Consider the following 144,179-nt stretch of genomic DNA (forward strand, 5'->3'; position numbering starts at 1 on the left):
TATTGATGATCTATCCTGAGAAAATACTCTGAAGACTCCTTTAAGGGCTCATGCACACAAACGTATTTTTCTTCCTTTTCCGTTCCGTTTTTTTACAGGTCCGTATGCGGAACCATTCGCTTCAATGGGTCCACAAAAAAATGGAGATGACTCCGTGTGCATTTAGTTACCGCATGTCCGTCCTGCAAAAGAATAGAACATGTCCTATTCTTGTCTGTATCATTTTTTTTCCTATCGCCCATGACGGCACCACCAGAGAGGAGGATCCGCCCCCCGAGACAGGAAACCTGCAGAATAAAAAGGGCGGACACTCTCCTCCCCTTCAGTGTGGTTTCCTGTCTCCGGTGGGAAGCCTGCAGCATGGATGCTTCGGATCCCTCTCCCTGGTAGCGCTCCGCTACTGACCTGCGGTCCCTGTGAGTTTGGCGGCATCGACATACGCGGGGGGTCCGTTCAGAGGCACAGCTGAGCTCTGGAGGGAGTATTCAGTGTGCTGGAGCTGGAAGTGGAGGTGCCGTGAAAACTGACGCCGGCTGCCTGGGGGAGGAAGAGGAGGGGCTTCGGCAGTGAGTGCCGGATAGCGCTCCTGCCGTCATGTGACCGGCGCAGGTGTCGGCGGTGACGTCATCAGTATGCGCCCTATGAGAGGAGCGCGATTTTCCAGTTGCCGGCGTCCATTTGCGCCTTGGCTGAGCCTGCATCATGGAGGAGGACAAGCCATCTGAGGAGCTTGCTGTCCCTCCTGTTTCGGTACCTCTGAAGGGGTGAGTGGGGTCTCTTATGACCTAGATTCCTTTTTTACTAATTGGCGTTACTGTTTATTTACAGGTTAAGCCTAAAAAAGTGGTGACCAAAAAGAAAAATAGAGAATGTGCTCTGTGCAAAGTGGGGTTGCCCTCAGAGTGGGATAAAAAGTTATGCCAGACCTGTATAGACAGAACAGTTGCGGAAGAATCCCCTTCCTTTTATAAGTGTCTGCAGGCGTTAGTTCGGTCGGAGGTTAACTCCTCTTTAACTGCTAAGAAGGATCAGAGGCCGGTTCGTAAAGAGACCCGGCGTAATCCCAGTGTTTCAGAAGGAGAGGAAGATTTGCCTTCTTCAGTGATTGAATTTTCGGACGTCTCAGGGCAGTCCTCTCCTGATGAGGAAGAAGGTCAAGGGCGGAGACCATGTTTTCCTGTGGAAGATACGGAAAAGCTGTTAAAAGCGGTTCGTTCTACGATGGGCATAGAAGAGTCCCGGGAGCCCCGTTCCTTTCAGGACATTATGTTTGAGGGGTTAGAAGCCAGACAACATGGTACTTTTCCGGTACACAAAAATGTAGCTGCATTGATTAGAGGCGAGTGGAAGAAACCAAATAAAAGGGTGTTTATCTCCAAGAACCTCAAACGCAAATACCCCTTTAAAGAAGAGGACTCTGCCTCCTGGGATAGGGCTCCCCGCATCGACGTAGCCATCTCCAAGGTCTCTAGGAAAGACGGCCTTGCCTTTTGAGGATATGGGTATATTAAAAGACCCTCTAGATAAAAAAGCAGACGCCTTTCTTAAGGGTGCTTGGGAGGCATCTACCTCATCCTTTAGGCCCAGTATAGCCTCCACCTGTACGGCCCGTTCTTTAATTGTTTGGCTATCCGAATTAGAAGCTCAGCTTAAAAACAGAAGTCCCCGTGAGGAGATACTGGCCTCCCTCCCTACTATTAAAAAAGCAGCTGATTTTTTAGCGGACGCATCTGCTGACTCAGTCAGACTGGCCGCTAAGTCAGCAGCCTTATCCAACTCTGCTCGGAGAGCTCTGTGGATAAAGAATTGGAGTGGCGATACGGCCTCCAAGACTAAGCTTTGCGGAGTTCCATGTGAGGGGGAGTACCTCTTTGGTCCTAGTCTGGACGACCTCCTGGATAAGGCGGCTGATAGGAAGAGAAAGTTTCCCGGTTTTCAGAGCTCCTTCCCCAGTAAAAACAGGTTTAGCCGCTCCTTTCGTCCCTTTAAAAGTAACCAGGAACAGGATAGAAGACCTAGGGAAGACCGGTTTAGGGGTCAGAGAAAGAGCAGAAACTTTTTCTTTAACCAGTCCTCAGACAAAAAGAAGCCTGACCAGCAATGACGCCAGCATTCCGGTAGGGGGCAGACTGAAGGCTTTCACTTTGGAGTGGAGGAGAATTTCCTCGAGCCCTTGGGTACTCGATACCATTTCCAGAGGCCTAAATCTAGAATTCCTTCAGTCTCCTCCTGCCAGATTTCTACCCACCGTAGTTCCGGGTTCCGTGCAGGGCAGATCCATCATGGAAGAAGAGGTGGTGAAACTAGTAGGAAAGTCCGTTTTAATCCCGGTGTTAGAAGAGGGAAAGGATTCTATTCCCCGCTTTTTCTGGTCAAGAAACCAGACGGTTCCTGGAGAACCATCATAAATCTAAAGAAACTAAATCTCTTTCTTCAGCCGAAGAAATTCAGGATGGAGACGATAAAATCCGCAATCAATCTCTTATACCCTCAGTGCTTTATGGCGGTTCTCGACCTAAAGGACGCATATTACCACGTTCCCATTGCTGTAGAACATCAGAAGTTCCTAAGGGTAGCAGTGGTTTTGGATGGTCATCTGCAACATTTTCAGTACCAGGCGCTCCCCTTCGGGCTTTCCATGGCTCCAAGAGTCTTCACAAAGTTGGTAGCAGAGATGGCGGCCCACATAAGGGAAAGAGACATCCTTTTCATACCTTACTTAGACGACTTTTTAATCGTAGCTCAGTCAGAAGAGGCTTGCAATCTTGCTGTTCTAGAGGTCCGTTCCATCCTAGGCAAACTGGGTTGGATGATAAACGAGGAGAAGTCAAGATCCCATCCGCTAAAGAAGCAGGTGTTCCTGGGCCTAATTTTGGACTCCTCTCTCCAGAAATGCTTTTTACCTGTGGAAAAGATACAGACAGTTCAGAGCAAGGTTGCGAGTCTAACCCACAGACCAGTGACTTCCATAAGGAAAGCCATGTCAGTCCTGGGCTCCCTCACGTCCTGTATCCCTGCAGTGAGGTGGGCACAGCTTCATTCCAGGACCTTACAGTGGGAGATTCTGGCCAGTTGGGGGAAGAGCAGATCACTGGATGCCAGTCTAGAAGTCTCCTCCCAGACTATCCAGGAACTAGTCTGGTGGCTAGTAAAAAGAAATCTAACACAGGGGTCCCCCTGGAAGATCGAGAATCTGGTTTGTCTAACTACGGACGCAAGCCCTTGGGGGTGGGGGGCTCACATTCAAGGTTCTTCCTATCAGGGCCGTTGGAATTCCCTTCAGAAGATGCAATCCTCAAATCTAAAGGAGCTGATGGCAGTGGGCTTAGCTATGAAGAGTTCACTTCCAGAAATAAAAGGAAGGAATTTAAGAGTTCTTTCAGACAACAGGACAGTAGTGTCCTATTTAAACAGGCAGGGAGGAACAAGATGCAAAACCCTCATGAAAGAAGCCTTCTCTATTCTGGAGTTAGCAGAGAGAACATGTCCCTCGATCTCAGCCGTTCACATAAAGGGTGTGGAGAACAAACAAGCCGATTTCCTGAGCCGTCATACCCTGTCTCAGGGGGAGTGGTCTTTGGACCCGGTAGTCTTCCAGAAGATTGTAGATCTTTGGGGCCTTCCGGAAATCGACTTGTTTGCTACCCATTCAAACAAAAAAGTTCCCAAGTTCTTTTCTCTAGACCTGTCGGTGTCCCCTTGTGGGATGGATGCTCTGTCCCAGGAGTGGAAGTTTCATCTAGCTTACGCCTTCCCCCCCTTTCCCCTCATTCCCCGGGTTCTGAGCAAGATTCGGGAAGAAAGGGCCAGGGTTATCCTGATAGCCCCCTTTTGGCCCAGGAGAGCCTGGTTCACGGGACTCAGAACCATGTCAGTGTCCGATCCTTGGGTTTTCCCTTCGGTCAAGGGGCTTCTAAGCTCCAGCTGTGGAGAACCTACACTTAACGGCCTGGAATTTGAGAGGTGGTTGCTGAACAAGGAAGGGTTTTCTGACACCCTAGTCTCTACTCTGTTAAAGAGTAAAAGAGGTCACGGTTGGAATTTATAGCAGGATTTGGCATAAATTTCTTGACTTCGCTCAGATCCAGTCAGGGAACCTCCCGGCGGTAGCCCCTTTACATACTATCCTGGAGTTTCTCCAGAAGGGTTAGAACTGGGTCTAGCAGTCAGCACTCTAAGAGTTCAGGTCTCAGCCCTTTCTGCCTTGTTCAATCTAAACTTAGCAGGGAATCCGTGGGTTTCCAGATTTTTTAGGGCTGTGGATAGAACCTCCCTTGTGTCAGTTCCTAAGCCTCCTCCGTGGAGTTTAGAGGTAGTGCTGAAAGCCTTATCAGTACCCCCCTTTGAGCCTATTGAGTCCTCTATCAAGCATCTGACCTTAAAATTAGCCTTGTTAATAGCCTTAACTTCCGCCCGCAGGATTAGTGAAATTCAAGCCATCTCCATAAATCCTCCGTATACTTTGATACTAGATGACAAAGTTATCATTCGCCCTGACCCGGCTTTCCTCCCGAAAGTCGTCTCTAAATTTCACCGTTCTCAGGAGATTGTTCTTCCTACCCTTTTTCAGAATCCTTCTACTAAGGAGGAAGAGTCTCTCCATTGTCTTGATGTCAGAAGGGCTCTCTTAGCATATCTATCGGCCACATCTACCTGGCGGAAGTCTTCTTCACTGTTTCTGCAATATCAGGGAGTGAATAAGGGTTCGGCTGCCTCTAAAAATTCCATCGCCCGATGGATTGTTGCTGCTATTTCCTTATCCTATCTATCCTCTGGTCTGTCCCCTCCTGTTGGGTTAAGGGCTCACTCAACCAGAGCAGTGGCGGCTTCTTGGGCAGAGAGGTCTGCGGTTCCAAATGAGAGAATTTGCAAGGCTGCCACTTGGTCTTCACCCTCTACCTTCTTTAAGCACTATAGGTTGGACTTGAACCTTTCGGGGGATGCTTCCTTTGGTGAAGGGGTCCTTCTTTCTACATCCCACCCTTAAGAGCTCCTCTAGTAAGTCTCTGGTGGTGCTGTCATGGGCGATAGGAAAAAATGGTATTACTTACCGGTAATTTTATTTTACGGAGCCCATGACAGCACCACGGCTTTCCCTCCCTATGTGTCCTTTTTTTTTTTGCACTGGTGATATAAAAAAAAAAAAAAAAAAGTGATATGTGTCACTCACTGAAGGGGAGGAGAGTGTCCGCCCTTTTTATTCTGCAGGTTTCCTGTCTCGGGGGGCGGATCCTCCTCTCTGGTGGTGCTGTCATGGGCTCCGTAAAATAAAATTACCGGTAAGTAATACCATTTTTCACGGCCATTAGGTATATAAGTAACGCTTCTGATGCTAAATAGAATTCACTGACTTGTTAGGAAACGTTAAAACTAAACCAAAAGGTTTATAATTAATAAAAGAGAAAAACAAGGGGGTAGGGGATAGAGCCCCTAAAGGCAGTATGCAGAGAAGCTGGAACAGAGCCCCTAAAGGCAGTATGCAGAGAAGCTGGAACAGAGCCCCTAAAGGCAGTATGCGGGACACCTGGAACAGAGCCCCTAAAGACAGTATGCAGGGAAGCTGGAACAGAGCCCCTAAAGGCAGTATGCGGGGAAGCTGGAACAGAGCCCCTAAAGGCAGTATGCGGGGAAGCTGGAACAGAGCCCCTAAAGGCAGTATGCGGGGAAGCTGGAACAGAGCCCCTAAAGGCAGTATGCGGGGAAGCTGGAACAGAGCCCCTAAAGGCAGTATGCGGGGAAGCTGGAACAGAGCCCCTAAAGGCAGTATGCGGGGAAGCTGGAACAGAGCCCCTAAAGGCAGTATGCCGGGAAGCTGGAACAGAGCCCCTAAAGGCAGTATGCGGGGAAGCTGGAACAGAGCCCCTAAAGGCAGTATGCGGGGAAGCTGAAACAGAGCCCCTAAAGGCAGTATGCGGGGAAGCTGGGTTGCCAGATTGTATACTTCTGCCCACTGTATTCATATAAAACCCAGGTAGTTGCACAGCCCAGTAGCCCTGTCTAAACAGTGCAGGTATGCTTACAATAAAACACATTCATACTAATAGCAGCCGTACTAGTGCCGGAGATGCTACCACATACCACCAATGTGGCGGCTGCTATTAGGCTTCTTGTATCCTTACCTTAGTACTGGCTCTTAATGCTCCTGGGGACAGGAGGATCCATCTTGTGTCACAAGACTCTGAATAGTAGCTAGATTAGCAGCCAGCACTAGGTGCGCAGGCAGCATAGTGAATACTGCGCACCACAGCAGGCTGGGGTCTGGTGTTCTATAGGGGCTCTGATTGTATAATATAGCGACAGTTCCCTGGTGATTAAGTCTCGACTATCAGTGTGGTCCCCTCTTTGCATGCTGGGAGTTGTAGTTCTGCAACAGCTGGAGAGCCGCAGTTTGCCTATCACTGCCCTAGCCTAATCATCCAGTTCTGAATTGTTTGTTGGAGAGGGGCTGTTACCTGAGCCTTCACAAAGTTTATCTGTGGCTGTCTTGCACATAAACTAAAGGCTGTATTAGACCTGCAGACAACTAGATAAACTTGCTGCCGGTTGTACTGGGGGGGGCATGATATATGGATGGATGGCTGCCAAGAAGTGTGTGTCCTCAGGAGGGCCTGTGCCAGTCCTACCATGTCATGTAATAACTAATATAAATGTGTGTATATCGGCTCCTATAGATCAGACACTGCCTAGAATTCAGAGTGAAAACAAGAGGAGCTGTGCATTTCCATGAAGCCTGGGTGACCTTGTGACTGCACGATTCAGATGCTACACGTCGTGTTAGGAGTGTTATAAAATCCTATTCACAGTGTTATTTGCACCTGGCTTTAAGGCCTTATGCACACAAACATATATTGTTTCCGTGTCCGTTCCGATTTTTTTTTTTTTTTTTTTTTTTTTTTTTTGCGGATAGGATGCGGACCCATTCATTTCAATGTGTCCACAAAAAATGGGGGCAGCACACCATGTCCATTCCGTAACCCCACAAAAAGATAGAACATGTCCTATTCATGTCCGTTTTGCAGACAAGGATAGGTATTGTTAGGTTTGCGGACCGTGGTGTGAATGTAGGCGTCTGTCAGCAGATTTGTACCTATGACTCCGGCTGACCTGTTGCATGTGCGCTTGGCAGCTGAAGGCATCTGTGTTGGTCCCATGTTCTTATGTGCCCGCATTGCTGAGAAACATGATGTTTTACTTCAGTATATGCAAATGAGCCTGTAGGAGCAATGGGGGCGTTGCCGTTACTCCTAGAGGCTCTGCCGTCTCTGCACCTGCTAAGCCCTCTGCACTTTGAATGACATGACCAGGCATTGAAAACATCATCATGCCTGGTCCTGTCAATCAAAGTGCAGAGGGCACAGCAATTGCAGAGAAAGTGGAGCTTCTAGGTGTAACGGCAACGCCCCCGTTGCTCCTAGAGGCTCATTTGCATCTATTAAAACATCATTTTTCTCAGCAGTGCAGATGCCCCTTAATGGGATATGTCACCGTCTGGTAGCAGGCATAGGTAAAAAGGACACTCTTCTGGTCTCCATCGGGTAAATGGAGCCGTGTGGATCCAAGCATAAAGCCAAAAAAAAAATCCACATTGTGTGCATGAGAATTTCAAATTCTTATAGAATACAATGTACATGACCTACAGTGCGGATTTTCTGCACGCAAATCCACGCGGATAAGGCTCCTTTCACACTAGCGTTCGCTGGTCCGCTCGTGAGTTCCGTTTGAAGGAGCTCACGAGCGGACCCGAACGCAGCCGTCCAGCCCTGATGCAGTCTGAATGGAGCGGATCCGCTCAGACTGCATCAGTCTGGCGGCGTTCAGCCTCCGCTCCGCTCGCCTCCGCACGGACAGGCGGACAGCTGAACGCTGCTTGCAGCGTTCGGGTGTCCGCCTGGCCGTGCGGAGGCGTGCGGATCCGTCCAGACTTACAATGTAAGTCAATGGGGACGGATCCGTTTGAAGATGCCACAATGTGGCTCAATCTTCAAGCGGATCCGTCCCCCATTGACTTTACATTGAAAGTCTGAACGGATCCGCGCAGGCTACTTTCGCACTTGCGCACTTGCGAATTTTTTTAAAGTTATTAATGCAGACGGATCCGTACTGAACGGAGCCTCCGTCTGCATTAATATGAGCGGATCCGTTCAGAACGGATCCGCCCGAACGCTAGTGTGAAAGTAGCCTAATCCGCACGCAATCCTGATTGTGTGCATTTACCCTAAAACCGCATCTAATCCGCAATTAGAAATCGCGGATTTTGGTGCGGATATGCTGCAGAGACGCACATAAGATTTCACACAGGCTCGTGAGCGGTCCGTGGTAACCCGGCCTGGCATCCTGCTGAGAACTACAGTAATACACTCGTATGAGCTATACAAGTGTATTACTGTAGTACAGCGGCGGCATGAAGCGCCGCTGGCAACCAATGACGTCGTGCGCTCCTGCTCTCAGCAGGAATCCAGGCCGGGTTACCACGGAACGCTCGCGGCCGTGTGCATTCGGCCTAAGGGAGACATCACGTGCTGCAGATTTTGTAGCAGAAAGTTCTGCGACTGAAAATCGTCTCCATTCATCTGAATGGGGTTTTGGCAGCGAGCGCATGGATTTCTACCAGCACCATTCAAAGGAATGAACTGACTTTTCAGTTGCAAAAATTTCTGCCACAAAATGTACTGGGTGCGTGCCCTGTGATGCTCTTAGGCTACATGCACACGAACGTTATTTGTTTCCATGTCCGTTCTGTTTTTTTTGCGGAAAGGGTGCGGACCCATTCATTTCAATGGGTCCGCTAAAAATGCGGACAGCACACCGTCTGCTGTCCGCATCAGTATGTCCGTTCCGTTGCTCCGCCAAAAAATTGTGCATTTTTTTTCTAGTTTGCAGACAAGGATAGGCATTATTATAATAGATCCGCAAAAAAAACGGACGTCAATTTGCGGACCGCAAAACACATACGGTCGGGTGCATGTAGCCTTAGGGGACGGCTGTACATAGCGGGATTGCAGCTGAAAATCCTCACCCGCAGGTCAAGTTATGTGCAGATAACGTTGCGGAACATTTCTGCTGCGCGTGGATGAGATTTTTAAAATCTCATCCATTTTTGCCGCTAGTGTGAACACTGTGGATATTCCCCACGCAATTCCGTTGTGGAAAATCCGCAGCATTTACACGTGGCTTACGAGTGTTCTCTACACGTGTGTAAGGTTCAACCAATGTCGCTCATACATTTCTTTTTATTCACTTTTTTTTTTCTCATGACGGGGCATGCTCCATTGAATCCGCCTGACTGCCTTTTTAGCCCATAGAAAACAATGGGTTGTCTTTAAAAATTAATTTGCGCAGTTCTCGTGAATGTTTGTTTGTTCTATTGTCGGTATTTCTACAACATTGCAAAAAACATCAAACAAAAGAAATGGAACAAATATGGGTGAAAAACAGACAACTCGGAACAAATTGTAAAAAAATAAATAATTTCGCATCTGTATTGGATCCATAATTTCATAGCAAGTGTGAATGAGCCCTATCGCCTCCGCCACCTCCTGAGGCGAATGCATATTCCTGTGGCAGTAGATGGTGGTATAGTTACACCGTTTCCCGTCCTACTAGCTTGCGGTCTGTAATTTGAGGCGGGTGGTGTTTGTCCTATAGAACAGAATGTGCAGAAAGCAGCGTGTACTCGTGTGACCTGATGGGAGGAGGGGGGGGGGCTAAACCAGCTCTGTGTGTGTAATCCAGCAGGAGAGGAAGGGTTAATAATGACAAGTGGATTATCTGGTGACCATATGGGTGGTGCTTCAAGGGTTAATAGGACAATGCCCCAGGGAGTGTGTGTACGTGTTGTGTGTAGATAACAGCAGCCGCCAATCAGAGGAGGCCTTCTGGAGGCCGGAGTCCTCCCTGGATCCTATTGGCAGAGTCAGAAGATTTTTCATGAGGGCTAGGCGCTACTTTCGAGAAAAACACAAGCAGAAGACTGTATCAGCAGAGATGGGAGGCAGACGAGGACAGCAGCACACTGACACCAGGTAAGCCTGCATCGTCCCCCGTCGCTATAGCTGCAACATTGTCAGATTGTACCGAAAAGACGTGAAGGTTTTCCCATGTGGCCATTTACAGGTAGCCCCCATCTGTATCTCTTTTGCCACTCCATGGGAATACCTCTTTATTTGGGTATAGTCACACATGGCGGGGCTGCTGCAAATTTTTAACCACTCACAAGGATGAGGTGGCGGAATAAACAGCGTGGAGGGCATGCGTGCGTACTGCCGCTCCACTGAACCCTAGGACTCAAGCACTATACTCGTCTTCCCTTTTGGTTGTCCCATGATGTTGGCTGGACCATCGGGGCACATGCGTGACCACTCCGTGGACTCCGCTACCTCATTCCTGTGAACAGTGGGGGAACCCCACCGATCAGATGCTTGTTCTCCATCCGAACTTGTTAGGATAGGACAACCCCTTTACAATAGAATTTCACAGACTTCTCTGTAACGGTAGGACCCCCAACGACAGCGCTGCCATGACGGGTGGGGGCTGCAAAAACCGGCATCTCCGTAGTGATACCAGGGTGTACTTTTTCAACACATATTTCACAGGTGACTGCAGGTATTCCGCCCCCCACTAAGGCTACATGCACACGAACGTATTTTGTTTCTGTATCCGTTCAAAAAAAATTTGCGGATAGGACCCGTGTGCGGTCAGCATCCATATGTCCGTTCCGTGGCCCTGCAAAAAAGATAGAACATGTCCTATTCTTGTCCGTTTTGCGGACAAGGATAGGCGTTGTTACAATGGAGCCACAAAAAAACGGATGCCATACGGACGGACAAGAATAGGACACGTTCTCTCTTTTTTGCGGGGCTACGGAACGGACACGGTGTGCTGTCCGCATTTTTTGCTGACCCATTGAAATAAATGGGTCCTCATCCAATCCGCAAAAAAAAAAAAAAAAAAGGAACGGACACGGAAACAAAATACATTTGTGTGAATGTAGCCTTATGTGGGGGCAGCTAATACTTCTGTATAGTCTAAGAAACCTCAAACAGCACCTCGTATCTCAGCTTCCTGGACCAAAGGGGGGGGTTATTGAGGTTAACTGCAGAGTTAATGGGGTCATCCAACACTTGGCCGCTTTCTTCCAAAAACAGCACCACACCTGTCTGTGGGTTGTGTCTGGTATTGCAGGTCAGCGCCTTTGGGGCTGAGCTGCTGTACCACTTACAACCTGTGGACAGGTGTGGCGCTATTGCTTCAAGAAAATCTGGCATGTTTTTCTAATCCTGGATGATCCCTTTAAGGCCTCATGCACACGACCGTATGTTTGTTCTGCCTCCAATCCACATTTTTTTGCAGACCGATTCATTTCAATGGGGCCGCTAAAGATGCAAACCGCACACCGCTTGCTGTCCGCATCCGCATGTCCGTCCCGCGGCCTCGCAATAAAGATAAAGTGTTATTTACAGTAGTGATAAAACCCTAAGGAATGTGGACTGTACAAACATCATCGTCATATCCTGCATAACCCTATGTATCCCAAGACTAATTATTTCTATATTATGGGAGGATCCCTGCAATTAGATGGTTGCTTTCTATCTAAAACAGCGCCGCCCCTGTCCACAGGTTGTGTGCGGTATGGCAGCTAATCTCCACGTCTCAGCTGTAATACCAGACAAAACCCGTCAGCAGAGGTGGCGCTGTTTTCAGAAGAAAGCAGTCCTGTCCAGCTCGGATATGTGCCATCAGTTTGATACTTACGTGCCATGTTTTGACTGTAAATTTAGGCTAGGACCATTGATGCCCCCCATGCCATGTGGCTACGTGAAGGAAAACTGGCTGTGGGAAGCAAATGAGCGGTGTCCGTCGGTGGAGCTGTGCCATGGTCGGCAAGAGGTTTATTTCCACACAGATCCTGTCCTGGAGAGCTGCGGTACGGCTGGAGTGCGGGGGGATACAGGTGAGGGAAGCCTCTCAAATATTGTCCTTTACCACAGGTACCAACCTTTATTATTTGGTCCATGATGTACGAATATTGGGGCAAGACCCTGGAGCAGGCATCCTCAAACTGCGGCCCTCCAGCTGTTGGAAAACTACAACTCCCACAATGCCCTGCTGTAGGCTGATACCTGTAGGCTGTTCAGGCATGCTGGGAGTTGTAGTTTCGCAACAGCTGGAGAGCCGCAGTTGGAGGATGCCTGCCCTGGAGGATTTCAGCCAACACCCTCAAGATTCTTTTTATTTTTGCTAGGAGCAGGAGTTGTGACCTTTTCAGCCATCGCCTGTGGGACTCAAGATGTCCGGTCCTCTGTAGATGGAGGCAGAACTGATAAAAACTGCTTCCAAAAAATGAAAATAAACTAAAGTGGAGGAAACATACAATATCATAAAGAGCTCGAGATACCCTGCATAGACATAAAGGGATTGTCTCATTTCAGACAATGGGGACATATCGCTAGGATATCCCCTCATTGTCTTATAGGTGTGCGTCCCACCCCTGGGACCCGCACAGACATTGGGAACGGAGCCCTGCAAAGTGGTGGCTGGAGGACTCCGGTTCGGCCACCACCAAGCACTCTCCTCGTAGAAGTGAATGGGAGCGCATCGGGCATGGCCGGCCACCGCTGCCATTCACTTCTCTGGGCTCGAAAGAAGTAGTCGAGCCAGCGCTCGACTATTTTCGGCGGCCCCATAGAAAGTGAATGGAGGGCGGCTGCACATGCGCAGTGCACCCTCCACCACTTTCTGAGCTACGTTCTCGATATATCGATATGCCCCCATTGTCTGTAATGAGACAACCCCTTTAAGTGATACTTCTGTCTGCTAGCAGCCACCACTGGAGGGACCTCGCTGCATACTGCATTATTATTGTGTTCAATGTATAACAGTCTGCATTCAGCTCCTGAGCTCCATCTAGTGGTGACCGAATGCAGGCAGAATGTTAGCATCTAACCCTATGCCCAAAAAAAGCTCCCAAAAGAGAAAAAATAAACTAAAATGGACCCTCTTCTAGGAGGAAACATACAATGTCATAGATGGGGAGCTCCAGATCCCCTGCATATATACACTTAAGTGATACTTCTGTCAGCAGCCACCACTAGAGGGAGCTCACTGCATTATTATTGTGTTCAATGTATAACAGTCTGCATTCAGCTCCTGAGCTCCATCTAGTGGTGACTAAGGCTACTTTCACACTAGCGTCACGGACCTCCGGCAGACTGTTCTGTCGGGTGAACAGCCTGTCGGATCTGTCCTGCCGCTAGTGAACGCGTGCCCCCGGACTGCCGCTGACTATAATGGGGGCGGAGTTCCCGGAGAGGTACGGCGAGAGGCTGCCGGAATAAAACTACGAGATGAAATTTATTCCTAGCGGCAGGATGGATCCGTCAGGCTGTACACCCGACGGAACAGTCTGCCTGAGGTCCGTGCCGCTGGTGTGAAAGTAGCCTAACTGCAGGCAGAATAAATCTATGCCAAAAAAGGTTTCAAAGGAGAAAAAATTAACTAAAATAGACATATACCATTGTAAGATATGGTCATATAAAATGTCTGGGTTATAATTGAATGTATCAGATTTGTAGAATCATTTGTTATAGCAGTAAAAAGGTTTCTTATTAATATTCTTGGGGTCAATTGTTCTGATGTCTGGAGAAGTGTAACTTAAGTTTCTAAGACGCCCTGAGGGCAGAAGGACTCTCCCATTCAAATACGAATACGAGATTGTGTGATGTTGACACTTTTGCGTTAATAAGTAGGGATGAGCGAATCGACTTCGGGTGGAACATCCGAAGTCGATTCGCATAAAACTTTGTTTCAATACAGTATTAGAATGTATTGGCTCAGATGAGCCGAAGTTAATACTCGCGAGACTTTGCATAATAACTTCAGAAGTTGATTTATACTGTAAAAAACAATTTCCTGATCTTGGGTTCGGTCCCAGGTACCTTGGAGCGTTCAGAGCACAAAGGCTCCTTCTTCAGGCGGCGAGATTACAGAGGAACAACACTTATAGGATGGGGGGATGCATAATTAAGATAAGGCTGAGTGGACATGGTCAGCGGAGACGATGTAGATTAGGGATTGGGAGTCGAAATGAAGGAGGTGTGAATTTTGTCTAAATAGTGGGTCATAAAACCAGGGGTGAGATTCAGTCCATCGCTTAAAGGGGTTGTCTCATGACAGACAATGGGGGCATATCGCTAGGATATGCCCCTATTGTCTTAAAGGTGCAGGTCCCACCTTACCTATATCAAGAACAGAGCCCCGAAAGTAGTGGAGGGCGCACTGCTCATGCGCAACCGCCCTCCATTCACTTTTTATGGGGCCGGCGAAAATAGCCGAGTGCTGGCTCGGGTCCAGAGAAGTGAATGAGAGCGGCGGCCGGTCATGCGCGGTGCGCTCCTATTCACGTCTATGGGAAGCCGGCTTGGTGGTGGCCAGACCGGAGTCCTCCGTTCTTGATATAGATGCGCGTCCCAGCGGTGTGACCCGCACCTATCAGACAATGAGGGCACATCCTAGCGATATGCCCCCATTGTCTGAGATGAGACAACCCCTTTAATGACTGGAATGTAGTCATCATTTAAAATTCCCAGGTTTTTCTCTCTATCATTTTTAAAATTCCCTTTTTAGAATTAAAACCTTTAAGGCCTCATTCACACGGACGATACGGATTGGCTCCGGATGCGTTCAGTGAAACTCGCACCATTTTGCAAGAAAGTTTTGTCTGCGATTGCGTTGCGGGTGCAATGCGTTTTGATGCGTTTTTTTTGACGAGCATGAAAAAAAACTGAAGCAACAGTTTGCAAACAGCATCTCCTAGCAACCATCAGTGAAAAACGCATTACATCCGGACGCAATGCGTTTTTCACTGAAGCCCCATTCACTTCCATGGGGCCAGGGCTGTGTGATAAACGCAGAATATAGAACATGGCTGCGATTCTCACGCAACGCAGAAGTGATGTGTGAAAAAAAAAAACAACTCATGTACACAGACCTATTGAAATGAATGGGTCAGGACTCTGTGCGGGTGCATGATTTATACATTCACTTGATTATTAACCAATTAACACCCAGTCATAACATCTCCTTCCCGTGTCTAATATTTTTTATCTTTGTGACCTTTGATTATTTTATATATTTGATACGGCTTTCTTCTTCCAGGTTTCCTACAAGGAGAACATTACTGGGAGATCGAATTCCTGGAACCCCCCTCTGGACTATCAGTTATGGTTGGTGTTGGCACCAGCAGAGCCCCACTGTGTGCCGGAAATTTCCAGTATGTCAACTTACTGGGTAAGTTGGGGTCCATGCACTGGACGGTCTGACCTAAATTTAGGGTGACTACCAATGCTTTTTGCGACTCTTTCCAGGCCTGGATGCAGAGAGCTGGGGTCTGTCCTATAAAGGCAAAATCTGGCATGGAGGCAGCAGCCAGCAATACGCGGAGCCATTCTACGAGGAGGGGACGCTGATCGGCGTGCATCTCAACATGGAGGAGGGGACGCTGACGTTTTACAAAGACAGGCAGAGCTTGGGACTTGCCTTCACAGGACTGCACAAGGTATTGTCAGAGGCGATCGGGTTCATGAAGTGACCTCCGGGTTTTGCGAGGGTGGCTACGTCTTTAACAACCCTGTTATAACAGACCATGCCCCTTTAAGTGAAGCGTAATCCCAGCGTCACACAGGGCTGGGAGCTCCTGCGGCACTCGGGAGATTTAATAACTTGTCCGGAGGTTTCACCTTTTTTTTTCCGGGAGGCTCCAGCTCGGCCATATTCAAGGCAATAGGGTTGATGCCGAGCAAGACGTTGCTTATGTATACAACAGAGAGGCTGTTGTGCCAACATCCTGCTCAGCATCAGCTCTATTACCCTGAATATGGCCAAGCTGCAATACCAGACACATCCTATACACAACAGTGGCGCTGTTTCTGGGAAACAGTCCCCTATTTGCAACTTCAGATAGCACCTTTATGGCCGCCATGTAGATGTTGTGGACGCATTTTAATTACTTGCATCAGTTATCTACTAAATAGATGTAGACAGCAGTAGGTTGGTTTACACATTGGATTCTTAATGGGGACCTCTCGCCTCTCCTGATATGTCCTTGTAATAACAATTCTGGAGCATCTATTCTTATGACTCTATGATGTGCCATTTCTCGATTATTATTATTATTATTATTATTATTAATATTAATAATATTATTGTTAGAAGTTATGAATGAATTTCCAGCAATTTGCAATGAAGGTCCAGATGGGTGATACCAGTTGTGGGTGTGTCCCTGCACAGTCTGACAGTATCCAATTAGTGCTGCCAGTGTCACACTGTGCAGGGACACTCCCCCAATTGGTAACAACCAGAAGCAATTCAGTCATAAGCTTCTAGCAGGAATAATAGAGGAATTGCACAACACAGAGACACAAGAATAGATGCTACAGAATTGTTATTAAATGCAAGTAGTCATTAAAACCAACACGTCAGCGGGTCCTTTTTAGAAACCGCAAAAAACTTGATCCTTAAAGGGGCTATCTGACCCCTATAATGCCCCCCAAAATGCCTGGGCGATGCTAGGAAGGCTCGTTCCCGTCGCGGCCTGCTATTGGCTGCCCCCTCCCGTCGCCAGGGGGAGATGCCATGCAGGCATCAGAAGCGAAGCAGGTGCCAGGGAGCAGGGTAAGTATAACCTGTGTGAGGGGCCTGGGCATTTTGGGGGGCATTAAAGGGGTTGGATAATCCCTTTAAAAAGAACGGTGAATGATAGAGTCAAATGATGAAACTCTGCCTGCTGCCACTAGGTGGCGTTGACTGCATACTACTTTATTACTGAGTTCAATGTATGAACTGTAGTAAGCTCCTGAGCTCCCTCTAGTGGGGACTGCAAACAGCCAGAATTTTATCATCTAACCATACACCAGAAACCTTTATTTATCTTTCTGCTTGACACGGATTACCTTTTCTGACCATTCTCCTTTCCACTCAGGTTCACCTGCCACTGTTTCCCATGGTTTCTTCCACCAGCCCTGGCACAGAGTTAGCCCTGGGATTACGCTGTGGCACTTTACCAACTCTAGAGGAGCGATGCCTCAGTACGCTGGCTCGTAATCTGACACAAAGGGACTCTGCTGATCTGCTCCCTCTACCACCAGTTGTCAGATGGAAGCTGAAAAACTGGAAGAAATGAGATGTTCTGGGACACGAACTGCAACGTAAGGAGCTGATGGTAGAGAATTTATGCCAATAGCACCGAATGCCCACAGGGCACTGGTGAGAATATCCTTGGTTGACTCGTTCTGGAATTTTCGGTTCCCACTGGATACCAGGGCAAAGCCTAGGATCACAACGACAGAGCCAAGAAGACTCAGAACATTCAAAGCGGGGTTCAAGGGAAATGCTGCCCATGGATTGTCTTCTCCTACAACATGGCAGTGAAGGACACAACGGTCAGTATCAGTCACCAGGGGAGTACAGCCCATAGAGGTGACCCCAGAGCTGCCCTTTTCTTCTGCTAGGCATGGGAAAGAGGGTGTCTTGAGATGGTGGGGAATGATAAAAAGAAATAACTGGTAACGACCTTCAGGGTTTGGTGGCCCCTTCATCTTGGTGTATGCCACTGGTTGGCTTCATGAGATGATTGAACACCAGGACATTCCAAGAGATTTACCTGGAGATTTTGGTGTGGTCATCAGATACGAATGACCCATCCTGGGGATAGGCTATCAATATTGAAATGAACTTACTTTTGATGGAGGGGCACATTACCAGACCCTTCCATCAGTTGAATGAGGAGAGTTATTCAGTGAAGACCCTTGATGGACAAGTCTGGTCACACGACCCCCTCATCTGCAGCCATGATGGGACCAAAGTGCAGTAAATACAAAGGAGCGGACTGTAAACAATGGGGTGCCACTGCTCGGTGGGGGACATTGGGGTTGAAGCTGTATATCCTTTTTACAGCACATTTGCAAAGGTTGTGCACCAAATTGGTTTCAGCTTTAATTGAAGAACCAACCTCTGCAGATCCTGGTGGGTCCTTCTATTAACGACTACTTTCCACCTTGGTAATTGGTCCCAGGGATTAGGAGACTGGAGATTATTAATAATGTGACATTTATATCGCTGTACATTTCTGCACTTGTATATTAAATGTGATTTTTAATATGTTGCTGTTCTACACGTTGGTCTCACTGATTCCAATACAAGTAGCTTGGTGGCGGTTTATAGAAGTTCAGATAGTCGGGTATTCTCTTTCACACAAGCGATAAGGAATGAGTCAGGCCTCGTCCACACCATGGGTCAGTAAAAAAAATCACGGAGACTACTTTGGTCCATGATGCAGACCAAGCACGCCTATTGAAGTCTCTGGGTCAGTGAAAATCACGGACACAACACAGATAGCAACCGTGGTGCGTCTGTTTTTCACGGAAGACAGATAGGAGATGCTCTTGATATTAATTTTCAGCTGAGCAACGTCCGTGGATTACGGATGACACTCGGAGGATAAAAACGGATGCACAGATCCTTCTCGGACATCTTCACGGATGATACATGTACGCTTTTTGTTCCACTGGCGGGACACTGACACGGAAATGTGGATGAGGACTCGGGGTTAGTTCAGTGAAAAACTGATGGTTTCTCCTTCAAGTTCAATCCGTTTTGTCTGCAATTGCATTCAGCGTTTCAGTTTTTTCCATCCACATTGCATCTGTTTTTCAAGCACGTGAAGAATAAAAAGCAGCATCTCCTAGCAATCTTCCGTGAAAAACGCATCCAGATGCCCTCCGTTTTTTTTTCTCCTTCGTCCTATGACAGCACCAGGAGAGAGGGTCGGCCTCCCAGGACAGGAAACCCGCAGGTATGAAAAATAAAAATAAACATTTTGGAGCCTCTCCATCCTTCAGTGGTTTCCTGTCCGAGGAAGAGGATAACCTGCAGGAGGTTTCCTGTCCGAGGAAGAGGATAACCTGCAGGAGGTTTCCTGTCCGAGGAAGAGGATAACCTGCAGGAGGTTTCCTGTCCGAGGAAGAGGATAACCTGCAGGAGGTTTCCTGTCCGAGGAAGAGGATAACCTGCAGGAGGTTTCCTGTCCGAGGAAGAGGATAACCTGCAGGAGGTTTCCTGTCCGAGGAAGAGGATAACCTGCAGGAGGTTTCCTGTCCGAGGAAGAGGATAACCTGCAGGAGGTTTCCTGTCCGAGGAAGAGGATAACCTGCAGGAGGTTTCCTGTCCGAGGAAGAGGATAACCTGCAGGAGGTTTCCTGTCCGAGGAAGAGGATAACCTGCAGGAGGTTTCCTGTCCGAGGAAGAGGATAACCTGCAGGAGGTTTCCTGTCCGAGGAAGAGGATAACCTGCAGGAGGTTTCCTGTCCGAGGAAGAGGATAACCTGCAGGAGGTTTCCTGTCCGAGGAAGAGGATAACCTGCAGGAGGTTTCCTGTCCGAGGAAGAGGATAACCTGCAGGAGGTTTCCTGTCCGAGGAAGAGGATAACCTGCAGGAGGTTTCCTGTCCGAGGAAGAGGATAACCTGCAGGAGGTTTCCTGTCCGAGGAAGAGGATAACCTGCAGGAGGTTTCCTGTCCGAGGAAGAGGATAACCTGCAGGAGGTTTCCTGTCCGAGGAAGAGGATAACCTGCAGGAGGTTTCCTGTCCGAGGAAGAGGATAACCTGCAGGAGGTTTCCTGTCCGAGGAAGAGGATAACCTGCAGGAGGTTTCCTGTCCGAGGAAGAGGATAACCTGCAGGAGGTTTCCTGTCCGAGGAAGAGGATAACCTGCAGGAGGTTTCCTGCCCGAGGAAGAGGATAACCTGCAGGAGGTTTCCTGCCCGAGGAAGAGGATAACCTGCAGGAGGTTTCCTGTCCCAGGAAGAGGATAACCTGCAGGAGGTTTCCTGTCCGTTGCTACGGAACGGAGCAACTGATGCAGACAGCACACGGAGTGCTGTCCACATCTTTTGCGGCCCCATTGAAGTTAATGGGTCCGCATCCGAGCCGTCAAAACGGCGGCTCTGATGTAGACCAAAACAACGGTCGTGTGCATGAGGCCTTAGGCTTATTTCGCATGAGCGATACGGAATGAGTCAGGCTCTGTTCAGAGAAAAACAGATGGTTTCAGTTTTGTCCCGCGCGCATGCAATCCGTTTTTGATGCGTGAAGAAAAACTGAAGGAGAACTCAACATCTCCTGGCAACCAGCAGTGAAAAACACATTGCATCCGGATGTCTTCAGTTTTTCACGCAAGCCACATTAATTTCTATAGGTCTAGAGCTACGTGAAAAAAAAACGTACAATATAGAACATGCTACGAATTTATTTATTTTTCCCTGAATGCAGAGAAGATCAGTAATAAACGACGCTCATGTGCACAGACCTATTGAAATGAATGGGTCAGGATTCAGTCCGGATGCTGTGCATTCACGGAAAACTCGCTCGTGTGAAAGAGGCCTTAATGTCCTCCAACCAGCGGCTCTCATTGAAATGAATGGTTCCACGTACGGTCCACAAAAAAAAAACAACGAACGGACACTGAAAAAAAATACACCAGTTCTGCGGTTTCTCAGTCTCTGCTCTCATGCACGCGACCGTCGTTTCTGTCTGAATCAGATCGGATGCGGACCCATTCATTTCAATGGTTGTAAAAAAGTGTGCTGTTCTTCATACCGCTAAAAAACTTTTTTTTTTTGTCAGAAGTTAAAAAATAAATAGTGGCATGCATTTGGCTGGGATCTGCAGTCCAAAAAAAAACATGGTTGTGTGCGTGAGCCGTCAATGCCGTCGAACGTCCTGACGTGAATTTAAAAAGGCAGCAAAAAGACGCCACATGAACATACCATCAGCGTGAGTTCACGTGGTTTAAATTCAGGGTGGAATTTGGTGCATATTCCCAACCAAAATCTGTGCAGAAACTGCAAGTCCATGTCCTTTTTAAAGGGGTTGTCCGGGCTGTTACCATTAATGACCTATCCTCGGGAAGGTGCCTTCTCCATTCTCTCTTCCTCTCCGCACTGAGCGCGCCTTCTCCTCATACAGCTGATCGGCAGGGGTTCCGGAGGTCGGACCCCTGCTGATCGGATATTGATGACCTATCCGGAGGATAGGTCATCAATAGTAAAAGCCCGGACAACCCCTTTAAGAGTTGGCATGTCACGATGCAGTTTACACTAAGGCTTTGTTCACAGTTGGATTGGTAATCCGGGAGCCTGATCCGATAGAACAGGGATGCTCGACCTGTGGCCCTCCAGCTGTTTTAAAACTACAACTCCCACCATGCCCTGATGTAGGCTGATAGCGACAGGCTGTCCGGGCATGCTGGGAGTTGTAGTTTTGCAACAGCTGGAGGGCCGCAGGTTGGGCATCCCTGCGATAGAAGATCTGGCAACCGAAGCTCATCGTATTCCAGCATAAATGTTGGGTTTCGGCACTTAGGCCTCATGCACACGACCGTTGTGTGCATCCGCGGCCGTTGTTCCGTTTTCTGTTTTTTTTCCCGCGGACCCATTGACTTTCAATTGGTCCGTGGAAAAATCGTAAAATGCACCGTTTGGCATGCGTGTCCGTGATCCGTGTTTCCAGTCCGTGAAAAAAATATGACCTGTCCTATTTTTTTCACGGACCCATTCAAGTCATGGGGTCCGTGAAAAATCACGGATGCACACAAGATTGTCATCCGCGTCCGTGATCCGTTTTTTCCTACCATTTCAAAGGCATAGATTTTTTTTGTTCATTTTTCATGTCCGTGGATCCTCCAAAAATCAAGGAAGACCCACGGAAGAAAAAACGGACACGGATCACGGAACAACGGAAACCGTTTTTGCGGACCGCAAAAAAAAAACTCCGTGTGCATGAGGCCTTATGCCGCAACTGGCTAGCGGAATACCCTGCCAAAAGGGCAATACATCTGTGAACGGGCCCAATACAGTTGGATTGTCAGTGGCAGAAATCTCTGGGGCAGCCTTGGATTTTTGTTGTGGATTCCATGACAAATCCGTCAGATTTACATACCACTGGATCAGGGATCAGCAACCTCCGGCACTCCAGGTGTTCTGAAACTACAACTCCTAGAATCCTCCTAGTAATACGAACAGCCAAGAAAGTGTGCATGCTGGGAGTTGTAGTTTCACAGCAGCTGGAGTGCCCTAGATGCCATGTATAGCCACACAGCGCGGTATACTTTTATTTTATTTTTTTGGGATGCCTGTACATTCAGTAGGGGGGGAAAAAAAAAGGTATACTGACCTTTTGCGGACCTTCTTTTGTGGTCCGTCCTGGAAATTGGGGCTTACGGCTATGTGTCACATATGCAACAGGAGGATTCCTGGCACATGTAGCAAAAGTGACACTGCAAAACACATTGTGGATGTAGCCTTACGGAAGATCGAGCTTTGTTGTGTGCAGCAACCAATCAGGGCTCAGCTTACATTTTAAAATGATCTGGAAAAAGAATGAAGGCTGCGCTGTGATTGTTCGCTATGGGCACAACTTCAGGAAATTTGGTGTGAAAACGTATGTGATAATCTAGCCCCAGGGATCAGCAACATCAGCTGTTCTGAAACTACAACTCCCAGAATCCGCCTTTCACTTCTATGGGCGTTAGGGCTCATGCACATGACCGTGCCGTTTTTTGCGGTCCGGATGCCACCCCTGTGCCTTCTGCAATTTGTGGAACGGAACAGGAAATGTCTATTCTTGTCCGCAAAACGGACAAGAATAGGACATGCCTCATAATTTTGCGGACCCATTGAAATGGATGGTTCTGTATACGGACCGCAAAAAACGTTAGTGAGAACGAGCCCTTACAAGAACAGCCAAGTACGTGTGCATGCTGGGAGTTGTAGTTTCACAGCAGCTGGAGGTTGCTAATCCCTGATCTAGCCTATCACCTCATGCACACGGCTGTACGTTGGGCCAGGATCCTTTTGGGGGAGGTTAGGAAAGACTTTCCGAAAGCCTGATCCAATCCTCCGGCAGTGCAGGGGGAAACAAAGACTGTAAATCACCCCCAGGAAGTGGCGTCTAGTGTTGAGCGAACTTGAGTTTTAAGTTTGGCGTCTAAAGTTCGGGTTATCAAAAGAATCGCGTTATAGATTCTAAATTCCGTTATGGTCCGTGGTAGCGGAATACGTAACGCGATTCTTCGATAACCCGAACTTTAGACGCCGAACTTAAAACACAAGTTCGCTCAACACTAGTGGCGACTGTTGCTGTGCGGTCATGTGATCACATGTGGACGGACGGACGTGTCACCAGACTGAGAAGGTGGGGATTGTACCTGGTGTGAACTCGCCATCCATGTCCTCTGGAGGGACTGGGACAAACACTGCGCAGAACGACCTGTTTTGTGACTTGTGAACTTTGCACGTGGATCCCTGCTGAACCAGTCGCATGTGACAACACCCCGGGCGCGGCAGATACTTAGTCCTGAAGAAGTTTGTCTGGATGTAAACAAACTTTCACACTTCTGTGTAAATGAGCGGGGCCTGAGTGACAAGCGACGTGCCCACCTTTTGGATTTTTTTTTTTATTGCATTGGTTTTATTATAGGATGAAAAACATATTTGAGAATGTTGCTGGGATTGTCTTCTGTAGCCTGCATGTGTTCCCATACATTGCAGGCTGCTTGGTTGCATTCAGTGTGAAATGCGTCAGGCTGGTCAGTCCTCTCCTCGCGGTTTATACATCCCTTTTTGATGAAAGTTGATCTTAATTGGAAGTACATAAATATCTGCTTAGATTTGCATTCAGGAGAGTAACGAGAGGGGCTACATGAGCTGCCCGAAAGCACGTCCGATTTCACACTGGATGGGACTAAGCCGCCTGCAACGTATGATAAAAAATGCAAGTTGCAGAAGACAAAAAGATTTAATCCCAATTTTTTTTTTCTAATAATGCTGTCACTGCAATAAAATAAAAAAATGATAAAAAATAAAATGTCCATAGCCTTTAAAGCAGGGGTGCACAACCTGCGGCCCGGGGGCCACATGCGGCCCTTGATACCATTCTGTGCAGCCCCCAATCATCTGGTAACAGACATGTATGCCTATGTCTTGTGGCTGCTCACATGTATTTCTGCCATTAGATGGGAGTCCTGGAAGTGTAACTAGACATTAATGGTATATAATGTGTGTTCAATATGCCATAAGTACAATATTTCAGTTGTTAATACACCTTTAAATTTTAATTTCGGCCCTCGCCATTGGTTCATTCTGGCAATGTGGCCCCCAACCAGGAAACGTTGTGCACCCCTGCTTTAAAGGCTGTTGTCCTCAGTGTCTGTGGAGGAACCTGGCAGCACTACCACAGGGGAAAGCGTTGCACAGTATCCATGAGCTATCTGTGTAATGCAGGGGTCAGCAACCTCTGGCACTCTAGCTGTTGTGAAACTACAACTCCTAGCATGCACACTTTACCTCAGCTGTTCTCAAAACTTGCACAGAAGTGAACACGAAGCATGTTGGGAGTGTTAGTTTTGCAACTGCTAGACTGCCAGAGGTTGCACACTCCAGGTGTAATCTACAGACGTCCGCTCTCCACCTGGCAAAGGGGTGTCACGTATGCAATCGTATCCAGAGCGACAACTTGCCGTTCACATGTAATGGCGGACAGTCGATCCTTTGTTCCCGCTGGAGATAAGCCCCTGGGAGAGATGTCTGGCAACAGCTTATCTTGAGCCGTTACAAAGGAAATGTTGAAATCCATGCCCACGTATCTACCATTATGGAGAGAGTCCGTAGACCCCCGTACACATGAGACTGTCAGCTTTTGGTGGTTTCAGCCAATTTCTATCTTATGTGTACGGCCTTTCGTACATCACTTTTACAATAAACTTCCCTACACTGTAAGGCTACATGCACACGACCGTATGTGTTTTGCGGTCCGCAAAAAAACGGATGACGTTCCGTATGGCATCCGTTTTTTTTGCGGATCCATTGTAATAATGCCTATCCTTGTCCGCAAACTAGAAAAAAATACGACATGCACTATTTTTTTGGGCGGAGCAACGGAACGGATATACTGATGCGGACAGCACACGGTGTGCTGTCCTGCTTTTTTTGCGGACCCAGTGAAATAATGGGTCTGCATCCTATCCGCAAAAAAAATAACGGATCGGACACGGAAACAAAATACGGTCGTGTGCATGAGGCCTAATACTGCTTTCTCCTCAGCTCGCTGCCGCCCTCTGCTGAGTAAGGCTACTTTCACACTGGCGTTTTGGCTTTCCGTTTGCGGCTCTCACAAGCGGTCCAGAACAGATCCGTTTTGCCCTAATGCATTCTGAATGGAAAAGGATCCGCTCAGAATGCATCAGTTCCGTTCCGCTCTGGAGGCGGACACCAAAATGCTGCCTGCAGTCTTTGCTTCCGCATCCCTGGGATGCGGAAAGCAAAACAGATCCGTCCTGACACACAATGTAAGTCAATGGGGACGGATCCGTTTTCACTGACAATAGAAAACGGATCCGTTCCCCCATTGACTTTCAATAGTCTTCAAGACGGATCTGTCATGGCTATAGAAGACATAATAAAAACAGATCCGTTCATACCGGATGCATGCGGTTGTATTATTGTAACGTAAGCGTTTTTGCAGATCCATGACGGATCCGCAAAAAAACACTAGTGTGAAAATAGCCTAAGTGTGGGTATGCAGTCAGACACAAGGTCTTATTAGCCTGGATGTGCAGACGAAACACCAGTCATCTGTGCCAATGGCTGCATGAGTTATTATATTCAAAATCATGTGACCGCTGGCCGCCGCAACACGTAAACCTGGCCTTACAGATCCATACTGTGCCACCCATGAGCTGCTATATTATGGAGGTATTCTCCACTAGAAGCTTTGCTTTAAGGGGGGGCATACTCTGCATGATGGAGATAAGCGGCGTACTGTGTGCTGTCAATGCCATACAAGTACATGACCCCAAACACTGGCAAAACCAATACAGGTGAAACTCGAAAAATTCGAATATCGTGCAAAATTTCAATTATTTCAGTAATGCAACTTAAAAGGAATTGCATTAATGCAGCTTAAAATTAGAATTTTGTGAAAAGGTTCAATATTCTAGGCTCAAAGTGTTGCACTCTAGTCAGCTGATTAATCCATACCCCCTGAGCAAAGGGGACCTGAGATTGTGACTTTGGGGTTTTATAAGCGGTAAGCCAAAATCATCCAAAATATAACTAATAACGGCTTGAAATATCTCGCTTTGCAGGTAACGAGTCTCATATGTTAGTTTCACCTTTTAAGTTGCATTACTGAAATAAATGAACTTTACACGATATTCAAAATTTTCGAGTTTCACTTGTATTTATAGGGGTTTTCCAGACTCCTCAGGATAGGTCATCAATTACCAATTGGTGAGGGGCCGACACCAATCATCTGTTCCCTGCAGCCTCCAGCACCAACTAGTTCTTGAAAGGAAGCAGACAGCGCTGTTTAAAGTGTAGTGGCCATCTTGTGTTACTGAAGCTTATTTCCCATTGAAGTGAATGGCAGCTGCGCTGCAGTAACCCAACATGGCCACTACACTTTGAACGGCGCTGTACTTTCTCAGTGTTAGCTCCAGGGACAGAGGGAACAGCTGATCGGTGGGGTTGGAGGAGACCCCACTGATTGGATAATGATGACCTATCCTGAGGATATTTTATCAATATCAGGAGATCCCCATTAATCCACCAGTTATAACGACGCTAATACTGCCCGCATATGGGCAAGAACATGGAGAATTTTCCCATGCTGTACATAAATAACACATGGACTCAGGGTAACATTTCATCAACTGATTTATTTTTTTCCTCCTTGTATTTGAAATACAAAACGTGAAATCACAAGCAGAATAAAAATGTGGGAGGCGAGGCAGGAACCATATTTATACCGGATCGGAACCGCAACAGATAGGAACTAACTATAAAGCAGAAAGAGAGGCAGATCCTCAGGTGCGCCCGCACCGCACGCGGCCTCAAACACATTTACACGTCACAATACGCCGAGATCCGCTCATGTGGTCGATCCTACTGGCAGCTCACGTCCTGAAGAAGGGGTGAGGGGGACATAAGTCATGTATGATAGGGTAGGCCTCGTCCATTCATCCACACAAAGCCTGCGCTGATGGAAAGCTATGGTTCCCTTTTGATTATGAGAGGTAGACTTAAAGGAATTGTGATATGCCTAGTGCAAGGACTGAGGGGGCGGACATGCCTGGTATTGGTCAGAGTGCTTTTAAAGGGGTTGTCGCCTTTGGACACTTATGGCATAGTGATAGGAGCAGGCCCCACACCTATCTCAAGAAGGGGGCCCTGAATGCAGAGCACGGCGTCTACTGCTAGGGGACTTCTGAAAATAGCCGAGCCACCACTTGCATCAACAGCTTACCCGACAGGGGCGGACTGGGCACAGACCCTACAGGGAAGTTTCCCGGTGGGCCGATGCCCAGGGGGGCTGCCTGAGTCCTCCTCACGGCCGGCCAGTGGCAGTTGTTGGGCATGTATTTTGTGCTGCTGGTGCGGTATTTTGTGCTGCACTGTGCTATTTAGTTCTGCTGGGGCAGTATTTTGTTCTGCACTACGATATTGCTGGCTCTGCCTACTTGTGTTCGCCCTGACTTCCGTTAGTTTGGACCCGACTACAAAATGGGGTCACTTAATTTATTTATTTTTTTGTCCAGGGCCATTTTAACTTCCCAGTTTGCCCCTCACACCCAAGTCCCGTTATTGAGGAATGTGTGGGTGCCTGAGGTGGGACCTGCACCTATCGGACATTTATGGGAAGCAATGTTAGGCTTATTGCACACGAACGTGTGTGCGCTCCGTGGCTATATCCGGAGATGCGGAATGGTACGGAACGAAGCACTACGGAGTGCTTCCTTGGGGTTTCGTCCCGTACTTCCATTCCGCAAAAAGATAGAACATGTTTGGGTCCACGATCCGCTGCGGCTGCCCCACGGTGGGTGTTCATGCAGCACGGCCACAGGGCGCACACGTTACGGAAACAGCGGAGCATACAGCCATTGCATTCACCATACACAGGTCTTCCAAAACAGGTCAGGATTTAATATCCTCCATCATCGAGGCTGTCAAATTCCGTGGGACTGAACAGTAACGAGCACACACATACATGACTGTGGGTTCAGTGAATAAAAAATGGTGCAACTTGGAATATATATTAAAACTCTTGTACCGTTTTGTGTAACTCCTATCCCGACGTATCTGTCTCCTTGGTAACAGACTACAAACAACTCTTGTGTAGTCTGATTCTGGAGTCATGATCCCCTGCCGAATGAAAGTCAACAAAGTATAAGGGGCAGGTGGAAGGGAATAACCCAAGACTGTAAGATCAGACTACACACATGGTTTGTTTGTAGTCTGTAACCATAGAGACACATAGGCCTGCATTGATCAAGTTGGGGCTAGGCGCTCACGGACACAACCACATTTCGGATCTGGTAACTCATTTTAATTGTTGCATGCATACTGGATGTAGTGGCATATATCAGGGCATGTTCCCCTCTCCAAGAACGTCTTGTAGGCTGGAACACAGTGCAATATGGCACCCAGCATGGAACGGTACTGACCGCACTACAGGGTGTATATAGTTCCCACATAAGTTTAGATCAGGCACGCTCAACCTGCGGCCCTCCAGCTGTTGTAAAACTACAACTCCCACAATGCCCTTCTGTAGGCTGTTCGGGAATGCTGGGAGTTGTAGTTTTGCAACAGCTGGAGGGCCGCAGGTTGAGCATCCCTGGTTTAGATAATATGTATGTAAAGGGAGGAATCTACAATTTAAGGCGCCCGTTGGTTTAAACCTCCCAATAAAGGAACTCACTCACTCAGAGGCAAAGCCTTAAACATACATTAAGCACTTAAAAACAATACATCCAAGGCAAACATTTGGCAATAAAACATCATGAAAAATTACAAAACCGTATTCATAAATGCACTTCTCAAAAGGACTACAACTGGATCGCAGACCATATAACACCGAGCCGCACTGAGGATTTCCAGCAGATATGAGCATTACTGTGACCACATGAACGCCGATGATTCTGGTTGCATTAGTAGACTCTTAGGTCCTCACTACCAAACGGCTGAGAAAAGACAACAACACGTATGGCACACATACAGAAATACACAAAGCCGAAACAGACAGAGGTGGCAGTGCCCAGCGCATGTTGTAGCTGCTGTGCCTCAGAGAGCTGTTTTTGTAATGTAAATTGGCCGGAGTGATTTTAGGATCTACCTATATAGTGTATAGATAAACAAATCTAGCTTCCTGCAGCCACCACTAGGGGGAGCTCTCTACATACTGTTTATACAGTTATCTCAGTATTCTCTCTAGCTCCGTACAGTAGTAGTTCAAGACGGGCAGAATTTTTTGAATTTTATTATGTCTATACAGGTGGTTATAAAAAAACAAAACATAATAAATGAGTGCTATAGGCTTAAAGGGGTGTCCAGGCTCATATAATGGGTGGGGGCATTCCTGGCATCTCCGCCGATCAGCTGTTTAAAGAAGCCGCGATGCTCTGGTGAGTGCTGCGACCTCTTCCTAGGGCAGTGACGTCACGTTCATCGGTCACATGGCCTAGGTGCAGCTCAGTCATGGGATGGGTTATGGCTCAAGCATGGCCACGTGCTGGGCTTGGTAAGCTGTGAGGAGGCCACATTGCTTATCGGAAAGCTGTGGCCTCTTTAAACAGCTGATCTGCAGGGGTGTGGCGTGTCAGACCCCACCCCCGCTGATCCACTATGGCAGGGCTGGCCAACCTGAGGCTCTCCAGCTGTTGTAAAACTACAACTCCCACCATGCTTTGCTGTAGGCTGATAGCTGTAGGTAGTCTGGGCATGCTGGGAGTTGTAGTTTTGCAAAAGCTGGAGAGCCTCAGGTTGGCCATCCCTGCACTATGGATAGCCTATCCCGAGGACAGGCCATCAATAGTAAAATTCTGGAAAAATGTGGCTTTCAAGAAGAGTTTATATTGCATACTACCTGTAAACTGGAAAGGCTTTGCATTCCCTGTATACTCTGTTGCAGTATGGTTTCTACATTGCATTTTTAGACTCCACCCCTATATGCCACGTGCCTTAGTTGTCACATGACTGCCAAGTTCCACCCACAGTAAAATAATAATATATATTAAAGGGGTTGTACACCATTAGAAAACATGGCTGCCTTCTTGCAAAAAATAGCACTGCATGTGTCCACTGGTTGTACCGACTTGAATAGAGCTCAGATGCAATACCAGACACAACCTGTGGACAGGGGGGCGCTTCTTTTTTTATATTTTTTTAAAGCAGCCGTGTTTTTCTAATCCAGGGCAAATGTGAGCAATGCATCATGGGAATGCACTCCATTTAATGAAAGGTATTTCTACTCTACAGTTCCTATTTTTGAGCCTTACCTGCCTGTATTCCTATAGGACAATCATCAGTGTAAATATATATGAACGCAGCAGGTTTTATTTGTTTTCTACCAACTTTCTTGTCGCCTGGAGCCTGCTACAACTATAAAATATTGTTAAAAGAATTGAAAAAACAAAAACACCAAAATAGATAAAAGTAAGCAGGTGAAATGGAGATCCCGAAATGTAGAACCCCCCCCCATGTGCTGGTAGATAGTGGTACAAAATGTCAACCAGATTTAAAAGACCAGATAAGGCCATAAGCTGTCAGTCATCCTAAAAAAAAAATCAAAAAGTTTGGAGACTTGTTTGCACCATATGAACAGTGCGGATTTGTACTCGGGGGTACCTCTCTGGGCAGCATACAAAGTATAGCCTAGATGTGTGGGACGTAAAACAGAGGTGGGAGTGCGAAGGAATGTCAGAGAGAAGAAATTAATGGAGTTAAGTCATACGGGAAGATTCCCTCAATCATTTATAATAGGACTATATGCCACAACATGCCACCTCACGCCCAACATTACCACAACTGTCACAAAGGAAAAGTGCTGCCTACCAGGGGCATCAGCGGTGGCCAAGATTCGGGTAGACACATGGATGGCTTTGTGTTTCCTTTTGCTGCAAGCTGCATTGGAGATGCCAGCTCCAACGTGTCACACAGAGGTCTGCGCACACACACACACATACAGACAACAGGACGGTACAGTGATGCGGTGGAGATGGTCGTGCAGCATAAGGATGGCAGTGGTGCAGTGCGAAAATTCCCATTTACAAATTCACGTCCTCAAACAGCTCCTTCTGGTTGTCAAGCAGGAACATGGTGAAGGTGTTGATGGGATTTATGGCTTTGAGGGTCATGGCCACATCGTTTGCCCAAAGGAGGTTTGGGCCAAACACCACAGCCAGGTTGGCGTTTGTCATCTTATTCTCTCTGCTCCGAGAGGACACCTTGAGGAGAGTCAAAGAAGAATCATGAGTTGGAGGGTGGAACGCTCACATCCCTGCTCGCCGCGGCCGAACCCTTTTCTTACCTCAACAAGAAAACCAGTGAGGAACCGGAGAACTTCATAATTCTCTTCAGGCAAAGTCTTAAGAGTCTCTCTAGCAGATTCCACCTTCTTCTCTGGCTCTAGATCTGCAAGAGATTTATAGGGGAAGAATATGCTATGTTACAGACTGGTATATGGGTGCAAGTCAGATTGGATTAGATCTCAGGGAAAATCAAAGGGGCAGTCCCACGACAAACAATTACCCCCTATAAGTATCTTATGGACAGGGAAACTCATTGCTGGGGCAACCGCCAATCATGGAGGCCCAGTGTTGCCCCTTTTGAATGGAGTGGTGCTCATGCTTACACACCGTGCTCCATTCAACTCTATAAGACAGCCAAGTACAGTGCTAGGATACATTCAGGGCTAATGCACATAAACGTGTGCACCCCGTGCCCGTATTGCGGACCACAAACAGCCACTTAAATGGGTCTGCAATCTTCAGGATACAGTGCAGTGTGGGGGCAAAGGAAGAACGGATCAGAAGGGCTTCCGTGGGATTTCTGTCCGTGCCTCCGCACCGCCAAAAAATAGGACTCAAATGAATGGTTCTGCATCCACACATGGTGTGCACACGGACGGTGCCCAAGCAATGCAGACCGCAATTTGCTGTCAACAGCAGAGGCACGCGGCACACACGTTCCTGTGCATGAGCCATTAAAAGAAAGAAAGTAAGCCGTCCGTGCTGCGGACTGCAATTTGCAATGCATGGCCACCGGCTGTGTGAATTCCATGTTGCAGCGCGGACCCATTCACTTGAATGCATCCGCAATCCGCAATATACGCAAAAGATAGGACATGTCCTATCTTTTGCAGTGTGGCAGCACGGACCAAAAAGCTCACAGAAGCCACCAATCACAGATAAGTGCGGGACCCTCATCTCCAGAATGTGCCCCCAAAAGAGAAAGAGCAAATGAGAGCTATGGGAGTTCTGAAAAAAGCCGAGTGAACGTCCTCGGCTATTTTGGAAGTCCCATAGACATGAATGGATAGTGCACCGTTCCATTCACTTCTATGGGACTGCTGGAGATAGTCGAGTGAGTGCGGCTGCTCTGCACTCACTCCTGGGGTCCCGTCCTGGAGATATGTGCAGATCTCAGAGGTGGGACCCATACCTAGCTGACATTGCTGGCATATCCCTAGCCATATGCCACCAATGTCTCACATGAGATAACCCCTTTAAAGAGAGGTTCATGTGTTCCAGATGACTCCATTCACACGTAACTGAAAGACGTCATGGAACGATGAATACGCATGTATATTAACTGTGCAAATCCTGCGCAGAAAAGCTTCAGATTAGTCCCACTGATTTACAATGTGGATAACCCATGTGTGGAGGCCTAGCCTACCCTGCAAAACCTTGCTGTTAGAAAGAAAATTCCACTTACTGAAAAATTCCACAACGTAATTGTAAAGGTTGAATGTCAGCAGCGGCTCGGGGAGCTCCCGGAGGAAGGTCTTGAGGATGACTGCAGTCAAGTGGACATCGTCATACTGCTTGAAGTCAACAAGTGCTCCTGGACACAGATACATAGAAAAGGTACAGCATCATTAGGACTTACCATTTCCGGAGTGGGGTAGGCTTCACGGTTCGCCTAGAAGCCCTTATAAGCAATCCGTGTGGACCTTCTGCTTTTGGTTGGAGGCTGCTAGGTGGGTTACCACCCCCGGTATCCCCATGTATTAACCAGAACAGAAAGCAGCTGGACACACCTTTACCCAATACATTCACGTGTTACACTAGTACTGCGATGGCTAACCTCCTCCAGCGGTGATAAAAAAAAAACGACTCCCGAGATGTCCGCTTGCTTGGCGGCTCTCAGAACGCCATAGAAATGAATAGAGCATGCTGGGAGTCGTAGTTTCCCCACAGCTGGCGTGTCGGAGGTTAGCCATCACTGCACTAGTCTCTCATTGTTTTGTTTGGGTGCTGCGTAATGCTTCATTTCACCTGTGGTGGCGCTGCAGGGAAACTGAACACTTGCGACCAGGTTCCACAGCCGATTGCTGGTATTTCAGCAGTGGGACTGTCTGTCGTCAGCTTATTATTCTAACGTCGACAGTGAACAACCTCTTTGGTGTAACTTTCAAATACTTACCGATATTATATTTCTGCTGAACTTCTCGTACCACTTGAGTGCTGGCCGACCGCCGGAAAATCCCCTCCGTGCTTAGAGCTGCAAGATGAAAGAGACGAAAGGTCAGGATCTGTACACAAGTCCGTTCCTCTTTCCTGTTATTACCCAAAGGACTTGTCACAGTCAGCGCAATGTAACACAGAATGTGATTTACAGTCACCGGATTCCTGTGCATAGGTCGCGCTCCAGGAGCATCACAAAGAACGGCGCTACTCGTGCAGAAGATGACAGCAGGACTATCCGGATGAAAGCGAATACATCTTCCAAAATGGCTTCGACTATGCGACACTGACTCTGCCAACAAACAATATGGACAGCCTAACTTGAACTCATCTTATGTCCCAATGACCAAACAAGTGACGTCATCAGAACGAATCAGGGAAAGGGGTTTTCGTTTTTGAATATATTAGGAGCCTTCCCATTCAGATTCATTGACACATATGGGCATGCGGAAATACTACGGTTGCCTTCCCTGCTTCATCAACTGATCCGACTCTTTCGTATCTGGCTCCATGCTGTCCATCTTCCTATTCTCGCTTTAAATGCTTTTATCTACCATTAGCTCTCTGGCTGTTGTGAAAGTAAGGCCCCTTTCACACGAGCGAGTTTTCCGGCGCGGGTGCAATGCGTGATGTGAACGCATAGCACCCGCACTGAATCCTGACCCATTCACTTCAATGGATCTGCGTACATGAGCGTTGCTTTTCACGCATCAGTTATGCGTTGTGTGAAAATCGCAGCCTGTTCTATATTCTGGGTTTTTCCATAGAAGTGAATGGGGCTGCGTGAAAAACGCATTGCATCTGGAAACAAGTGCGGGTGCGATGCGTTTTTTACTGATGGTTGCTAAGAGATGTTGTTTGTAAACCTTAAGTTTTTTATCACGCGCGTGAAAAACGTGTCAAAACGCATTGCACCCGCACGGAAAAAAACGGAACAACTTAATGCAATCTCAGAAAAAACTGACTGAACTTGCTTGAAAAATGGCGTGAGTTTCACTGAACGCACGCTGGACGCGTCCAGACCTAATCCGTCACGCTCGTGTGAAAGAGGCCTAAAACTCCCAGCATCCCCTAACAGCCCGCACCTTGTAACATCAGCTTCAGAGATTCTGAGAGGGAAGTATCTATGCCCGGTGTGCAGCTGAAAAAGACACTTGAGAGATTGGCCAAGATGACTGACACGACACAGGCCGCGAGAGATTTCACGCCAGATCTTCAAGCAAGACGGCGGTGGCCAACCTGTTGCGAGCAAATGGATCAGGTATATAATGAACGCGGCATCTGACGGTTACGATGACAGGGAGCGGCGCAACCGCCGCTCCCCGTCATTGCACCCACTACTTACAAAGAAATGCGCTTTGCGACGAAGTAATTCGTCACAAAGCAAATTTTTTGATAATTCGCTCATCTCTAGTCATCAATATCAGACTGGCAGAGGTCCGACTCCCAGCACCCCCACTGATTTGCTGTTTGAAGAGGACGCGACTTCCTAGACCAGTGACGTCACGCTAATCGGTCACACAGCACAGGTACAGCTGGGTCCTATTCAAGAGAATTTGACAGAGTTGAAACATCAAGCACAGCCGCTATCCAATGGACAACTGCGAGGAGGCTAGGCTGCTCAAGGTGGCCTTCTCAAACAGCTGATCAGTGGGGTGTTGGACCCCTGCTGACCTGATATTGATGTCCTATACTGGGGATAGGTCGACAAGATCAAAATCTCGGTAACCCCTTTTAAATGTGTCATGTAACGGGTCACGCACCATTGCGATCCTCACATGACCAGGACAGATTTGCATCCTTTGGAAGTAACCAATAAGGGTTCCTAAAGAATGACAGCAAGCAGAGATTTTGAGGAATTGATATAAAAAGTATACATCAAAAAGGCTCTGACCTTATCTTACAAAACTAAAGACTAACGGGTTAAGTTCCGGAAGTTCTGGGATCCCCTCACCAGTAACAGTACACAGCAGCATAACTGGAATTCCCAGCTATCGGATAACACTTATGGACTAGCAGTGGAAATTCCAAGGTAAGAGGCTCATAAAAAATATTTATATCAAAGACTTCCCATTTTTTATCCAACCATAAAACAGTCACTAGGAAGAAGTTCTTAACGGCGCGCCTCCACTCCTGCCAGGCTTAAGGAATCTAAGCCAGGAGGCCAGGGGCGTAGGTAATGGCTCATGGGCCCTGGTGCAAGAGTTTAGCTTGGGGCCCCCCTTCCCTCAGTGCTTTGCGCCCAGGGAAGCACTTAGCATTCGTGCTGCCTGAAGCAAAAATTTAAAGAGAACCCCCCACACCCGCCGCAAAATTCTTGACCTAACCCCTTCCCTCCAGCCAGAGGTGTAACTTGACCAGCATGCACTTTCTATAATACAAGGGTCTTTGGGCTCCCTCAGGCTCCTGGGCCTGGTAGCGACTGCTACCTCTGCACCCCCTATAGCTGCGCCCCTGCAGGATGCATAGACCAGGGTCAGGTTCTCACACCACCGGCCCAGAGCCACTGTTGAAATATCCAGCAGGATATGTGGACCTGACATATCACTTGAAGATGTGCCTCTCCCCTGGTAGTCAGAACAGAGCCCCTATTATCGGTAGTCACACAGCTGCACCACACGTCATAGCAAGCCCCACCTCTCCATCATAGTAGGACCCCATATTTTCTCCTTCCTCTAAGTAGCCTTATCCCTCGTACTCACCTACTGCGATGCACCCTTGCAAGCTTCATGCTACATGCAAGCAGTCTGTCCTCCACTAACAGAGACTGATGCAGAAGGAGCACACAGCACTGTCATATGGGAGAGACCGAGTTGGGTGCTGCCAGTGCCAGCTCCATGCACTTGGCCTCCACTGACGGCATGAAGAAATCAAACCTCGTCACCTTGGCTTGATTTTGTAGCTGTTGAGGTGACAAGCATTAGCCTGAACAAAACCCTATGAGAGATAAAGTCATCCGAGGAGGTCTGCTGACCACTGAAAGACTAGAATCAGCGGACAGTCTACAGCAGGAATCAGCAACCTGTTTTGAAACTACAACTCCCAGCATGCTCCATTCATTTCTATAAGAGTTCTTAGAAGAGCAGAGCCAGTATGAACGCTGAGAGTTGTAGTTATACAGAAGCTGCAGTGCCGGAGGTTGCCTACCCCTGGTCTACAGACAAGGATCAGCAACCTCCGGCACTCCAGCTGTTCTGAAACTACAACTCCCAGAACCCTCCTTTCACTTCTATGGGAGTTACAAGAACAGCCAAGTACGTGCACACGCTGGGAGTTGCAGTTTCACAGCAGCTGGAGTGCCGAAGGTTATGGATCCGTCTACAGCATTATAAAAAACTAATAGATATTATTCAATAAGCCAGGACACTGACCATTCTGCTTCAGATAAGCCACAGTCTCTTGCATAACTTGGGGGATCTTCTGACTGCTGTCGGGGCGCTTGTCTTTCAACCTGCAGATAACACAATAGTGTAAGACACAGAAACAAAGAGGGGAAGGAGCAAAAAGAGGTTGGGGTTATCCCAAGATACTCACTGCTGAAGGGAGACCCCAAACTGTTGGTTTGGCAGTGGCGGCCGAGGTGGAGTAGTTTTCTGGCTGGTCGGCGTGGTCTTCAATGTAGAGCGGATGTGCTCGTCGTATCTACAGAGTCGTTATTCAGAGAGGAGATGTTAGGAATGACAGGACAGGCTTTTATATGGGGCGGTCTGATAAATACTCCAGTGTCACGCTGGAGGACCGGGCATGCCAGTGCATTACAATGATTTCAATGAGAAATGTGTAATACTTTATTTCGCCTGGTGGGGCACTGCAGGAATTAAACACTTACTGCCACCACAGACTATAACCGATCCATGGGTGTCCCAGGAGCTTGACACCGAGTCATCAGCTCCTGGATCCAACGAGATGAACCTTTTTAATGAGCATTACGGATATAATAGTAAGGTATATTGGAAAGGAGCCATTTTGTCTGAATTTCGCACATGCTCAGTTGTAACGGCGGGACAGAAATGCCCTGGCTGGCAGAAGTTGGGCCGGTCTGTATGTGTTGTGTTCGTTCTATATATGCGGTTATGTAATTGATATCTATGCAGATTACAATAGCGATTACTTGAGGACTGCTTCGGGGATCCCCAGTTGATCCAACTTCACAATCTCCTCCAATTCACTCAGATAATTTGCGTAGAAAATCTTCCGACCAAACTTGAAGCTAAGGTAAAAGAAGGAGACTGGACTGTCAATGTGCTCGTCACCTCACAGGATATACATTAAGCTACATTCACACGAATTTCGTTTCCGTGTCAGTTTCGTTTTACGGATAGGATGCAGACCCATTCATTTCAATGGTTCCGCAAAAAATGCGGACAGCACACCGTGTTCTATCTGCATCCGTATGTCCGTTCCGTAGCCCCGCAAAAAAGATAGAGCATGTCCTATTCTTGTCCACTTTGTGGACAAGGATAGGCATTGTTACAATGGATCCGCAAAAAAACGGATGCCATAAGGACGTCATCCCTTTTTTTTTTTTTTTGTGGATCCGCAACTTGCTTACGTCAAAACACATACGTTCGTGTAAATGTAGCCCTAACTATATACAGTATCACAAGTTTCTGTCTGATGGCTCCTTCTCCTTACCCCCTCTCACCTCTCCTGAATAATCTTCAAAATTGATTTTTGCCCAAATAAAAGTAAAAAAATAAAATAAAGCGAGTATTATACTAGAATAATCACATTCCCATAAAAAACAACTATTCTGGAGCATCTTTTCTTAGAACTCTGTTATGTTCCTCTGTTACTCTTCCTGGAATGATAAATAAAATAACAACTGTGCATTCCCATTCCCATGTCAACGGGTTATATTCCTGCGCACTTGATCCAGAGTCACGCCCTATTAATAAATGGAAGGGTAACGCCCAGTTGTCAGTTTATTAATACATTTCCAGGAGCAATACCAATTCCAATTTCTAAGAAAAGATGTTCCAGAATTTAATGCGCAATACAAGTATTCAGTAAAACAGGCATGTCAGGAGAGCAGCTCATCTTTAAAGGGGTATTCCAGAGCTTTGTGGGGTAGCTATTCTCTTCATTCCCATAGAAGTGAATGGAGAGAACCACACGAGCGCAGCCACCCCGCCACTCCCGGCTGACCAAGAATAGGCCCTGTTCATCAGGTAGGTGCAGATTCCGCACATTTATGGTATATTCTGTGGATAATTGTAACACAGCCACAGGATACGCCATGTGTCCGACTAGTGCAGAACCTGCACCTGTTTCAAGAACAGCGCCCCTCCTTGTACAACTGGAAATGGAGAGGCGGCTGTGCACGTGCGGCTTTCTCAATTTACTTCTATAGGAGTTCCGAAAATATCCGAGTGCACCAAAGAAGTGAATGGAGAGAACCAGACAAGCACGGCTAAAAAACAGGCCCTGTTCTGCAGATACCGTACCCATGGGACACCTATCACATATTCTGCGGATATGCCTTAAAGGGGTTGTCTCACTTCAGTAAATGGCATTTATCATGTAGAGAAAGTTAATACAAGGCACTTACTAATATATTGTTATTATCCATATTGCTTCCTTTGCTGGCTGGATTCATTTTTCCATCACATTATACACTGCTTGTTTCCATGGTTACAGACCACCCTGCAATCTATCAGTGGTGGTCGTGCTTGCACAATATAAGAAAAAGCACCAGCCTATGTGCGCTCCCACGGTCCCGGCCACCAGAGAGGCTGACGCTTTTTCCTATAGTGTGCAAGCACGCCCGCCACTAATGGATTGAAGGGTGGTCCGTAACCATGGAAACGAGCAATGTATGATGTGATGGAAAAATGAATCCAGCCAGAAAAGGAAGCAAGATGGACAATCACAATACATTAGTAAGTGCCTTCTATTACCTTTCTCTACATGTTAAATGCCACTTACTGAAGCGAGACAACCCATTTAAATGTCCAGGTGGGATTAACCCTTTAGGCTTCACTTTGCGCCTCAGGGGGCTTACCTTATTATAGGTTTGAACAAGATCAGTAAGGTCTTGATGAACATTGTAGGATGGACAATGTACAAAGCCTTGATGTTCTTTTTGTACCTGAAAAAAACATGGGAAGACACACGGTGAGCCAGAGAGGACCATTGTGTACCTGCCTTCTTCTTCCGAAAGATGCTGCACCTGTCTATGGGTTGAGTCTAGTGTTGCCTACTCAGCCCCATTCACTTCAATACAGCTGCAATACCATACTTGACAGGTGGACAGGCAAGGGAAGAAAGCAGACCCCTAAGACTTCTGCCAAAAAGCCTAATACAAGGTTTTACACTGCGATCGGCGATAATCTTTAGGGAGAACCCAGCAGCAAGTGTTCAATTCCTCTGCAGCGCCAAGACAGGAGAATTGAAGCATTACATAGGTACCATTACTATGAATGGGCTCTCCAAGTAATGCATGGATGTGCTAGGTCATCCATACTGATGCTGAGGTTCTTGGGGCCAAAGAACACAGAATAAACCCACACTTGCTGCAGATATTGCCCTGGTCAGACTGTACTCCGGGGATACCAGTGTAGCCATCCACGACCATGACAAGGCATACAGTACACCGTCATATTATGGGTGTGCGTCTGGACACACCGAATTGTATTGTACATATATATTATTTTAGGCTGCGGCAGGAGGTTACCGGTAGACAGTCAAGCACTCATCTCCTCTGCTTCAATACTTTCCCTTAAGCAGATGTCAGTGGGATATATACAAATCATTTCTTAATGGCAGCAGAGCACTTGGAGTCCTGCCTATGCTTTCTCCGTGGACACAGACAGGATCAAAGGCAAAGCTACTGGCAGTGTTCTCGGTCAGATCTCCGCCGTACAGATCATGGACGGCTGCATGCACTATATCTGCTGCTTATTGGGGGTCACTTTCCAGCTTAAAATATGAAGATGAACCATAGAAAACATCCTCAACACACTGCTCCTGTAGTGAGTGGGCTCAAGGAATAATGAAAGGTGCAAATGATGGGAGTATCTGGGATATGAGCGATCAGCAGCTTCCATCAGTGCCATAGACTTAGGTGTGGTGGAACGGGGATCCCCATTCTGGAGATCAGAGGGGGTTCTAGAAATCTTCACTCCTTCATTCATTTTCAGACCCCCTGATATTCAATTTACAACCTAATGTGGGAGTGTCCTCCCAGTAATTCCTGCCACATGTGAAGTATGTGTGTCCAGGATGCTGCTGCCCTTACTACCTCTCTCTTATGTATCTTCACAGCTTCACGCCTGGGCTGATTTCTCCTTCTACAGCTGACAGACACTGATGTGAGAAGAGTGTGATCCATCTCCTCCTGCAGAGTTTACTGTGGCTGCTTTGCTATCTCTCTAAACTAGTACACAGTCTATGCGGGTCTCTCCTGAAAACTGTCTTGTGTGCGATATCCCATTTATCTACAGCCTGTGTGAGCTGACGTCCTTAGACAGTTAACTACCTCTTCACACTCTGATCTGCCATGTTCAAGCTCCTCCCACTCCCTGCTGCCAAAGCTAAGGCCTCATGCACACGGGCATTGCCCAGCCGTGGTCGTATTGCGGCCCGCATACGGTGGTTCCACAATACACGGGGCACCGGCCGTGTGCATCACGGATGCGGGCCCATTCACTTGATTTTTTGCGATGCAGACGGATCACAGACCCATTCAAGTTGAATGGGTCTCGATCCGTCCTGGCCGCCGCATGGATGTTGCCGGTGCATTGGGGACCGCAAATTGCAGTCCCCAATGCACGGAACAGCCGCACAACAGCCGTGTGCATGAGGCCTAACACTGAGAGAAGGGAAAAACATGAGCAGAGCTCTAATGGCTTTATGCTTGATTCAGCAGCACCAGCAGGTAGACGAAGGACTTACACACACTATGCAGAATCAAAACGGTAGGACATTCATTTTGCACTTAGGATGGAATTTGCATGCAACAAGTCCAAAGCTTTTAAGGGGTTATTTCCATCTCAGACACTGATGACGTATCGCTAGGATATGCCATCAATGTCACATAGGAGTGGGTCCCACCTCTGGGATCCACTCATGTCTCCAGAACGGACGAAGGAGAGCGCACCACATAAGCGTCGCCCCTCTCCTTTCAAATGCATGGGTAAAACAGAATACTGCACTTCAAGCATAGATCCCATCCATATACAGCTTTACACGTTTTACGCAGAAGAAGAAATTTCATAAACATTTGATACAGTTATACCTACTGCCACATGGTGTATGGTAAACTACTGGAAGGGGGGTGAATGCTCACATGGGTGAGGAATAAAGAATCCAGAAAGCCGAGTTGTACTATTTGCTCTGGGACTTTGTTCAAACTGTATTTTGGGCTGGATTTTTATGTACTAGCAGATAGGTGTTAGTAGTGAGACTTGCCATTCCCTCCCCACTCCAGTACACCACTTTACCCTAGCCTGAGGCAAACCAGGAATAAATACAGGGCTGAAATGTTAATTGCCTGGAAGCTGCATGACCCTGCTTGTTGTGCAAATCCTGATCTAATGTTGGTACAGGTGAGGAAACCTCAAGTATAGTTAGCGCCCAGACGGGGAGATGTTTTTTTTTTTTGTTTGGTACTGTTATGGTTTAGGTTGCCATGGGTTCAACCAAGTGAATGTTGAACTCGGATGCCACTGTGCTGCACAGAAGATTACTAAACAATATTTGGACTTTTAACCCGGTGGATCTGACATTGTCAACCCCACCTCCAGATTGCGACACTATAATACAACCCTCAAAGACGAGCAGGCACACATACACAATTCTGCTCTGTTTCCTGTTCTTCTTGGATTTAGACCCTATAACTTCTCCCCAGAGTAAAGAATGTGTAACTACAATGCACCGGCGTCCCATGTCACCCGGGTCTGTAGGGTTTGTACCAGGACACAGTAATAGCAAATACTTACTTGCGATCAAACTCTCTATAGGCATCTCTCAGCCAGCCCAGAGACGGCTTGTTTTCACTGGTCAGGCCATGGTGCAGGTAAACCAACGTGTAATCGCTCTCAACGAACTGGTCCAATGTTAGCTTCAGATACCTGCAGGAAAGATAAATAAAAAAAAATATATATAGAAACACGGTGGTCAGATTTGTTTTAATTTAAAAATCAAGATCTATGGGGGTCTGGCCACAGGGGCAGAGTTCTCCAGCTGAAGGTCAGGTGTAGATACTGATGCAATTCGGCACAAATCTGCCAAATTGCATCAGTACAGGCATATCTGTTTAAAGTTTTGCAGAGGACTTACTGTGGATTTCACCCTATGCATTGCAAAGGCACAGTAAGGATTTAAAATCTGCACCGCAGCTTATTTAACGTTGCATTACAGGGGCGGTGGGCCAATACCCAGAGGGCTGCCCAAGCCCTCCTCTCTGCTGCGACCCACCTGCCCCCCTGAGTTCAACGGTTGTGGCCCACATCTCACCTCTTAAGCCCCCTTCTCCAAATCCTAATCAGGGAGAACTGGAGGAGGACAGAAAATGGCAGCTATTGATGGCCACCACAGAGGGACAGCTTTTGGGGCAATATATTGTGGTAGATGGGTCAGAAGGGATGGTATTTTGTGCTGTGGTATTGCTCACCCCACCTATTTATGTTGCCCCCACCTTCTGTCAATTTGGACCCTCTTACAACATGGAGCCACTTTTAGGATTTTTTTTTCCAGGGAGACTTTAATTTCCCGGTCCGCCCCAAGCTGCATATTTTTTTCTCCAGTGAGGATGAAATTTGCTAAAGCACTTTGCTTGAACCATTCCGCGGCTGAAAAATCTGCAGTGTTTTCCAGGACTCAGACACGTGGTTGAGATGTTACCAAATCTCTTCCACGAGCTGCAAAAGCAAAACCACAGCAGAAACTGACGAGTGGCGCAGAGGAGGTTAATTCATGCTGTGGGCCTCCACCGTGGATTTGACCCTTTGCAATGCATTAGGTGACATCAACCATAAAATTTGTGACAAATCTGCACGTAATACACGGATGGAATTGGATCAGAATCCACAGCTGAACTACGGCAGCAAAAATGCTGCCTGTGTGGCCGTAAACTAGAAGTCTTAATAAAGCCCTGCGTTGGCGTTGGATCCGCCGAATTTATGTAGAGGTGACAGGTCCACTTTAAAGGGGTTGCCTAAAATTAACGGAAAATGTTTTTTTTTTTTTTTTTTAAAAACAGCGCCACTCTAGTGCACAGGTTGTGTCTGGTATTGCAGCTCAGCTCCAATACCAAACTGAAGCCATGGACAAGTGGAGCTGTGTACAAAAAAAAAAAGTTAACCCATTTAGGTCAGACTGTAAACCACCTATGGTTGGGGCAGATACAGGCTGTAGACTTCATGTGCATGCCGATGAGTGTACAGGGAGAGCGGAAGGGGGGGGTGTACTGGATCCCCCACTCCATTATAAGATCAGTCCATCTCAATATAACAGCAATTACAGTTAGAGAAGTATATACAAGAATCACTATGTATACATGAACTAGGATTGATTGCAAACTCCTTTCCTCTGTGCCATTTGGGAGGGAAAGAAAAAAAAACATAAAACATAAAACATAAAAAAAAGTCATTAGAGGGAAACAAGCAGGATGAACATCCATCCCATAAAACTTACAATTTGGATTAGTCTGGCACTGGAGCCAACACAGAAGGGGGTTTAAATGTAACTGGAAATAGCAATAAAACTATATGGAATGCAGACGGCCGAGCACCAAATATGGGGCGAGACGAGCGCTCACCACGTGGAGGAAAACATCAGACAGAGTGGGCCGCCTGCCTGTGCTTACGTTCCCCGGCCGTCCCTTAACCCTGCTTTAAGGAGGCAGATTAACGACGGTAGCAGGAAACACGGAGGACATGCAGACCACACAATACGCCGGGATTACTGCGGCCACTTACTGTAGGAGCTTGAAGTGATTGAGCTCGTGGCAGGGGGGCATGCGGCAGGCGTTGAACACGACAATCTTGCGCCCGAATTTGTCATCACCTTTAAAATGGAAAAGATAACAATGTAATATTTTTTTTTTAATCAACCTACATATTCTAGAAATGGGATCAGCAACCTTCAGCACTCCAGCTATTGGGTAACTACAACCCCCAGCATGCTCCATTCAGTTTTATGGGAGATTCGGGGACATCCAAGCAAGTTGACGTTTTACAACAGCTGGCGTGCTGGAGTGTTAGCCCAGCTCCCCATGCCTGCGATTCTGTCCCCACACGCAGGTATGGGCACCGGGATTCCTCAACCTGCCCCGCTGCTGCACGCCTCGCCAGGCGCGGGCAGCGGGGTTTTTAGCTGTGGTCCGCGCTCCTGCCACTGGCATCTCCCTCCTGGCTCTGGGCAGAGCTTGCTCTCCGGCTCAGAGTTCCTTGTGTGCATATAGGGTGTATGTGGGCACTGTCGCTCCTCCTTATGTGAGGCAGCACGCGCTGGTCTGCAGGATGTATTTAAAGACGCCTCCTTCTACAGGAAGGCGCCTGAGCAACTTTGGTTCCTAGCCTAGTCTAGTTCCGGTTTAGCGAAAGGTGTTTCTGCGATTCTTACCATTACTGTGTACCGAACCTTGCACCTTGTTTAACGGACTCTGTCTGTCCCGGACCTTGTATCTCGCTTACGGACTACGCCATACTGCTGCCAGCACTGACCTCGGACCTTGTACTCTGACCTTGCCTTGCCACCGCCTGATCAGCCTCTGGCATCCCAGCGCCTTCTGGGTGTACCATACCATCTGGAGGTCAGTCCAGTGGGTCCACACCCAGGTTCGTGTTCCAGCGCTCCTCAGAGGTAGCACCTGGTGTACCCCTCGGGAAAGTCTATCCTCACCATCAGAGGTATCGTGAAGAATGAGGGGTGCACATAGCCATCGCCCACTGAGGAGGTTGGGAACATGCACCCGCTGATCATTACACCACTGTTCGAGAATACTGTCCAACCGCAATGGCTGCCCATAGGGTAATTATACACCAGAAGGGCGTCGACTCTCTAGCTCCACTGGAAGGACATGCCACTTCAAAGTGTAAAATAAGGAAGGAAGAGCAGGAGAGTTCCGGATACATAGAGGAAGAATTATGTAAGACGACACGGGGCAGCCATAAAAGCCCATGAGGCTGAACGGAGGAAAGGGTTTTATAGGGATGGTCAATATAGCTCCCCTACTTGGGAAAACCAGTCTCTCCTATCACAGACTGACAGCAGCCCGAGATTGTGAGAAACGACTCTTATCATCCATCCCCGGAGAGCAGAAAGAAACTGGCAGCTATTAATATCGCAGAGGAGAACGTCACAATGTGCAGTTCCTGTTATTATGCAAGTTCGTACTGGCATGATATAAGAATATTGTGTACTGTTCCCTGCTGCACGCCACAGATCTGCTTACGCCTCTACAATGGCATGCAAAAGTTTTGGCGTCCCTGGTCAAAATGACTGTTACTGTGAACAGTTATGAAAAAGTGAAGATGAAATGATCTTCAAAAGGCATAAAGTTAAAAGAGGACCTTTCACCTGGAAAAACATTGTGAACTAAGTATCCTGACATATACAGCGGCGCCCAGGGATCTCACTGCACTTACTAATATCCCTGGGCGCCGTTCGTTCTCCCGTTATGTCCTCCGGTATCTTCGCTCAGTAGGTTATAGTAGGCGGAGACTTAGGACTCTAAGTTATAGTAGGCGGAGTCTGCCCTTGTTCTGCTGGGCGTCTCCTCCTCCTAGGCTGTAGCGCTGGCCAATCGCAGCACAGAGCTCACAGCCTGGGAGTTTTTTTTTCTCCCAGGCTGTGAGCTCTGCGATGCGATTGGCCAGCGCTACAGCCTATGAAGAGGAGACGCCCAGCAGAACAAGGGCAGTCTCCACCTACTATAACCTACTGAGCAAAGATACCGGAGGACATAACCGGAGAACGGAGCGGCGCCATGGGATAATAGTAAGTGCAGTAAGATCCCTGGGCGCCGCTGTATATGTCAGGATACTTAGTTCACAATGTTTTTCCAGGTGAAACCTCTTTAAAGATGACTCTTTCTCTTTGTATTTTAAGCAAAAAATATTATTTTATTTTTATAGTTTATATTTTCAAAATAACAAAAAAGGAAAAGGGTCCAAAGCAAAAGTTTGGGCACCCTGCATGGTTAGTACCTAGTAGAACCAACTTTGGCTTGTAAACGCTTTTTGTATCCACTCAAGAGTCTTTCAATTCTAGTTTGAGAGATTTTTCATCCATTCTTTCTTGCAGCCCGTTCCAGTTCTGTGACATTCCTGGGCTATCTTGCATACACTGCTCTTCTGAGGTTTATCCACAGACTTTCTATTATGTGAGGACCATGGTAAAACCTTCACCTTGTGCCTTTGCAGCTAGTGTACTGTAGATTTTGAGGTGTGCAGAGTCATCATCCATTTGAAGAAGCCATCCTCTTTTCAGCTTCAGCTTTTTTACAGTTTGTGTTATGTTTGGGTCCTGAATTTCCTGGAATTTCATTGAATCCATTCTTCTCTGTACCAGTGAAATGTTCACCGTGCCATTGGCTGCAACAGAACCTCAAAGCATGATTGATCCACCACATGTTTAATGGTTGGAGAGGTGTTCTTCTGATGACTCCTCCATGAGGGCTGAACAGTGTACCACAGCTCCAGGATCTGTTAGCTCTCCTGTGTGGTGTAGTATAAAGGATCTGTCGGCTCTCCTGTGTGGTGTAGTATAGAGGATCTGTCAGCTCCTCTGTGGTGTAGTATAAAGGATCTGTTAGCTCTCCTGCGTGGTGTAGTATAAAGGATCTGTCAGCTCTCCTGTGTGGTGTAGTATAAAGGATCTGTCAGTGCTCCCGTGTGGTGTAGTATAGAGGATCTGTCGGCTCTCCCGTGTGGTGTAGTATAGAGGATCTGTGGGCTCTCCCGTGTGGTGTAGTATAGAGGATCTGTCAGCTCTCCTGTGTGGTGTAGTATAAAGGATCTGTCAGCTCTCCTGTGTGGTGTAGTATAGAGGATCTGTCAGCTCTCCCGTGCGGTGTAGTATAGAGGATCTGTCGGCTCTCCTGTGTGGTGTAGTATAGAGGATCTGTCAGCTCTCCTGTGTGGTGTAGTATAGAGGATCTGTCAGCTCTCCTGTGTGGTGTAGTATAGAGGATCTGTCAGCTCTCCTGTGTGGTGTAGTATAGAGGATCTGTCAGCTCTCCTGTGTGGTGTAGTATAGAGGATCTGTCAGCTCTCCTGTGTGGTGTAGTATAGAGGATCTGTCGGCTCTCCTGTGTGGTGTAGTATAGAGGATCTGTCGGCTCTCCTGTGTGGTGTAGTATAGAGGATCTGTCGGCTCTCCTGTGTGGTGTAGTATAGAGGATCTGTCGGCTCTCCTGTGTGGTGTAGTATAGAGGATCTGTCAGCTCTCCTGTGTGGTGTAGTATAGAGGATCTGTCGGCTCTCCTGTGTGGTGTAGTATAGAGGATCTGTCGGCTCTCCTGTGTGGTGTAGTATAGAGGATCTGTCGGCTCTCCTGTGTGGTGTAGTATAGAGGATCTGTCGGCTCTCCTGTGTGGTGTAGTATAGAGGATCTGTCGGCTCTCCTGTGTGGTGTAGTATAGAGGATCTGTCGGCTCTCCTGTGTGGTGTAGTATAGAGGATCTGTCAGCTCTGCTGTGTGGTGTAGTATAGAGGATCTGTCAGCTCTGCTGTGTGGTGTAGTATAGAGGATCTGTCGGCTCTCCTGTGTGGTGTAGTATAGAGGATCTGTCAGCTCTCCTGTGTGGTGTAGTATAGAGGATCTGTCAGCTCTCCTGTGTGGTGTAGTATAGAGGATCTGTCGGCTCTCCTGTGTGGTGTAGTATAGAGGATCTGTCAGCTCTCCTGTGTGGTGTAGTATAGAGGATCTGTCAGCTCTGCTGTGTGGTGTAGTATAGAGGATCTGTCAGCTCTCCTGTGTGGTGTAGTATAGAGGATCTGTCGGCTCTCCTGTGTGATGTAGTATAGAGGATCTGTCGGCTCTCCTGTGTGGTGTAGTATAGAGGATCTGTCGGCTCTCCTGTGTGGTGTAGTATAGAGGATCTGTCGGCTCTCCTGTGTGGTGTAGTATAGAGGATCTGTCGGCTCTCCTGTGTGGTATAGTATAGAGGATCTGTCGGCTCTCCTGTGTGGTGTAGTATAGAGGATCTGTCGGCTCTCCTGTGTGGTGTAGTATAGAGGATCTGTAGGCTCTCCTGTGTGGTGTAGTATAGAGGATCTGTCGGCTCTCCTGTGTGGTGTAGTATAGAGGATATGTGGGCTCTCCTGTGTGGTGTAGTATAGAGTATCTGTCAGCTCTCCTGTGTGGTGTAGTATAGAGGATCTGTCAGCTCTCCTGTGTGGTGTAGTATAGAGGATCTGTCAGCTCTCCTGTGTGGTGTAGTATAGAGGATATGTGGGCTCTCCTGTGTGGTGTAGTATAGAGGATCTGTCGGCTCTCCTGTGTGGTGTAGTATAGAGGATCTGTCAGCTCTGACAATCAGTGCAGACAGCAGTTCTGTAGGGACCCACTCTACTGACAAGAAGGGCGGTAATGTCAATTTGTTCTGTTAATTCCAGGTGGAATAACAGAGAGGATAACTGTGAAGAACCCATTGCACATTCATGTAGTATGGAAGTATTTATTCAGTATTTATTCAGCAGCTCCAACACTTCCTCTTTAAGGCTACTTTCACACTAGCGTTCGGGCGGATCCGTTCAGAACGGATCCGCCCATAATAATGCAGACGGAGGCTCCGTTCAGTACGGATCCGTCTGCATTATTTTAGCAAAAAAAAGCTAAGTGTGGAAATAGCCTGGGACGGATCCGTCCAGACTTTCAATGTAAAGTCAATGGGGGACGGATCCGCTTGAAGATTGAGCCACATTGTGGCATCTTCAAACGGATCCGTCCCCATTGACTTACATTGTAAGTCTGGACGGATCCGCACGCCTCCGCACGGCCAGGCGGACACCCGAACGCTGCAAGCAGCGTTCAGCTGTCCGCCTGTCCGTGCGGAGGCGAGCGGAGCGGAGGCTGAACGCCACCAGACTGATGCAGTCTGAGCGGATCCGCTCCATTCAGACTGCATCAGGGCTGGACGGCTGCGTTCGGGTCCGCTCGTGAGCTCCTTCAAACGGAGCTCACGAACGGAATACCGAACGCTAGTGTGAAAGCAGCCTTAGGCAAGCAGGGAGAGCTCTTCTCACCACATGTCCGATAGCCGTGGCCTGCCTCTCTGGTATGTGAGCCACTGAGGGGAAGTACAGTCCTACCTCTAGTATGTTCCTCCATGAACAAATCCTATTTTAAATTTTAAACCTGAAACTATAATCACAAGCATATACAAAAAATGCAAAAACTAGCTCAACGTGAATGATATTCTGCATTTTATAATCTTCCTAAAACCAAATGCAACCATATATTGGGTTAAAAAAATAAATAAAATAAAAAAACAGAAAAGGAAGGGGGGGGGGGGGGCTGTTTTCCTCATCATCAGGCTCCTTGTGAAAAGAACTTGGATTCCTGTAGTGTGCGGCCGCAGCCATCATGACGTGATATGCAAACTATGCCAGAAATGTTTTGGTCTGGAGGGCAGGTTTAGACAGAAAGCCTGACAACTGCTGCAAATGGTGCTTTAACACAGAGGAGAGGCAATACTGGAATAACGGGGTCCCAACATGGGCACCTGCCACATTTCTAACAAATGTATGATTCTTTGAGATGGCAAATGACACCCTATGGGCAGTTTCAGATAGCTGGAAGACGGTCATCTTTATACATTTGTTTTAAAGCGCAAGAACCGGACCACCATGGTTCTGTGGAAACTTAGATCACCCTAGAACAGTAGATTGGTTCAGTAGAACTGCGGTCATCTGGGTCTTCAACCCATTATATGGGTGACACATGACTGTTCCGGCCAGTCATCGGCTGGAGCGCTCATGTGACCCGAGCCAAACAGAATGTGGACATGGGTGAGCGATGGAGCTGGAACCCAGCGGCAGGTTTGCACACCTGGATTTGGAGATTTGCTGCCATTCTTCTTTGCAGATCCTCTCAAGCTCTGTCAGGTTGGATGGGGGCCGTCGGTGGACAGACATTTTCAGGTCTCTCCAAAGATGTTCCATTGGGTTCAGGGCTCTGGCTGGGCAACTCAAGTACATTCATAGTGTTGTCCCTAAGTCCCTCCTGTGTTGTCTTGGCTGTGTGTTTAGGGTCAATGTCTTGCACTCTGGATCAGGTTTACATTAAGAACATCTCTGTACTTTGCTCCATTCAGTTTTCCCTCAACCCTGACCAGTCTCTCAGTCCCGATCGCTGAAACCCCCCAGCCCCAGTATGATGCTGCCATCACCATTCTTTACTGTAGGGATGGTATTGGCCAGCTGAGGCGCAGTGCCTGGTTCCCTCCAGATATGACGCTTAGAATTGAGGCCAAAAAGGTGGATCTTGGTTTAATCAGACCAGAGAATCTTGTTTCTCACAGTCTGAGAGTTGTTTAGGTGTTTTTTTTTTTTTGTAATCTACAGGCAGCTTTCATGTGTCTCTTACTGAGGAGGCCATTAAGCCCAGATTAGGTGGAGGCTGCAGTGATGGTTGACCTTCTGGAAGTTTCTCCCATCTGCACACAGGATCTTTGGAGCTCAGCCAGAGTGACCATTGGATCCTGGTCACCTCTCTTACCAAAGCCCTTTTATCCCAATTACTTAGGCTGGTGGGGCGGCCAGCTCTAGGAAAGGTCCTGGTTGTTTCAAACGACTTCCATTTAAGAATGATGGAGGCCACTGTGCTCTTGGGAACTTTCAGTGCAGCAGAAATGTTTTTGTCCCCTTCCACACAATCCCGTCTCTGAGCTCTACAGGCAGTTCTTTCCTCCTCATGGCTTGGTTTTTGCTCTGAAATGCATGGTCAGCTGCGAGACCTTATATAGACAGGGCTGTGTCTTTCCAAATAACGTCCAATCAGCTGAATTTACACAGGTGACTTCCATCAAGGTGTAAAAACATCTCCAAAATGATCAAGAGAAATGGCAGGGCACAGAGCTATGTCAATGCCAAATTTTAGCTTCAACTTTTTAATAAAATTGCAAACATTTCTAAAATTCTGTTTTCACTTTCTCCTCATGGAGTATTGAGTGCACATTGAAGCGGGAAAAAAAAACTAAAACTTTTTATTTTATTCTAGCACAAGGCCAGAACATTTTACAAAATTGCGAAAAAGTGAAAGGGTGTGAAGACTTTCCGAATGCTCCGTAGATAGGAAACTTACAGTGCATGTGTAAAACTGGCAGAATACCATAAAACTTGTGCATGTGACATTAAATTATATGCAGCACAATTGTTTCCTTAGGGAACCTCATGACGGGCGGGCACCCCCTGCAGCAAAGTTAGTTTCCTAAATATTACATCACTTTTCTTACTATAAATCCGCCCCATAATTGCATGATACAAAAGGGATATAAACACTGGAAAAATAATACTTGGTGTAATTTATAGACCCCGTAACATCACAGAGGAGATAGAAACGCAACTGTATAACCAAATAGAGCGGGCGGCACAGGCTGGTACAGTGGTCATAATGGGAGATTTTAACTTCCCAGACATTGACTGGGGTCAGGGCTCTGCCTCAACCGCAAACGGGAGAAGATTCCTCAACTTGCTGCAGGACCACTTTATGGGCCAGTTTGTAGAAGCTCCCACTAGGTGCGATGCTCTGTTGGATCTGGTAATTTCTAATGATGCAGAGCTTGTTGGTAATGTAACTGTTCGAGAAACACTAGGTAATAGTGACCACAATATAATTATATTCCCCCTACACTATAAGAAGCAAACTCTGTCAGGCAAAGCAAAGACCATTGAATTTCAAAAAAGCTAATTTCCCTGGTTTAGGGCAGCATTTCAGGGCATAGACTGGGAGCAGCTACTGTCACATTATAATACAGAGGATAAATAGGAGAGCTTCAAATTCACATTGAGCAATTGCACTAAAAAAATTATTCCTTTAGGTAACAAGTATAAACGGCTAAAATTAAACCCGCCATGGCTTACAGCTACTGTAAAAAACTAATCTGATGGGTCAGCTGTAGCGTTTGAAGATTACAAAGGGCTTAATAAAATCTTTAAAAAGGAGATAAAATGAGCAAAAATACAAAACGAACAGCAGGTAGCAAAAGAGAGTAAAACAAATCCCCAAAAATTATTTAAATATATAAATGCTAAAAAACCAAGGTCCGAGCAGGTAGGTCCCCTAAATAATGGTGAAGGGGGATAGTCACTAAAGATAAGGAAAAGGCAGAGAGTTACTAAATGTTTTTTTTAGCTCCGTACAAAAGAGAAAGGAGCTGGGGCTGTTAGTACATCAAGTAATATACTCACCATACTTTACCATGTTGCTGTAACTTGCACCACATTTATCAAACTGTCTATTTTGCAACTTTTTGAAGCCAAAATTCCATAATGCAGGGCGTGATGAATTTGCTCATTGTATTTTTACAATTTAAATTTTTTTTTTTTTTAAAGGGAAACCACAACGCCTAGTATGCTTTAGAGCAGGGATGCTAAGACCTGCGGCCCTCCAGCTGTTGTTAAACTACAACTCCCAGCAACTTACAACAGCTGGAGGGCCGCAGGTCTTAGCATCCCTGCTCTAAAGCATACTAGGCGTTGTGGTTTCCCTTTAAAAAAAAAAGAAATTTAAATTGTAAAAATACAATGAGCAAATTCATCACGCCCTGCATTATGGAATTTTGGCTTCAAAAAGTTGCAAAATAGACCGTTTGATAAATGTGGTGCAAGTTACAGCAACGCAGACTTTTGCAAAACTGGCATTAAAGATTCCCCACATGATAAATCTCCCTCAGACGCTCTATTTAAAAAAAAACGCACCACTTTTGCCCGTGAGCTGCGTGTGGCACCGCAGACGTGTTTTAACAAGTTGACAATGCTCATGTATATTGCGCTCCCTGCTGCTGAACACCTGGAGCCTTCCCCAGTGCATTCTGCAAAAAGCTGACAGTGGAATGACGCCATTGATAATGATGGGGATAAGGACTACAGAGAGTACAGTGCGGTCAGGGAGGCAGTGCCCAATGTGCCGCCCTCTGTGCCCTATGCTAGTGACCCTTTTGCAGCCGGACAGCCCTAGCCATTAGGGCTGATTCACACAATAATGTGAGCACAATACAACAGACCTGACGTCAGATAGTAATTTATGAAACAGTCAGTTCCTATGATGTAGTCACTTTGGGTTAGCCGCGGTTGGTGTAGGAGACGCGGCCAACAAATGGGCTGTGTGTCCTGGAGCGAGCGCGATTGCGTTGATCAGCCCTTAGTCTAATTTCGTACAGATGGCGACTCAAGCTAAATACACGTATACAGCCTCAGATACTACCAGAAAGGAAAAATGCCATAGTTATGGTTATCCCAGTGTGATATCCAGCCGATATATGTTCTCCATCACATAGACGCAGTAATCTCTGCAGCGCACATACATAACACCAGAGAAACGCAAAAACAGCAATTCCAAGATTTAGGGTCCATTCACAGGACCATATTTTATTTTCGATCCGCACCCGATCTGGATTTGCGGATGGGATGTGGACCCATTCATTTCAATGAAGCCGCAAAAGATGTGGACAGCTCATTGTGTCCTGGCCTCGTTCATATATCTGTTCCGCGGCCCCGCCAAAAAGATAGCACATGTCCTATTCTTGTCTGTTTTGCAGACCACAAAATGCGGGATGCACACGGCCAGTATCCGCGTTTTGTGGATCCTCAATTTGCGGACCGCAAAACGGATACAATCGTGTGAATGGACCCTTAGTGTTATTACAGGAATTACTAGAAGCCAGGGCAGCTGTGAGAACTTCCTGATGCATGCCTGCAAGCCACCATAACCAGGGGTCATGTCCTGCAACACTCGAGTTGAAACACGACATTTGCATGGAGGTTTTAAGAGGCGCTGTCCCCTTAACTACCCTGACATGTCCGTTTTAGTAACTACTTGCACTTTCCATGTAATAGCAATTCTGGAGCATCTTTTCATATAACTCTATGGGGTGTCATTCCTCTATTATTCCTATTAGAAGTTTATGAATAAATTGCAAGTAGTCTGTAAGAAAGGTCCAGACGGGTGTTACCAGTTGGAGGTGTGTCCCTGCACAGTCTGACACTGGCAGCAGTGATTGGATAGTATCAGACTGTGCAGGGACACCCCCCCAACTGACAAAACCCAGTGGGACATTTAATGCAGACTGCTGGTAATTCCATCATGTACTTCTAGTATTAATATGAGAGGAACAGCACATCAGAGATGTAGGAAATTATCCACAACCGTTATTGCGTGGAGAATTACTAAAACAGGCGTATCAAGAGACAGGTCCTCTTTACATTCTTCCAATACATTTCTTCAGCGTCACACACAACGGCTCTCACCTGCCCCTTCTCTGCTGTGAGCACGGAAGGTAAACCGCACTTGGATACGGATAACTTGAAATCCAAACAGATAGCGAACATCCCAGCTCAGTCTCGCAAAGGTTCAACGCTACTTTATTTACGCGGTTAAAAATATACATCCAGTACAACCAGTTGTACTGGATGTATATTTTTAACAGCGTAAATAAAGTAGCGTTGAACCTTTGCGAGACTGAGCTGGGTGTTCGCTATCCGTTTGGATTTCTTCAGCGTGTATGGTTAAAGGGAACCTGTCACTGGGATTTTGGGTATAGAGCTGATGGCATGGGCTGCTAGATGCCGTTAGCACATCCGCAATACCCAGTCCCCATAGCTCTGTGTGCTTTTATGGTGTAAAAAAACCCGATTTGATACACATGCAAATTAACCTGAGATGAGTCCTGTATGTGAGATGAGTCGGGGACAGGACTCATCTCAGGTTAATTTGCATATGTATCAAATCGTTTTTTTTTACACAATAAAAGCACACAGAGCTATGGGGACTGGGTATTGCGGATGTGCTAGCGGCCATCTAGCAGCCCATGGCCTCAGCTCTATACACAAAATCCCGGTGACAGGTTCCCTTTAAATCCCACAAAAGAAGTTCTCAAGTTTAAGCCCCTGCCGATTTGGTCCTCTCTTCTGGGCTTGTTGACGAGGCTGTATACGCCACGCGACACTGTTTTGGGGGACAACCCCTTTAAAGCGACACTCCATGCAGCACTCGTCCGCTGTTATGCCTAGTGCAGAGCTTGAGTAAGCGCTGGGGCAATTAGAGAATCCCGGTGTCATGTTCCACCGCTCTAATCCCTGCATTAGACATAGCAGGGGATCAGTGTCATCTGGTGTGTTCCTTTACTGCGCCAAAGTGAGGATGAGTGAATCGATTTGTCTCATTAGCCAGACCTTCACCTGTGAGGGGCTGACCCACAGGTGAAGAAGCTCCCACTGTCTACTGGTCTGCAAACCATGGACCTGCAACATATGGATGCCGTCAGTACGCCTCCCGCATTTTTTCGCAGACCCTTTGACTTCAATGGGTCGGTGGTTCACATTTTGAGGACATATTCTTCCTTTCTGCAGAACGGACATAGGGATGCGGAAAGAGCATGAATGATCCGTGTGCCTTCCGCATCCGTATGTCCTTTCAGTAAAAATTATACATGTCCTATACTTGCAAAAAACGGACACGTTCAAGTCAATGGGTGATCCGGAAAAATGCACATGCAACACGGAGGATATCCTTATTTTGTGGATCGTGTGCATGAGGCCTTAAAACCGCAAACCCTGACGCAAGCGTGAACGGATTCTACAAGAAACAAAACGCCATAGACTCATGTAATAAATACTAATACCGCTGAGTGAAGCCACCACTATAGCACGGGGTAGACAGGAGAGGGTCTTACCAGCCACTTCCACAATGTGGTGTCTGCCGATGTCGTTTTTAAGGTCATCCAAGAGCTGGTCTGCGACGGGGCCGGGAGAAACTTTGACGTCCCCTGCATTTAGGTAAAAAAAAAAAAAATGATGTAGATAAAATACAGTCCGCCCTGCTCCATACACAACTATGATAATATTAATACTAATATATTAATAATTATATTAAAAGGGTTGCTTTCTTCCAGAAAACTGCGCCACTCTTACTAAGGGCTGTGCCTGGTATTTCAACTCAAGGCCACGCAAGTAATATCACCTGAGCTGCAATACCAGGCACAATCTAGACATAGGAGTGGAGAGAGGAACAAGCAGACCCCCCTTTTTTTTTTTTTTTTCTAATTTCGTAAAACCTGCAATACAGAAAAGGGACCACCTCCTTGTCTCTAGTCTTAGGGGCCACCTCCTTGTCTCTAGTCTTAGGGGCCGCCTCCTTGTCTCTAGTCTCAGGGGCCGCCTCCTTGTCTCTAGTCTTAGGAAAGCAAAGGACACTGGAGGTCTCCTGCAGAGAGTGCAAATCCAGAGTGGTCACCAAAGGAGAAAGGTTTACCATCATTCCTTTAAGAAACGGCAAATCCAACAGTGAAAACACCATCCAAAATTGTGGGGGCAGTAGCTATTTTGTATGTGCAATGGAATGCCTGGTGCCTGGAATTAGTCCAGCCTTGGTGGAAATGAAGAAGTTAACCCCGAGACTATGCTACAAACTTAAGCTCACAAGGCATGCTGGGAGTAGTCGTTTTTCAACAGTTAAAGGGGCTTTTTAGAGATTTTTTTAATGGATAACCTATCCTCAGATACCCCCACTGACCAGCTGTGTGAGAAGGCACCAGCACCCGCAGTAGCGCCGCGGCCTTCCTCAGCTCACCAAGCACAGCGCTGTACATTGTACCGCTCTCAGCCCCATTCACTTCTTTGGGGCTGAGCCACGCCCAGGCCACGTGACCAATGAACATGACATCACAGGCCTAGGGAAAACTGAGAGAAGGCAGCATCTCTACTGCGAGTGCTGATGCCTTCTCAAACAGCAGATCAGCGGCGGTCCCGGGGGTCAAACCCCCACAATCAGATACCAATTACTTATCCGGAGCATAGGTGATCTGTTAATCTCAGAAAACCCCTTTAAGTAGTCATAGGTGGGATGGTGATCCAGGGATTTATTTCATTAATCGCATTAGCAAGACCTATATCTGCCTATGGACTGCTACCCTTTTTTAACACTTCAAGGGGATTTCTTTATAGAAGGTTGAGAAGATTCACTTTTTTTCAAGTAATAGTATCCCTTTAACTAGTTTTTTTAGCTCATAAAACCCACTTTCATACACTATTAGGGGATTCTGAGTTAAAGGGGTTTTCTGAGACTTTTTTAACTGATGACCTTTTCCAGAGGGTAGGTCATCGGTATCCGATTGGTAGTGTCCGACACTCAGGACCCCCGACGATCAGCTGTTTGAGAAGGCACCGGCGCACTTGTGAGCACTGCAGCCGTCTCGCAGCTCATCAAGCACAGCGCCGTACATTGTATAGTGGCTGTGCTCGGTATTGCAGCTCAGCCCTATTCGCTTGAATGAGCTGCACCTGGGCGATGTGACCGACAAATGTGACGTCACTGGCCACGGCTCAGCTGTTAAAAGAACGCAGCGCTCACGCGAGCACCGGTACCTTCTCAAATAGCTGATCAGCAGGGGCCCTGCTTGTTGGACCCCCACCCATCAGATACTGATGACTAGAAATGAGCTAATCGACTGCAGATGAAACATCAGAAGTCGATTCACATAAAACTTTGTTTTAATACTGTACAGGGCGAGCGCTCCATACAGTATTAGAATGTATTGGCTCAGATGAGCCGAAGTTATTACTCGCGAGACTTCGCATAATAACTTCATAAATTGATTTTTACTGTAAAAAAAAACAAATTTCCCGAACTCGGGTTAGGTTCCAAGTGGTACTAGTAGTACCAGAGCACGCGTCTCTCACTCTGCAGGACACATACACCCACTGATTGGGATGGGCACTGTGTAACGTAACATTTCCTCTGCGGTCGCGCTGCAGAGAAATCAAACACTAAAGCCGCTCTAACACTGTCAGTGTTTGATCAGCGATTTTCACCAGGGATTGGCCTCATGCACACGACCGCAGATCCGCAAAAAACGGAAGCCGCCCGGACAGGCTATATTTTTTTTTGCGGGGCCTCAGAACAGAGCAACGGATGCGGACAGAACACGGAGTGCTGTCCGCATCTTTTGCGGACCCATTGAAGTGAATGGGTCCGCATCCCAGCTTGGATGCAGACCATAACTACGGTCGTGTGCATGAGGCCATTGTGAGTCAAAAACAGGAATGGAGCCTCCACAGAGATACGGTATAATGGAAAGACTTGCTCCAGTTCTGTGCTTTTGACCGGTACCTGGTTTTGGCTCACATTCACTGACTGTGTGAATAAGGCCTTACCGCCAGGTTGCCCCACAGATCGCAGCCGATCGCTGGGCACCCCAACAGAAAGACACTTTGTGATCAGCTTAATGTCAAGGGTGCAACCCAGAACCCCATAGGCGGACAAGACGCCCTCACCTTCACCTGACTTGGGGAAGTCCTGCACGTCGTCAGACGGCCAGTTCATGTTCTCGAGGGACGCCAGCTTCAGCTGGTCCAGGGACTGCGTTGTTTCATCTCTTTCCAAGTCGTCCTGAAGATCTGACAAAGCTTCTGAAGTCATCATGTGCTCTGCAAGAAACCAGACATCTTAATGACGCAAAAACATTGCTCTCAATCATCATGACCACTACCACCACCACACATACATGCTACGAGTTGTAGGTTGGCAACAGCAGCATTGTAACTCTTCAGTTGTTGCAAAACTACAACTCCTATCATGCCCTGGCAGCCTGCAATGTGGATCTCCTAGGGCAGGCATGTCCAAACTGCGGCCCTCCAGCTGTTGCAAAACTATAACTCCCAGCATGCCTGGATAGCTTACAGCTGGGAGTTGTAGTTTTGCAACAGCTGGAGGGCCAGCAGTTTGGACATGCCTGTCCTAGGGTCATTCTGCTCCAATGAAACAGGATTCTCCCTCCTGACTAAGGACTCCTGTACACAACCGTATGATCCATTCTGCAGTCTGCAAACTGTGGAACCACAAAATACGGATGCGTTCCACGTGCAATCCTGCACAGGCTCTATAAATGGCTCACAACAAAAAGGCGTAAGACAAAGCGAAACCCTCCTAGGACAAGTGTCCCCTGCATTTTTTGGATTCTGAAAAGTAAATGGCTGCAGGAGTTCTCCGCTCAGATCTACGAGGCCGGGACTGCACGCACGGATGGCAGGACAACCGCAATGTGTTTCCAAAAGGGGATCAAGGTTACAAGGTCCTGACATCTACTGAAAAAAGATCATTCGGTGGCGACATAAGGTCAATAGGGCAGCGCTGAGGCCGCTTTGTGGTCATTCCATGATTTTACTACACGATCAAATGTCGTCAAATAACTCGAGCCTTAAAGGCATATTCCCATCTTAGACACTTAGATGTCCTATGGTTAGGCCATAAATGTAGGTCCTACCTCTGGCACCCACACCAGTCTCTAGAAGGGTAGTGCCCTCGTCCAAGATTTTGGTATTGATGGCCTATCCTCAGGATTCAGGATAGGTCATCGATATAAGAACGGCGAGAGTCCGACTTCTGGCACCCCCACCCGATCTGCTGTCTGAAGAGAGTGATGCAACCTCTTCATTGGTCACGTGGCCTCGATGCAGCTCAGTCCCATTCAAATGAATCAGTCTGAGCTGCAATACCAAGCACGGCCACTGTACAATGGACGGCGCTGTGCGAGGAGGCCCCGACACTCAACTGACTGCTGCGGCCACCTCAAACAGCTGATCGGCGGGGTACCTGGTGTCGGATCCCCACTAATCTTGTACTGATGACCTACCCTAAAGATAATAAAGGGTGCAAGCCCTTATAAACATAATTAAGCCCCTGGGTCATCCTCTTGTGAAAAGTGCTATGATGTTAGTCCTCTACTTACGACCGCCATCTTGGTCACCCAAGCTATGCATAGTCGTACATCACCTTTTCCCTTTCTAGTCTGCCAGCCACACACATTACATGCCGTCTCCTGATGCTCCTTCCCCCTATACAAATACATGCATACAAGATCACCACACCATCTTACAGTAGATACGGGACCCCATTATCAGAAATGGTGGGGGGGCCTGCAATCAGACACTTATCAGCTATCCTGTGACTAGGTGATAAGCCGTCAATTTGGGTTATCCCATAATTCATGTAAAAAATTGAAAATCCGACATCATATAGTACATGACCGTCTCTTTCTAAGGCCTCTTTCACGCGAACATGTGATGCCATCCCCGTCGGGCACTGACTGTGGGCCAGCCGCATGCGGATCGCGGACCCATTCACTTGAATGGGGTCCGCAATCTGTGCGTTCTGCAAAAAGATAGGACAAGTTCTATCTTTTTGCGGAACCCCACGAAAGCACTCCGTAGTGCTTCTGTTCCGTACCGCATCTCCGGATCCATTCCAAGTGAATGGGTCCGCATCCGTGATGCGGAATGCACATGGCCGGTGTCCCGTGTATTGCAGACCTGCCGTATGCGGGTCGCAAAATACGGCCACGGGGGACACACGTTTGTGTGAAAGAGGCCTAAAGGTGCATTTACATGGCCCGAGAATAGGGCAGATTATCGGGAACGACCGTTCCTGCGAGTGGTTGTTCCTGAAATCTGGCCATGTAAATGTGCCGACGATCACTGGTCAGGCGATCCTGTCGTTCATGCAGGCACCACCGATCATGGCCTCTGGGCAGCAGATTGCGCGGTCTAAACGGCGATCTGCTGCCCAGAAACCATGATTCTGTATGTGGATAAGCAATCGCAGTAGCCATCCCTCGTCCTCATACTGTGGAGGAGATCACTGCATGTAAATGTACGGTCTCCTTCACTGAACGAGCAGCCGACTGTTGAGTGTGTTCAATGTGACGCCTGAGGCGAGTTACGGCCTCTTAAAACAGCCGAATGGCACAGGGGTGCAAAGAGTTGGACCCCCCCGACAATGTGATATTGATGATCCACCAATATTGAACCCTTCAAAAAACCCTTTAAACTGAATTTTGGACTCGGCTGCAATACCACCCCCAACCTGTAGACAGGTGAGGCGCTGTTTTTTTAAATCCTGGACAAATAAAGAAAAAGTCAAGTGTGACTGTAAATACCGTTGCAACGTGCCAAGTCAGTGGTTGCCAACCTGTGTCTGGCAGAGCATGCTGGGAGTTGTAGTTACACAAGTGTAGCGCAGCAGTAGAGAAACCTGCCTCGTCGTCGTCTCCTCTAATGGCGGGGTAGATGATCCATCTTATCCTGACAAGTACAGATGAGCAGGATCAGCACACAGATACCTTGAGAAGCGCTGGCACAATGCCCGGGGCTGGCGTCTATACAAAGCGAGGTAGCTGAGACAACCCTCAGCTGATAATAAGCGTGAAAATGCAATCGAGGACTTTAACTCCAGCGAGTCACTCGATAACCACGGCCTGCGCTTCTAAGGACAGGACTGTACTACGCCGCGCTGCAGTTTCCATAGAGACTGGAAATAGACATGAGAAACGGAACGTCCTGCTGCGTTCTCATAGAGGAAGGCTATAAAAAAGAAGAAGATCAAAATGCCAACCCAGCTGGAGGCATGCTGGGTGTGCCAGGGTGGTCGGCCCTGGGTCACTGAACAGCAGGGCATCTTAAAGTGACAGTATACTTTGGCTACTTAAAGGTTTTTTTTCTATGAATAATGTAAAAAATGAAAATCAGACGTCATACAGTACATGACAACCTCTTCCTAACGAAGCTCCAACCAGCCCTGCACCTCACATGGATCCAGAGATCTCCTCGTTCATTGCTCTGCTAGATTTATATCAAGATGGCAGCTCAGCGGGCGTGTCCTTTCTACTACAGCTGGGGGCAGCTGAAGGATGGAACTGAGCATGTGCGTCCATCGTAGTGAGCCGGACAAAGAATTTTGAAAAAGAGCAAACAGCAGGTGGCGCAATACAGATAGATTTCAGCAAATAGCTCAGCGGCTATACTAAATTTGTAATAACCGTACACGCAATTACAAAAGTGTTCAGATCCAGGAGCTGGTTTGAAAAATGTAGAATTTTTTTTTGGTGGGACAACCCCATTAAAGGAACTGGAGTTGGAGTTTTTTTTTTAAGATTTAGGGATGGGAACGGGATAATGTCAGAAAAGAGGCTCAGTCGGTCAGTGATGGCTAACCTCTGGCACTCCAGCTGTAGTGAAACTACGACTCCCATCATGCTCCATTCATTTCTATGGAGTTCTGAGAACAGCCAAGCAAGTGTACATCTTGGGAGTCGTAGTTTTACTACAGCTGGAGTGATGGAGGATAGCCATCACGGGCCTATGGTCTTCTGGTGAGCCAGCGTTTCTGCCACTACGCTGAGATTTCTTATCTACACCAACAGGTTCCCACGTAGATCAGAACATATACCTGAATTCTAGTGATCCACAGTGATCTCGGCACAGAGATCACAACCGATCGCATAGATCACAAGTAGAGGAAAAAGCAGCGGATCTCCTGTCAGGATCTACGGTCTGGCAGCAGCAGCAACATGGAAGAGGTTTTAGGGCAGTTTATCCGTACAGATTTTCACTGCGTCTCCGCACCTAAATCTGCATGTGTTACTTGTGAATTTTGATCCAGATCTGCCCTAGATCTCACCCTTTGCATTGCAAATCTGCACTGAAAATCCGCACAAACAATGGACACTCCAAATCCACACTTCGGGTCGACTCCTGCACAGAAAACTTGCGCAGCGTGTCCATGAGAGTTAGAAAATCGCACCAGGTCAACTGGTACTGTATTAGGCAGCAGACTTTCCTGCACGAAAATCCACAAGTAATACGCAGCGTGCACACGTGGCCTTAAAGGGACTGCGCATCCTCTTGAGCAGACCTGCGAAGAGAAGCATACAGCACTTACCTGCTTCCTGGCGCTGGCTTCCGGCTCCTCGGCTGGGCTCTCTGGACGTAAACTTCCTGTTTGACACCACTGCAGCCAATCACTGGCTGCAGCAGTGACCTGCTGCCCTTGCGTCACATGACTATTTGTCATGATGCAAAGGGAGCACCAAACAGGGAGAGCCTACCTCCACAGAGACCAGAGCAAAGGATCTAGGTAAGTATGCCTCCCTTTGCGGGTCTGCTCGGGGAGGATGGGGGTTGTCGACCCCCCAACCAAAGGTGCAGAACCCCTTAAATAATGCAAAGCAATGCAAAGGGCGAGATCTAAATCCGCAAGTCACACATGTGGGCTTTGGTGTGGAAATGCAATGAAAACTGCAAGTAAATCTGCATAAACCGCGCTGCAGTGCGCAAATACCAATACATGTATTTTAAATCCGCAGAGTGTCCATTCTTTCTGCAGATTTTAACCCTCTATACCGCACAGGGTCATCAAATCCACGCCGAATCGGCAACAAAATCCGCATGTAAAACATCGGGATCCAGCCGAGTATTTCACAGAAAATAATGCACTATAGTAATAGATGCAAACATAACATATGGACTAAGCCCTCACTCTAATGATAAAATCTGAGACTCTTAGTCAGGCATCCTCAAACTGCGGCCCTCCAGCTGTTGCAAAACTACAACTCCCAGCATGCCCGAACAGCCTACAGCTATCAGCCTACAGCAGGGCATTGTGGGAGTTGTAGTTTTACAACAGCTGGAGGGCCGCTGTTTGAGGATGCCTGCTCTTAGTCAATACATTTTGATCAAAACACATCTGTGCCCACCTACCAGCGCCAAGGTGGTCTCAGTTCAGGCAGGTCCTACGCTATACCTACCTATGCCGTTATGCATTTATGTTCAGGAGCGCAGACCCTGCACATATTTTGTGACTTTATAAACGTAGCCATGCACATCCGCATATTTACCGCATATCGTGCAGGATGTTTTGCTTTTTTTTTTTCTGTGATTTGTCCAGCCGAGTTTTTACCACGGAATCGGCGGAAAATTCGCTACGGATTTTTCTTCCCCATCCCCTGTGGATGTCCCGTGTGGTGTGAATGATACTACAGATCTTACCAGGCCGTGCGGTCAGAAGCTGCCATGTCTTCTGCAGCTAAGAACGCGCACCCAACGCTTAGCCATCAGTCTGGTTAAAAATTATTCATTAATCAGAAGCCGTGCTGTACAGAAGTACAAAAGAAAATTCACATTTCACAAGGACTTCTAGGAAAAACAGGGCTGCCGTCTTCCAAAAACAGCACCACACCAGTCTGCAGGTCGTGTGTGGTATTGCAGCTTGACCTCATTCACTTCAGTGGAGCGGAGCTATAATATCTTACAGGAATGGTGCTGCCCCTGGAGGCATCCATGTTTTTTCTAATCTTGGAAACAGGTTCAGAGCTCATGCACACGACCGTATGTATTTTGCGGTCCGCAAAAAATACGGAACATGTCCGTGTGCATTCTGTATTTTGCGGAATGGAACAGCTGGCCCCTAATAGAACAGTCCTATACTGGTCCGTAAAGTGGACAATAATAGGACATGTTCTACTTTTTGGCGGAACAGACTTGCGGACATATGGAAACGGAATGCACACGGAGTAACTTCAGTTTTTTTGCGGACCCCTTGAAATTAATGGGTCTGTAAAACAAACGTAACGGACACGGACAGAATACGTTTGTGTGCATGAGCCCTAAGGAGTCGTTTTTGTGGCGATCGCCTCTCCGTTGTTTTTACCGCCATCTGTAAACTCTGCCACAATTGCAACAAAATTGCTGCAAAGAGCGCCACAAAAAAAAAAAAAAATGACAACCTAAACCTGTTTTCAGCCGTAGACTAATCTGCTGAGCATGCGTGTTTTCCGGCAGTAAGCCAGATCTGGTGGGGGATTATCTCCCCTTAGGCTGGGTTCACACCTGAGCGTTTTACAGCGCGTTCCTACGCGCTGTAAAACGCTCAACAAGGAGAAACCAATGATTCCCTATGGGAATGGTTCTCACCTGGGCGTTTAACAGCGCGTACGATCGCGCTGTAAAACGCCCGACGCCCCAAGAAGTACATGAGCTTCTTTGGGGCGTCTTGTCGCGCGTTCCCGTACATAGACTTTCGGGAACGCGCGACAATGGGTGTTCGCTTGTCTCTGTATGCGCGATTGTAAACGCCGGTACAATCGCGCATACAGAGCACTCCTTTCAGAACGCTCAGGTCTGAACCCAGCGTAAGGGAAAAAACAGAAGGGTCGGACATGTTGAATTACAAAAGTATTCAGATCCAGGTGCTGGTTTTAAAACTGCAGAATTTTTTTTGTGCATCAACCTCTTTAGATAAAAGTTTTTAATAAAATACCTTGCCACTGGCATGTCGCTAGGAGCTGCTGCCTCCAGTGTGGATCAAGTGTTCCCGGGACTGCCTGTGGTGAGGGGGGAGCATTACATTTTTTTTTATTTTCTGCCAGTATCATGGGTGGGGAGGGATGATATGGGGTCCGAGGGCATTGTAAATACGGGGGGGGGGGGGGGGGTTCAATATAGATATTTATACAGGGGGTACTATTGGGCATTTTATATACAGGGAGCACTACAGGGGGGACCATAATCATATAGCGGGGGCATAATATATCGAGGGCACTGCAAAGGGTGGCGTCTTAAAAAAACAAAAAAGCCAATTTAAATTCATCTGTTTTTATCAATTAAAAATGGATGCAAAAAAAACAGACAGCCGGAAAACGGATGCACACATGGGAAAACTGACAGTGTATTAGTTTTTTTTATGGCGTTTTTTTTTCCCCCCTACTTTCGTGTCTATGTACCCTTAGCCAGACTGCAGCACTGACACGGTGGCGCCACCGTCCACATGGTCCCCACTTCAGCATTCAGAGGGCCCGCTGTCTAATCCGATTTTCCCCCTGAAATGGGCAGGTCTTTGTGGGGGCATCTCTGGCAGAAGCGCGGGGCATCTCTCGCCGCTGTCGACCCTTGCACTGCAAAGGACGAAAGCCGCAGCATAAACTGCCACGGTGCGGAGGTAAAGGCTGCAGCTCCAGTCCGTTTACACCGCGGCTCTCTCTGCGATTTCTGAACATCTCACCTACTTGGCTGCTACTGCACAATGCTGCGGATTCGCCACGTGCGCGCTTCGAACGTCTGCTCTAACTCGTAGCAGAACAGAAAGGTTCAAAATGCGTAAGCGTTGTGCGTACAGGATGCTTTAGAGCAGGCATGCTCAACCTGCGGCCCTCCAGCTGTTGCAAAACTCCCATCATTCCCGGACAGCCTACAGCTATCATCCTACAGAAGGGCATGGTGGGAGTTGTAGTTTTACAACAGCTGGAAGGCCACAGGTTGAGCATCCCTGTTTAGAGGAATATGGAATAAAGTCATGGGTATTTACTAAGGACTGAGCCAAACCTATTCTTCCTCTTGAAGAATGGCAATTACATATGCCAAGGATAGAAAGTCAGAACTACCCCCTCCCCCCCATCCCCGAAAACAAAGAAGCCGTTTCACCTGACTGAGACGACGCTCATGATGAGAGGGTATCTTACCTAAAGAAAACATAGCGAAGTACAGCAGACGCCAGTCCAAGGTCCAAGAGTAACAGATAAACCCTGTGGCTCTCATGACACTACAACTCCTAGCGTGCCCGTCAACCACATTATGCTGGGAGCTGTAGTTTCGCAACAGACCAGAGATCTAACTGTGACAGGAGTTGTAGCTTCACCACGGCCGCAGAGGTTCCGGCTCCAGACCATTCCCTATACATAGAGGTTAGTTTTTTTTGTAATTTCACCGCTTTGGGCAGGTTTATGTAACAGTACATTTCGTGCCACCCACGCCAGCCTCTGTGTCCCTAAACATCATCAGTCAGGATCAGTAAACAGCACTGAATCTAGGAATGGCTGCAGGCAGCAGGGGGGAAAGGGATGAAACCCTGGCACACAGAGACCACTGCAAACAAGCCTGGCACAGAGGAGTTGCTGAAGAGAACGCCATCCCTGGAACATGGACAGGTCTCCGAGACGAAAGACGGCCCCCGAAATGTAAATGGGGAAATTGGGCAACGCCAAACCTGGCACTCAGAGGAGAAATATCCAGCCTGGTGTATAGGTAGGTCCTGAGGCACAGAACATCCCCGCCACACTGGAGCCTCCCTACAGAAAATGCCAACTTTGCAGAGGGTGATGCCAATGATAGCCCAGGGGCAGTAATGAGCAAAAACCAAGCTATAACCAGATGGCACGTCTATGGCACATTGAGCAGTACTTGACCATTGCCAACCATAACATGTCTGGCACAACATCAAGGGCTCCCCTGGCGACTTCTCCCCAATGAGCTACCTACATTGAATGAATAGTGATGCCAGTCAGCCATCTCTCCCCCCCCCCCCCCCCCGGGGAGGTACTGATCAACGGCTTGCCCCCCCGGGGAGGTACTGATCAACGGCTTGCCCCCCCGGGGAGGTACTGATCAACGGCTTGCCCCCCCGGGGAGGTACTGATCAACGGCTTGCCCCCCCCGGGGAGGTACTGATCAACGGCTTGCCCCCCCGGGGAGGTACTGATCAACGGCTTGCCCCCCCGGGGAGGTACTGATCAACGGCTTGCCCCCCCGGGGAGGTACTGATCAACGGCTTGCCCCCCCGGGGAGGTACTGATCAACGGCTTGCCCCCCCGGGGAGGTACTGATCAACGGCTTGCCCCCCCGGGGAGGTACTGATCAACGGCTTGCCCCCCCCGGGGAGGTACTGATCAACGGCTTGCCCCCCCGGGGAGGTACTGATCAACGGCCCCCCCACCGCGGAGGGAGCTGCACACCAGCCCAGGGGATGGCACACAGAGTCCCTGCTCAGAAAAGGTTCTGCACCTGTGGAGTGTGGACTACACCCAGTGTCGGACTGGGGTACATAGGGCCCACCAGTAAAATTTATTTTGGGGGCCCACCGTACGGATACATTCAAATATAATAAATAATCTAACTAGTTTTTTATATGAACATAGGCTGGTGGAGGGGCTGTACACTGAACATATGTATGTAGTGCAGTAAGTCTAATGTGTTATGTGCCACTTGTGCAGGGGGTGGGAGCCTAGGGGCCCACTTTGTCCAGGGGCCCACTTTGTCCAGGGGCCCACCGGGGAATTCCCCTGTACCCCTGTGGGCCAGTCCGAGCCTGACTACACCTGTGCACTGCTGGATGGGAGTAGTAGTCCTCCACACTACTAAGTTCCACTAAACTCCAGGGCAGTCACCCAAATTTCACTACTGACAGGTAAACATGAGGACCCCCGCTGCCCCTGGTCATGTGACCCCCGATGTGTCCCCGCCCCCTCACCTCTGCCCGCCACTCCAGCCGGGGCTCTGTGATAACGACGCTCCCGCGGCTCCTCCCGGGTCCTCACCAACACACAAATATCCGGCTCCTAGGCGGAACGGGAAACCAGGTCGCCATAACAACTAGCTCCTCCCACTGTCAATACTTTTCCTCCTCTTCTCTCTCCGCCCATTTGGGCGGGGTTACCTGCCGCCGTTCACGTGATTCGCACTGCCTTCTGGGAATTACAGTCTGGGTACGCAGCGAGCAGACAGCCGTAGACGACGGTGACAGTCTCTTATCTGTAACGTGCAGTAACATACACCGGCATATGACAAGGGAAGCGGCAATTTTTGTAACGGTTTTGAGGGCTCGGAACCAATATGCATGTATGGTGTTTCCTATAGAACACTATTTTTGACAGCACTTCCGGTGAGCCCTGCACGCTTACTTCCGGTTGAGTGATTTTCCTGCTCGGTATGTAGGTAGACACAGGACAGGGAGGTGAGTTCACCACCAGCAGAAGTAGCCTCAGATTGGCCCTGACACTGGTCTGAAGGGTGCAGCTTATTTTATCCTCCTGCCCTGAAGGGGACTACAAATCCCAGCATGCCTTTAAAGGGGACCTGTCAGCAGTTTTGTACCTATGACACTGGCTGACCTGTTACATGTGCACTTGGCAGCTGAAGGCATCTGTGTTGGTCCCATGTTCATATGTGCCCGCATTGCTGAGAAACATGATGTAATATATGCAAATGAGCCTCTAGGAGCAATGGGGGCGTTACCATTACACCTAGAGCCTCTGCTCTCTCTGCAACTGCCGCTCCCTCTGCACTTTGATTGACAAAACCTGGTGTGATCACGTTTCCACTGTCTGTTCCTGTCAAAGTAGAGAGGGCTCAGCAGTTGCAGAGAGAGCAGAGCCTCTAGGTGTAATGGTAACGCCCCCGTTGCTCCTATAGGCTCATTTGCATACATTAAAACCTCATTTTTCTCAGCAACGCGGGCACATATGAACATGGGACCAACACAGATGCCTTCAGCTGCCAAGCGCACATGTAACAGGTCAGCCAGTGTCATAGGGACAAAACTGCTGACAGATGCCCTTTAATATAAGGAGTTCAGTTCCTCACTATAATCACTTTGAGATCTCTGCTTGCGTGAATGCGAGCAGTTTTTTAACTACAGAACTACTACATTTACATCAGCAGCACTGTTCTAATAGCCCCCCGTCTTAATTGTTTGCTACAGTGTGTCAGTGTAGGTATCTCGTACTGGCCTTTTTGGCTCACAGTGACCCAGCAACCTTCGGCACGCCAGCTGTTGTAAAACTACAAATCCCAGCATGCTCTCCCATTTCAATGAAGCAGCGGTCATGAATGCGCCCTGCCACTCCATTCAGCTCTGTGGGGCTGATAACCAAGCGCTTGCAGTCTGCTGCCTGTCGCTCCATTCAAAGGAGCGATCAGACACTTCTCTTGTAGATAGGGGATACGTTGTCTTAATGAGAGAACCCATTTAAAGGGGAACTCTGGTTTAATTGTATTTGTTGGGAGTTGTAGTTTCATCACAGCTGAAGAGCCACAGATCACTGAATTATACTGTATAGGCAAACCCTCTGTAAAGGGTATTCCAGTTGTTTCAAGTTATCCCCTATCCACATGGGAGGTGGTACCGCTGGGACCCCCACCAGTCATGAGAACAGGGGTCCCGTAACCCGGCAGAGAGCCAAGCGCCAAGTCTCCAAATCTCCCATAGAAATGAATAGGGCGGCCACACACATGTGCAACAAGCCACTCTGTTCATTTCAGGGGGGCTGTAAGGGTACGGTGCCCCCATTCTTTTGCTCGGTGGGGGGTCCCAGCAGTAGGACCCCCACTGATCTAATAGGAGAACCACCTGTGGATAGCGGATAACTTGAAACAACTGGAATACCTCTTTAGCTACAAACTGGGAAACCTTTTCACTTCATTTTCTCCCTAAGCGCCTCACAACTTGTATGAATGAAGCCGCCCTACATGTGCCCCTTATGACAGACATCGGCTGTGTTGGCGTCAGTGGTTTATGATACTGGAACATGAGGTCTCGCCACCAGTGTAGATGTGTCAGTCCAGCTTCGTATGTAAATCCATGGCCATCGCTCTCGTCTCTCCACAGATTGTATGAATTCTTCAGTTACATCCCCGCCTGTGGACCGCACACAGGATGTCATTCAGAAGGTGCTGCGCGCACTTCCTTGTGGCCTGGCCCTGGGACCCTCTCTGTCACAGGATGGGATCGGACTGTGGTGCGTTGGCAGACCTTTGCCCAGTGGCGCTCTCATTGCTTCCTGTGGTCCGGTCCCTGAAGATGAACTGCCACTACCTGAGGTGTGTAATGTATGTGAGAAGCATCGGTCAGAACCACTGTTCAGTCCTGTGAGTCATTCATGCACTTTTCATTTCCTCATAGGAAGGTCCCACGTCATCGTTACAGCACGGAGAGTGTCAGTGGCTGAGGTATGTATGACTAGTAAGCACGCCAGGCTGTTTTCAGAACTGCCATAGAAGTGAACGGAGAGAGCTGTGCATGCGCGGACACCCCTCCGTTCACAGCACCTTCAAAAAAGGTTTGAATGGCACCTGTCTAAAAACTATGGATATCCTGTGGATATGGGGAATATCCCTTTGGGCTAATTTCAGATGTCTACTGCGGGAAACCATTGCTCTTTGTCGGATTATGATTTCCTGTTAGGCTACTTTCACACCAGCGTTTTTGCTGGATCCGTCATGGAAGCAAAAACGCCTCCGTTACTGATAATACAACCGTCTGCATCCGTTATGAACGGATCCGGTTGTATTATCTTTAACATAGCCAAGACGGATCCGTCATGAACTCCATTGAAAGTCAATGGAGGACGGATCAGTTTTCTATTGTTTCAGAGAAAATGGATCTGTCCCCATTAATTTACATTGTGTGTCAGGACGGCTCCGCCTTGCTCCGCACCACATCACGGACAGAAAAACGCTGCTTGCAGCGTTATTCTGTCCGCGATGGGAGCGCAACCAAACGGAACGCATTCTGGTGACTCCGTTTCGTTCAGTTTTGTCCCCATTGACAATGAATGGGGACAAAAGGGAAGCGTTTTTCCCCACTATTGAGATCCTATGACGGATCTCGGTAGTGGAAAGGGAAAGCGCAAGTGTGAAAGTAGCCTTATAGACACTTCTCCTGTAACAGACCGCAGGCATCATAATAATTTATAATGCTGTGTATTTCTGCCCGCCCTCCGCTGATATGATTTGTACTCACATAATGCCATCAGTTCAGCGTTGGTCGGGTAGAGACGCACAGCATTTCAAATGTGCAGTCCTGATACAGGAAAAGTGTTCATAACGGGAAATTATGCAAAGACACAAAGCATGTTTCCTAAAGTGGATACGCTCGTATGAAATAAGCCTTAAAGGAACTCTCCAGGTAATAGTGATCCTCTGTGTTATACCTGGTGCAGGGGCCCAGCATGACACCGAATTCTCTCTTTGATACCTTTTTTTAATAATTGTGTCTTGTACTGCCCTTTCCGGTTCTGCACTAGGCATAGCACAGTCTTTGCCCGGAGTGTTGCTTTAAAGGGGTTGTCTCATAACAGACTATCCCTTTTAGAATGTGGCTTCCACACCGATCAGCTAGATGTCACGAGCTCTGCTCCTGGCCCCCCTGGCAAACAGCTGATTCTGCTGGGGGGAAGTCGGGGCCAGCCAGGGCTCTCTCCTCCAGCAGCCGTGTAGTACTAATTTCCCACGACTCCCATGCCAACGTTTCCTTCCGTCAGTCCCTACTTCTCGGTTCCCCTCAACGAGCAGTCATTTCCTATGTGACAAGAGGGGCCAGGGAGACCGGCAGGGGACCAGGAAGTGACAGGAGGGATCGGTAAGGGGAGTGTGAGTAATTTTTTATTCATTTACATTGTTGTGAGCATTTTAAAAAAAATGGCAACTTTAGTGAAAATGACGTTTTATTCTAAATGATTTGTGGCAATTCTTAAACTTCACTGAAACTTATGGTGTTTTGCAGCTTTGCAAGGAGAAGTGGAGGGAAGGAAAATGTGAAATTCTGCAGACTTGGAGGAGTTCTCCAACTCCAGGTTACCACATCCGTCCAGCCAGGTTCTGAGCTTCTCCTTCCCCTAGAGGAGCACGTAGTCTGTGATCAGGATGATGAAGGCACAACCCCACCTTCTCCAAATTCAGTGAGCGACACTACTGCCAATGACTCGGTGCAGTTAGCGGCAGAGACTAAAGACGATGGACCGGCCCAGCAGATGAAGGGCAGAACAGAATGTCCATTACTATCCCTGCAACCTGAAGCGTTGGTTGCGACTCCTCAGCCAAAGTGCTGCACCTCAGCAGGAGGGTCCAAATTAGAGGCGACAGCAGTCAGTGCGGAACAAGAGGAAGCCATGTTGCCACTCGTTTCAGAGACAGAGGAACCAAAGCTTTCTGCTAATATAGAAATGACCGGGGAAGTCTCACCGGGTACATCCACAGAGGAGGCAGAGTACACCCGAACTACAGGTGTGTCCTACATATTTCCAGTCTTACGTCACCTACATTCTGTCAGTGGAGAGAAGTGAAGGCTGTTGTGACGCGTCCTTGTCTCTCTCCAGTGACATAATATAGGAACGTCAGCCTCCACTTTTCCATATTGAAAAGCAGTCACATCTCGCCCCAAGCAAGTGAAAGGTGATGGACCCAGTGGTGGGGTCTTCAGCTTTCAGGAATTTATGACATATCCTGTGGATAGAAAAAACTCCGGCTCCGCTAGATGAATTAAAACTGTTCAATACTTTTTTTGTATAATATGTTAGGATTAAGACTAGAGATGAGCGAACTTCTGTTTTAAGTTCGGCGTCTAAAGTTCGGGGGCGGGTTAGCGGAGAATCCCGATCTGGAACCGGATATGGATTCCGACTTCCGTTGTGGTCCGTGGTAGCGGAATCAATAATGGCCGATTATTGATTCCGCTACCACGGACCACAACGGAAGTCGGAATCCATATCCGGTTCCAGATCGGGATTCTCCGCTAACCCGCCCCCGAACTTTAGACGCCGAACTTAAAACAGAAGTTCGCTCATCTCTAATTAAGACCATACCCGGTCAAAACAGCGATTTTTACTGGAGTGTTTTCCATGTGTGTACAGGCACTAATAAAATATTGAAGACTTTTAATTAATCTCCTGGAGCCATATTTTTCTCTGTTCATGTTTCCTTGCTGCTCCGGCAATCTCCTGGCGCTGTCATGAAAGAGGGAGTTAACTGGGCGTGGATACGCTTTTAAAGAATTGCTAGAAATGCAATTCCCTTTTGAAATTCCTGTTTAGGATGCTCAACACTTGGTCAAACTAGAAAGCAGTTACATAGAGCATTTCTCTGTCTAGGGGACCTGACCTATCCGTTGTTACCCCAACAGCCCATTGATTGGCCATTGTGTAATTCTTCATTTGTCCTTTGGTGCTGCAAATGAACAGTTAGTCCCGACAGATCACAGCTGACCGCTGGGGCCCAAGCATCGGCGGCCTTTGTGATGAGCTTTAAGGGCTCATGTACACGGCTGTAAGTGTTTTACGGTCCACAAAACACGGATCCTGGCCAAGTGCATGCTACTATTAATTTTTTAAAGGGGTTTTCCAAGATTTTGATACTGATGACTTATCCTCTGGATAGGTCACCAATATTTGATCGGTGGGGGTCCGACACTCAGAACCCCCGCCGATCAGCTGTTTTACAAGGCTACGGCGCTCTTGTCAGCGCCGCGGCCTTCTCCGTGCTAACCAAGCACATCGCTGTACATTGTATAGCGGCTGTGCTTGGTATTGCGCTCAGCCCCATTCACTTCAGTGGGGCTGAGCTCGATACCAAGCACAGCCGCTATACAGTATACGGTGCCGTGCTTGGTAAGTGTCGGATAGGCCATCAGTATCAAAATCACGGAACACCCATTTAACTTGTGTAAAAATGTCCTATCCTTGTCTGCAAACTGGACAAAAATAGGCCATGTTCTGTCTTTTTTGCAGGGCTGCGGAACGGATGAGCGGATGCAGTCAGCACATGGTTTGCAGACCCATTGAAACGAAAGGGTGCGCATCCGTTCCGCAAAAAATACGGATTGGATGCGGACCAAACATACGACGGTGTGCATGAGCCTTAAAGGAGTTGTCCAGCTTCCAAGCATGTTTTAAATAACCCCACCTCCCAGCGGGACCTGTCAAGGGAAGCACACTTTACCTATTCCCTGACGCTCTGGTCCTTGGTCCCACTGCTGTCTTTGCTGCACTGAGGTTCCCACATGTAAACTTCCAGCATGGGTGGAGGTCTTCAGTGCCACTGGAGCCATTGACTGGCCACAACCGAGACATGCCCCCCCACTGCCCGCCAAGTGGGGGGGCCAGTCACTGGGTTGGGGGTGTTAATTAAAAAACAATTTGAAGTTGGGATACTTTTAACAAGTGGAAACTGTCCAAAACAGAGGAGCCCTGTAAAGGTTACAGGCACCTATATCAATTGTTTATTATTATTATTATTAAAGCTGCATAAAAAACATATATATATATATTTTTCTAAGGCCTCATGCACACGGTCGTTGTTTTGGTCCGCATCCGAGCCACAGTTTTGGCGGCTCGGGTGCGGACCCATTCACTTCAATGGGGCCGCAAAAGATGCGGACAGCACTCCGTGTGCTGTCTGCATCCGTTGCTCCGTTCTGTGGCCCTGCAAAAAATATATAACCTGTCCTATTCTTGTCCTTGCTTTTCGGACAAAAATAGACAGTTATATTAAAGGCTGTCCGTGCTGTTCCGCAAATTGTGGAACGCGCACGGATGCCATCCGTGTTTTGTGGATCCACGATTTGCGGACCACAAAACACACAACGGTCGTGTGCATGTAGCCTAATAGTGTTTGATCAAAAATCTTGCATGGTTAGTTGGTTGGGGCTGGAGGTCCAGCCTGTCAGAAAGCCTGTCTAATGGAGTTATCACAGAATGGCTTTCTGCAGCTAGCTGTGTAGTGCATAGTCACGCCAACTGTAGGGGCCAAACCAAGAAAATGTTTATTTAAACTTGATTAGAAATAGTTTTTAATACATGCATTTCAATAATACAAAAAATAATAATACAAAGGCGTCCATAGCCTTTACGTAGAGGTGTAATATTCCTGATTTGTTTAGAGTTATGTTTTAGAGCTCAGCTATCATAAGTTAGATGTAAATTAAAGATTGCAGCTTACCTCTGTCAATTTTTTTTGCACTTTTTAGATTTCTCAGATGATGTGAACAGTGTGAAGAAGGAGATGACTACCAGCAGTCCCAGTACTACAGTGTCCCAAAATGTCTTTCCATTGAGATCTATCCATATACATCTAATGAAACCGCAGGTGTCCAGTGCCCCTACAACCGGACCCAAGGAAGTTCACAAGAACACTAATAACCCCAGGACTATGGAGAATAATAAGACACCAGGAGATTTTTCAGCAGGTGAAAAAGTGAGAGATGACAAGACGGAGACCCAAGATGCAAAACCATCAAGTGACAAAGATAAGAGAAACTCCAAGAGGAAATGCTCTGGCAATCCAGGAAGGAAAGAGGAAAGCCAAAGTAAGGTGCCCAGACTGGAGGAACTTAAAGATCCTCCGGAAAATGTGAAGAAAGCGAATGAGACAAAAGGGACAAAACCGAAAGAGCAGTCGGAGCGCAAATTCCATTGTAAAGAGTGTAATAAAAGCTTCTTCCAGTTGGGTCATTTAAAGAGACACAGCTTCATACACAGTGGGATCAAGCCATTCTTGTGCTCAGAATGCGGGAAGGAATACTGCTCAGAGGACAGCTTCAAAGCTCATCTGCTAGGTCACAGAGGTCTACGTCCCTTCAAGTGTTCCCAGTGTGATAAGGCGTACGGCACCCAGCGAGACCTAAAGGAGCATTCTGTTTTGCACACAGGGCAGCGTCCTTATCGCTGCGAGGCCTGTGGAAAGAGCTTTGCACGGCGGCCGACCCTGCGCATTCACCGGAAGAACTACTGCACACCTCGTGCCACCAAGATGAAGAGTGTTCTGCAGTGCGGCATCTGTGAAAAGCAACTGGCCAACGTTTGCTCGCTCCGAAACCACATGCTTATACACACGGGGGAAAAGCCACACACGTGTTCGGAGTGCGGAAACTCTTTCCGCCACAGAGGAAATTTGCGGATCCACCAACGACTTCACACCGGTGAGAAGCCCTATAAGTGCCAGTACTGCGGAGACGCATTCCCCCAGCAGCCTGAACTCAAGCGCCATTTAATCACGCACACAGGGGAAATGCATTTGTGTACTGTCTGCGGCAAAGCATTAAAAGACCCTCATACTTTACGGGCCCATGAGCGGCTACACACTGGTGATCGTCCATTCCTTTGCAAGTACTGCGGCAAATCTTACCCTATTGCCACCAAGCTCCGGCGGCATCTTAAATCCCATCTGGAGGAGAAGCCATTCCGTTGCCATGTGTGCGGCATGGGCTACTCTTTCCAGCACAGCCTGAACCGCCATCTTCACAGCCACAGAGAGGATGGGCATAAATCTGTGGTTGTGGGTACCAAAGAAGTAGCGATGGAGGACGCTGAGCAGGAGCATACCCTCCTGCTGGTGCAAGTCGATGAGAGCTCAGAAAAAATATTGGTTGCTGGTTGCACAGAGGGCTCTGGGCTGGGTAAATCCCACAGTCCATTGCTTCCCATTGACTCAGAGACTTTCTTGAAGGTCCATTCAGAAAGGGACCATGAGGACGGGATTCTTCAAAGAGACCATAGCTCCAGTATACTACTGGTCCCTCAGACTCTTGAGTTCAGCACAGTAACTGAGGTGGTGGTGGAAATAGGGGTGTAATTCTGAGCCTCCAAATTGTCTTTATAAAATATTTGTTTCTCAGGTTTCCTGGATTTGTCATTGTTTCATTCGACTAAATCAATCTTTACTTTGATGCAGCGATCATCTCCTCTACATGGGGCTGAATGATCTCTACAGCAATCGTTCATCCCCATACAGATAAATTGTTTGTGGGCAGCAGATCCCTGTTTAAACAGAGCGATGTACTGCCGATAACAAGCAGTTTGCTCATTTATTAGGTGATCGGGGGCACATTTACACAGGCCAGTTATTGTGACGTTTATAGGCACATACATTCCCGATAATGAGACAGATCCTTGGCACATTAACGGGTAAACCTCTTGAAGGAAACATCGAACTTGTCAACTACTTCTAGTTTATTGTTCCAGTTCAGTGAAATGATGTATAAAGCAACTGTGCAAATATTCCAAATGAAAAATCATTTTGTGCCTACAGCTCCTGTACAGGCCTATATGTCTCCATGGTAACAGACTGCAAACTAACCCTGTGTAGTCTGATCCTGCAGTCATATTGCATCCATTCATTTCCTAATTCTCACTCATCTACCAAATTTATGTTATGTGAGGTGTAGCAAACATATAGAAAGCAGTATGGCTGCAGGATTAGACTGCACAGAGTTTACTTGTAGTCTATCATTATGGTGACATAGGTCCGCATAGGAGCTGTAGGTACAACCTTGTAGGCGTTATTTTTCCAGGTGAAATACTTGGGAACAATAACAATTGGTTGTGAAGGTGGACCTTCTCGTTAAGTACTACAGTTTGCAGATATTGCTAAATTAAATTTGTTTTTTTTAGCAGAATCCTAGAAAGGTTCTCATTTATTATAGCCATCCATTCTAGTCCTAACCTCCTGTAGTGGGACAGTGCTTTATATCCAATAGTGGGCCGTAGTCTTTCTGGCTCTTAAGAGGCGAAACTGTGTGCAATTGTGGACTGGAGCTTCGTGGTGTAGGAGGGGGCTACCCAGGGATCATTGCAAATGATATTAAGCTGAAGGGAGCAAAAAATCTCTAAACCCTAGATGTGCTGAGATGTTTTTAGAGCGGGAGAAGTAATTATTGATGTGATTTCAAAAAGCCATTATCAAAATGAGGAGAGAGAGGTCAGGCTTGGTTAAAAGTTGGGGTTACCCCAGATATACACTACTCACAAAAAGTTAGGGATATTTGCTTTGTGGGTGAAATTTCAGGATGAACCTAAAATGCACTCCTTTACATGAGAACTTAATGTGACCTTCTCTAAAGGTTTTATTGCACATGTTCAATGTTTCAGTACTTTTTACCCAACTTGCTGTTCTCTAACAAGACGCTTGACGGCAAAGTTCACAACAGGCGTTTAATCCATGAATCGCCCAAAAGATTTCCTGGTTCAATTAGAATTGGTATTTAAACAGTCCTCCTCATCATGCTGTTCACATTTTGTCATCATGAGACCAAGACGACACCTAACACTACCTCTCCATTGCGAAGCTTCAAGCAGAATGTTCTCAGACGGAAGTGGCCACTGAGCTTAGAGTGTCAGCAGGTTGTGCCAGAGATACAGAGAGACTGGAAGAGTCACAGAAAGACATAGAAGTGGACTTTGGCCACATCCCACACTGTTGACCGCTTCATTGTGAACAATGCTCTGCAGAACTGGATGATGAATGTCGCACAACTCCAGGCACATTTAAGGGAGATGAGGCACCCAGGTGTCACGTCAGACCATTCGAAACCGTTTACATCCTTGTGGTCTGCGTGCTAGACAACCTGCAAGGGTACCTGACCACAGGCGTCATTGTCTTGCATATGCACCAGGGAGCATCTATGCTGGATGAGGGACCAGTGGGCCTCAGTGCTGTTCACTGATGAAAGTCGATTTACGCTGAGCAGAAATGATGGCCGCCAACGATGTTGGAGACTGTTGTCACCAGACGAGCCTTTGGTGGTGGTGGTGGTGTTACAGTGCGTGCAGGTGTGTCTAGTCAATACAGAATTGCCCTACACTTTGTAAATGATACAGTGACAAGCCCATACTACTTGAAGAACATCATTAATCCAGTCATTGTGCCTCTGGATAAACAACACAGGCCTAATTTAATCTTCATGGAGGACAAAGCTCCAGCTCATCGAGGTCGTATCATTAGGGAATGGCTGCTGGAGACTGGGGGACCTCAAATGGAGTTGCCTGCACTTTCTCCAGACCTGAATCCCATTGAAAACCTATGGGATCAGATGAGTCACTGTGTAGTGGCTCGTAACTCTGTACCCCAGAACCTCAATGACCTGAGTGCCGCCCTTCAAGAAGAGTGGGATTCCATACCTCAGCAGACAATAAGTCGACTTGTGAACAGCAGGAGATGTCGGTGTCCAGCTGTAATTGATGGTCAAGGCCACATGACAAGTTATTGAGACCCTGGCATTTTTGTGGGGGTATACCCAGCACTGGTGTTGGCTTTTGTTTCAATAAATTGTTTGAGATGAGGAAATCGCCATTGCTGCTTCTACTTAAATGCCCAACTTTCATGATATAATATCACTGTTGCCCGAAGTTTTTACGTTTTCCATAAATTTCACCAGAAACCCAAATATGCCTAACTTCTTGTAAGCGGGGGCATCTGTGGTGAGATATGATTGCCTAAATATTTGACCCAGAGGCACATGATGGGGCTAAATAGGGAAGGATGAGATGGTGGGGGTAGCCAGATATAGGGATTTCTAGAAGGACAAAAAGGTGGAGGAGAGACAGTTGGGCTATAGGTCACTGGTAGTATTTTTGGATAACTGGTATCCCAAGGCCTCCTTCTGTGTCTATAGGGTATGTTGGGCTGTTCAGGGTGAGGAGGAGCTCCAGATAAAGTAGATGATCTTCCTTTGAAGATTACAAAGGATGTATGCGGGGGCAGACCCCAGAAGGACCCTAAAAAAGTAAAATAATTTTGGGAGTCAGGTCATTGTAATCACATCAATACTGCCAAACCAAGAAATAGAAAAGAAGGGTTCTCCAGGTGTGCAGCAATAATGAACGCACGGCTTCTATATCCTATGCACTGACAGGGGCCATTGTCACCAGAAAATAATTTACTTTTACTGTTAAGGCTGATTGGTGTATATACAGAATAAACACAGGTATATACAGCAAGTACACATATACAGCACTATACACTATATACAGTATATAAAATATACAATGTACTGTACAAACCTTATACTTATACACAGTATATACCAGCCGTCAGCAACCTTCGGCGCTCCAGCTGCTGTGAAACTACAATTCCCAGCATGCTCCATTCATTTCTATGGGGGTTCGGAGAAGAACAGAGTAAGTATGCATGCTGGGAGTTGTAGTTTCCCAACACCTGGAGTGCCGGAGGTTGCCTACCCCTGGTATATACAATACATACAGACATCTTATATATACAGTATATACAATATACACACAGCTAATACACATGCTGTATATATATATATATATATATACACAGCTATACATATATACTATATATGTACACACAGGAGACTGACAAGTGGTGTGATAAGCAGCAAACGAAATAATTTAATATATGCGCTCATTTACATAGGCTACGCCACAAACACCACCAACTCAATGCCTTCACAGTGACAAGTAGTGCATCCTCACACCCCATGTATAGAGCTGTCATATGGAAAGCCTGTCCTTATTGCACATAGCGACCAATCACAGCACAGCTTTCATTTTCCTCACAGCTGATTAGCAAATGTAAGCAGCACTCTGATTGGTTGCTATGGGTAACCAGGACAGTTGTGATCAATGAGGCTCCTCTTCAGTGCAGCCTTGTAGCCCCGCCCCCTGGCTCCACCTGTCCTACAGCTCTGCACACCCCTGCCTGATGATGTCATAGAGTCGTCTGACCTGGCCATTATGACATCATGAGATGTTATATAAGGAGCTGCTGAGCAGAATCTCCCTGAGGGTTCCAGTTGGAGTAGTAGGGTGAGTCTGCTGTGTCTCAGTGTCCTGGGAAATCCTTAATCTGCCTCCTGTTCCCCCAATATCTTTTATTTTATTTTAATTTTGTCTTATTTCCCCTTCTTTCTGATAGAGAAGATGGAGACCTTCCGCCGACGTCTGGATGATGTAAGTGACAAACAAGGGGACACAACACATGAGGGCCTTTAGTGGAGCGGGGCAGAGTTGAAAGTCAGCCCGGGCCCAGTGCCTTAGACAAAGTTGCCTACTGGTTTGAATTAGCAGAGAAGCCTTGATGAGTCTTTCAGAGACGTTCCCGGCAAATTTGGGTTGTCCCAGGCCAAAGATAGATGGGGCTTATGGAAGCCCCACCCCGAAGTGGGCATTCTTAGTGGATTTGGGTTATATCTGGGGGCTTAAATTCCCTGAATTTACGAACAAAAATAAGTGTCATATGGTCAGTGGGGTCCTGGCGAATGACGGGACCACATAAGAAGACCCCAGTATTATACATGGTGTCGATTCCTGAAGGTGGCACATAAGAAGACCCCAGTATTATACATGGTGTCGATTCCTGAAGGTGGCACATAAGAAGACCCTAGTATTACATGTTGTATATGTTGGGTGTGGCCCCTGGTGCCTTGGAGGGACACATAAGGAGACCCTATTATAAGTGACGTTGGGTCTTGACGCCTGAAGAGGACAGTTAAGAAGACCCCAGTATTACTCGTATCACATGGTGGGAGGGACCCCTGATCCAGATGTTACATTGGGGCCCCAGAGTTCGGCCCCTGGCCTCCAGACTAATCTTGTTTTCTCCATTTCCAGATTCAGTCGCTGGATTTTTCTTCGGAAATGCGGTAAATAATGGCGTCTTCTTAATGACTCGTCTTTCTATGTTCCCTATGGGGTCAATTACATTTTGGGGTCTTTCTTATTTTTGGGGGAAGGTTTTGTCTCCAATAAAGTCTGGGTGTATAAAGTGTCTGCCCCCCTGAACCCCATGTTCCAGAGGAGATGTAGAGGGAATCTCCAGAAGTGGAGTCAGGCTGTAATCCAGGACATGACTTCTCCTCATCCTGAGTTATAGCCGCCATTATAACGGTGAATTCCCACGTCTCCATACAGAGGGGATAGCGGCCCCATCACTGCCGCCACACAGGAGCGCCCCCCAGCTGCACCTCACAGTAGTGTCCTTCTAGTAGTTCTACTGTCACGACCATGTTTATGGCCGTGACTCCTTGGGAGCCACATACAGTTGCCCGCGGTTTGGGTTGTTGTGTCAACCGCAGCTGGAGGCATAATGTTGTTAGCCTCAAGTGCGGTTGCCGCGGACAACAGCTATGTGTGCGGTCCCCTTGGAGTTATGTGCGTGTTTGTATGCACTTTTGTATGTCTGTGTGCACTCTGTTTATGTTTGGTGTTTACTGACATCTTTCCTTCACTGTGGTTGCCCGTGGCAACGTTTGGTTGTATAGTGTACATGTGGTGGCAGTGTCCCGGCCTTCGGGCTGACTCTCAGGACACGGTTGCCACCCATGTCGTTGCCTGCGGCAACAGCCACAGTGTGTTCTTGGATTTGAACACTTCCCCTTTAAGTTGTGTTTTCCCTTCTGTGGTATTGGAAGGGTTAACTCCCTTTCTGTGTGTGTGAGTCACGGGGTGTGTCTGACTGTTGGGTGTGGCCTCTTGGCCCTATAAAGCCTCAGTTGTAGGCAGTAGTCAGAGAGGGTGCTTCAGCCATGCTTGCTGGAGACATCCTCCTGGTTACTTACCAACTGCCAGTGGGGCCATCCTTCTGGTCATAGCAAAAATATAATGTTGTTTGGTGTCTAGAAGATGTGTTTGGTTTTATGCTTCTTTATTGCACCTATGGTCCTGGGTTCCCGTGTGATGTGTGTTGTGTGCTGAGTCCTTTTGTTTGTGGATAGCAGTACTTCCACATGGGTTCCAGGCTTTGTGTCTGTGGCAGGTGAGTGTTATGTTTGTGGCAAGTACCTGCCATTGCCATAGGTTGTATTTGTTCTCCCTTCCTTGCAGCTTGGCCAGTGAGACTCCTGTTCCTCCGTATCCAGAAGGAACAGGTTGTCTTACCCTGACTCCTAGCCCAGGGACCGGTCGGAGGGTGAGTTAGGGATCCGAGGTTCCTGAGCATGGGTCCTCCTACCTTTAAAGGTCGGCCCATGCAGCTAGGAGTTAGGGTCAGGTTAGGGACGCGATAGGAGGTGACCTGCTCCCTAATCCTGTTGTCCTGGCCGAGCAGCGACCATCTTCCGGCATCGCACGGCTGAGGGTTTTCCCCATCCTCAGCCGTGACATCTACCTAGTAGTGCCCACGTAGTCCTGCTCTTTAATCCATTTCCCGCAGCAGCTTCTGATCCTTTCAGCAGCCGCTATCGACCAAATTATACTGGAAAATGAGAGGAATACTCCGCCCCCCCCCCCCCCCCTCTATTCTGCCTATAGGTTGGATCCCCCCTATCAGACGTCATGGTATATCCCACATACATGTCTATGGCTGATAACCCGGCCATCACTGGATATTATTTTATCTAATAGACTTTGGCGCACATTTATGATGTAGTTTATGTCAGGATCTCATGAAGACTCCACCACTAAAATATCGCCAGTAATTTGTCACTTTTCTTGTCAGTCACCAAATACAAAAGAGACGCAGTTTACTCCAGATTTATTCCTTACAATAGGAGGATACGGCGCAGATTTTGATGTAAATCTACTTTCATCATACAGAGGAGATTATTTATGAAACTGAAAGGAAAACGGTCTTTGTTGCCCATAGCAACCAATCACAGCCCACAGCAACCAATTACAGCTCAGCTTTCAGTTTCCAAGAGCAGAATTTGAAATGTAAGCAGCTCTGTGATTGGTTGCTATGGGCAACAAAGACACTTTTTTTTCTTTCAGTTTCATAAATCTCCCCCCTTAGATTTCATTTCCCTTCTGTCAGAGACTTCAAAATGCTTAAAATGTATTACGAGGCGTCTACATGAATAAATTTGGTGCAAATAATTGCAAAGATTACCACTCTGCGTAAATCTGGGCCTTAGTAATTCGAATGCCCTCGGTTTTCAGACTTTGTGCTCCATGTCAGTGAATAGAACCAGTCACTGCTTACATTCAAAGCCTGAAACCCCCTTCCTGACCTCGTCCTGATCACAGCGCTGAGGGTTTGTTACAGTGTAGGGGATATATGCTGCAGAGTCTGCTCACGTAGTGACCTGAGTGAGACGTCTTATTGTAGACGAGGTTTCTGGAGGTTTCTGTCTCGGTGATTCTAAGTGAAGCGTCTTCTTCTCTTCCAGTTTTTGGATCTACAGGATGATGATGAGCAGAGTCTACAGACTGGAGAGCACTGCGTGAGTGTATAGGAGGGGCTCCGCTCATATTAGGATGTGTCCACATTTCTCCTCAGCATTACCTTAAGGGTTTCGGTCACTTTTGGGGACAGGAATAGCGCAGCGTACAGGACTATCCTCAGCGCCAAATGACAGGAATCTCAACGGATCCAGAAGGACCCCCATTATAGTGAATAGGCTGTGCTGTAGGATGGGTCCGGCAGAGCTCTACATACCCTATTATGAGCAGAGGCCATAGTGCTGAAAGAACCAGGGGCGTAATAAGTAGGGCCCCACTTCACCATGACCACCTTCATTGGCGAGTTTAGAGCATGGAAAGTTTATGATTATTTTGGTCTTCCTCATGCAAAGGGATAATGCACCCAGTGATGTCACACTACAGAGGTAATGCACCCACTGATGTCACACTACAGAGATAATGCACCCAGTGATGTCACACTACAGGGATGATGCACCCAGTGATGTCACACTACAGAGGTAATGCACCCACTGATGTCACACTACAGAGATAATGCACCCAGTGATGTCACACTACAGGAATAATGCACCCAGTGATGTCACACTACAGAGATAATGCATCCAATGATGTCACACTACAGAGGTAATGCACCCAGTGATGTCACACTACAGAGGTAATGCACCCAGTGATGTCACACTACAGAGGTAATGCACCCAGTGATGTCACACTACAGAGATAATGCATCCAATGATGTCACACTATAGGAATAATGCACCTAGTGATGTCACACTACGGGGATAATGCACCTAGTGATGTCACACTACAGGAATAATGCACCCAGTGATGTCACACTACAGAGACAATGCATCCAATGATGTCACACTACAGAGGTAATGCACCCAGTGATGTCACACTACAGAGGTAATGCACCCAGTGATGTCACACTACAGAGATAATGCATCCAATGATGTCACACTATAGGGATAATGTACCCAGTGATGTCACACTACGGGGATAATGCACCTAGTGATGTCACACTATAGGGATAATGCACCCAGTGATGTCACACTGTAGGGATAATGCACCACGTGGTTTCACACTACAGGAATAATGCACCCAGTGATGTCACACTACAGGAATAATGCACCCAGTGATGTCACACTACAGGAATAATGCACCCAGTGATGTCACACTACAGGGATGATGTACCCAGTGATGTCACACTACGGGGATGATGTACCCAGTGATGTCACACTACGGGGATAATGCACCTAGTGATGTCACACTACGGGGATAATGCACCCAGTGATGTCACACTACGGGGATAATGCACCCAGTGATGTCACACTACAGGTATAATGCACCCAGTGATGTCACACTATAGGGATAATGCACCCAGTGATGTCACACTGTAGGGATAATGCACCCAGTGATGTCACACTGTAGGGATAATGCACCCAGTGATGTCACACTACAGGAATAATGCACCCAGTGATGTCACACTAGGGGGATAATGCACCCAATGATGTCACACTACGGGGATAATGCCCACTATGATCTCATACCACGGGCAAAATATATAACAATGTCATCATCAATTATGTATTCTGAATGGTAATGGGCCCCCTTAGCTGTTGGGCCCCATAGCAGCCACTAGGCCCTGGTAGTTCCCAGCCACGGAACATGACACAGAAAATCACACAGAACGTTTTTTCTATTCAAAAGCTGAACCCCTTCCTGACCTAGTCCTGCTCACACAGCTGAGGACTTGTTTCTATGTGTCTGTAAATACATGTAGAAATAGCTTTTGCTTGTGAGGAAGTAGAGGAAGAGATGCTGCAGATTCCTCCTTGTAGTGAGCTGAGTGATATGTATTTTTATAATTGTGTTTTTTATGTTATAAACTTTGCAAACTGTCAGTGAATGTAACCGGAGCTGTATTGTTCTGTTCTGTTCCAAGGATCTCCAGAGAAAGGCCTTCAGTGAAGCCCGGCTGGGCGCGCCTGATGTAAGTGTGCAGAGGGAGCAATGCTGAGTCCGCACCCCAGATCTCATAGTCAGCGGGGTGCTCTCCTCTGTAGAGTGTAAGCTCTTATGGGTGGGGACCTCTCTCCTGTAGAGTGTAAGCTCTTATGGGCAGGGACCGCTCTCCTGTAGAGTGTAAGCTCTTATGGGCAGGGACCTCTCCTGTAGAGTGTAAGCTCTTATGGGCAGGGACCTCTCCTGTAGAGTGTAAGCTCTTATGGGCAGGGACCTCTCCTGTAGAGTGTAAGCTCTTATGGGCAGGGACCTCTCCTGTAGAGTGTAAGCTCTTATGGGCAGGGACCTTTCCTGTAGAGTGTAAGCTCTTATGGGTGGGGACCTCTCTCCTGTAGAGTGTAAGCTCTTATGGGCGGGGACCTCTCTCCTGTTGAGTGTAAGCTCTTATGGGCGGGGACCTCTCTCCTGTTGAGTGTAAGCTCTTAGGGGCAGGGACCTCTCCTGTAGAGTGTAAGCTCTTATGGGCAGGGACCTCTCCTGTAGAGTGTAAGCTCTTATGGGCAGGGACCTCTCCTGTAGAGTGTAAGCTCTTATGGGCAGGGACCTCTCCTGTAGAGTGTAAGCTCTTATGGGCAGGGACCTCTCCTGTAGAGTGTAAGCTCTTATGGGCAGGGACCTCTCCTGTAGAGTGTAAGCTCTTATGGGCAGGGACCTCTCCTGTAGAGTGTAAGCTCTTATGGGCAGGGACCTCTCCTGTAGAGTGTAAGCTCTTATGGGCAGCGACCTCTCCTGTAGAGTGTAAGCTCTTATGGGCAGGGACCTCTCTCCTCTGTAGATTGTAAGCTCTTATGGGCAGGGACCTTTCCTGTAGAGTGTAAGCTCTTATGGAAAGGGACCTCTCACCTGTAGAGTGTAAGCTCTTATGGGCAGGGACCTCTCTCCTGTAGGTTTTGAGCTCACAGGGCCAGTTTCCCCTCTGCCCTGTAGATTGTCAGCTCTTATGGGCAGGGACCTTATTACGTTTCCTGTGTATTCTCACTGTTCTCTCTCCTCACTTACAGGTTCTGGAAGAAATTGGACATGGAGGCTCTGACGTATGTATACCATGATAACATCTTCTAGTATGGGTGAACATGTTGTTGATTGCAGGGGATGCTTCTCCAATGGCCCCAGAGTTGGGAGCAGACGCCATTCTGATAGTGAGGATCTATGAGGGAATGCAGGAGGATGCAATTCATATCAGTCTGAAGCCTCAGAGCATCGCTTCTTATCATAGACTTCATGATCACCTGTCAGTTGTAGACCAGTTGTGAGAACTTTGCTGTTGACAGTCACTTATTAGATGTATAGAAGTGGCCTCTACATCCATGTTCCCCGTTGGAGTCAACTTCTAAGAGAAAAAAGTGAGAAAATGGTCACAACAGCTGCCCTGCTTCCCCCCACAGAAGGGAGAAATGGCGTCCATTGTTTTCCTTCTTTCCCATGTTTCCCTGTCTAGTATGGAGCCGGGCGTAGAGGTTGATGAGAAGGTTTACCCCTCTATAGTCTTACCCCCAGCAGTGCAATAATGGAGCATTTGTGCCACATTATGGGGTCCACACTATAATACTAGATGTGACCCTGGCGTTCTCCCGGGATTTACATCTATTTCATAAGATACAGAAGAAAATTGTCCTGAATTGACTGATTTATAGATATGTCTCCTCTATTTCTCCACCAGATTCAAGCAGAGGGTCCTCCATGCCGAGCCGGCATTCAGGTATCTATCCCGATCCACGGCCGGTGCCTCCAGTGTTACAATATGAGTCTTCTATTCAGAGCCGCAGGAATAGTCCTGGGGAGCCATTACTTTACACTGAAAGGACAACGACAGCTTTAGGCTAGGTCTACACGACGACATTTGTCGCGCGACAGTTAGGGCACAAGTACACTGCAACATTTGTCGCACCAATGTCGCGCAAATATTTTTATAATGGTAGTCTATGGTGTTGCACTGCATCTCGAATCAATTTTTTGCAACTGTTGCGTCGCAGTCGCAGCATGTTGCAGTGCGACACCATAGACTAATATTATAAAAATTGTTGCGCGACAAATGTTGTCGTGTAGACGTAGCCTTACTCTATGGAATGAGACACAGGGTCAGAGGCTACATCTCCTGCACACACCAATTTCTGCTCAGCTGAGGGTTTGTCACAGTGTACCAGTGTAGGTAATCCCCAGTGAGCTAATCACATCAGCGGTAGAGACCTATGTCCCGTCCTGATGGCTCTTACCTACACTGATACATTGTAACAACGCAATAATCGTGCTGCTGAGGTAAAGAAAACAATAGGGCACACAGATACTTGGGGAACAATCAGTATTATTATTAGGGGCCAGTATATCCCTTTAAAGGGGTTCTTCGGGAATTAAGAAAATGAAAATACCTAAATATTACTTCATTATAAATATGTTACCACATACCTTTCATTAGTTATAATGGCTCGTTTTGTCCGGGGAGCAATCATTAGGAAAAATTTAGGAGGACAAGTTAAAGGGCTGCGCCATCTTCCTCTCTTACTTGTCAGGGATGATGATCCTGAATACAGTTTAATATAATCTTCAGATGAATCTCAGTAGAAATGGAGTTCATTAGGAGACATGAAGTACAGAGAGGATGGGGGTGTAGATAATGAGCAGCAGTAGCACCTGTATGCAGTCTCCATTACCACAGACTGTCCTATCCGTCCTCTCTGTACTTCATGTCTCCTCATGAACTCTATTCCCACAGAGATTCAGCTGGATATCTTATCATCTGTATTCAGGATCATAATCCCTGACAAGTAGAGCAGAGAGGAGGATGAGGCAGCTCTTTACTGCAGTGTTGTAAAGTAACTTGTCCTGCTGTGTGATTAGGACAGGTTTTATGTGTGCTAATAGGATGGCGGCCATTTTATTTCTCCTAATGATTGCTCCCTAGACAAAAGGAACCATTACAGCTAATGAAATGTATTTGGGAATATGTTTATACTAAAGTAATATTTAAGTATTTTCATTTTCTTAATTCCCGGAGAACCCCTTTAAGCTTCATCCCCATAGGACTGCAGGGCACTTTAAGTTCATGTATTTCGGGGAGTGGGACGTTTCATTACAAGGAATATTTTCTGCACATTTTCTGGTGAATAAGGGATGAGTGATTGTAGCTGGAGATGATTTTTCTTTTACAGCTCAACCAGATACTTCTACAAAGTGTCTAAGAAGCCGGCACTGGATATAATAATGTAAGTTTATGGAAGGAGCGGGGGCAAACGTAGAGGATTTAAAGGGGGCTTTTAAGTGCATTGGTGACCATGACAGAGGCGGCAAAATCCCCCTCCACCCCCGGTTACACTCACAACCCCAACTTCTACATGAGAGGTTTAGTCATAGTAATCCTTAAAGGGAACCTGTCACCAGGATTTTGTGTATAGAGCTGAGGACGTGGGTTGCTAGATGGCCGCTAGCACATCCGCAATACCCAGTCCCCATAGCTCTGTGTGCTTTTATTGTGTAAAAAAAACGATTTGATACATATGCAAATTAACCTGAAATGAGTCCTGTCCCCCGACAGTCAGGGACAGGACTCATCTCAGGTTAATTTGCATTTGTATCAAATCGTTTTATTTTTGCACATTAAAGCACACAGAGCTATGGGGACTGGGTATTGCGGATGTGCTAGCGGCCATCTAGCAACCCATGTCCTCAGCTCTATTCACAAAATCCCGATGACAGGTTCCCTTTAAATATACTGGGGGTCTTCTGTAGTCTAGTGGTCCATGCCCAGTATCCTTGGTGACGATGGGGTTAATGTTGATTGATTTTCCGTGGAGGTCTAGGATAGATATAAGTTAAAGGGTTTTTTCCTGGAAGCAAAATGTATTCCTCTATGCTCGACCTCCGCTTATTATAAAGAGAGATATGGGGTCAACAGCGATCAAGGCCTTATCCCCTATATATACATGGACCCGATAACAATCAGTATGCACAGTGCTCCCCCTAGTGGTAATACAATATTTTTCATTTGACTGACTCAATTTCTGAGAGAGATGAATGCGGCCACTTGAAAAGCTCACCACAAATGGGCTATGATGACTCAGTGCCTATTCCCCGTTCAGTTTTTAAATTTATAATATAGAGCAGAATACAGATCTTTCCCCGACATAATTTTTCTCCTCTCATGAAAACACAAACAATTAAAGGGGCTCTCCACCCTGGATATAGGCCAAAAAGGTGAATAAAATATTTCTAGATTCACGGCTGAGATGTTCTATCTTCTATCTCAAATAGTGAAGAAGACGAATATGAGAAGGAGAAGTTGGAGAAGATGGAAATGATGATGTAAGTTGGGATATAGATGGAGGAGTCTGCATACACATATACCTCCCAAATTAGTTGAAGTGAGAAGATCTACATTGTGCTTAGCATGCTGTGGCCATTTTCTTTTCTTTTTTTTTTTTGCTAAGCCATGCCATGCCATGCAAGTCCACTCAGTGCCGATCTATTCATGCACAATGCCACCCAGTACCCTTTGCACCCCCTCCATATGGGGTAGTAATGCTACCCCATTTGGGCCCACGCACAGTAGAATACCTCTTAGATAAGAGCTACCCCTTTAGTGCTCAGCCTACAACTGTGCTGCCCCCTTTGTGCCCCTTATAGTAGTTCTGCCTCTTAGTGCTCCACTTACAGTAATGCTGCCTGCAACCCTAGTGCCCCTTACAGTTTTGCTGCACCCATAGTGCCACCTTACATTAGTACTGCCCCCTTAGTGCCCTTTTGTCAATTGTACTGCCTCTGTTGTTTTAATTAAGAAAAAGAACTACTCACCTAAACCTTTTTCTCCGATAAATGGCGCACATCCTCCTCCTGCCTGTGCACTGCCCCACTGGGAGAAGCAGGCATGATGATGACATCACTGCAACATTCCTGCTGCGGAGCGCACAGGCCGGCGAATGGTGAAGCAGGAAGCTGATATGTCTCTGCTTCACCATTGTATTCAGCTGCAGAAGTTTTACCCCTCTATAGTCTTACCCCCAGTAGTGGAATCATAGACTGTTTGTGCGGCGTTATGGGTTTCACACTATAATACTAGATGTGACCCTGACTCTCTCCCGGGATTTATATCTATTTCATAAGATACAGAAGAACGTTGTCCTGAATTGACTGATTTATAGATAATATTTCTCCTTTATGTCTCCTCTGTTTCTCCACCAGATTCAAAAGGAGAGTTCTCCATGCTGAGCCGGCATTCAGGTATTTATCCCCAAGACACAGAGGATGCCTCCAGTGTTACAATATGTCTTCTAGATAGGGGCGGATTCTGCATTTTTGGGGCCCCAAGCAAAGTTTTGTCTTGGGGCCCTTGTTGCACCACCATGCGTCCTTCTAGTGCCCCCAGTAGTTATAATGCTCCCTTCAGTGCCTCACTAGTTATAAAGCCTGCCCCCATTGTGCCCAGTAGTAATAATACCCCCCTGTAGTGCATCCAGTAGTAATTATGCCCCCTGTAATATCCCCTGTAGTAATTATGCCCCTTATAGTGCCCCCAGTAGTAATAATGTCCACAGTAGTGCCCCCAGTAGAAATAAAATTCCCTGTAGTACCTCCAGTAGTAAAGAAAACATTGGGTGACACATTATTGTTGGCCAGTATATCCGTTTAAACTTCATCCCCAGAAGACTGCAGGGCCCTTTAAATGGAATCTGTCAACTAGTTTTACCCTATAGAGCAGCGGACATGCACGGATAGATCTCCGCTATAATGTCCGCAATATACCTGTCCCATAGCTTTGTCTGGTTCTGTTTTGTTTAAAAAATTATTTTTATAGATATGTAAATTAGCCACGTAAGGTGCCCAAGGCGTGGTTACTTACAGGTAAGGAGCCCAGCCACGTCCCCTGTGAAGGAGCCCAGCACCGTCTGCATCCAGGAATCTCCTCCTTGCTCACAAAGTTACAGTGCCGTAATCTCGCGATGTATTTCGGGGAGTGGGACGTGTCATTACAGGAGATATTATTTTCTGCATATTTCAGGGGGAATAAAAGATTGTAACGAGATAATTTTTCTATTACAGCTCAACCGAAAACTTCCCCAAAGTGTCCAAGCAGCCGGCACTGGGTGTTATAATGTAAGTTTATGGAAGGATCGGGGCAAACGAAAAGCATTTAAAGGGGGCTGCAGAGGAATCCGACTTTTCAACAAGCCTTGGGATCTGACAAGGGAATATAGACAAACCAGATATCCATCCATAGACAGCTGTTTTGGGGTGCTTGCTCCTCATCAGAGGGAACCACTTCCACAAGGTGGCGCTAGCGGGAGGTTTTCTCTTACCTTGGGAGATACTTCTTTACATATTCTTTTCCCATGTAGCATTGACAATAAGTCTCCAAATCATGAAGTACTTTAAGTAAGTCTTCATACACAGCTGGTCTATTCAAGAAGACCCAGCACCCTGCCTATGTAACACACAGCAGAACATAGATCCTACCCCGACCCAGTTCTCAGGGATAGTTGAAGGGGCTCTACACATTGAACATAGGGCATATGGGTGAATAGAAAAATATTTCTAAATTCATGGCTGAGATGTTCCATGTTCTAATTCAAACAGTGAAGAAGATGACGGGAGGGAACTGAACATGAATTAGGGGGCCCACGTTTTCTGTCATGTCCATGTGGCCCCAGGTATGAGAGGAACATTCCAGTAATTTAATGCTACATGGGCAGAGTCTTCAGGGAGTTATTCCAGATATAAGGAAGCAGACATTTCTTTACTGGCTTCGTATAACCATCATGGACGCCATTTATCCACAACCTGACTCTTCCTGTCTTTCTTTGAGGTTCGGTTAAAGGCGACAGGTGGACATTTTGTGGGGTGATGATAACACTGATGTTATATATGGGGAGCCCTACAGGAAGATCCTCCATACATCTAAAGGAGACTAGACACCACTTTGTAGGGGGATTAATATGGAGGGTCACAGATCAGAGGCCCCAAAAATCTTCACACTCTGCTTCCGGTATTCTTAGCTTGTTTCTCTAATGGGATATTTTCTATTCTGTGTCTAACAGTGAAGACAAAGAAGAAACTGAGGAGATTGAAGAGTCTCCGACTGAGACCAAGACCGTGTAAGTGCAGTGTCCACGTAGAGCGGCTGCTGACACCGGCCATCACGGAGGAGCTTGTCACATCTTATTGTCTCTGTTTTTCTTCTTTTAGAAAATCAAGACGCTGGTTCACGATGAACATGTAAGTGATGGAAGACATGAGATCTTACTGCTACTGAATTATTGTTACTCTGGGGTCTGCTCACCTCTTGTATATCACACACAGTAGACGTGGTCATCACAGTGTCAGCCTGTCCTGTCCTTCATGCTGGGATTCTTCTTAGCGTTACCAGCATTCACCAGGGACAGGATATTCCCTCACAAGAGGCAGCTTTTCCATAGGGTGACCTGTGGTAGGATGAATGACCACAGGCCCTCCAAGGACTAGCCGTTATCCACTTGAAGTGTTCCTGCTCCGACCTGACAACACTTCCAGGGTGCAGAGTCCATCATGCTGCTGACCACACTATCTATAAAGAGGAGACTGGCAAATCAATGTCCACCAGGGATTATGCCTCCGGACCAGCAGGGAAACAATGTCGTCCCATCATGTCATCATCATTAGACCCAAATACCGCTCTGGTCCTTAAGTAGGCAGCAGGATTATAAATGGCTATTGGTGGTGACCGTTGGTTTCCACATTACATGGGGTTCCAGGAGCTTCTCGCTCAGGCTATGGCTATAATAATCATGCATTTTTCTATTTGCTCTTTTTCTTCAGTAAATGGAGAATTTATTTGTGACTAATCTCATCCATTTCCCTCCAGCCGCAGGAGCAAAAAGGACGTGAAACGCCCATCCAGGTAAATACACGACCAATCCTGAGAAAGAAGATCATTCTGCTCTTATAGATTGTCTTATTCCCCAGGTGCCAAGTGGGGGGCACTGTCTAAAAGAAGTGGTTGTGGTCTGGGACCTCTGTGGGGTACATCAGGGAAGAGCTTGTGAATGTTGGGGAGCGGCTTAGCTTCACCTGGTTCTTAATATAGAAATTTTGGGAGTCGTTGCCCCCTGATAATGGCAGGGGAGGACTGGGGTAACCCTCACTTTATTGGTAAAGTATCAGTATATGAATCCCCATACACAATGACACAGACCCCCTTACCTAGTAGTACAGAGGCTCTTCCATTAGGACAGCTTGTATTCATGGTTTTTATTGAGGTTGATGGGGACACAGAACAAGTCAAAGTCGCTGAGGAGTCCGAAGATGGCCACATTTCCCAAAAAAGTGCTATTTCCAAAAATCAATGTAAGATGCGGCAGCTGCAGTAACTGATGAATAGAGCGGGGTGTGAATATTTCTGCATCATAGCTGTGTCATCAGATGACTCCTCTGTTCTCAGCTAACCCCATCTGTTTCATTTTTAGATTTCTGTCCTTCTTCTGTGGATGTGCAACCAGAAAATAAAAGGTGAGTACACAAGACCCTCCCACAAGGGGGCGCTCTACACTGGACATTCATATTTAGTCAGACTATACACCGTACGATGTGCTTTCTCCATGTCGCCCCCATGTGTCGTCCTGTTACCGCCACCCCGACTACCAGTTCCAAGAAAGTCTTTTGCTCTGATAGACGTCTGCTTCAGCTTCTCAACATTTCCTGACCTCTGCTTGCTTTAATTGAAAGAAACATTTTAGTTTGAATTGAAAAGCTAAATCTTCTCATGACCTCACCCTGGTCACACAGCAGCTGGAGACGTTACAGTGTGTCAGTGCAGATGAGCGCTATAAGCCTCCAGGACAGGAGAGAGATTTGTGCTTAGCAGAGGATTACACTGATGTATTGTAACTATCCCATCAGCTCTGTGAGCTGGACTGGGTCAGGCTGATTATTCGCTAGGATATGCCCACCTCTGGGACCCGCACCTATCCTTAGAACAAGGCCCGCAAAGTGACAGAGGGTGCTATTTCCATCAGCCCCATACAAGTGAATGGAGCAGTGGCCGTGCTTGCGTGGTGCGCTTCCCATTCATTTCAATGGGACTTCGGCCGATCCCTAGCTGCAGCATAGACCCGCCTAATGCACTGATTGGCTGAGCGGTCATTTCCTGCGTGACGAGAGGAGCCAGGAAGGAGAGACCGGCAGGGGACCAGGAAGTGACAGGAGGGATCGGTAAGGGGAGAGTGTGAGTAACTTTCATTCACTTCCATTGATGTGAGCTTTTAAAAAAAATTATCAGCCAGAGAACTCCTGTCGGGAAAAGCTATGTTTTTTTTAAAATGATATATTATTACTGAGACGTCTTGCTCTGCAGAACTTCACTGACACTTATGGTGTTTTGCAGATTTGTAAGGAGAAGTGGAGGGAAGGAAAATGTGAAATCCTGCAGACTTAGAGGAGTTCTCCAACTCCAGGTTACCACATCCATCCAGCCAGGTTCTGAGCTGCTCCTTCCCCTAAAGGAGCACGTAGTCTGTGATGAGGGTGATGAAGGCACAACCCCACCTTCTCCAAATTCAGTGAGCGACGCTACTGCAGGTAGCAGCAGAGACAGAAGATGACGGACCGGCCCAGCAGATGAAGGGCAGTATAGGATGTCCATCCCTGCAACCTGAAGTGTTGGTTGCGACTCCTCAGCCAAAGTGCTGCACCTCGGCAGGAGGGTCCGAACTAGAGACGACAGCAGTCAGTGCGGAACAAGAGGAAGAAGCCATGTTGGCGCTCGTTCCAGAGCCAGAGGGAGCGAAGCTGTCTACTAATATATGAATGACCGGGGAAGTCTCACCGGATACATCCACAGAGGAGGCAGAGTGCACCCGAACTACAGGTGTGTCCTACATATTTCCAGTCTTATGTCATCTACATTCTGTCAGTGGAGAGAAGTGAAGGCTGTTGTGACGCGTCCTTGTCTCTCTCCAGTGACATAATATAGGAACGCAAGTGAAAGGTGATGGACCCAGTGGTGGTATCTTCAGCTTTCAGGAATTTATGACCGATCCTGTGGATACACCTTTAAGAAATTGTTGGAAATGCATTTCCCATTTGCAGTTCCAGTTCAGGATGCTTAACACTTGGTAAGACTAGAAAGCAGTTACATAGAGCATTTCTCTGTCTAGGGGACCTGTCCTATCCTTTTATACACAGACAGCCCATTGATTTTAATGGTCGATGTGTAATGCTTCATTTCTTCTGTGATGGTGCTGACCAATGGGCCCGAACAGGGGGGAACCTTTGTTTATCAGCTTAAAGGAGTTGTCCAGCTTCCAACCCTACCTCCCAGCGGGACCTGTCAAGGGAAGCTCACTAATTATTTCCTGACGCTCTGGTCCTTGGGTCCACTTCTGTCTTCACTGGGCTCGGGTCCCCACATTTAAACTTCCTGCACAGATGGAGGTCATGTGCGCCACTGCAGTCACGACTGGTCACAGCAGTAACGTACCCCCCGAAGTGGTATGTCACTGGTCACATGGCATTTGGGGGTCACATCACCGCTCCGGCCAATCATTGGGTTGGGTTTAAAAACCTTTCTGAAGTTGGACAATCTTTTTAATAAGTGGGAACTGTCCTGTAAAAGTTATAGACACCTGTGCATCATTTTATATTATTATTGAATTTCATGTATTTCGTGTAGAAAATAGATTTTTCTAATGGTGTTTGATTAAAAATGTTGCTTGGTTGGATGGGATTGGAGGTCCGAGCCTGTCAGACCTCCAATCTAATGAATTTATCACAGGACATCTTCTGCAGCTGGCTGTGTATTGTATATACATGCCAGCTGTAGAGGCCAAACCAAGCAAACCCTATTACAAAGATGTTTTTTTATACACACAACACATACAATTCAATAATACAAAAAAGTGACGTCTTTAAGTAGAGGTATACTACTCGTATTTTGTTTCATGTTACATTTTAGAGCTGAGCTATCATAAATGAGATGTAAATTATAGATTTCAGCATACCGCTATCAAGTTTTTTTTTGCACTTTTTTGATTTCTCAGATGATGTGAACAGTGTAAAGAAAGAGATGACTTCCAGCAGTCTCAGTACTAGTGTCCCTAAATGTCTCGCCGGTGAGATCTACCAATATGCATCCAATGAAAACCCAGGTGTCCAGTGACCCTACAACCGGGCCCGAGCAAGAACATGGAGAACAAGAAGATACCAGGAGATATTTCAACAGGTGAAAAAGTGAGAGATGACAAGACAGAGGCCCAAGATGCAAAACCATCAAGTGACAAAGATAAGAGAAACTCCAAGAGGAAATGCTTTGGCAATCCAGGAAAGAAAGAGGAAAGCCAAAGTAAGGTGCCCAGACTGGAGGAGCTTCAAGATCCTCCGGAAAATGTGAGGAAAGCGAATGAGACAAAACTGAAAGAGCAGTCAGAGCGCAAATTCCACTGTAAAGAGTAATTGTAATAGAAGCTTCTTCCAGTTGGGTCATTTAAAGAGACACAGCTTCATACACAGTGGGATCAAGCCATTCTTGTGCTCAGAGTGCGAGAAGGAATACTGCTCAGAGGAGAGCTTCAAAGCTCATCTGCTAGGTCACAGAGGTCTACGTCCCTTCAACTGTTCCCAGTGTGATAAGGCGTACGGCACCCTGTGAGACCTAAAGGAACATTCTATATTGTACACGTGACAGCGTCCTTATCGCTGCGAGGACTGTGCAAGGAGCTTTGCAGGGCGGCCGACCCTGCGCATTCACCGGAAAGAACTACTGCACACCTCGTGCCAACAAGATGAAGAGTCTTCTGCAGTGCGGCATCTGTGAAAAGCAACTGGCCAACGTCTGCTCACTCCGCAACCATATGCTTATACACACAGGGGAAAAGCCACATACGTGTTCGGAGTGCGGAAACTCTTTCCACCACAGAGGAAATTTGCGGATCCACCAACGACTTGACGCCGATGAGACACCATTTAATCACATCCACACGGGAAATTGCTCTTGTGTACTGTCTGCAGTAAAGCATTAAATGACCCTCATACTTTACGGGTCCATGAGCAGCTACACACTGGCGATCGCCCATTCTTTTGCAAGTACTGCGGAAAATCTTACCCTATTGCCACCAAGCTCCGGCGGCATCTTAAATCCCATCTGGAGGAGAAGCCATTCCGCTGCCATGTGTGCGGCATGGGCTACTCTTTCCAGCACAGCCTAAACCGCCATCTTCACAGCCACAGAGATGATGGGCATAAATCTGTGGTTGTGGGTACCAAAGAAGTAGCGATGGAGGACACCGAGATGGAGCATACCCTGCTGCTGGTGCAAGTCGATGAGAGCTCAGAAAAATTATTGGTTGCTGGTTGCACAAAGGGCTCTGAGCTGGGTAAATCCCACAGTCCATTGCTTCCCATTGACTCCGAGACTTTGTTGAAGGTCCATTCAGAAAGGGACCATGAGGATGGGATCCTTGAAAAAGAACATAGCTCCAGCATACTACTGGACCCCAAATCTCTTGAGTTCAGCACAGTAACTGAGGTGGTGGTGGAAATAGGGGTGAGCCTCCAAATTGTCTTTATAAAATATTTTATCTCAGGTTTCCTGGATTTGTCATTGTTTCATTTGACTAAGTCAATCTGTGCTTTGACCATTGCATCTTCAACTAAGGGCACATTTACATGGGTGGATACACCGGGCAGTGATCGGGAAAGAAACGTTCATTCCTGATCAGTGCCTGCTGATGCGAGCTGCATTTTGATGCAGCGATCATCTTCTCTATATGGGGATGAATGATCTGTATTGCGATCATTCATCTTCATGCAGATACATTGTTTGTGGGCAGCAGAATACTGTTTAAACTAAGCGGCGTGTTGCCGACAACAAGCATTTTGGTAATTTGTTAGGCAATCGGTGGCACGTTTACACACGCCAGTTATTGTGACGTTTTTAGGCACGTTCATTCCCGATAATTGGACATATCTTTAGCACATGTAGTCAGAGTATACACCATACGATGTGCTGGCTCTATCTCGCCCACATGTTGTCCTATTACTGCCACACTGACCCCTATTTCCAAGACAGTGTTCTGATCTGATAGACGTCTGCTTCAACTTCTCAACATTTTCCAGATCTCTGCTTGCTTTAATAGAATAATTTGGGAGGTACTAGTTCTCCTCACCGAGAGCACCTTAATCACTTATAGGCCATATGTGCTCCTCTGGAATCCTGGGAAGAAGGGATGTAAATAAGTTCATAGCAAGTGTAACCCTCCTTTGGGCAGTCCTCGGCAGGCAGGGTGTGAGGTGATTCTCGCCTCACTATGGCGCAGTGCCTCCACCCAAATCTTACTTGGAGCTCTATAGGATTGTAGGAGGGTCTTCCTCTTCTGCCAGTGGCCGACTTGGGAACGTCCTGCCCAGCTAAGTACATACTCACCCCAGGAAGGATTCAACTGATCAACAGATTTATTTGGGAAAGGGTGAACAATGGTGAAGAACATAAAGATAATGCAATAAAGGGAACAAAGCACAGATTGCAATTCTGTCTAAAGGCTACTTTCACCGTCATGGATCTGCACAGACTGATCCGTTCAGATAATACAACCGTCTGCATCCATTCAGAACGGATCAGTTTGTATTATCTTTAACATAGCCAAGACAGATCCGTCTTGAACACCATTGAAAGTGAATGGAGGACGGATCCGTTTTCTATTGTGTCATAAAAAACGGATCCGTCCCCATTGACTTAAATTGTGAGTCAGAACAAATACGTTTGGCTCAGTTTCGCTGCAGGCAGCGTTTTGGTGTCCGCCTCCAAAGCGGAATGTAGACAGAACGGAGGCAAACTGATGCATTCTGAGCGGATCCTTTTCCATTCAGAATGCATTAGGGCAAAACTGATCCGTTTTGGAACCACTTGTGAGAGCCCTGAACGGATCTCACAAACGGAAAGCCAAAACGCCAGTGTGAAAGTAGCCTAAAGAGAAACCCCCGGTGAGCTCACAGGAGCTGTCTGGGCTGTGCTGTAGGGGGTAATGCAGCAGCGGAGCTCTCGCCTCTCACACTAGAATCACAGGAGCTGTCGGGATTGTGCTGTTGGGTTAGGCTAGTTTCACACTAGCGACAGGGGTCTATAAAATTACCACATGATCTAACCTGTCAGATGAATGTTGTAAATAACAAAAAATAAAAACTGTGCCAAAACAGCTATTTCTTGTTATCTTGCCTCACAAAAAGTGTAATATAGAGCAACCAAAAATCATATGTACCCTAAACTAGTACCAACAATACTGCCACCCTATCCCATAGTTTCTAAAATGGGGCCACTTTTTTGGAGTTTCTACTCTAGGGGTGCATCAGGGGGGCTTCAAATGGGACATTGTGTAAAAAAAAACCAGTCCAGCAAAATCTGCCTTCCAAAAACCGTATGGCATGCCTTTCCTTCTGCGCTCTGCGGTGTGCCGGTACAGCTGTTTACGACCACATATGGGGTGTTTCTGTAAACTACAGAATCAGGGCCATAAATATTGAGTTTGGTTTGGCTATTAACCCTTGCTTTGTAACTGGAAAAAAATTATTAAAATAGAAAATCTGCCCAAAAAGTGAAATTTTAAAATTGTATCTCTATATTCCATTAATTCTTGTGGAACACCTAAAGGGTTAACAACGTTTGTAAAATCAGTTTTGAATACCTTGAGGGGTGCAGTTTCTTAGATGGGGTAACTTTTATGGAGTTTCTTCTCTAGGGGTGCATCAGGGGGGCTTCAAATGGGACGTGGTGTCAAAAAAAACAGTCCAACAAAATCTGCCTTCCAAAAACCGTATGGCATGCCTTTCCTTCTGCGCTCTGCGGTGTGCCGGTACAGCTGTTTACGACCACATATGGGGTGTTTCTGTAAACTACAGAATCAGGGCCATAAATATTGAGTTTGGTTTAGCTGTTAATCCTTGCTTTGTAACTGGAAAAAAATTATAAAAATTGAAAATCTGCCCAAAAAGTGAAATTTTGAAATTGTATCTCTATTTTCCATTAATTCTTGTGGAACACCTAAAGGGTTAACGACATTTGTAAAATTATTTTTGAATACCTTGAATGGGGTAGTTTATAGAATGGGGTCATTTTTGGGTGGTTTCTATTATGTAAGCCTCGCAAAGTGACTTCAGACCTGAACTAGTCCCTAAAAATTGGGTTTTTGAAAATTTCTGAAAAATTTCAAGATTTGCTTCTAAACTTCTAAGCCTTGTAACATCCCCAAAAAATAAAATATCATTCCCAAAATGATCCAAACATGAAGTAGACATATGGGGAATGTAAAGTAATAACTATTTTTGGAGGTATTACTATGTATTATATAAGTAGAGAAATTGAAACTTGGAAATTTGCAATTTAAAAAAAAAATTGGGTAAATTTTTGGTATTTTTTTATAAATAAAAATGATTTTTTTTTTTACTTCATTTTACCAGTGTCATTATGTAAAGTATGTGACGAAAAAACTATCTCAGAATGGACTGGATAAGTCAAAGCGTTTTAAAGTTATCAGCACTTAAAGTGACACTGGTCAGATTTGCAAAAAATGGCCAAGTCCGTAAGGTGAAATAGGGCCGAGTCCTTAAGGGGTTAAGCACCACCCTGTTTTCCACCAAGTCCAGTCTCAGTAGCCAAGAGTCTGCTCAACCCAATTTTTACCCTGATCCTCCTTCCTCCCACCATGGGCAAACAAGTGATCCCACACTCGGATATTCAGAGGAGCTCTTTTCAGCACCATTCCTTGATTTGTCCCTATTGCCAAGCACGCTTGAAGAGGGACATGATGAGATCTTGTGCACTGATTCCCAAACTCTTGAGCATCCACAATCACAAGAAGATGACGGTGGGAAACGGCAATTACTGTTTAATGAGGTGGATGAAGAGGATGAGACACAGTTGTCAATCACTGAGGTAGTAGTTAGGTCAACAAGTCAGCAGGATGAGCAGAGTGAGGAAGTGGAAGAGGAGGTGGTGGACGATGAAGTTACTGACCCAACCTCGGAAGGTGGAAAGCCGAGCGAGGACAGCAGTACAGAGGGGGAGGGATCTGCTGCACCGCAACAGGCTGGAAGAGGCAGTGGGGTGGCAAAAGGGAGAAGGCGGGCCACACCAAACAGGCCCACAACAGTTCACCGGAGCACACCCTTGCAGAACTCTCCCTTTCCAAGGGGTAGGTGTTCTGCAGTCTTGCGCTTTTGTGAGGAAAGTGCGGACGACAAAAGAATTGTAATTTGCAACCTGTGCCATACAAAAATGAGCAGGGGCGTGAACACTAGCAACCTCACCACCACCAGCATGATCCGCCACATGGCATCAAAGCACTGTAATAGGTGGGCCAAACGTTTGGGTCCACAATCTGTGTCTGCAGGTCACACCACTGCCTCATCTTCCCCTGTGTTACGTGCTGGCCAATCCCCTGTCCAGGACGCAGGCCCGGATGCCTTCCACCCTGCATCTGGACCTTCGCAAGCACCATCAGCTAGCACAATCACTTCTGTGTCCCAGCGCAGCGTACAGATGTCCATACCCCAGGCCTTTGAACGAAAGCGCAAATACCCAGCCACCCACCCACAGGCCATAGCACTAAATGCGCACCTTTCCAAATTACTGGCCCTGGAAATGTTGCCATTTAGGCTTGTGGACACTGAGGCCTTCTGCAGCCTGTCGGCGGCCGTCCTGCGTTACGCAGTCCCCAGCCGCCACTATTTTTTAAGGTGTGCCGTGCCCGCCTTATACCAACATGTGTCCCGTAACATCACACGAGCCCTGACCAATGCAGTTACTGGGAAGGTCCACTTAACCACGGACGCATGGACAAGTGCATTCGGACAGGGACGCTACATTTCCCTGACGGGACACTGGGTGAATGTTGTGGAGGCCGGGAGCGAGTCGTACCCTGGGATGGCACAGGTGCTACCGATGCCAAGGATTGCAGGCCCTACGTCGATCAGAGTTTCCACCAGCACCTACGTTAGTGGCTCCAACCCCCACTTCTCCTCCTCTGCCTCCTCCTCCACTTCCACCTCCGAATTATTCGTGTGCAGCACCAGTCAGTCATCAGTCGGTAGCTGGAAGCAGTGTAGCACTGCAGTGGGGAAGCGGCAACAGGCCGTGTTGAAGCTGATATGCTTAGGGGACAAACAACACAACGCAGCAGAGCTGTGGCAGGGGATAAGAGACCAGACTGAGCTGTGGCTCTCCCCACTCAACCTACAGCCAGGCATGGTTGTGTCTGATAATGGGCGTAACTTGGTGGCGGCTTTGGAGCTCGGCAAGCTCACACACATCCCATGCCTAGCCCACGTCTTAAACTTAGTGGTTCAGCGGTTTCTCAAAATCTACCCTAATTTGCCTGAGCTACTGGTGAAGGTGCTTCGCATCTGTGCCCATTTCCGCAAGTCATCGACAGCTTCAGCCGGTCTGTCAACGGTGCAGCACCGCTTGAAATTGGCAGTTCACCGGCTGTTGTGCGATGTAAGCACGCGCTGGAACTCGACGTTCCACATGTTGGCCAGGCTTTGTGAGCAGCAGAGGGCAGTAGTGGTATACCAGCTGCAACATGGTCGTCACCTTTCCAGTCAGCTTCCGCTATTCACAAGCGAGGAGTGGGCATGGATGTCTGACCTCTGTGAGGTTGTAAGAAACTCTGCAGAGATAAGGTGCAGCTGAAAGAAGTTGTCCAGACCGAATGGAGAAGATGATGAGAAGATCTACTTTAGAGATCTACATCATTTAAATCTACACTAAACAATTAACATCTGTGAACACAAAACAGAACACAGTGATCCATTGACAAAAGATCAGACATAGATATGCGCTTTACAGCTCAAAAGCTAAGAGAGAGAACCAGTTGTGGTGCCATATAAGAGCCACCCACCTAGCTCCCCTCCATCCAACCTCAGCATTCCTCCTCAGAGAGGAACCAATGAAAGAGGGGCATAATAGGGTTGTTATAAGACTGTTGGTGGTATTCGAGATGCTGGCAAGCGCCCGACTCCTAGGGAGGGTGCTTAGGGACTGGTGGTCCCCCCTTTTCCCCTTCCTAGCCGTGGGTCATAGGTAGCACCTTGCCGGTTTCTTTTAGGTGCCTGAGGGGTTAATGGAGGTATGGTGTCACGTCACTGGGGGACGAGTAAGTGATGTCTCCTCCCTCTAGTAGGGTATATAACCCCCTCCCCGGCTGCTGCACTTCCTCTTTGCAGTGGAAGCCGAGTTGCCCACCCTCCCGCCCTTGAATGGGTATTTCAGCGGGGAGTTTCCTTGTTTTTCTGTTAAACAAAAAAAAGGAGAATGATCCGATAAAGGAAGGTTGTGGGAATAACGATGATATAAGGGATAGTTTAAAGAAGATGTTGAACCTTTTACCGTTGTTTTCAGTTATTTACATTGTCTTCTTCTTTTAAGAAGGGCGGTTTGATTTGGGATATGAAGTCACAGCTGGCGGCAATTGATACAGCGGAGTGTTGGAAATGGCTGATGGCGTACTTGCCCGCCGGCGGTTGGCATACCGCTCCAAGATGTTATTTGGTTTTGCCGTATAAAATAAATAAGCTGTGGCCGATCACCACCCAGCTAAAAAAGGTTACCTGTTGTCCTGCGTGTTTATTATACGGGTCAGTTTTAGTAAAGGGAGCTTCAGGTAGGCAGAGGTGCCGGCCCGGTTCTTAGCTCTCCTTTGCCCTCTCCTAAATACCAGCAGTCATAAGAGGAAGTATACCACAAATCCCATCTCTGCAGTACTCGGAATCTAGCCTGATTGGGATGGCATATATACATCCATGCTGCATATATTGGTTGACTAAGGTGACTTTATGGAAGATCCCCAAACCCAATGGAGAGTATAGACAGTGATGGGGAGGGAGAGAGAGGAAACCCAGCAATCTCAGACAAAAGTCTGAATACTTTCTTCCAAAAAGGGAATATGATTGGGCAATTTCACCATATGTGAGTTGGAGTACCCCTCTCCCCACATGCCTGCCAACAGTAGGGGCTGTATGTAGGGTCAATATGCGCTATACAGGCCGGAGTAGGATACCAGCGGAGGTGAATTTTATGATTTTGCTCAGCATGATTAATGCAATTAGAACCATACACTGCCCAGTAAAAAGCATCCCGCCATTCACTAATGGTCCATTCACAGCCCAACTCCTTCTCCCACTTCACCATAAATTCGGATTTGTTATTTAAGCTTGGACCTAGGACCTGATATGCAGTCTCTACAATAGCTTTGGCCAAGCAGTCACAGGCCAAGGCTGGATGCTACCTAATGAATGGAGAAGTAGCTTCAAGCTGAGAAGAGTAGGAGGACAGGACCTCTACGATGGCTCTCGCCAAGCATTCGCAGGCCAATGTTGAATCCTACCTAATGAATGGAGAAGTAGCCTCAAGCTGAGAAGAGTAGAAGGACAGGACCTCTACGATGGCTTTCACCAAGCAGTCGCAGGCCAAAGTCGAATCCTACCTAATGAATGGAGAAGTAACTTCCAGATGAGAAGCTAGTGTCGAATCCTACCTATTGAATGGAGAACTACGTTCATGTCTTTTGTGCTTGCAGTAGGGGACATATTCAGTTTGGCACAAGCTACTCCTGTTGATTATAATGTGACCTCCATAGCACCCCGCCCTCTTAATAGTGACCTCCACAGCAGTCCACCCCCTTAACAATGACTCCCCCCCCACAGCACCCAGCCTCTTAACAGTGACCCCCACAGCATCCCACCCCTTTAACAGTGACTTCCACAGCAACGTGCCTCCGTAAGTGACATCCGCAGCACCCGTCCCTTAACACTGACCTCCACAGAGACTAGCCCCCTTAACTGTGACCTCCACAGCGCCCCACCCCCTTAAAGGTGACCTAAAACAACCCTGTAACAATGGTTTGTTATGGAAACCTGGTGTAAAACTGTTAGGATGTCAAGAAGACTGAAGGACTTTTGAGCTTCGGTTGGCCAATAAGGGTCATGTGACTGTATGACAGTGAGGATATGAGTGAAGGAAATGCAAGCTTCTATTGGCTAATACATCATGTGATGGTGCCATATTTGCATTTTTTGGGAATATCTCAAAAACCTAGAGAGCTGAGACCTGGTCTAAAACCTTCCCAGACACGCAGTGTACCTACAGTATATGCCAAATTTGGTGCAGATTGGTCCACTCGTTTGATGATGCGTAAAGAACAGAGAAACAACAGAAATTAATTTTTATATATACACTATTGACAAAAAGTTTGAGATATTCGTCTTTCAGGGGAAAAATAATGAACACCGTAAAAAGTTCATGCTACAATGACATTATATTGTGAAAGTAAGGCATTTAAGTAGAAGCAGAAACTGTGATTTCCTTATCTCAAACAATTTATTGAAACAAAAGCCAACACCAGTGGTGGGTATATGCAACGGGTGCCTCCACCTAGGGCCCTCTATGTAATGCGACCCAGGTATAGGAATGCCGAGTGGTATAGTGTGGCTTAAAATGTCCCTTTGTGTGTGTCACGGTGCTCCTACCTGGATACAGCTGGACCCCAGGCTTTGGCTCCGAAGCAATAAATAGGGGGAATAATTAAGGGATTTAAAAGAAAGATTGAGTCCAGACCTAGTATGTAGTTGAACAGCAGTTTTACTTTGGTAAACATTCATCAGAAATAATCTTCAAGTTTTGTCTTGGTCCCAGCAGGCTTTAGCATGAAAACTTGGCAGGCAAACTCGTCATTACTACATCTGTTTCTCTCTGGCTCTGCTGTACTGACAGGCTTGCTGTGTGACTTTGCTTCTTCTTTATGCTGCAACTTCTATCTTTGTAGTCTGTTCTGTCTCTAGATTAGGCCAGGGTACTTTCCTCCAGGCTCCTGAGGCTCTAAGCTGTGGCCTCCACATCCAGAAGAGCTGAAGGTGCTCTGGCTGGCTTTGCTTGGCCTGGGCACGTCCACCAGAGACGTGCCCAGCACACCCTCCTTCTCCTAGTAGGGGTAAGCTAGACTGCTCCAGAAACTGGTCTCCACCATTCCTGCAGGAAGTGGGACTCGCCCACTCCTCTACAGAGGGGGGTCAAATGGAAAGGTCCATTCTACCTAACTCTGTCGCGTTTGCCACCTGCTGGTGAACCTGGCACATTACATTTGAACATAACAGTTACATTAGAAATAGGAATGCACAGTGTAGTGGACCTGAAATAAATACACAAGATGACATTATATTAGCCAATTAGAGATAGTTGCAGGGTGAAGAAGTGGTAATGCTACTCTGGGGCGTTACATATTTCCCCACAAAAATGTCAGTGTCTCAATACATTGTCATGTGGCCTTGAACATCAATTACAGCTTGACAACGGCATCTCATGTTGTTCACTAGTTGACTTATTGTCTGCTGAGGTATGGCATCCCACTCTTCTTGAAGGGCGTCCCTCAGGTCATTGAGGTTCTGGGGTACAGAGTTATGAGCCTCTACACGGCGACTCAGCTGATCCCATAGGTTTTCAATGGGATTCAGGTCTGGAGAAAGTGCAGGCCACTCCATTAGAGGTCCCCCAGTCTCCAGCAGCCGTTGCCTAATGATGTGACCTCGATGAGCTGGCACATTGTCATCCATGAAGATGAAATTAGGCCTGTGTTGTTAATGCAGAGACACAATGACTGGATTAAGGATGTAGTTCAAGTTGTATGGGCTTGTCACTGTATCATTCACAAAGTGTAGGGCAGTTCTGTATTGACTAGACATACCTGCCCACACTGCAACACCACCACCAAAGGCTCGTCTGGTAACTACAGTGGCTGATGCATAGCGCCCTCCTTGATGTCTCCAACATCGTTGGCGGACATAATTTCTGCTCAGCGTGAATTGACTTTCATCAGTGAAAAGCACTGAGGCCCACTGGTCCCTCATCTAGAGTAGATGCTCCCTGGCCCATGTGAGACGATGACACCTGTGGTCAGGTACCCTTGCAGATCGTCTAGCACACAGACCACGCTGATGTAAACTGTTTCGAATGGTCTGATGTGACACTTGGGTGCCTCTCACCTCCCTTAAATGTGCCTGGAGTTGTGTGACATTTATAATCCAGGTTCTGCAAGGTATTGTTCACAATGAAGCGGCCATCAGTGTGGGATGTGGCCAAAGGACGTCCACTTCTATGTCTTTCTGTGACTCTTCCAGTCTCTCTGTATCTCTGATACAACCTCCTGATGACACTCTGTGACACTCTAAGCTCAGTGGCCACTTCCATCTGAGAAAATCTTGCTTGAAGCCTCACAATGGGAAGGTACTGTTGATGAATTGTTAGGTGTCGTCTTGGTCTCATGATGTCAAAATTTGAACAGCATGATGAGGAGGACTGTTTAAATACCAATTCTAATTGAACCAGGAAATTTATTCTGTGATTCATGGATCAAACAACTGTGAGATTTGCTGTTACGCTCCTTGTTAGAGAACAGCAAGTTGTGCAAAAAGTACTGAAACACTGAACAGTTGGACATGTGCATTCAAAAGTTTAGAGAAGGTCACATTAGGTTCAACTGTAAAGGTTAGAGTGCATTTTAGGTTCATCCTGAAATTTCAGCAACAAGTCAGTGGCTTGTGGCTGTGGAGTAGCTGTGCAGGGAGCCCCTTTTAGTGTTGGGGGCCTTCGGCAATGCTGTGGGCCCTGTCCACCTAGTGTGCAACACATCTGCGCCATGAACATATTTCAAATTAATGCTGCAGACTTCCACCATGGTTTTTACCTGTTGCAATGTAGAGGGTGGAATTCACAGCAAATCTACAACAAATCCACCCATTTGGCTGTACCCTAAGACCACCTGTGCGAGGCGTACTCCGCAATGTGTGCAGGTGATCTAAGAACTTTTTTTTATAATTGAATGTCTAAGATACTTTTCCAAACGTTTGATGTTCCACCAAAACCCTCGTCACTAGCTTATGCAAGTCCATTCATTCGAAGTTACCATCTTCAAAACCTTTGCTTCCTGACAGTAAATTAAAACATTAATTGTTACTATCAGGAGGCTAAAGGTATGACCACACAGTGCGGTCATGTCACGGCTGGCGGTGGGGGAAACCCCCAGCCGTGCGGTGCCAGGAGATGGTAGGGTTACCCCTTGACCGGGACCACAGAGTTAGGGAGCAGGTCACCTCCTATTGCGTCCCTAACGCTGACCCTGTCTCCTATCTGTATGAGCCGACCTTGGTGGTAGGAGGACTCATACACCGGAACCTAAAAGTCCCTACGAGCCCTCAAGTCGGCCCTGTACTAGGGGACAGAGTAAGACGACCTGTTCCCCCTAGGCACGGGGGAGCAGGAGTCTCAACGGCCAAGCGACACAGGGGAATACAACAACAGACTTATGGCAGTGACAGGCAAATGGGACCAACACTTCACTCACCTGCCACAGACAACAAACCCTGGATCCCATGTGCAGGTGCTGCAGTTCAGACACCAACGAACACAGCACACACCAGACATCACCCAGGAACCCAGGACCATAAGCTGCACTAACAAGAAAACCCCACACACACCTAGATAACACCGTGAAACATAGAAATTCCCAACAGAGATTTATGACCAGAAGGATGGTCCCCACCAGGCAGATGGAGGAGACAGGAGGCTGCTCCAGCCAGCATGGCTGAGAGCAACCTACTGAACCCAGCCAGGGACTGAGGCTTTATAGGCCAAGTGGCCACACCCAACGGTCAGACACACTGGGAAGGGAGTTAACCCTTCCTACACCACAGAAGGGAAAACACACACTTAAAGGGGAAGTGTCCAACACAACAAACACACTGTGGCTGTTGCCGCAGGCAATGACATAAGTGGCAACCGTGTCCTGGGAGTCAGCCCAAAGGCCGAGACACTTCCACCACATGTACCCAAACAACCAAACATAGCTACAGACAGCCACAGTGAAGGAACGGATGTCAGTGCACAACACACAATACAAAGTGCACACAGACATACAATCGTGCATTCACACAAAACACGTTGCCAAGGGCAACCGCACGCATGCTTGTTGTCCGCGGCAACCGCACCTGAGGCAAACCACTAAGTGCCCCCAGCTGCGGTTGACGAACTCCAAAACGCGGGCAACTGCGTGCGGCTCCCAAGGAGTCACGACCAAGACCAAGGGTCGTGACAGGTCATGAGCGATTCGGGGAGCTTATGTGTATGCAAATTAGAATGTAACCCCTTAGTGACCACCAATACGCCTTTTTACGGCAATCATTAAGGAGCCATATTCTAAGAGCTGCACTGGTCTCCGATCCGACGCCTTTAATCCCTTACCTTTCACGGCCAATAGCGCCTGCAACATGCAAGTGGTTACAGAGGGAGTGGACTCCCTGCATCTCCCATCAGCACCCTACGAATGAGGTGGCGGGGTGCCTATTCCAGTGAACAACCCACACGACAGAATGATTTTGTAATTCATCCCATACAAATGCTAGAATTGCTGCTCTTTGGTTATTCGCCCCCCGAAAAACAGAATAAAATGTGAACCAAAAGTGTATACTCCAAAATGACAGCAATGACAACTACAAGTTGTCACGCAAATATCAAGCCCTCACTTAGATCCATAGGAATAAAAAATACAAAAGTTATGAGTCTTGGGATAATGCGATGCAAAAACATTTTTTATTTTGCAAAAACAGTAAAACATAGAAGGCGCGCAGTAGTTCTTGCAGTGAATGCGCATGGAAGGCTGTTGTGCAAATCTCCACATCCCTCGCAGTGATAAGTGTGCTGCCCAGTGTGCAATACAGAATGCTCCTTTAGGTCACGCCTTACCACACTGGGAACACTCGAAGGGACGTAGACCTCTGTGACCTCCGAGCCCAAGAATGGATTGAGCCCACGGTGTATGAAGCTGTGTCTCCTTAAACGACCCCTACTAGAAGAAGCTATTGTTCCAATCTTTACAATGGAATTTGCATTCTGACTGCTCTTTCAGTTTTGTCTCATTCCCTTTCTTCACATTTTCCAGACGATCTTGAAGCTCCTCCAGTCTGGGCACCTTACTTTAGCTTTCCTCTTTCCTTCCTGGATTGCCAGAGCATTTTTCTTATCTTGGTCACTTGATGGTTTTGCATCTTGGGCCTCTGTCTTGTCATCTCTCACTTTACTCTTTCACCTGGTGAAATATCTCTTGGTGTGTTTTCTTATTCTCCATGTTCTTGGGGTTATTAGTGCTTTCATGAACTTCCTTGGGTCCGGTTGTAGGGTCCCTGGGTTTTCCTTAGATGTCTATGGATAGATATCACTAGTGAGATATTTTGGGACACTGGTACTATAGGGTTTGATTAAAAATTTAGCTTGGTTTGGTCAAAAGGTGCAATTTATCAGAGCTGCAAAAAGGGCTAATTATTAGCTTTGGGGCCAAGGACGGCAGTATTTCTGAAACTGCGTAGTTTGTGATCTGTTCATGTACTGCTGTGGTGAAAGTGTATCGTGAGTGGAGAAATGGCCCCATTGTGAATAAGCGATGTGGAAACCACGGAGCACCATGTGCCATTGATGCAAGAGTGAATCCCGGCTATAAGGTTGCAGAGGGGCGGACTGACACGCTACAGTGGGGCAGCTCACTGCCAAAATAAACCAGGGTGCTACCAGACTAAAACAGTTCAGCAAACCGTACTGTGTATGGGGCTCCGAAGCGGACAGATGGTCATAGCACCTCTGCTGACGAAGTTGCATCGGAAGAAAAGGCTAGCTGTGACAACCTACCAGGACCTTATGGAGTCAATTTCAGGCCATTTAGGTGGTCTCCATCCTGCACGTAGCGGTTACTCTGGATATTAGCTGGTGGTCATAGTAATGTGACTGGACTGCGTATATACACTACACAGCCAGCTGCACAAAGCCCTTCTGTGATATATCCATCACACAGGCTCGGACCTCCAGCCCAAACCAACCAAGCAAAATTTTAAATCAAACACGATTAGAAACATTTTTTTTCTACATAAAATACATGCTATTCATTAACAAAAAATATTGATGCACAGGTGTCTATAACGTTTACAGGTCTTCTCTTTTTTTGGATAGTTCCCACTTGTGAAAAGGATCCCTTACTAAGAGCATTGTCCACGTTCATGGTTGTTCATGAATAGATGTAGCGGTGACTGGGGACGGGGGGGTTTGGGGCGAAGTCCCCGCTGTGGCCAGTTAATGGCTGCAGTGGCGCTCGTGACCACCATGTGGGGACCTGAGCACTGTGCGGACCCAAGGACCAAAGAGTTGGGCATAGGTAAATGCCATGAGATTGCTGGAGCAGCAAGGAAAAACGAACAGAATAAAATCCAGCTTTGGTACATGAAAACTTAGTATAGTCTTAATCCTAACATATTATACTAATAAAGTATTGAAGAGTTTTAATTTTTCTACCGGAGCTGGATTTTTTCGCTATCCAAAGGATATGTCATAAATTCCTGATAGCTAGAGATCCCAGCACTGGGATCATCACAGTTCACTTGCTTGGGGCAAGATGTGACTGCTTTTCAGTATGGAAAAATGGTGGCTAACTGGAGAGAGACAAGGACCCGTCACAACAGCCTTCACTTCTCTCCACTGACAGAATGTAGGCGACATAAGACTGGAAATATGTAGGACACACCTGTAGTTCGGGTGCACTCTGCCTCCTCTGTGGATGTATCCGGTGAGACTTCACCGGTCATTCATATATTAGTAGACAGCTTTGCTCCCTCTGGCTCTGGAATGAGCGCCAACATGGCTTCCTCTTGTTCCGCACTGACTGCTGTCGTCTCTAGTTCGGACCCTCCTGCTGAGGTGCAGCACTTTGGCTGAGGAGTCGCAACCAACACTTCAGGTTGCAGGGATGGTAATGGACATTCTGTTCTGCCCTTCATCTGCTGGGCCGGTCCATCGTCTTTAGTCTCTGCCGCTAACTGTAGCGAGTCATTGACAGTAGCGTCGCTCACTGAATTTGGAGAAGGTGGGGTTGTGCCTTCATCACCCTGATCACAGGCTATGTGCTCCTCTAGGGGAAGGAGCAGCTCAGAACCTGGCTGGATGGATGTGGTAACCTGGAGTTGGAGAACTCCTCCAAGTCTGAAGAATTTCACATTTTCCTTCCCTGCGCTTCTCCTTGCAAAGCTGCAAAACACCATAAGTTTCAGTGAAGTTCTCCAGAGCAAGACGTCTCAGTAACCATCACAAATCATTTAGAATAAAACCGCTTTTCCCATAAAACTATATATCGGTCTGCTCAGCTCCTCCTGCTCTATAATATGCTGCATTCAGCAATTGATACCATATACAATGTGACAGGTTCCCTTTAAAGTCACCATGTTCAAAACATCTGCTTCCTGACAGTGACTGAAAACATTTATTATTATTGTCTGGAGGCTTAATAATCAGCCTGACTTTTAGTCCTGCTCACAGAGCTGATGGGATACACGGGATGTACATGTAACATATCGTAACACCTATTTCTTATATATGTTCTTGGAATACTTGCTTTTTTTAATTTATTTTTTATTAAAGGTTTTATATTTCCATTTGAATATCCTTGTGACATCCAGATATTTTGTGTGCCCTCCAAGTTTTCCTCTTTTTATTGTACTCATTTACCTGGGCAGAGGGTGTGGTCCTGGGAGCGAGCACCATCTCTATGGTTAGTGCTTGTTGGTGAGCCACTGTTTACAACCTATCCCTTTTTTTACTATATGTCACTTATAATAATGGGGTCTTCTTATGGGTCCACCCAAGCCACCAGGGTCCCCATCCACCATATACCACATATAATGCTGGGGTCTTTTTATGCACCACCTTAAGAAACCAGGGGCCCCATCCACCGTGTATAACCATGGGGTCTCCTTATGTGGCCACTCAAGCTATAAGAGGCTTCACCCACCATATACCACATATAATCCTGGGATCTTCTTATAGTGGGGGTTCTCTGTCCCCCACAATTTTTCTCAGGTTTCCTGGATTTGTCATTGTTTCATTCGACTAAATCAATCTTTGCTTTGACCATTGCATCTTCAACTAAGGGCACATTTACATTGGCCGATACACCGGGCAATGATCAGTAAAGAATCCTTAATTCCTGATCATTGCCTGCTCATTCAAGCTACATTTAGATGCAGCGATCATCTCCTCTACATGGGGCTGAATGATCTCTACAGCAATCGTTCATCCCCATACAGATAAATTGTTTGTGGGCAGCAGATCCCTGTTTAAACAGAGCGATGTACTGCCGATAACAAGCAGTTTGCTCATTTATTAGGTGATCGGGGGCACATTTACACAGGCCAGTTATTGTGAGGTTTATAGGCACATACATTCCCGATAATGAAACAGATCCTTGGCACATGTGAAAGGGCCTTAAAGGAGGGGGTACAAATCCCCCACATGTCTCAGTAGGGCATATCATAAGGTGTTAACGGGTAAACCTCTTGAAGGAAACATCAAACTTGTCAACTACTTATAGTTTATCGTTCCAGTACAGTGAAATGATGTATAAAGCAACTGTGCAAATATTCCAAATGAAAAATCATTTTGTGCCTACAGCTCCTGTACAGGCCTATATGTCTCCATGGTAACAGACTGCAAACTAACCCTGTGTAGTCTGATCCTGCAGTCATATTGCATCCATTAATTTCCTAATTCTCACTCATCTACCAAATTTATGTTATGTGAGGTGTAGCAAACATATAGAAAGCAGTATGGCTGCAGGATTAGTCTGCATAGAATTTACTTGTAGTCTAGCATTATGGTGACATAGGTCCGCATAGGAGCTGTAGGTACAACCTTGTAGGCGTTATTTTTTCCAGGTGAAATACTTGGGAACAATAACAATTGGTTGTGAAGGTGGACCTTCTCGTTAAGTACTACAGTTTGCAGATATTGTTAAATTAAATTTGTTTTGTTTAGCAGAATCCTAGAAAGGTTCTCATTTATTATAGCCATCCATTCTAGTCCTAACCTTCTGTAGTGGGACAGTGCTTTATATCCATGAGTGGGCCGTAGTCTTTCTGGCTCTTAAGAGGTGAAACTGTGTGCAATTGTGGGCTGGAGCTTCGTGGTGTAGGAGGGGGGCTACCCAGGGATCACTGCAAATGATATTAAGCTGAAGGGAGCAAAAAATCTCTAAACCCTAGATGTGCTGAGATGTTTTTAGAGCGGGAGAAGTAATTATTGATGTGATTGGTTTGGTTGGAAGTTGGGGTTACCCCAGATATACACTACTCACAAAAAGTTAGGGATATTTGCTTTGTGGGTGAAATTTCAGGATGAACCTAAAATGCACTCCTTTACATGAGAACTTAATGTGACCTTCTCTAAACGTTTTAATGCACATGTCCAATTGTTCAATGTTTTAGTACTTTTTACCCAACTTGCTGTTCTCTAACAAGGAGCTTGACGGCAAAGTTCACAACAGGTGTTTAATCCATGAAATGCCCAAAAGATTTCCTGGTTCAATTAGAATTGGTTTATAAACAGTCCTCCTTATCATGCTGTTCACATTTTGTCATCATGAGACCAAGACGACACCTAACAGTACCTCTCCATTGGGAAGCTTCAAGCAGAATGTTCTCAGACGGAAGTGGCCACTGAGCTAAGAGTGTCATCAGCAGGTTGTATCAGAGATACAGAGAGACTGGAAGAGTCACAGAAAGACATAGAAGTGGACGTCCTTTGGCCACATCCCACACTGTTGACCGCTTCATTGTGAACAATGCTCTGCGGAACTGGATGATGAATGTCGCACAACTCCAGGCACATTTAAGGGAGATGAGGCACCCAGGTGTCACGTCAAACCATTCAAAACCGTTTACATCAGGCATGTCCAAACTGCGGCCCTCCAGCTGTTGCAAAACTACAACTCCCAGCATGCCCTAATAGCTGTAAGCTATCAAGGCATGCTGGGAGTTGTAGTTTTGCAACAGCTGGAGGGCCGCAGTTTGGACATGCCTGGTTTACATCCTTGTGGTCTGCGTGCTAGACAACCTGCAAGGGTACCTGACCACAGGCGTCATTGTCTTGCATATGCGCCAGGGAGCATCTATGCTGGATGAGGGACCAGTGGGCCTCAGTGCTGTTCACTGATGAAAGTCGATTGACGCTGAGCAGAAATGATGGCCGCCAACGATGTTGGAGACTGTTGTCGCCAGACGAGCCTTTGGTGGTGGTGGTGTTACAGTGCGTGCAGGTGTATCTAGTCAATACAGAACTGCTCTACACTTTGTGAATGGTACAGTGACAAGCCCATACTACGTGAAGAACATCATTAATCCAGTCATTGTGCCTCTGCATGAACAACACAGGCCTAATTTCATCTTCATGGAGGACAAAGCTCCAGCTCATCGAGGTCGTATTATTAGGGAACGGCTGCTGGAGACTGGGGGACCTCAAATGGAGTGGCCTGCACTTTCTCCAGACCTGAATCCCATTGAAAACCTATGGGATCAGCTGAGTCACTGTGTAGTGGCTCGTAACTCTGTACCCCAGAACCTCAATGACCTGAGTGCCGCCCTTCAAGAAGAGTGGGATTCCATACCTCAGCAGACAATAAGTCGACTTGTGAACAGCAGGAGACGTCGGTGTCCAGCTGTAATTGATGGTCAAGGCCACGTGACAAGTTATTGAGACCCTGACATTTTGTGGGGGTATACCCAGCACTGGTGTTGGCTTTTGTTTCAATAAATTGTTTGAGATGAGGAAATCACCATTGCTGCTTCTACTTAAATGCCCGACTTTCATGATATAATATCACTGTTGCCCGAAGTTTTAACGTTTTCCATAAATTTCACCCAAAACCCAAATATGCCTAACTTCTTGTAAGCGGGGGCATCTGTGGTGAGATATGATTGCCTAAATATTTGACAGAGAGGCACATGATGGGGCTAAATAGGGAAGAATGAGATGGTGCGGGTAGCCAGATATAGGGATTTCTAGAAGGACAAAAAGGTGGAGGAGAGACAGTTGGGCTATAGGTCGCTGGTAGTATTTTTGGATAACTGGTATCCCAAGGCCTCCTTCTGTGTCTATAGGGTATGTTGGGCTGTTCAGGGTGAGGAGGAGCTCCAGATAAAGTAGATGATATTCCTTTGAAGATTACAAAGGATGTATGCGGGGGCAGACCCCAGAAGGACCCTAAAAAAGTAAAATAATTTTGGGAGTCAGGTCATTGCAATCACATCAATACTGCCAAACCAAGAAATAGAAAGGAAGGGTTCTCCAGGTGTGCAGCAATAATGAACGCACGGCTTCTATATCCTATGCACTGACAGGGGCCATTGTCACCAGAAAATAATTTACTTTTACTGTTAAGGCTGATTGGTGTATATACAGAATAAACACAGGTATATACAGCAAGTACACATATACAACACTATATACAGTATATAAAATATACAATGTACTGTACAAACCTTATACTTATACACAGTATATACAATAAATACAAAGTATATACTGAACTATACAGCACTATACACAGTATATACCAGCGGTCAGCAACCTTCGGCACTCCAGCTGCTGTGAAACTACAATTCCCAGCATGCTCCATTCATTTCTATGGGGGTTCGGAGAAGAACAGAGTAAGTATGCATGCTGGGAGTTGTAGTTTCCCAACACCTGGAGTGCCGGAGGTTGCCTACCCCTGGTATATACAATACATACAGACATCTTATATATACAGTATATACAATATACACACAGCTAATACACATGCTGTATATGTGGTTAAGGCTGCCGGGCAGCCTGTATTTGTGGGAGGGGCTGAGGCCGCGCCCCCTTTGCCTTCATAAGCCTCAGTGGGAGGAACAGTCGGGACGTGCAGCCAGGTACCCCTCCCTCCCTTCCCTTTTTATCAGTAGGTCCATTGGGGTAGGCCCCCTTTTAGGCCTACCCTCGCTCCGGGCTCCCGGCATTAACCAGCCCTCGGTAAGCCCTGAGTGGTTCATTCAATGGCCGTCGCCCTGACCACAAATATATATATATATATATATATATACACAGCTATACATATATACTATATATGTACACACAGGAGACTGACAAGTGGTGTGATAAGCAGCAAACAAAATAATTTAATATATGCGCTCATTTACATAGGCTACGCCACAAACACCACCAACTCAATGCCTTCACAGTGACAAGTAGTGCATCCTCACACCCCATGTATAGAGCTGTCATATGGAAAGCCTGTCCTTATTGCACATAGCGACCAATCACAGCACAGCTTTCATTTTCCTCACAGCTGATTAGCAAATGTAAGCAGTACTCTGATTGGTTGCTATGGGTAACCAGGACAGTTGTGATCAATGAGGCTCCTCTTCAGTGCAGCCTTGTAGCCCCGCCCCCTGGCTCCACCTGTCCTACAGCTCTGCACACCCCTGCCTGATGATGTCATAGAGTCGTCTGACCTGGCCATTATGACATCATGAGATGTTATATAAGGAGCTGCTGAGCAGAATCTCCCTGAGGGTTCCAGTTGGAGTAGTAGGGTGAGTCTGCTGTGTCTCGGTGTCCTGGGAAATCCTTAATCTGCCTCCTGTTCCCCCAATATCTTTTATTTTATTTTAATTTGGTCTTATTTCCCCTTCTTTCTGATAGAGAAGATGGAGACCTTCCGCCGACGTCTGGATGATGTAAGTGACAAACAAGGGGACACAACACATGAGGGGCTTTAGTGGAGCGGGGCAGAGTTGAAAGTCAGCCCGGGCCCAGTGCCTTAGACAAAGTTGCCTACTGGTTTGAATTAGCAGAGAAGCCTTGATGAGTCTTTCAGAGACGTTCCCGGCAAATTTGGGTTGTCCCAGGCCAAAGATAGATGGGGCTTATGGAAGCCCCACCCCGAAGTGGGCATTCTTAGTGGATTTGGGTTATATCTGGGGGCTTAAATTCCCTGAATTTACGAACAAAAATAAGTGTCATATGGTCAGTGGGGTCCTGGCGAATGACGGGACCACATAAGAAGACCCCAGTATTATACATGGTGTCGATTCCTGAAGGTGGCACATAAGAAGACCCCAGTATTATACATGGTGTCGATTCCTGAAGGTGGCACATAAGAAGACCCTAGTATTACATGTTGTATATGTTGGGTGTGGCCCCTGGTGCCTTGGAGGGACACATAAGGAGACCCTATTATAAGTGACGTTGGGTCTTGACGCCTGAAGAGGACAGTTAAGAAGACCCCAGTATTACTCGTATCACATGGTGGGAGGGACCCCTGATCCAGATGTTACATTGGGGCCCCAGAGTTCGGCCCCTGGCCTCCAGACTAATCTTGTTTTCTCCATTTCCAGATTCAGTCGCTGGATTTTTCTTCGGAAATGCGGTAAATAATGGCGTCTTCTTAATGACTCGTCTTTCTATGTTCCCTATGGGGTCAATTACATTTTGGGGTCTTTCTTATTTTTGGGGGAAGGTTTTGTCTCCAATAAAGTCTGGGTGTATAAAGTGTCTGCCCCCCTGAACCCCATGTTCCAGAGGAGATGTAGAGGGAATCTCCAGAAGTGGAGTCAGGCTGTAATCCAGGACATGACTTCTCCTCATCCTGAGTTATAGCCGCCATTATAACGGTGAATTCCCACGTCTCCATACAGAGAGGATAGCGGCCCCATCACTGCCCCCACACAGAAGCGCCCCCCAGCTGCACCTCACAGTAGTGTCCTTCTAGTAGTTCTACTGTCACGACCATGTTTATGGCCGTGACTCCTTGGGAGCCACATACAGTTGCCCGCGGTTTGGGTTGTTGTGTCAACCGCAGCTGGAGGCATAATGTTGTTAGCCTCAAGTGCGGTTGCCGCGGACAACAGCTATGTGTGCGGTCCCCTTGGAGTTGTGTGCGTGTTTGTATGCACTTTTGTATGTCTGTGTGCACTCTGTTTATGTTTGGTGTTTACTGACATCTTTCCTTCACTGTGGTTGCCCGTGGCAACGTTTGGTTGTATAGTGTACATGTGGTGGCAGTGTCCCGGCCTTCGGGCTGACTCTCAGGACACGGTTGCCACCCATGTCGTTGCCTGCGGCAACAGCCACAGTGTGTTCTTGGATTTGGACACTTCCCCTTTAAGTTGTGTTTTCCCTTCTGTGGTATTGGAAGGGTTAACTCCCTTTCTGTGTGTGTGAGTCACGGGGTGTGTCTGACTGTTGGGTGTGGCCTCTTGGCCCTATAAAGCCTCAGTTGTAGGCAGTAGTCAGAGAGGGTGCTTCAGCCATGCTGGCTGGAGATATCCTCCTGGTTACTCACCAACTGCCAGTGGGGGCCATCCTTCTGGTCATAGCAAAAATATAATGTTGTTTGGTGTCTAGAAGATGTGTTTGGTTTTATGCTTCTTTATTGCACCTATGGTCCTGGGTTCCCGTGTGATGTGTGTTGTGTGCTGAGTCCTTTTGTTTGTGGATAGCAGTACTTCCACATGGGTTCCAGGCTTTGTGTCTGTGGCAGGTGAGTGTTATGTTTGTGGCAAGTACCTGCCATTGCCATAGGTTGTATTTGTTCTCCCTTCCTTGCAGCTTGGCCAGTGAGACTCCTGTTCCTCCGTATCCAGAAGGAACAGGTTGTCTTACCCTGACTCCTAGCCCAGGGACCGGTCGGAGGGTGAGTTAGGGATCCGAGGTTCCTGAGCATGGGTCCTCCTACCTTAAAGGTCGGCCCATGCAGCTAGGAGTTAGGGTCAGGTTAGGGACGCGATAGGAGGTGACCTGCTCCCTAATCCTGTTGTCCTGGCCGAGCAGCGACCATCTTCCGGCATCGCACGGCTGAGGGTTTTCCCCATCCTCAGCCGTGACATCTACCTAGTAGTGCCCACGTAGTCCTGCTCTTTAATCCATTTCCCGCAGCAGCTTCTGATCCTTTCAGCAGCCGCTATCGACCAAATTATACTGGAAAATGAGAGGAATACTCCGCCCCCCCCCCCACTATTCTGCCTATAGGTTGGATCCCCCATATCAGACGTCATGGTATATCCCACATACATGTCTATGGCTGATAACCCGGCCATCACTGGATATTATTTTATCTAATAGACTTTGGCGCACATTTATGATGTAGTTTATGTCAGGATCTCATGAAGACTCCACCACTAAAATATCGCCAGTAATGGCGGGCAACACTTTAGTGTGCAATTTGTCACTTTTCTTGTCAGTCACCAAATACAAAAGAGACGCAGTTTACTCCAGATTTATTCCTTACAATAGGTGGATACAGCGCAGATTTTGATGTAAATCTACTTTCATCATACAGAGGAGATTATTTATGAAACTGAAAGGAAAACGGTCTTTGTTGCCCATAGCAACCAATCACAGCCCACAGCAACCAATCACAGCTCAGCTTTCAGTTTCCAAGAGCAGAATTTGAAATGTAAGCAGCTCTGTGATTGGTTGCTATGGGCAACAAAGACACTTTTTTCTTTCAGTTTCATAAATCTCCCCCCTTAGATTTCATTTCCCTTCTGTCAGAGACTTCAAAATGCTTAAAATGTATTACGAGGCGTCTACATGAATAAATTTGGTGCAAATAATTGCAAAGATTACCACTCTGCGTAAATCTGGGCCTTAGTAATTCGAATGCCCTCGGTTTTCAGACTTTGTGCTCCATGTCAGTGAATAGAACCAGTCACTGCTTACATTCAAAGCCTGAAACCCCCTTCCTGACCTCGTCCTGATCACAGCGCTGAGGGTTTGTTACAGTGTAGGGGATATATGCTGCAGAGTCTGCTCACGTAGTGACCTGAGTGAGACGTCTTATTGTAGACGAGGTTTCTGGAGGTTTCTGTCTCGGTGATTCTAAGTGAAGCGTCTTCTTCTCTTCCAGTTTTTGGATCTACAGGATGATGATGAGCAGAGTCTACAGACTGGAGAGCACTGCGTGAGTGTATAGGAGGGGCTCCGCTCATATTAGGATGTGTCCACATTTCTCCTCAGCATTACCTTAAGGGTTTCGGTCACTTTTGGGGACAGGAATAGCGCAGCGTACAGGACTATCCTCAGCGCCAAATGACAGGAATCTCAACGGATCCAGAAGGACCCCCATTATAGTGAATAGGCTGTGCTGTAGGATGGGTCCGGCACAGCTCTACATACCCTATTATGAGCAGAGGCCATAGTGCTGAAAGAACCAGGGGCGTAATAAGTAGGGCCCCACTTCACCATGACCACCTTCATTGGCGAGTTTAGAGCATGGAAAGTTTATGATTATTTTGGTCTTCCTCATGCAAAGGGATAATGCACCCAGTGATGTCACACTACAGAGGTAATGCACCCACTGATGTCACACTACAGAGGTAATGCACCCACTGATGTCACACTACAGAGGTAATGCACCCAGTGATGTCACACTACAGGAATAATGCACCCAGTGATGTCACACTACAGAGGTAATGCACCCAGTGATGTCACACTACAGAGGTAATGCACCCAGTGATGTCACACTACAGAGATAATGCATCCAATGATGTCACACTATAGGGATAATGCACCTAGTGATGTCACACTACGGGGATAATGCACCTAGTGATGTCACACTACAGGAATAATGCACCCAGTGATGTCACACTACAGAGACAATGCATCCAATGATGTCACACTACAGAGGTAATGCACCCAGTGATGTCACACTACAGAGGTAATGCACCCAGTGATGTCACACTACAGAGATAATGCATCCAATGATGTCACACTATAGGGATAATGTACCCAGTGATGTCACACTACGGGGATAATGCACCCAGTGATGTCACACTATAGGGATAATGCACCCAGTGATGTCACACTGTAGGGATAATGCACCCAGTGGTTTCACACTACAGGAATAATGCACCCAGTGATGTCACACTACAGGGATGATGTACCCAGTGATGTCACACTACAGGAATAATGCACCCAGTGATGTCACACTACAGGAATAATGCACCCAGTGATGTCACACTACAGGAATAATGCACCCAGTGATGTCACACTACAGGGATGATGTACCCAGTGATGTCACACTACGGGGATAATGCACCCAGTGATGTCACACTGTAGGGATAATGCACCCAGTGATGTCACACTGTAGGGATAATGCACCCAGTGATGTCACACTGTAGGGATAATGCACCCAGTGATGTCACACTACAGGAATAATGCACCCAGTGATGTCACACTACGGGGATAATGCACCCAATGATGTCACACTACGGGGATAATACCCACTATGATCTCATACCACGGGCAAAATATATAACAATGTCATCATCAATTATGTATTCTGAATGGTAATTGGGCCCCCTTAGCTGTTGGGCCCCATAGCAGCCACTAGGCCCTGGTAGTTCCCAGCCACGGAACATGACACAGAAAATCACACAGAACGTTTTTTCTATTCAAAAGCTCAACCCCTTCCTGACCTAGTCCTGCTCACACAGCTGAGGACTTGTTTCTATGTGTCTGTAAATACATGTAGAAATAGCTTTTGCTTGTGAGGAAATAGAGGAAGAGATGCTGCAGATTCCTCCTTGTAGTGAGCTGAGTGATATGTATTTTTATAATTGTGTTTTTTATGTTATAAACTCTGCAAACTGTCAGTGAATGTAACCGGAGCTGTATTGTTCTGTTCTGTTCCAAGGATCTCCAGAGAAAGGCCTTCAGTGAAGCCCGGCTGGGCGCGCCTGATGTAAGTGTGCAGAGGGAGCAATGCTGAGTCCGCACCCCAGATCTCATAGTCAGCGGGGTGCTCTCCTCTGTAGAGTGTAAGCTCTTATGGGCAGGGACCTCTCCTGTAGAGTGTAAGCTCTTATGGGCAGGGACCTCTCCTGTAGAGTGTAAGCTCTTATGGGCAGGGACCTCTCCTGTAGAGTGTAAGCTCTTATGGGCAGGGACCTCTCCTGTAGAGTGTAAGCTCTTATGGGCAGGGACCTCTCCTGTAGAGTGTAAGCTCTTATGGGCAGGGACCTCTCCTGTAGAGTGTAAGCTCTTATGGGCAGGGACCTCTCCTGTAGAGTGTAAGCTCTTATGGGCAGGGACCTCTCCTGTAGAGTGTAAGCTCTTATGGGCAGGGACCTCTCCTGTAGAGTGTAAGCTCTTATGGGCAGGGACCTCTCCTGTAGAGTGTAAGCTCTTATGGGCAGGGACCTCTCCTGTAGAGTGTAAGCTCTTATGGGCAGGGACCTCTCCTGTAGAGTGTAAGCTCTTATGGGCAGGGACCTCTCCTGTAGAGTGTAAGCTCTTATGGGCAGGGACCTCTCCTGTAGAGTGTAAGCTCTTATGGGCGGGGACCTCTCTCCTGTAGAGTGTAAGCTCTTATGGGCGGGGACCTCTCTCCTGTTGAGTGTAAGCTCTTATGGGCGGGGACCTCTCCTGTAGAGTGTAAGCTCTTATGGGCAGGGACCTCTCCTGTAGAGTGTAAGCTCTTATGGGCAGGGACCTCTCCTGTAGAGTGTAAGCTCTTATAGGCAGGGACCTCTCCTGTAGAGTGTAAGCTCTTATGGGCGGGGACCTCTCCTGTAGAGTGTAAGCTCTTATGGGTGGGGACCTCTCTCCTGTAGAGTGTAAGCTCTTATGGGCGGGGACCTCTCCTGTAGAGTATAAGCTCTTATGGGCAGGGACCTCTCCTGTAGAGTGTAAGCTCTTATGGGCAGGGACCTCTCCTGTAGAGTGTAAGCTCTTATGGGCAGGGACCTCTCCTGTAGAGTGTAAGCTCTTATGGGCGGGGACCTCTCTCCTGTAGAGTGTAAGCTCTTATGGGTGGGGACCTCTCTCCTGTAGAGTGTAAGCTCTTATGGGCGGGGACCTCTCTCCTGTTGAGTGTAAGCTCTTATGGGCAGGGACCTCTCCTGTAGAGTGTAAGCTCTTATGGGCAGGGACCTCTCCTGTAGAGTGTAAGCTCTTATGGGCAGGGACCTCTCCTGTAGAGTGTAAGCTCTTATGGGCAGGGACCTCTCCTGTAGAGTGTAAGCTCTTATGGGCAGCGACCTCTCCTGTAGAGTGTAAGCTCTTATGGGCAGGGACCTCTCTCCTCTGTAGATTGTAAGCTCTTATGGGCAGGGACCTTTCCTGTAGAGTGTAAGCTCTTATGGAAAGGGACCTCTCACCTGTAGAGTGTAAGCTCTTATGGGCAGGGACCTCTCTCCTGTAGGTTTTGAGCTCACAGGGCCAGTTTCCCCTCTGCCCTGTAGATTGTCAGCTCTTATGGGCAGGGACCTTATTACGATTCCTGTGTATTCTCACTGTTCTCTCTCCTCACTTACAGGTTCTGGAAGAAATTGGACATGGAGGCTCTGACGTATGTATACCATGATAACATCTTCTAGTATGGGTGAACATGTTGTTGATTGCAGGGGATGCTTCTCCAATGGCTCCAGAGTTGGGAGCAGACGCCATTCTGATAGTGAGGATCTATGAGGGAATGGAGGAGGATGCAATTCATATCAGTCTGAAGCCTCAGAGCATCGCTTCTTATCATAGACTTCATGATCACCTGTCAGTTGTAGACCAGTTGTGAGAACTTTGCTGTTGACAGTCACTTATTAGATGTATAGAAGTGGCCTCTACATCCATGTTCCCCGTTGGAGTCAACTTCTAAGAGAAAAAAGTGAGAAAATGGTCACAACAACCGCCCTGCTTCCCCCCACAGAAGGGAGAAATGGCGTCCATTGTTTTCCTTCTTTCCCATGTTTCCCTGTCTAGTATGGAGCCGGGCGTAGAGGTTGATGAGAAGGTTTACCCCTCTATAGTCTTACCCCCAGCAGTGCAATAATGGAGCATTTGTGCCACATTATGGGGTCCACACTATAATACTAGATGTGACCCTGACGTTCTCCCGGGATTTACATCTATTTCATAAGATACAGAAGAAAATTGTCCTGAATTGACTGATTTATAGATATGTCTCCTCTATTTCTCCACCAGATTCAAGCAGAGGGTCCTCCATGCCGAGCCGGCATTCAGGTATCTATCCCGATCCACGGCCGGTGCCTCCAGTGTTACAATATGAGTCTTCTATTCAGAGCCGCAGGAATAGTCCTGGGGAGCCATTACTTTACACTGAAAGGACAACGACAGCTTTAGGCTAGGTCTACACGACGACATTTGTCGCGCGACAGTTAGGGCACAAGTACACTGCAACATTTGTCGCACCAATGTCGCGCAAATATTTTTATAATGGTAGTCTATGGTGTTGCACTGCATCTCGAATCAATTTTTTGCAACTGTTGCGTCGCAGTCGCAGCATGTTGCAGTGCGACACCATAGACTAATATTATAAAAATTGTTGCGCGACAAATGTTGTCGTGTAGACGTAGCCTTACTCTATGGAATGAGACACAGGGTCAGAGGCTACATCTCCTGCACACACCAATTTCTGCTCAGCTGAGGGTTTGTCACAGTGTACCAGTGTAGGTAATCCCCAGTGAGCTAATCACATCAGCGGTAGAGACCTATGTCCCGTCCTGATGGTTCTTACCTACACTGATATATTGTAACAACGCAATAATCGTGCTGCTGAGGTAAAGAAAACAATAGGGCACACAGATACTTGGGGAACAATCAGTATTATTATTAGGGGCCAGTATATCCCTTTAAAGGGGTTCTTCTGGAATTAAGAAAATGAAAATACCTAAATATTACTTCATTATAAATATGTTACCACATACCTTTCATTAGTTATAATGGCTCGTTTTGTCCGGGGAGCAATCATTAGGAAAAATTTATTTATTTATTTATTTATTTCTACTAATGATTGCTCCCTAGACAAAAGGAACCATTACAGCTAATGAAATGTATTTGGGAATATGTTTATACTAAAGTAATATTTAAGTATTTTCATTTTCTTAATTCCTGGAGAACCCTTTAAGCTTCATCCCCATAGGACTGCAGGGCACTTTAAGTTCATGTATTTCGGGGAGTGGGACGTTTCATTACAGGGAATATTTTCTGCACATTTTCTGGTGAATAAGGGATGAGTGATTGTAGATGGAGATGATTTTTCTTTTACAGCTCAACCAGATACTTCTACAAAGTGTCTAAGAAGCCGGCACTGGATATAATAATGTAAGTTTATGGAAGGAGCGGGGGCAAACGTAGAGGATTTAAAGGGGGCTTTTAAGTGCATTGGTGACCATGACAGAGGCGGCAAAATCCCCCTCCACCCCCGGTTACACTCACAACCCCAACTTCTACATGAGAGGTTTAGTCATAGTAATCCTTAAAGGGAACCTGTCACCAGGATTTTGTGTATAGAGCTGAGGACGTGGGTTGCTAGATGGCCGCTAGCACATCCGCAATACCCAGTCCCCATAGCTCTGTGTGCTTTTATTGTGTAAAAAAAACGATTTGATACATATGCAAATTAACCTGAAATGAGTCCTGTCCCCCGACAGTCAGGGACAGGACTCATCTCAGGTTAATTTGCATATGTATCAAATCGTTTTATTTTTGCACATTAAAGCACACAGAGCTATGGGGACTGGGTATTGCGGATGTGCTAGCGGCCATCTAGCAACCCATGTCCTCAGCTCTATTCACAAAATCCCGATGACAGGTTCCCTTTAAATATACTGGGGGTCTTCTGTAGTCTAGTGGTCCATGCCCAGTATCCTTGGTGATGATGGGGTTAATGTTGATTGATTTTCCGTGGAGGTCTAGGATAGATATAAGTTAAAGGGTTTTTTCCTGGAAGCAAAATGTATTCCTCTATGCTCGACCTCCGCTTTTTATAAAGAGAGATATGGGGTCAACAGCGATCAAGGCCTTATCCCCTATATATACATGGACCCGATAACAATCAGTATGCACAGTGCTCCCCCTAGTGGTAACACAATATTTTTCATTTGACTGACTCAATTTCTGAGAGAGATGAATGCGGCCACTTGAAAAGCTCACCACAAATGGGCTATGATGACTCAGTGCCTATTCCCCGTTCAGTTTTTAAATTTATAATATAGAGCAGAATACAGATCTTTCCCCGACATAATTTTTCTCCTCTCATGAAAACACAGAAACAATTAAAGGGGCTCTCCACCCTGGATATAGGCCAAAAAGGTGAATAAAATATTTCTAGATTCACGGCTGAGATGTTCTATCTTCTATCTCAAATAGTGAAGAAGACGAATATGAGAAGGAGAAGTTGGAGAAGATGGAAATGATGATGTAAGTTGGCATATACATACACATATACCTCCCCAATTTTAAGTAGTTGAAGTGAGAAGATCTACATTGTGCTTAGCATGCTGTGGCAATTTTCTTTTCTTTTTTTTTTTGCTAAGCCATGCCATGCAAGTCCACTCAGTGCCGATCTATTCATGCACAATGCCACCTAGTACCCTTTGCACCCCCTCCATATGGGGTAGTAATGCTACCCCATTTGGGCCCACGCACAGTAGAATACCTCTTAGATAAGAGCTACCCCTTTAGTGCTCAGCCTACAACTGTGCTGCCCCCTTTGTGCCCCTTATAGTAGTTCTGCCTCTTAGTGCTCCACTTACAGTAATGCTGCCTGCAACCCTAGTGCCCCTTACAGTTTTGCTGCACCCATAGTGCCACCTTACATTAGTACTGCCCCCTTAGTGCCCTTTTGTCAATTGTACTGCCTCTGTTGTTTTAATTAAGAAAAAGAACTACTCACCTAAACCTTTTTCTCCGATAAATGGCGCACATCCTCCTCCTGCCTGTGCACTGCCCCACTGGGAGAAGCAGGCATGATGATGATGACATCACTGCAACATTCCTGCTGCGGAGCGCACAGGCCGGCGAATGGTGAAGCAGGAAGCTGATATGTCTCTGCTTCACCATTGTATTCAGCTGCAGAAGTTTTACCCCTCTATAGTCTTACCCCCAGTAGTGGAATCATAGACTGTTTGTGCGGCGTTATGGGTTTCACACTATAATACTAGATGTGACCCTGACGCTCTCCCGGGATTTATATCTATTTCATAAGATACAGAAGAACGTTGTCCTGAATTGACTGATTTATAGATAATATTTCTCCTTTATGTCTCCTCTGTTTCTCCACCAGATTCAAAAGGAGAGTTCTCCATGCTGAGCCGGCATTCAGGTATTTATCCCCAAGACACAGAGGATGCCTCCAGTGTTACAATATGTCTTCTAGATAGGGGCGGATTCTGCATTTTTGGGGCCCCAAGCAAAGTTTTGTCTTGGGGCCCTTGTTGCACCACCATGCGTCCTTCTAGTGCCCCCAGTAGTTATAATGCTCCCTTCAGTGCCTCACTAGTTATAAAGCCTGCCCCCATTGTGCCCAGTAGTAATAATACCCCCCTGTAGTGCATCCAGTAGTAATTATGCCCCCTGTAATATCCCCTGTAGTAATTATGCCCCTTATAGTGCCCCCAGTAGTAATAATGTCCACAGTAGTGCCCCCAGTAGAAATAAAATTCCCTGTAGTACCTCCAGTAGTAAAGAAAACATTGGGTGACACATTATTGTTGGCCAGTATATCCGTTTAAACTTCATCCCCAGAAGACTGCAGGGCCCTTTAAATGGAATCTGTCAACTAGTTTTACCCTATAGAGCAGCGGACATGCACGGATAGATCTCCGCTATAATGTCCGCAATATACCTGTCCCATAGCTTTGTCTGGTTCTGTTTTGTTTAAAAAATTATTTTAGAGATATGTAAATTACCCACGTAAGGTGCCCAAGGCGTGGTTACTTACAGTTAAGGAGCCCAGCCACGGCCCTGTGAAGGAGCCCAGCACCGTCTGCATCCAGGAATCTCCTCCTTGCTCACAAAGTTACAGTGCCGTAATCTTGCGATGTATTTCGGGGAGTGGGACGTGTCATTACAGGAGATATTATTTTCTGCATATTTCAGGGGGAATAAAAGATTGTAACGAGATGATTTTTCTATTACAGCTCAACCGAAAACTTCCCCAAAGTGTCCAAGCAGCCGGCACTGGGTGTTATAATGTAAGTTTATGGAAGGATCGGGGCAAACGAAAAGCATTTAAAGGGGGCTGCAGAGGAATCCGACTTTTCAACAAGCCTTGGGATCTGACAAGGGAATATAGACAAACCAGATATCCATCCATAGACAGCTGTTTTGGGGTGCTTGCTCCTCATCAGAGGGAACCACTTCCACAAGGTGGCGCTAGCGGGAGGTTTTCTCTTACCTTGGGAGATACTTCTTAGCATATTCTTTTCCCATGTAGCATTGACAATAAGTCTCCAAATCATGAAGTACTTTAAGTAAGTCTTCATACACAGCTGGTCTATTCAAGAAGACCCAGCACCCTGCCTATGTAACACACAGCAGAACATAGATCCTACCCCGACCCAGTTCTCAGGGATAGTTGAAGGGGCTCTACACATTGAACATAGGGCATATGGGTGAATAGAAAAATATTTCTAAATTCATGGCTGAGATGTTCCATGTTCTAATTCAAACAGTGAAGAAGATGACGGGAGGGAACTGAACATGAATTAGGGGGCCCACGTTTTCTGTCATGTCCATGTGGCCCCAGGTATGAGAGGAACATTCCAGTAATTTAATGCTACATGGGCAGAGTCTTCAGGGAGTTATTCCAGATATAAGGAAGCAGACATTTCTTTACTGGCTTCGTATAACCATCATGGACGCCATTTATCCACAACCTGACTCTTCCTGTCTTTCTTTGAGGTTCGGTTAAAGGCGACAGGTGGACATTTTGTGGGGTGATGATAACACTGATGTTATATATGGGGAGCCCTACAGGAAGATCCTCCATACATCTAAAGGAGACTAGACACCACTTTGTAGGGGGATTAATATGGAGGGTCACAGATCAGAGGCCCCAAAAATCTTCACACTCTGCTTCCGGTATTCTTAGCTCGTTTCTCTAATGGGATATTTTCTATTCTGTGTCTAACAGTGAAGACAAAGAAGAAACTGAGGAGATTGAAGAGTCTCCGACTGAGACCAAGACCGTGTAAGTGCAGTGTCCACGTAGAGCGGCTGCTGACACCGGCCATCACGGAGGAGCTTGTCACATCTTATTGTCTCTGTTTTTCTTCTTTTAGAAAATCAAGACGCTGGTTCACGATGAACATGTAAGTCATGGAAGACATGAGATCTTACTGATACTGAATTCTTGTTACTCTGGGGTCTGCTCACCTCTTGTATATCACACACAGTAGATGTGGTCATCACAGTGTCAGCCTGTCCTGTCCTTCATGCTGGGATTCTTCTTAGCGTTACCAGCATTCACCAGGGACAGGATATTCCCTCACAAGAGGCAGCTTTTCCATAGGGTGACCTGTGGTAGGATGAATGACCACAGGCCCTCCAAGGACTAGCCGTTATCCACTTGAAGTGTTCCTGCTCCGACCTGACAACACTTCCAGGGTGCAGAGTCCATCATGCTGCTGACCACACTATCTATAAAGAGGAGACTGGCAAATCAATGTCCACCAGGGATTATGCCTCCGGACCAGCAGGGAAACAATGTCGTCCCATCATGTCATCATCATTAGACGCAAATACCGCTCTGGCGCTCAAGTAGGCACCATGATTATAAATGGCTATTGGTGGTGACCGTTGGTTTACACATTACATGGGGTTCCAGGAGCTTCTCGCTCAGCCTATGGCTATAATAATCATGCATTTTTCTATTTGCTCTTTTTCTTCAGTAAATGGAGAATTTATTTGTGACTAATCTCATCCATTTCCCTCCAGCCGCAGCAGCAAAAAGGACGTGAAACGCCCATCCAGGTAAATACACAACCAATCCTGAGAAAGAAGATCATTCTGCTCTTATAGATTGTCTTATTCCCCAGGTGCCATCTAAGTGGGGGGGGGGGGGGGCACTGTCTAAAAGAAGTGGTTGTGGTCTGGGACCTCTGTGGGGTACATCAGGGAAGAGCTTGTGAATGTTGGGGAGCGGCTTAGCTTCACCTGGTTCTTAATATGGAAATTTTGGGAGTCGTTGCCCCCTGATAATGGCAGGGGAGGACTGGGGTAACCCTCACTTTATTGGTAAAGTATCAGTATATGAATCCCCATACACAATGACACAGACCCCCTTACCTAGTAGTACAGAGGCTCTTCCATTAGGACGGCTTGTATTCATGGTTTTTATTGAGGTTGATTGGGACACAGAACAAGTCAAAGTGGCTGAGGAGTCCGAAGATGGCCACATTTCCCAAAAAAGTGCTATTTCCAAAAATCACATTCACTGTAATGTAAGATGCGGCAGCTGCAGTAACTGATGAATAGAGCGGGGTGTGAATATTTCTGCATCATAGCTGTGTCACCAGATGACTCCTCTGTTCTCAGCTAACCTCATCTGTTTCATTTTTAGATTTCTGTCCTTCTTCTGTGGATGTGCAACCAGAAAATAAAAGGTGAGTACACAAGACCCTCCCACAAGGGGGCGCTCTACACTGGACATTCATATTTAGTCAGACTATACACCGTACGATGTGCTTTCTCTATGTCGCCCCCATGTGTCGTCCTGTTACCGCCACCCCGACTACCAGTTCCAAGAAAGTCTTTTGCTCTGATAGACGTCTGCTTCAGCTTCTCAACATTTCCTGACCTCTGCTTGCTTTAATAGAAAGAAACATTTTAGTTTGAATTGAAAAACTAAATCTTCTCATGACCTCGCCCTGGTCACACAGCAGCTGGAGACGTTACAGTGTGTCAGTGCAGATGAGCGCTATAAGCCTCCAGGACAGGAGAGAGATTTGTGCTTTGTGATTAGCAGAGGATTACACTGATGTATTGTAACTATCCCATCAGCTCTGTGAGCAGGACTAGGTCAGGCTGATTATTCGCTAGGATATGCTCACCTCTGGGACCCGCACCTATCCTTAGAACAAGGCCCGCAAAGTGACAGAGGGTGCTATTTCCGTCAGCCCCATACAAGTGAATGGAGCAGTGGCCGTGCTTGCGTGGTGCGCTTCCCATTCATTTCAATGGGACTTCGGCCGATCCCTAGCTGCAGCATAGACCCGCCTAATGCACTGATTGGCTGAGCGGTCATTTCCTGCGTGACGAGAGGAGCCAGGAAGGAGAGACCGGCAGGGGACCAGGAAGTGACAGGAGGGATCGGTAAGGGGAGAGTGTGAGTAACTTTCATTCACTTCCATTGATGTGAGCTTTTAAAAAAATTATCAGCCAGAGAACTCCTGTCGGGAAAAGCTATGTTTTTTTTTAAAATGATATATTATTACTGAGACGTCTTGCTCTGCAGAACTTCACTGACACTTATGGTGTTTTGCAGATTTGTAAGGAGAAGTGCAGGGAAGGAAAATGTGAAATTCTGCAAACTTAGGAGTTCTCCAACTCCAGGTTACCACATGCGTCCAGCCAGGTTCTGAGCTGCTCCTTCCCCTAGAGGAGCACGTAGTCTGTGATGAGGATGATGAAGGCACAAACCCACCTTCTCCAAATTCAGTGAGCGACGCTACTGCAGGTAGCAGCAGAGACAGAAGATGACGGACCGGCCCAGCAGATGAAGGGCAGTATAGAATGTCCATCCCTGCAACCTGAAGTGTTGGTTGCGACTCCTCAGCCAAAGTGCTGCACCTCAGCAGGAGGGTCCGAACTAGAGACGACAGCAGTCAGTACGGAACAAGAGGAAGCCATGTTGGCGCTCGTTCCAGAGCCAGAGGGAGCGAAGCTGTCTACTAATATATGAATGACCGGGGAAGTCTCACCGGATACATCCACAGAGGAGGCAGAGTGCACCCGAACTACAGGTGTGTCCTACATATTTCCAGTCTTACGTCGTCTACATTCTGTCAGTGGAGAGAAGTGAAGGCTGTTGTGACGCGTCCTTGTCTCTCTCCAGTGACATAATATAGGAACGTCAGCCTCCACTTTTCCATATTGAAAAGCAGCCACATCTCGCCCCAAGCAAGTGTAAGGTGATGGACCCAGTGGTGGGATCTTCAGCTTTCAGGAATTTATGACCGATCCTGTGGATACACCTTTAAGAAATTGTTGGAAATGCATTTCCCGTTTGCAGTTCCAGTTCAGGATGCTTAACACTTGGTAAGACTAGAAAGCAGTTACATAGAGCATTTCTCTGTCTAGGGGACCTGTCCTATCCTTTTATACACAGACAGCCCATTGATTTTAATGGTCGATGTGTAATGCTTCATTTCTTCTGTGATGGTGCTGACCAATGGGCCCGAACAGGGGGGAACCTTTGTTTATCAGCTTAAAGGAGTTGTCCAGCTTCCAACCCTACCTCCCAGCGGGACCTGTCAAGGGAAGCTCACTAATTATTTCCTGACGCTCTGGTCCTTGGGTCCACTTCTGTCTTCACTGGGCTCGGGTCCCCACATTTAAACTTCCTGCACAGATGGAGGTCATGTGCGCCACTGCAGTCACGACTGGTCACAGCAGTAACGTACCCCCCGAAGTGGTATGTCACTGGTCACATGGCATTTGGGGGTCACATCACCGCTCCAGCCAATCATTGGGTGGGGTTTAAAAACCTTTCTGAAGTTGGACAATCTTTTTAATAAGTGGGAACTGTCCTGTAAAAGTTATAGACACCTGTGCATCATTTTTTATTATTATTGAATTTTATGTATTTCGTGTAGAAAATAAATTTTTCTAATGGTGTTTGATTAAAAATGTTGCTTGGTTGGATGGGATTGGAGGTCCGAGCCTGTCAGACATCCAATCTAATGAATTTATCACAGGACATCTTCTGCAGCTGGCTGTGTATTGTATATACATGACAGCTGTAGAGGCCAAATCAAGCAAACCCTATTACAAAGATGTTTTTTTATACACACAACACATACAATTCAATAATGCAAAAAAGTGACGTCTTTAAGTAGAGGTATACTACTCGTATTTTGTTTCATGTTACATTTTAGAGCTGAGCTATCATAAATGAGATGTAAATTATAGATTTCAGCATACCGCTATCAATTTTTTTTGCACTTTTTTGATTTCTCAGATGATGTGAACAGTGTAAAGAAAGAGATGACTTCCAGCAGTCTCAGTACTAGTGTCCCTAAATGTCTCGCCGGTGAGATCTACCAATATGCATCCAATGAAAACCCAGGTGTCCAGTGACCCTATAACCGGGGCCGAGCAAGAACATGGAGAACAAGAAGATACCAGGAGATATTTCAACAGGTGAAAAAGTGAGAGATGACAAGACAGAGGCCCAAGATGCAAAACCATCAAGTGACAAAGATAAAAGAAACTCCGAGAGGAAATGCTCTGGCAATCCAGGAAAGAAAGAGGAAAGCCAAAGTAAGGTGCCCAGACTGGAGGAACTTCAAGATCCTCCGGAAAATGTGAGGAAAGCGAATGAGACAAAACTGAAAGAGCAGTCAGAACGCAAGTTCCACTGTAAAGAGTAATTGTAATAGAAGCTTCTTCCAGTTGGGTCATTTAAAGAGACACAGCTTCATACACAGTGGGATCAAGCCATTCTTGTGCTCAGAATGCGGGAAGGAATACTGCTCAGAGGAGAGCTTCAAAGCTCATCTGCTAGGTCACAGATGTCTACGTCCCTTCAACTGTTCCCAGTGTGATAAGGCGTACGGCACCCTGTGAGACCTAAAGGAACATTCTGTATTGCACACGTGACAGCGTCCTTATCGCTGCGAGGACTGTGAAAAGAGCTTTGCACGGCTTCAGACCCTGCGCATTCACCACAAGAACCACTGCACACCTCGTGCCAACAAGATGAAGAGTCTTCTGCAGTGCGGCATCTGTGAAAAGCAACTGGCCAATGTCTGCTCACAACGCAACCATATGCTTATACACACAGGGGAAAAGTCACATACGTGTTCGAAGTGCGGAAACTCTTTCCACCAATGAGGAAATTTGCGGATCCACCAACGACTTGACGCCGATGAGACACCATTTAATCACGCACACACGGGAAATTGCATTTGTGTACTGTCTGCAGCAAAGCATTAAAAGACCCTCATACTTTACGGGCCCATGAGCGGCTACACACTGGCGATCACCCATTCTTTTGCAAGTACTGCGGAAAATCTTACCCTATTGCCACCAAGCTCCGGCGGCATCTTAAATCCCATCTGGAGGAGAAGCCATTCCGCTGCCATGTGTGCGGCATGGGCTACTCTTTCCAGCACAGCCTAAACCACCATCTTCACAGCCACAGAGATGATGGGCATAAATCTGTGGTTGTGGGTACCAAAGAAGTAGCGATGGAGGACACCGAGATGGAGCATACCCTGCTGCTGGTGCAAGTCGATGAGAGCTCAGAAAAATTATTGGTTGCTGGTTGCACAAAGGGCTCTGAGCTGGGTAAATCCCACAGTCCATTGCTTCCGATTGACTCCGAGACTTTGTTGAAGGTCCATTCAGAAAGGGATCATGAGGATGGGATCCTTGAAAAAGAACATAGCTCCAGCATACTACTGGACCCCAAATCTCTTGAGTTCAGCACAGTAACTGAGGTGGTGGTGGAAATAGGGGTGAGCCTCCAAATTGTCTTTATAAAATATTTTATCTCAGGTTTCCTGGATTTGTCATTGTTTCATTTGACTAAGTCAATCTGTGCTTTGACCATTGCATCTTCAACTAAGGGCACATTTACATGGGTGGATACACCGGGCAGTGATCGGGAAAGAAACGTTCATTCCTGATCAGTGCCTGCTGATGCGAGCTGCATTTAGATGCAGCGATCATCTTCTCTATATGGGGATGAATGATCTGTATTGCGATCATTCATCTTCATGCAGATACATTGTTTGTGGACAGCAGAATACTGTTTAAACTAAGCGGTGTGTTGCCGACAACAAGCATTTTGGTAATTTGTTAGGCAATCGGTGGCACGTTTACACGCCAGTTATTGTGACGTTTTTAGGCACGTTCATTCCCGATAATTGGACATATCTTTAGCACATGTAGTCAGAGTATACACCATACGATGTGCTGGCTCTATCTCGCCCACATGTTGTCCTATTACTGCCACACTGACCCCTATTTCCAAGACAGTGTTCTGATCTGATAGACGTCTGCTTCAACTTCTCAACATTTTCCAGATCTCTGCTTGCTTTAATAGAATGATTTGGGAGGTACTAGTTCTCCTTACCGAGAGCACCTTAATCACTTATAGGCCATATGTGCTCCTCTGGAATCCTGGGTAGAAGGGATGTAAATAAGTTCATAGCAAGTGTAACACTCCTTTGGGCAGTCCTCGGCAGGCAGGGTGTGAGGTGATTCTCACCGCTTTTAACCGCTACAGGACCGCCGTACGCAGGATTGCGTCCTGGCGGCGGCCCTGCTCTTCTGGGTGGACGCATATACGCGTCCTCCCGCTATAGCCGAGATTTCCTGTGAACGCGCGCACACAGGCGCGCGCGCTCACAGGAACGGAAGGTAAGCGAGTGTATCTCCAGCCTGCCAGCGGCGATCGCTCACTGGCAGGCTGGAGATGTGATTTTTTTAACCCCTAACAGGTATATTAGACACTGTTTTGATAACAGCGTCTAATATACCTCCTACCTGGTCCTCTGGTGGTCCCTTTTGTTTGGATCGACCACCAGAGGACACAGGCAGCTCAGTAAAGTAGCAGCAAACACCACTACACTACACTACACCCCCCCTGTCACTTATTAACCCTTTATGAACCACTGATCACCCCTGATCACCCCATACAGACTCCCTGATCACCCCCCTGTCATTGATCACCCCCCTGTCATTGATCACTCCCCTGTAAGGCTCCATTCAGACGTCCGTATGATTTTTACGGATCCACGGATACATGGATCGGATCCGCAAAACACATACGGACGTCTGAATGGAGCCTTACAGGGGGGTGATCAATGACAAGGGGGTGATCACGCATATAGACTTCCTGATCACCCCCTGTCATTGATCACCCCCCTGTAAGGCTCCATTCAGACGTCCATATGATTTTTACGGATCCATGGATACATGGATCGGATCCGCAAAACACATACGGACGTCTGAATGGAGCCTTACAGGGGGGTGATCAATGACAAGGGGGTGATCACGCATATAGACTTCCTGATCACCCCCTGTCATTGATCACCCCCCTGTAAGGCTCCATTCAGACGTCCGTATGATTTTTACGGATACATGGATACATGGATCGGATCCGCAAAACACATACGGACGTCTGAATGGAGCCTTACAGGGGGGTGATCAATGACAGGGGGGTGATCACCTCATATACACTCCCTGATCACCCCCTGTCATTGATCACCCCCCTGTCATTGATCACCCCCCTGTAAGGCTCCATTCAGACGTCCGTATGTGTTTTGCGGATCCGATCCATGTATCCGTGGATCCGTAAAAATCATACGGACGTCTGAATGGAGCCTTACAGGGGGGTGATCATTGATCACCCCCCTGTAAGGCTCCATTTAGACGTCCGTATGATTTTTACGGATCCATGGATCGGATCCGCAAAACACATGCGGACGTCTGAATGGAGCCTTACAGGGGGGTGATCAATGACAGGGGGTGATCAGGGAGTGTATATGGGTGATCACCCCTCTGTCATTGATCACCCCCCTGTAAGGCTCCATTCAGACGTCCGTATGATTTTTACGGATACATGGATACATGGATCGGATCCGCAAAACACATACGGACGTCTGAATGGAGCCTTACAGGGGGGTGATCAATGACAGGGGGGTGATCACCTCATATACACTCCCTGATCACCCCCTGTCATTGATCACCCCCCTGTCATTGATCACCCCCCTGTAAGGCTCCATTCAGACGTCCGTATGTGTTTTGCGGATCCGATCCATGTATCCGTGGATCCGTAAAAATCATACGGACGTCTGAATGGAGCCTTACAGGGGGGTGATCATTGATCACCCCCCTGTAAGGCTCCATTCAGAAATTTTTTTGGCCCAAGTTAGCGGAAATATATATATTTTTTTGTTTGTTTTTTCTTACAAAGTCTCATATTCCACTAACTTGTGTCAAAAAATAAAATCTCACATGAACTCACCATACCCCTCACGGAATCCAAATGCGTAAAATTTTTTAGACATTTATATTCCAGACTTCTTCTCACGCTTTAGGGCCCCTAAAATGGCAGGGCAGTATAAATACCCCACATGTGACCCCATTTCGGAAAGAAGACACCCCAAGGTATTCCGTGAGGGGTATATTGAGTCCATGAAAGATTGAAATTTTTGTCCCAAGTTAGCGGAAAGTGAGACTTTGTGAGAAAAAAAAAAAACAATTTCTGCTAACTTATGCAAAAAATAAATAAAAAATTCTATGAACTCGCCATGCCCCTCATTGAATACCTTGGGGTGTCTTCTTTCCAAAGTGGGGTCACATGTGGGGTATTTATACTGCCCTGGCTTTTTAGGGGCCCTAAAGCGTGAGAAGAAGTCTGGGATCCAAATGTCTAAAAATGCCCTCCTAAAAGGAATTTGGGCCGCTTTGCGCATCTAGTCTGCAAAAAAGTGTCACACATGTGGTATCGCCGTACTCAGGAGAAGTTGGGGAATGTGTTTTGGGGTGTCATTTTACATATACCCATGCTGGGTGAGATAAATATCTTGGTCAAATGCCAACTTTGTATAAAAAAATGGGAAAAGTACGGCGATACCAGATGTGTGACACTTTTTTGCAGCCTAGGTGGGCAAAGGGGCACACATTCCAAAGTGCACCTTTCGGATTTCACCGGTCATTTTTTACAGATTTTGATTGCAAACTTCTTCTCACACATCTGGGCCCCTAGAATGCCAGGGCAGTATAACTACCCCACAAGTGACCCCATTTTGGAAAGAAGACACCCCAAGGTATTTTGTGATGGGCATAGTGAGTTCATGGAAGTTTTTCTTTTTTGTCACAAGTTAGTGGAATATGAGACTTTGTAAGAAAATAAAAATAAAAAAAAAATCATCATTTTCCGCTAACTTGTGACAAAAAATAAAAAGTTCTATGAACTCACTATGCCCATCAGTGAATACCTTAGGGTGTCTACTTTCCGAAATGGGGTCATTTGTGGGGTGTTTGTACTGTCTGGGCATTGTAGAACCTCAGGAAACATGACAGGTGCTCAGAAAGTCAGAGCTGCTTCAAAAAGCTGAAATTCACATTTTTGTACCATAGTTTGTAAATGCTATAACTTTTACCCAAACCATTTTTTTTACCCCAAATTTTTTTTTTTATCAAAGACATGTAGAACAATAAATTTAGTGAAAAATTTATATATGGATGTCGTTTTTTTTGCAAAATTTTACAACTGAAAGTGAAAAATGTCATTTTTTTGCAAAAAAATCTTTAAATTTTGATTAATAACAAAAAAAGTTAAAATGTCAGCAGCAATGAAATACCACCAAATGAAAGCTCTATTAGTGAGAAGAAAAGGAGGTAAAATTCATTTGGGTGGCAAGTTGCATGACCGAGTAATAAACGGTGAAAGTAGTGTAGTGCAGAAGTGTAAAAAGTGGCCTGGTCATTAAGGGGGTTTCAGCTAGCGGGGTTGAAGTGGTTAAATTAGTGGGGCAAAGGTTTAAAAGTAATATCAGGAAGTATTACTTTACTGAGAGAGTAGTGGATGCATGGAATAGCCTTCCTGCAGAAGTGGTAGCTGCAAATACAGTGGAGGAGTTTAAGCATGCATGGGATAGGCATAAGGCCATCCTTCATATAAGATAGGGCCAGGGGGTATCCATAGTATTTAGTATATTGGGCAGACTAGATGGGCCAAATGGTTCTTATCTGCCGACACATTCTATGTTTCTATAGCCAAGACAGATCCGTCTTCAACACCATTGAAAGTCAATGGAGGACGGATCCGTTTTCTATTGTGCCAGATTGTGTCATAGAAAACGGATCCGTCCCCATTGACTTAAATTGTGAGTCAGAACAAATACGTTTGGCTCAGTTTCGCTGCAGGCAGCGTTTTGGTGTCCGCCTCCAAAGCGGATTGTAGACAGAACGGAGGCAAACTGATGCATTCTGAGCGGATCCTTTTCCATTCAGAATGCATTAGGGCAAAACTGATCAGTTTTGGATCGCTTGTGAGAGCCCTGAACGGATCTCACAAACGGAAAGCCAAAACGCCAGTGTGAAAGTAGCCTAAAGAGAAACCCCCGGTGAGCTCACAGGAGCTGTCTGGGCTGTGCTGTAGGGGGTAATGCAGCAGCGGAGCTCTCGCCTCTCACACTAGAATCACAGGAGCTGTCGGGATTGTGCTGTTGGGTTAGGCTAGTTTCACACTAGCGACAGGGGTCTATAAAATTACCACATGATCTAACCTGTCAGATGAATGTTGTAAATAACAAAAAATAAAAACAGTGCCAAAACAGCTATTTCTTGTTATCTTGCCTCTCAAAAAGTGTAATATAGAGCAACCAAAAATCATATGTACCCTAAACTAGTACCAACAATACTGCCACCCTATCCCATAGTTTCTAAAATGGGGCCACTTTTTTGGAGTTTCTACTCTAGGGGTGCATCAGGGGGGCTTCAAATGGGACATTGTGTCAAAAAAAAACAGTCCAGCAAAATCTGCCTTCCAAAAACCGTATGGCATTCCTTTCCTTCTGCGCTCTGCGGTGTGCCGGTACAGCTGTTTACGACCACATATGGGGTGTTTCTGTAAACTACAGAATCAGGGCCGTAAATATTGAGTTTGGTTTGGCTATTAACCCTTGCTTTGAAACTGGAAAAAAATTATTAAAATGGAAAATCTGCCAAAAAAGTGAAATTTTTAAATTGTATCTCTATATTCCATTAATTCTTGTGGAACACCTAAAGGGTTAACAACGTTTGTAAAATCAGTTTTGAATACCTTGAGGGGTGCAGTTTCTTAGATGGGGTCACTTTTATGGAGTTTCTTCTCTAGGGGTGCATCAGGGGGGCTTCAAATGGGACGTGGTGTCAAAAAAAACAGTCCAACAAAATCTGCCTTCCAAAAAACCGTATGGCATTCCTTTCCTTCTGCGCTCTGCCGTGTGCCCGTACAGCAGTTTACGACCACATATGGGGTGTTTCTGTAAACTACAGAATCGGGGCCATAAATATTGAGTTTGGTTTAGCTGTTAATCCTTGCTTTGTAACTGGAAAAAAATTCTAAAAATTGAAAATCTGCCCAAAAAGTGAAATTTTGAAATTGTATCTTTATTTTCCATTAATTCTTGTGGAACACCTAAAGGGTTAACGACATTTGTAAAATTATTTTTGAATACCTTGAATGGGGTAGTTTATAGAATGGGGTCATTTTTGGGTGGTTTCTATTATGTAAGCCTCGCAAAGTGACTTCAGACCTGAACTAGTCCCTAAAAATTGGGTTTTTGAAAATTTCTGAAAAATTTCAAGATTTGCTTCTAAACTTCTAAGCCTTGTAACATCCCCAAAAAATTAAATATCATTCCCAAAATGATCCAAACATGAAGTAGACATATGGGGAATGTAAAGTAATAACTATTTTTGGAGGTATTACTATGTATTATATTAGTAGAGAAATTGAAACTTGGAAATTTGCAATTTTTTTAAAAAAATTGGGTAAATTTGGTATTTATTTATAAATAAAAATGATTTTTTTTTTAACTTTATTTTACCAGTGTCATTATGTAAAGTATGTGACGAAAAAACTATCTCAGAATGGCCTGGATAAGTCAAAGCGTTTTAAAGTTATCAGCACTTAAAGTGACACTGGTCAGATTTGCAAAAAATGGCCAAGTCCGTAAGGTGAAATAGGGCCGAGTCCTTAAGGGGTTAAGCACCACCCTGTTTTCCACCAAGTCCAGTCTCAGTAGCCAAGAGTCTGCTCAACCCAATTTTTACCCTGATCCTCCTTCCTCCCACCATGGGCAAACAAGTGATCCCACACTCGGATATTCCGAGGAGCTCTTTTCAGCACCATTCCTTGATTTGTCCCTATTGCCAAGCACGCTTGAAGAGGGACATGATGAGATCTTGTGCACTGATTCCCAAACTCTTGAGCATCCACAATCACAAGAAGATGACGATGGGAAACGGCAATTACTGTTTAATGAGGTGGATGAAGAGGATGAGACACAGTTGTCAATCAGAGTGAGGAAGTGGAAGAGGAGGTGGTGGACGATGAAGTCACTGACCCAACCTCGGAAGGTGGAAAGCCGAGCGAGGACAGCAGTACAGAGGGGGAGGGATCTGCTGCACCGCAACAGGCTGGAAGAGGCAGTGGGGTGGCAAAAGGGAGAAGGCGGGCCAGACCAAACAGGCCCACAACAGTTCACCGGAGCACACCCTTGCAGAACTCTCCCTTTCCAAGGGGTAGGTGTTCTGCAGTCTTGCGCTTTTGTGAGGAAAGTGCGGACGACAAAAGAATTGTAATTTGCAACCTG

The 144,179-nt window shown here is 46.8% G+C and overlaps 3 protein-coding genes across 6 annotated transcripts; 2 read left to right on the top strand and 1 right to left on the bottom strand.

Annotated features, from left to right (window-relative positions):
* The first annotated feature begins 9,709 nt into the window (after nucleotides 1-9,709).
* Nucleotides 9,710-18,153, top strand: LOC122920623 (SPRY domain-containing SOCS box protein 3-like). The gene is made up of 5 exons (XM_044270273.1): nucleotides 9,710-10,022; nucleotides 11,778-11,950; nucleotides 15,154-15,285; nucleotides 15,363-15,553; nucleotides 16,976-18,153. Exons 1-5 carry the CDS (start codon nucleotides 9,928-9,930, stop codon nucleotides 17,174-17,176), a joined length of 792 nt encoding a protein of 263 aa, XP_044126208.1. The 5' UTR covers nucleotides 9,710-9,927; the 3' UTR covers nucleotides 17,177-18,153.
* Nucleotides 18,154-29,194: 11,041 nt separating this feature from the next.
* ARHGAP1 (Rho GTPase activating protein 1) lies at nucleotides 29,195-68,958 on the bottom strand. Of its 3 annotated transcripts, none has more exons than XM_044271150.1 (13): nucleotides 68,813-68,958; nucleotides 59,014-59,166; nucleotides 56,415-56,507; nucleotides 44,494-44,581; nucleotides 42,514-42,645; nucleotides 39,576-39,662; nucleotides 37,683-37,781; nucleotides 37,106-37,213; nucleotides 36,943-37,022; nucleotides 33,531-33,608; nucleotides 32,820-32,948; nucleotides 31,414-31,517; nucleotides 29,195-31,330 (listed from the first exon to the last, which is right to left on the bottom strand). In XM_044271150.1, exons 2-13 carry the CDS (start codon nucleotides 59,159-59,161, stop codon nucleotides 31,151-31,153), a joined length of 1,326 nt encoding a protein of 441 aa, XP_044127085.1. In that variant the 5' UTR covers nucleotides 59,162-59,166; nucleotides 68,813-68,958; the 3' UTR covers nucleotides 29,195-31,150. The 3 variants fall into 3 exon arrangements, with proteins under 3 accessions (XP_044127085.1, XP_044127084.1, XP_044127083.1); XM_044271149.1 differs by lacking the exon at nucleotides 68,813-68,958 and adding an exon at nucleotides 67,029-67,211 and having other exon boundaries at nucleotides 59,020-59,166; XM_044271148.1 differs by lacking the exon at nucleotides 68,813-68,958 and adding an exon at nucleotides 67,029-67,200.
* An 83-nt stretch (nucleotides 68,959-69,041) lies between these two features.
* Nucleotides 69,042-77,723, top strand: ZNF408 (zinc finger protein 408). 2 transcript variants are annotated; one of them, XM_044271147.1, is made up of 5 exons: nucleotides 69,042-69,223; nucleotides 70,949-71,160; nucleotides 71,243-71,289; nucleotides 72,845-73,344; nucleotides 76,082-77,723. In XM_044271147.1, exons 2-5 carry the CDS (start codon nucleotides 70,954-70,956, stop codon nucleotides 77,683-77,685), a joined length of 2,358 nt encoding a protein of 785 aa, XP_044127082.1. In that variant the 5' UTR covers nucleotides 69,042-69,223; nucleotides 70,949-70,953; the 3' UTR covers nucleotides 77,686-77,723. The 2 variants fall into 2 exon arrangements, with proteins under 2 accessions (XP_044127082.1, XP_044127081.1); XM_044271146.1 differs by having other exon boundaries at nucleotides 69,043-69,295.
* The last annotated feature ends 66,456 nt before the right edge of the window (nucleotides 77,724-144,179 follow it).

The sequence above is a fragment of the Bufo gargarizans genome, chromosome 10 (assembly GCF_014858855.1).
Source record: "Bufo gargarizans isolate SCDJY-AF-19 chromosome 10, ASM1485885v1, whole genome shotgun sequence".
NCBI lineage: Eukaryota > Metazoa > Chordata > Amphibia > Anura > Bufonidae > Bufo > Bufo gargarizans.

Bases quoted from the DNA above. Each gene is read 5' to 3' on its own strand.
- LOC122920623 (XM_044270273.1), top strand. From the start codon at position 9,928: ATGAGGGCTAGGCGCTACTTTCGAGAAAAACACAAGCAGAAGACTGTA. The intron at 10,023-11,777 runs GTAAGCCTGCAT...CTGTAAATTTAG, and splicing joins CAGCAGCACACTGACACCAG to GCTAGGACCATTGATGCCCC. The intron at 15,286-15,362 runs GTAAGTTGGGGT...GACTCTTTCCAG, and splicing joins CCAGTATGTCAACTTACTGG to GCCTGGATGCAGAGAGCTGG.
- ARHGAP1 (XM_044271148.1), bottom strand. From the start codon at position 67,104: ATGAGAGCCACAGGGTTTATCTGTTACTCTTGGACCTTGGACTGGCGT. The intron at 44,582-56,414 runs GTAAGACCCTCT...TCCATTTTAAAG, and splicing joins CCACATTGTGGAAGTGGCTG to GTGATGACAAATTCGGGCGC. The intron at 42,646-44,493 runs GTAAGTGGCCGC...TCTTTCCTGCAG, and splicing joins AATCACTTCAAGCTCCTACA to GTATCTGAAGCTAACATTGG.
- ZNF408 (XM_044271147.1), top strand. From the start codon at position 70,954: ATGAATTCTTCAGTTACATCCCCGCCTGTGGACCGCACACAGGATGTC. The intron at 71,161-71,242 runs GTGTGTAATGTA...ATTTCCTCATAG, and splicing joins ATGAACTGCCACTACCTGAG to GAAGGTCCCACGTCATCGTT. The intron at 73,345-76,081 runs GTGTGTCCTACA...TGCACTTTTTAG, and splicing joins AGAGTACACCCGAACTACAG to ATTTCTCAGATGATGTGAAC.